At 34.2% G+C, this 144,179-nt stretch overlaps 1 protein-coding gene across 1 annotated transcript; it reads left to right on the forward strand.

Moving 5' to 3' along the window:
• The first annotated feature begins 79,452 nt into the window (after positions 1 to 79,452).
• On the forward strand, positions 79,453 to 79,889 carry LOC108586074 (cytochrome c oxidase subunit 6C-like). Its single transcript, XM_017959009.3, has one exon. The coding sequence runs from the start codon at positions 79,528 to 79,530 to the stop codon at positions 79,753 to 79,755; it is 228 nt and encodes a 75-aa protein (XP_017814498.1). The 5' UTR covers positions 79,453 to 79,527; the 3' UTR covers positions 79,756 to 79,889.
• The last annotated feature ends 64,290 nt before the right edge of the window (positions 79,890 to 144,179 follow it).

Below are 144,179 nucleotides of genomic sequence, written 5' to 3' on the forward strand. Positions count from 1 at the left end.
ATTTGTCGATATCACACTGTCTTCATGACTGCAGATTTATAATAAGTTTGATGCTGAGTAATGTCAATCCTCCAACTTTGTTCTTCTCCTTCAATGTTGTGTTGTCTATTCTGGGTATTTTGCCCCTCAATAAACTTTAGAATTAATTTATCGACATCCACAAAATAACGTTTTGGGGTGTTGATTGAGATTACATTGAATCTATAGATGAAGATGGGAAGAACTGATGTCTTGACAATTTGAGTCTTTTTATCCAGGAACGTAGTATATATTTTTAAATATTTAGTTTGTGTTTGATTACACTCATCAGAGTTAGTAGTTATCTTCATATATATTTTATACATATTTTGTTAGATTTATACCTAAGTATTTTATTTTGGGGGCTGCTAATTTTAAATAGTATTGTGCGTGTAATTCAAATTCTACTTATATATTGCCAGTATATATAAAAGTGATTGACTTTTTAATTTTAACCTTTTATCCTGAAATCATACTATAATTATTATTTCTAGGAGAATTTTTTGTTGATTCTTTAGGATTTTGTACATAGACAGCTATGTTATCTGTGGACAAAGATGTTTTATTTCTTCCTTTCTACTCTGTACACCATATGTTTTTCTTTTCCTGTCTTATTGTAATAGTTAGAAATTTCAATGATCTTTTAAAAAAGTGGCTAGGGGGACTTTTTTTTCATATCTGATCTTAGTGAGAAAACATTTAGTTTCTTATTATCTTGGTCCATTCAGGCTTCTAGAACAAAATGCCATAAAATTCTATAACAAAATGCCATAACAGGTAGCTAATGAACAACAGAAATTTATTTCCCACAGTTCTGGAAGTGGTAAGTCTAAGATCAAAACATCAGCAGATTTTCTGTTTGGTGATGGGACACTTCCTAATTCAAAGATGGTACCTTCTCACTGTGTCCTCACACGGTAGAAGGAGCGAGAGGACTCCCTTGGGCTTCTTTTATAAGGGAACTAATCCTATTTATGAAGACTCAACCCTCATGACCTAATCACTTTCCAAAGGCCCTACCTCCCAATATTGTTATCTTGGGAATTAGGATTCCAACATACAAATTTTTGGAGGTCACAAGCATTTGGTCCATCGTACTCAGCATTAAGTATGACGTTAGTTGTAGAATTATTTTTGGAGATATTCTTTGTCAAGTTTTCAAACTTCCCCTCTATTTCTAGTTTCCTGAGTGTTTTCACCATAAATGATTGTCATATTTTGTGAAATACTTTTTCTGTATCTATTGACATGGTCAGATTAATGGAAATTTGAAATTTAAACATAACACCACTTACATTAGCACCGACACATAGTATAATAGGTATAAGTCTAACAAAATGTGTACCAGTTTTCTATGAGGAAAACTACAAAACTCTGATGAAAAAATCAAAGAATACCTAAATTAATGACAAGATATTGCATGCATATAGATACTAAGATTCAGTATTGTTAATGAGTTAGTTACTTCCAACCTCACCCACAAATTCCAGGAATCCCTACTCACAATTCCAGCACATTACTTTGTAGATATTGGTAAACTGATCCTACAGTTTATATGGAAGCAAAAGTCTAAAAGTAGCCAAGATGATAGTGAAGAAGAACAAAGTTTGAGGACTAAAACTACTGTACTTCAGTTTTGGTATAAAACTGTTGTAATTAAGACTGTGTTGTATTGGCAAAAATAATAATAATAATAATAAGTAAACAAATAGATCAATAGAATAGAACAGAGAGTCACAAAACAAACCCAAATAAATATAGTCAACCAATCTTTGACAAAGAAGCAAAAGCAATCAATAACGAAAAATTAATCTTTTCATCAAATGATGCTGAAACAACTGGACATCCCCATGGAAAAAAAAAAAAAAATGAATCTAAACGCTGACCTTACAACTTTCATTACAATTAACTCAAAGTAGGCTGGGTGTGGTGGCTCACGCCTGTAATCCCAGCACTTTGGGAGGCTGAGGTGGGAGGATCGCCTGAGGTCAGGAGTTCGAGACCAGCCTGGCCAACATGGTGAAACCCCGTCTCTACTAAAAGTACAAAAATGTGCTGGGCATTGTGGTGTGCACCTGTAATCCCAGCTACTCAGGAGCTGAGGCAGTAGAATTGCTTGAATCCAGGAGGCAGAGGTTGCAGTGAACTGAGACTGTGCCATTGCACTCCAGCCTGAGCAATAAGAGCGAAACTCCATCTCAAATAATAATAATAATAATGTATCTAATTTGACTCAATAATTGTAACAAATACACAATACTCAAACTTCTCAAAAATAGTATATTAATTTAAAAATATGATAAAAAACTTTTTGGGACTGATGACTATGCCAGTTTTCATGATTGTGTTAATGGTTTCGCAGGTCTATACCTCTATCAAAATTTAGTGGCAAAAAGAAATGAGCCTTCAAGCCACAAAAATACACAAAGTAACCATAAGTTCATATTAATAAGTGAAAGAAGCCAATCCGAGAAGGTACTTAGTGTTCCACTCCAAGGCTACATAATGTATGACATTCTGGGAAAGGTGAAGTTATAGACAATAAAAATATCCATAGTTGCCAGGGTTTGAGAGGGTGAGAGAGAAGGATGAATAGATTAAGTCAGGGAGTTTTAAGAGCAATAACACTCTATGTACTGTGTATAACACTGTAATAAAAATTTGAATTCTTAATGATACTGTTATGGTAGCTATGTGATATTATGCATTTGGCAAAACCCATAGATGTGTTACAACACAAAAACTGAACCATAATGGAAACTATAAATATTAGTTATAATATCTATAGTGTCAGTATTGTTTGTTGTCTTTTTTTCCTTTTTTTTTTTTTTTTTTTTTTTTGAGCCGCAGTCTGGCTCTGTCGCCCAGGCTGGAGTGCAGTGACATGATCTCGGCTCACTGCAACTTCTGCCTCCCGGTTGAAGCAATTCTCCTGCCTCAGCCTCCCAAGTAGTTGGGGCTACAGGTATGCACCACCACACCCAGCTAATTTTTGTATTTTTAGTAGAGACAGGATTTCACGATGTTGGTCAGGCTTGTCTTGAACTCCTGACCTCAGGTGATCCACCCACCTCGGCCTCCCAAAGAGCTGAGATTACAGGCGTGAGCTACCGCGCCCATCCACTATTATTTCAATTGTAACAAATGTGTCATACCAATGCAGGATATCAATGATAGGGAAAACTAAGGACAGTAGGAGAGAAAGTATACGGAACTCTTTCTACTTTCTGCTCAGTTTTTCTGTAAACCTGAAACTGATCTGAAAAAAAAAAAAAAAAAGTTTATTGATTTTTTTTTTTAAAAAGTAGAAATGAAAGAGTAATCAAAACTAACCTTAGTTTTTTTTGGTTTTTTTTTTTTTCCTTGTTCTTTTTTGAAGGGGTCAAAAACAGGCATTTTGTTTTTTCATTATAAACCACAAAATTTATTATTTCCATAACTTATTTTGTCAAGCTGGCCATAGAACCCTTCATTTCAAACACTAAGGAAAAAAATAAACTTTGTTCAGAAATACTGTTTATTATTTCATTTTTAAGTTAGTAAAATGAAATAATATGTTAGGGTGTGCTCTTGGCAAATTACTGCAATGGACAGATGGTTTTTCATTATTTATTACACAGAACTACAAGGACAGTGACAGTGTGTTTGGTGGGGATGCTTATTCATCTGTGATAGAGTAATTTTTGAGCTCCTTGGCCAGAGCACATCCTAAATCTTCCTCTCTTCCCCTGCCTCTGCAAAAATACCTGCCTAAAACAACGTGTGTGTGTGTGTGTGTGTGTGTGTGTGTGTGTGTGTGTAGCTAGGAAGATACTTTCCATCTTGTATCTTCCCAAAGGCAAAATCATATGAGTGTAAAATGGGCTATTTAAAATGACTTTGAGGGTTATTTTTAAAGCATATTCCTCTTTTTGCTTAAAATGTAATATCTCATTTGGCACTTATTTTGCTTTGCTAGCATATGTTTCTAACGATTTACTTAGAAAAAGTAATTTCTCTTTGAAATAGATTCTAAGTGGTAACAGTTAGTGTACTAGCATGGTTATTTATCTAAATAGTATATTTTATAGACAGAAGAAACCTTCAGTAAATAATACAATTTCATACTACATACTTTAAAAAGATACACTTATCTTGTGCTTATTCTAAAGTAAAACATAATTTTTATGTTTAATAAATGCTATTTTTGAAAAATATTAATTTGCACAATTTTAGCATCTCAGTAAATTAATTTCTTTTAAAAAGTAAATTGAGAATCTTATTTTGTTATGCAAAAGTGTGCTCCTTTAAGTTGAATATTATTTGTACCTTCAATTTGTTCTGTTTTAATTTTCTTTCTGCATAAATCTTTCTTAAGTAGTAATTATTGACGCAGTAGACATATACATATAATCTAGCATTTGAAATACGTGTAGTAGCTTCATAAGTGACAACTGCAAGAGTTATTTACACTGTTTTTTTCTCTTTTCCTCATGAATCTAGGTTTATTTTTCTTTTATCTGGTGCTTTCCCTGACAGTTTTTCAAGGTTACAAAATTGGCTGCTTGAAGTCAGATGTATAGCAAAGGCCATTTGTCCTGTTCACTTTCACATTAATAGACCCTATTAAAGAAGAAAATCTGCTCAAACCTCTTAGAAAATTTCAGATGAATTCTTTTTGTAAAAATTGCTGGAAATCAGATTAAGCATGGGAAATTACCCTACAAAAAGTTCTGACTCAAGTTGTTTAAATTGTTTTTCTAATCTCCTAACTTGCCTACCTTTGTTTTTTTGCATACAATCTGATTATATTCAAATAATATAATTACATGAACATCAAAGAGAGCCAAACATGCTAGCAGAATGATGTTGTAATTAATTTTTTATCAGAGAAGAGTCAAGTGCTTTCCAACAGTGGCATCCTTAGGTTATCAGATAATTTCCCAAATTCATTTCCATGAAATTAATGACAGTGGATAAGTTTAATGCTCTCTAACTATCTAAACATGCCTAGATGATAATTTTTAAAATATTGGAAGTTAATTTCACTAGAATATTATATTTTTGAGTCATCAAAAAGAGTAACCTACAGCACCTAGTGATGTTTGTCTTGGATCAAGGGAAATCAGGAGTTGATTCAAACAGCTACCAGATGTAGGAAACCTCTCCTGGTAATGAATATCAAGGCAAATTTTAATTCATATTTAAATTTAGTACTTAAGATAGTTTGTATCTTGAGCCATAATGAAATTAATTTAATTCTGTAGAACTTACCATAAGAATGGTGGAGAGTGAAAATAAAAATCCAAAGAGTGAGAAAAAATAATCTCTGTTAATCACATATGATCAGATTATATTGTCAGATAATATATTATGATATATTATCTGTATGAAGTTTATTTTACTTCTTTCTATTAAAAATGCAAATCTGGACTAATAGGGAAAAGACTTCCTTCAAATTTTAGTGCTCTTATTTATTCTGGTAGACATTGATAACAAGTCGAATTCCAAGATTTTTGTTTCACTTTTACATCAATGGTATCAATTTTTGTATTAATGCAAGAATATGTATCCTTAAAAGGCAGATACTTGTGTCTTAATAGGATTGCACTGAACATGAGTTTCTATGGTTAATGCACATTTACTTAAAACTTTAAAAATTAGGTTTTTGTCATCATTTTGAACTAGTAAAATTCAAATCTTGAATTTTCCACTAAATCTTTTCTTCTACTTTATTTCTTATCTCTGTTGTGCCGTTATCCTCCATTCTGTATACAACCATAACATTTCAAGTTATCATTAACTTTCTTTGCAGTCAATTATGAAGTCCTATACATTTAAGTTTTTCTATTTCTCAAGCTTATTTTTTATTTCCAAGCCAACATTTGTCTTCCTTCAAGTGTTCAAAATCCCTTGTCAAATGTTGTGAAAACTTAGAGAAACTTTTGATATTGAACTGTGTGCTTAAAATATTAATATTTAAGATAAATATATTTGATAATACTAAGTAAATACTATGTAATAAATAATAAGGTTGGTATTTTCCTTAAGTTTTGGTGTATTTTATGTGTATAAAATAAAAATGCACGTATTGATGCTAAATATGTATTATTTTCATAAAACGATCTAAATACTTTCTCCAAATTAACTTACATTAAATCCTATAAAATTTAAATGATTATTATCACAACTTTATAAAGAACCTGAAATATAAATAAACATAATATTAAATTTCTAGATCCTATATAAAATATTCTGTATTTTCATAAACAAATATATTGCTGTAGTTAACATTGTTTCCATTACTCATAGCCACACATCATCAAGTAAAGTCTTCAATCTCTGGCAGCATGTAATAGCATTCATATTTTGCTGTGATGAACAATATAGTTTCTCATAGATACAATTATAGCATATAACCACCAATGTGACTGAATAATTTTATGATCAGTATATATGTACGTGAGTGTAAAAAAATGTATAATGAAAAGAATATATGTAACTTTAGTAAAGTCTATAAATATATTTGAGATTATACTAAAATCTCTTAAGTCCAAGTGCATATTCTTTTGTTATATGAATTGCAGAATAATAGATTGATACATTAAATATTTCAGGCACAATTAAATTAACTCAATCTCATTATTAAATATTTCAGGAAGAATTATATTGAACTATGCTTTTCTTTGAAATAGGGTAAATAATTCCTCATAACATATGTAAAGCATTTGGACCATCATGTGGAAACAGTAAATATTAAAAGTATAACAGTTCCTGTTTATTTACTCATTCTTTTCTCAGAAAGATTGACCTTCCTTTCTGTTGTCCTGTGATACAACCTTCTCCAGTGGGAAGAGTATGCCTCCTTCAGATTTAGTGCTGGACTTCACCATGTAACTTAATTTAGCCAACTGGGTAAGAGCAGAAGTGATAACTACAACAGCTCTTAGAGCCATGGCTGGTTTTTGCCTGCTCTCTTGCTTTTTCATCTTGTTACACTTGTTACGACTGATCCTTCAGTTAGGGCCTAAGAATGAAGAAGACACATATATAAGCTAAATAAACACAGAAGCAAAGAACTGCAGCTTACTCTTAGCTGCCAAAAAGTGACGTAAGTGAAAAATATCATTATTATTGTAAAGTCACAAATTTTGGAAGTTTTGTTATTCACTCTTGCCTAGGGAAGATTATAAATGCTCTTAGCTATTTTTTGTATTGTCTCAAAATTGCTGGAGCATTTCTCATGTGGCAGCATGCTGTAATCCATTAAGAGTGAGATAATACTGTAAATTTGATTATTTAAATAATTAAACTAATATCATAGCTATATGCAATCTGGAAAAGAGCCCATGCTATAAGGAAACTTTGGCCAAGAGCCAAAGGTATGGCTACTTAGAAAGGGGTAACATAGAAGGCCTGAGGTTTCTGTCCCTATAAAACCTGCTGGCGAGGTTGCCTTTTGTCTGGCATCTGGGAACCTAGATTTTGGGAAAGTTCCCACTATTCTCAGAACTAACAAGAGTGGCTCACCCTCCCTGAAATATTTATAAAAAACAATATAGTTTCTGCTGAATATCTAATTTCTTTCTGCAAGTCTGATATTTCATATGTGCTAGGCATAGGGTGCTTACATGACTAGAACCTAATAAAACTATGGATACTGAGTCTCTACAACACATGGTGTCACAACATTTGTTGGAGGAATTAAGCATGCATAGTGTAACTCCAATAGGAGAAAACTCTTTGTAAGCTGCACCTGTTTTCTTCCAGACTCTATGCTGCATCTATTCATTTTGCTGATTTTGCTTTGTATCTTTTCACCATAATTAGTAATAGCCATGAGTATAACTATATTCTAAGTCCTGTGAATCCTCTTTGTGAATTATCAAACCTGGGTGTGGTCTTAACAATCCCCACCACAATAATCATATTAATAATTATATTGAAATACATTAATTAAATATAACAAAGAGCTGAGAGACTGGATAAATTTTAAAAAAACAAAATACACCAAAAAAGAGCCCGCATCTCCAAGACAATCCTAAGTCAAAAGAACAAAGCTGGAGGCATCATGCTACCTGACTTCAAACTATACCTACAAGGCTACAGTAACCAAAACAGCATGGTACTGGTACCAAAACAGAGATATAGACCAATGGAACAGAACAGAGTCCTCAGAAATAATACCACACATCTACAGCCATCTGATCTTTGACAAACCTGAGAGAAACAAGAAATGGGGGAAAGGATTCCTATTTAATAAATGGTGCTGGGAAAATTGGCTAGCCATAGTAGAAAGCTGAAACCAACCTTTCCTTACCCTCTTACACAAAAATTAATTCAAGATGGATTCAGACTTAAATAAACAGACCTAATACCATAAAAAACCCTAGAGGAAAACCTAGATATACCCATATTCAGGACATAGGCATGGGCAAAGACTTCATGTCTAAACACTAAAAGCAACGGCAGCAAAAGCCAAAATTGACAAATGGGATCTCATTAGTCCAAAGAGCTTCTGCACAGCAGAAGAAACTACCATCAGAGTGAACAGGCAACCTACAGAATGGGGAGAAGATTTTTGCAATCTACTCATCTGGACAAAGGGCTAATATCCAGAACCTACAAAGAACTCAAACAAATTTTACAAGAAAAAAAACAAACAACCCCATCAAAAGTGGGGCAAAGGATATGAACACATTTCTCAAAAAGAAGACATTCATACAGCCAACAGACACATGAAAAATGCTCATCAATACCGGCCATCAGAGAAATGCAAAATCAAACCACAATGAGATACCATCTCACACCAGCTAGAATGGCTTAACACAAAAAGTCAGGAAACAACAGGTGCCGGAGAGGATGTGAGAAATAGGAACACCCTACACCGTTGCTGGGATTGCAAACCAGTTCAACCATTATGGAAAAAACAGTATGAAGAGGCCTCAGTGATCTAGAACTAGATGTACCATATGACTAGGTTATCTCATTACTGGTATACCAGTGATTATAATCATGCTGTTTAAAGACAATACATCGCATAGTTTATTAAGTGCACTAGCTCAATAATAGCAAGACACTTGAATCGTCTCCAGTCGTTCATTTGCGACAGATTGATTGTTAGGTCGTGGTGCACATATACCATGGAATATTATGTTACAAAGTGATGAGTTTCAGTGTCTTTGTAGGGGATTACGACGCAGCCGGAAACCATCATTCCCAGCAAAACCAAAAGAACAGAAAACCAAACACTGCATGTTCTCACCATAGGTGGGAACTGAACAATGAGATCACTTGGGACTCAGGAAGGGGAACATCACACAATCGCTCATCATGGGAGGGGGGAGGGGGAGGCATTGCATTGGGAGTTACATGATGTAAATGAATTTGTGCTGATGGGTGCTGACTGAAAGCTGATGGGTGCAGCACACCAACATGGCACAAGTACATATGTAACAAACCTGCACGCTATGCCCATGTACCCTAGAACTTAAAGTATAATAATAATAAAAAATAAATAAAATGTTTAAAAAAATACATGTTTCCTACATAAGACACACTTAACATTTAAAAACAAATTAAGAACTAATTAATTTTATCAAGATGGAGCGACATTCCATCTTAATAAAAATGTGTTTTAAAAATTGTTTAAGAAAATAATTAAAAACCAAGTAAATAAAATAAACATGTAACTCAGAAAATAGGAGAGTTTTCAAAAATAAAGAGGTTTTTATTTACATAAAAGAGGCATAACTTACCTAAAATAAATGTATTACCTACACTAAAGATACTAATAAATTAAGACAGATAAAAATAAATGCTTTGAGAAATAAATGCTACAGTATATTCTTTGGAAATAAAGGAAAGTCTAATTTTTTCATCTATTATTGAACAAGAAAACAATATGTAATTCATCAAATACAAATTGAAAGTATAAAGCACACAAACATGTCATATACACTTTACAAAATGCAACATATTTCACATTTTATGTGTGTATCTTCTTAAGAGAGCTATTTTATTTTTCCATGTATATCATTTATTCAATTATTCCACTATTAATAGATATGAAGCTTATAATAGCAAAATAAACTATTATATAAACTTTATAAATTTATATATTAAATTTATATAATAGTTTATTTTACAATTATTTTAAAAATTATGTGCAAATGTATCTACAAAATCCGTTCCCAGAAGTGAGATTGCTGAGTCATAGGCTGTGAACATTTAAAGAACTGGTTGCTGGTGACTAGTTAACCCGTTATCATCAATGGGTATATAGGTATATCTCCAAGTAAACTGTATGGAGTACCTACTTATCTCATCCTTCTTTTCATCACTTTCTATGTCTTTGCCTGTCTCAATGGGAAAATGTGTTACTTCATTGAATATTTACTTTACAGCAATTCAAATATCCTTTTTACTTATTCTTTCTTAATTGGTGAGGTAATCTTCCATTCTACACTGTAATAATTCACTAAGCTGCATACTTATGACTTGTATACATTTCCATGTGAACATTTGTGAAATTTATCCGTGTTGTGAAAATAGCTATCGTTCATTTATTGCTATGCCCCCTGGTATTACACAATCTACTTCTCCATTCTGCTATTTAATAACAGTTTTAATCTTCACTAAAATGCATTACTATGGTTGGATTCTTCTCATATTTCTTCTAAAATATTTCAAATAGTACAATTAAATGTCTAAAGAAAAAATTATGTTAACTGCAATGGCCTGAATAATTGTGTCACCTTCGAATTTATATATTGAAATCCGAATCCCCAATGTGATTGTTTTAAAAGATGGAGTCTTTGGAAATAAATTACTTGGTATGTTGGAGCCCTCATGAATGGGACTAGTGTCTCTATTAAGAAAAAAATCTAGAAAATTCTTGAGCCCTCTTTCTGCCACAAAAGGATACGATAAATTTACAATGAGAAGTCTGCAATTTGTAGTCCAGAAGAGGACCCTCAGCAGAACCTGACCATGCTGATGCCCTGATCTCAGACTTCTAGCCTCTAGAATTCAGAAATAAATTTCTGTTGTTTATAAGCCATGTAGTCTATGATGCTTTCTAATGGCAGCCAAAATTAAATAAGACAATAAGTGTTATTAAAATAACACACTTTTATTTATTACATATTTATTCTCTATTATTGACACAATTTTGAGTATCTCTTTTTATATTGGGAGTTTGCCATGATCACTATGTTAGTATTTTATGGGTATGGGACAGGAAAAGGAGTAGTGACCAGTGGATATATAGTCTTCTCCTAGTTTTTACAAAGGTGACTAACTTCAGGCTACACAGTAATGACAACTGAAGAACTTTTCCTGACTCCAAATGGAAGATTTCAACAAACATTCTGTAGACATGGAATAAGGATTATAATAAATAAGAATAATAGCACAATTTTGGTTATAGATTCAGTATAATGCTTCCAATGTTTCACTTCCAAAATTGTTTAAAACATTTAGCTACTGATTGCAGTCGTCTATTTTTCAAGATTACTTCCTCCAGTATTCTCACTCCAGATATTATTCCAACACTTTGCATCATCTAATTTACTGACACTGCCGGTTTTTAAACTTCACCACACCTATCATTTTCTTCCTTTCTTCTTTACCCAACATAAAAACAGGGCTTCCATTAAGACTCATTCTGTAGATTAATAGAGACATCACCAGTCTCCAGGGTTAGCAAGTCAACAATTTCATGAAAATTAAATTTACATAAGAATGTGGGGAAAACGAATAACATTTCTTTTTTTTTTAATTTTTATTTTTTAATTATTATTATACTTTAAGTTCTAGGGTCCATGTGCATAACGTGCAGGTTTGTTACATATGTATACTTGTGCCATGTTGGTGTGCTGCACCCATCAACTCGTCAGCACCCATCAACTCGTCATTTACATCAGGTATAACTCCCAATGCAATACCTCCCCCGCCACCGCTCCCTATAATAGGCCCCGGTGTGTGATGTTCCCCTTCCCATGTCCAAGTGATCTCATTGTTCAATTCCCACCTATGAGTGAGAACATGTGGTGTTTGGTTTTCTGTTCTTGCGAAAGTTTGCTGAGAATGATGGTTGCCAGCTGCATCCATGTCCCTACAAAGGACACGAACGCATCCTTTTTTACGGCTGTGTAGTATTCCATGGTGTATATGTGCCACATTTTCTTAATCCAGTCTGTCACTGATGGACATTTAGGTTGATTCCAAGTCTTTGCTATTGTGAATAGTGCCGCAATAAACATATGTGTGCATGTGTCTTTATAGCAGCATGATTTATAATCCTTTGGGTATATACCCAGTAATGGGATGGTTGGGTCATATGGTACTTCTAGTTCTAGATCCTTAATGAGTCTTAATGGTAAACTCTTAAAATAAGCTCTTTTTCATTCTCTTAACACCTGTTTCCATGTAAAATACCATTTTGTGCCCCTCTTGAACTGTATTTACTGTTAGAAACTGGAGATAAATATGAATGTTTCATATTTGCTCCGTTACCCTCGAAGGAATGAATGAATGATCCTTGAAAGTCACATAATTACTCCCAGAACATGTGATGAAAACAACAACAAATCTAAATGTCTATTTTCTTCTCAAAAACAAGGACAAAGAAACTATCCAATGTATGTAGAAACTGGCAGGAAACAAGGAATCAAAAGTGATTGAAAGAGTTATAATGTAAGAATGTCTTGAGCTTGGCTTGGTTATTTTTCACTTCTACAAAATTGGATATTACATTTTTAAAATGTTTTTTGAGTTTTTAAAATGTCATGGAATAAGGCAGTAACTGCTCTTAGTTCTCATTAAACTTTCTTCAATTCACAAAAAAAAAAAAAAACAAAAAAACAAAAAAACAACAACAACAAAAAACAGGGCTTCATCATTTTCTTTCCCTGCTCTACATTTCTTATACTTGCTGGGAAAACCTCTCATCTCTAATTTTAATGATTAAAACCAATTAATTTCCTCTTCAGCGATTGTATGCAAGAAGACATATACAACTGAGAAAAATTGAAACAGCTATGCTCACTCTTTTCATTTTACGTGAATAGAGATACTTACCTATCTCATGCAATTTATAATTTCTACTGAGCCCTATTTTTCCCTTAGGATATGAACTCTCAAATACTTCCAATATGAACATTTTCTCTCATCAAACCTCTAACATCTTGCCTCTTGCATCAAGCTGATACTCTGCCATCTATTTTACAGAAAAGGGAGTAACAGAAGAAAAAATCACCTTTCTTCAAGAAGTATTCCAACTGCTCTGCATCTGTGAACATGCTCTGCCTTCACTCCTGTCACTGAAGATCCTTCACTGCACTCTTTACCTCTACTCAACGTCAGTCTTAATGTCTCTTCAGTTAATTGTATAATGGCCATAATGCTCCCAGAAATTTATGTTGCTTCTTCTTCACAATGTAAAAATAAATCATGTATCTTGGTCATAACTTCAAGATAGCACTTGCCCAAATTACTTATTAATTAAAAATGGAACGATAGTAATATCAAAGGGCAGAAGTCACACACTACCTAAACTCAGCAAAACAAGTTAACCTCATCAGGGACAAATAGAAATCCTGTGCATATCATTATGCTCAGAGAAGGATGAAATTTCATCTGGTAATCCTGCCAAAAATGTCTATTTTGAATTTAATAATGAAGAAACATCATACAATTATGTAAATAGAGGAACATCCCACAAATATCAAGGACATCAAAGACAACAAAAATCCAAGTAATTATTCCAGTTTATGGGAGATTAAAGAAATTTAACAATTCAATGCAAGTTTAAATCCTGCCTTGGATCCAGGACCAGATTTTTGCCACTTATAGCAATGGAACAATAGGAAAAAATTAAGTAAGGTCATTAAATAAGATACTAGTACTGTATCAATGCTGATACTATAGTTTTTATACTTGCACTATAGTTAAATATAATCTTAATTTTTCATCTTTTTTCTTTACTTAAGAGAAAATATTGAACATAACAGGATAGACTTAAAACACTGTAAGATGGTAACAGAAAATTCAACAGGTTTTTGACTTGTTTGCTACAGTATGTGGAGGCACTGACCTGAAAAATACAGAAATTCACCATTCTGAATTATCTTGTATTTTATTTCAAATCCATTTAATTAACCTTTCAACCATATGGTTTTAAATATCCATGTCTTATATAGAAAACTACTTGAAACATTTCTGTGTTACTTGAATAACCATTATGTGTATATGCATAAACCAGGAAAGGTCTAATTGCTATTTGCATGGATTATTTACAGCTAAGTGGCCCATGAAAAAAATGAGAGTCCATAAAAATGCTATTGTGTGCTAAAACCAATCTGTCTTGCTGCTTTTAATTGTGAATGAGAGTATCAGTTTATAGATTTTAGAAGCATAGGCTTATAAATGTTTCTCACAAACAAGAACAAAGGTTATAGAAACAATCTGTCAACTAAATGCTATAATAAACTTTCATACAGAATGTTTTATTTCCCCCGGAAAACTAGGTTTTCTGTTTCCAGAAGGCAGATCACAAAGATGCCTCTTTTATTCTGTGTAACTAACTTATCATTTTAACTAATACAGTTGTGTGTGTGTGTGTGTGTGTGTGTGTGTGTGTATGTATGTATGTATTGAGACAGAGTCTTGCTCTGTCGCCGAGGCTGGAGTGCAGTGGCACGATTTCAGCTGACTGCAACTTCCACCCCCTGGGTTTAAATGATTCTCCTGCCTCAGCCTCCTGAGTAACTGGGATTACAGGCGTACACCATCATGCCCTGCTAATTTTTGTATTTTTAGTGGAGACGGGGTTTCGTGATGTTTTACAGGCTGATCTGGAACACCTGACCTCAGATGATCCTCCCGTCTCGGCCTCCCAAAGTGCTGGGATTACAGGCCTGAGCCACTGTGCCTGGCCTGTTGTAGCGTTAAATAGATCTAACATGGTGACCCCCATGGAGTTGATTTTGTTGTTGTTGTTGTTTTCATTTATTTGTAAGGCATATATATTCAGGGCATTTAAAAATAGAGAGAAGTCTCTGGGTTGGTGAGCACATAAAAGTTCTGGAAGGGTGGCATGCCCTGAGAGGGCATGAAAGCTCTGTACCTCTTCCCGCATACCTTGCCCTATGCATCTCTCCCATTTCACTGTTCCTGAGTTGTGTCCTTTATAATAAATCATGACAAATCAAGTGTCTTAACTCGTTTCCATAATGCTTTGGAACTTGCAGTAGGTCAGAGAGAAATTCAGCATGTCTGTCTGTATGAAATTGGTTGGTGCCAAATGATAAAGCTGAATTGCAAGGATACATTTGATTCCTTAGAGAGGCTGAAAAAATAAAGGGTTCAGACGGGCCCGGTGCTATCTGCCTGTTTAACTGCAGTTTGTCAGGAATCCACTGGTGGTGTGGGAGGCATAGTTTGTCTTTAAAGAAGTTCACAAACTCTTCAAAAGGAAAAACAACCAAATTGAACAGTTCTCTGTGAAAAAGTCAGAGGGAGTTTGGAAACGAATCTTAACCAAACTGCCCTATGTGCTGGCATCTACCAAAGTGTTATAGAAAGCCCTTCCAAACTGTTCTGTTCCCAACCTACAGAAGAATTAGTCAAATTTCACCAGTGAGTGGATAATTAATCTGTTGGATTAAAGTATTTGCTTCTTGGTGTCATACACAGATCTCTAGGAAACTCAGAAGATATTGTTCAGTTATTTCAGCAAGCAATTAAAGATGAGTTGTGTTATCAGTATATCTTATATGTTCAACTGTATGCTTGCTGTGAACTCAGCTATTTTCTATTAGTGAAAGCAGAGACTAGGAAGAAGCAGAACTCTACTTCTTAAGAAAAGTAGGATTGTTCTGGCTGCAACTTTGAAAACGGATTTCATTGTTACATCTATTCCGGTCTTTCTGAGAAAATTAGTTCCTCAGTGATGATCTGAGATTTCTGCTCTGTCACTCTCCACCCAGGTTCTGTTTTTTAAGATCAAAGCAGAGGACAAAGCTCTTGTAAAGATGACCTTTGTTCTGAAAATCACCTATGCCAAAGACACATTTTTCCAGTTAGGCTGACATATTCAGTATCTCCTCTTTTAAACATATAACTAAAATGTAATAATAATAATAATGACCTGGGAAGACAGTTAAATGAACTTGTTCAAACATTTTAGTTTTGTGATTTATTAATTTAAAACAAAATTAAACTAAATATTCAAAAATAAAATACAGAAGCGACTAATCTCAGTCATTATTGATCTCAGCGTATTCACACTTGAAGAGAACGGGGGGCAAGATAGCTATACGTTCTTCCTTTTTATTTTTTTGTTTGTTTGTTTCAGTATTAAAAAGAGATGAGTTTATTCTTCCATATACCAGAAATTGTCATAGCACCACAAACTATGTTATTAAAGTTCTTAATTAATTGAACAGCTTTTACCTGTAACACACTCTAGTTGAGTCTCATTTTAATTATTTTATACTATCTTTCATTTGAAATAGAAAGTAAATAATGTTCTCTGGGCAACTATTTTCCCGTATTAACTAATTCTGATTGTATTTATCCAATATTTATTGGGCTTTTATGACACATAAAGTACTGTGGTAGGCTTTGACAATACAATGGTAAATGAGATATGTCCCCATCTCCATAAATAAATATATGGATTTCTAGAAATGGTAACTAAGTAAGCAGGATATCAGAATAAGAGACAAACAGAGGATAAAGTGAAAATATAATTCTGAGAATACTTTTGAACTCTTCATTGTAGTTTTGTCCTTGTTTCATACAATATCCATAAATCCATGTTTATTTACTATTAAATGATGAAAAGAATAAAAAATATGTGACTTATGTGAAGACAGACGCTAAGGGCAAAAAACCAACCAAACCAAAACCTGGATTTTTTATTTTATTGTTGTTTTTTTAAATTGCTGCTTTTACTGAATTTTTAGTATAATTACCATGAAGATAATCTTTGCTTATACAGGGAAGAATATTCAAGAGAAAAAAGATGAGAAATTTGAAATCAAGAGCCAACTTATTAGAAAGTTCAGTGCATCTGTCTTGATATTAAATGAAATTTGATTTGAATATCAGATTTTTAAAAAAGCATGCCCATTATTGAAAGCTCAATCGAAATTAGCCAAATTCTTTAGAATCTTTAGAGATGCTTAATATAATATAATGTTCCTATACTCAATGAGGATATTTCATAATTTTTGGCTTAAAATTGAGCATAATCGATAGTCTAAAAATGTAATGAAATGTAAGTAGGTAGAAGCTCCCCACATTTGCAGTCTTGGCTGTGTCCTCGGCTCCTCTTGATGGGCATTGCTCATATCTGTAGCATACAAATACTTTTACAACAGGTAGATGCACTTCAGTAAGAATGTTATAATTTACATAGTTATTTTCTTCTCTGAGAAGATTAATTTAACCTTTTTTTTATTTGCAGAGGTCCAACCTCATGTAGTACATTTTTCTTTTCACAATATTTCGCCAGCTATCCGTTTTTTTTTCGTTATCATCAGATACATAGCTTTTCACCTAATCTAATTCAGAAATTGCAGTGTGTGGTCATTTCATATTTTCTGTCTTTCTTCTCTAATCCATGAAAACCAGCATCCAATTTAAATTCTTAAAACTTAAACCTGACACAAACTCTTTCATGATTTGAAATTATATAAAAGCAAACAGAAATCTCAAATTACCCCTATTCCTTCCATAATTAAATGCATTTTTCTCACATTGACAATTCAATGCTTCACCCACCAATTCTTATTTTGCATTCACAGTCTGCTCCCAATACTTTTTCTGATATCAAAAATGTTTCACTGAACACCCATAGTATTATTTAGCTTCAGTAATGGTATCAATAATGGCTAACATTTTCTCTGGGAGCGTTCTATATACCAGGCATCTTCCAGAGTATAAAGTAAAATGAGGGTAACTTTCGTAACATAAGGTTCTACAGATAATAAGAGACAGTGCCTGGCTTTCAATCATTCTTCTTCATTACTGTAGCTTACCTTATTTTATAATTATTTATTCAGGTGAATTAATTTACCTGTTCCTGCTCCCCCATCTGATATTAGTTGTAACAAGTAGAGACTGGCTAACCATCTTCAAATCCCATGTCATCAATATTTGAATATTTATTGACTCAATAAGACTAACGCAGCTGTATAAATACATAGAACACAGGTGAAATAAATCCATATGTGTAAATGTTTACACCAATACTAATAATTATAATTAAATATGTTAAACACTTCTTTGTGATGCAAAAGAGTAATTCTACCAGTGTCACTTAATTATCTTGATATTATTCTTTATAGTAAATTAATTTTCAAAATCTGAATTTCCTAAATGTGTTTATTTATAATACAACAGATATGAATTAGTCTAATCAGCCATAATTATAGTGAAAATTTGAGCATGCCGAAGAATATATGCAATAGCGTATTGAATGATTATCACAATAATGAGCAAACTAATTAAACTCTATTCAACCAATTTTTTTTTTTTTTTTTTTTTTTTTTTGAGGCGGAGTCTTCACTCTGTCGCCCAGGCTGGAGTGCAGTGGCACCATCTCGGCTCACTGCAAGCTCCGTCTCCCGGGTTCGCGCCATTCTCCTGCCTCAGCCTCCCGAGTAGCTGGGACTACAGGCGCCCGCCACCGCGCCCGGCTACTTTTTTTTTTGTATTTTAGTAGAGACGGGGTTTCACCGTGTTAGCCAGGATGGTCTCGATCTCCTGACCTCGTGATCCGCCCGCCTCGGCCTCCCAAAGTGCAGGGATTACAGGCGTGAGCCACCGCGCCCGGCCTATTCAACCAATTTTAAAAGTCACATTAGAACCTTAACAAATAATGCTTCTCAGTGAGAATTATGAGGAATAATGTTTTCATTTATTTAAACTAGTCATTTTTGAGGGAAGTATTAAAAATAGCTATTTCCTGTGGGCTTACAATGATTATAGTGTACAATTCTGAGTCCAAGAAATCAGACTAATGTATTATATTTTCTCAGAAGTTGTGAATTAAATAAATTGTGTGAAAGAGCTCAGAGAGTGATGAGGTTATAACACTGGGGCTAATACCAAAGAGTATTCCAGACAATTTTTAAAAAAATTATTATATTAAATTCTGGGTACATGTGCAGGATGTGTAGGTTTGTTACATAGGTAAACCTGTGCCATGGTGGTTTGCTGCACCTATCAACCCATCACCTAGATGTTAACCCCAGCATGCATAAGCTATTTTCCCTAATGCTCCCCCTGCCATCACCCAGCCTCCCTCAACAGGCCCCAGTGTGTTGTTCCCCTCCCTGTGTCCATGTGTTCTCATTGTTCAGTTCCCACTTATAAGTGAGAACATACAGTGTTTGGTTTTCTGTTCCTGCTTTAGTTTGCTGAGGATAATGGCTTCCAGCTTCATCCATGTCCCTGCAACATTCTAAGAAAAAATTTGAGGTAATCTTTTACATTTTCTTTTCAAATGCTTTAAGAATTCCAGTACAAAGGATCCAACAAGAAGTCTTTGATCTACTATCAGTTACAAAACCCGAATTTCCAAGATTTTTTTCAAATTTATCTTGACAAAAATACCATCCCTGGCATTCAACAAGAATGGTACACGGTTAAATATACATTCAGTATTTTATCGGAACAACATAAACACCTTATTGCCTATAGTTCTTTACTATTGTTCATTTTGATCGCTTACACTACCTGAGCTCTACCCTGCTCAAATTTTATCACTCTTTTTTTTGTGCATTTAAAATGAGATTTCTCCAATTACTAGGGATTTCTAATCTTTTTGCATTATAAAATAGTACTTATCTATTGACTTCAGTAGGAAATATAAAGTTTGTCAATCTTAAGTGACTCTATCTCACCAATAACACATTTTTAGGGGAGTCATTATATGTATCAATTTCCTTTTGGAAAATTAAGTTAGCATATTACACATGATGGTAACTTATACAGTAAGCAAAGTATTTAGTTTTGAATAAACCAATATTTAAGGCATTGACTATGCAACAACTTTTATCTTGCAGTATATATAACATCTTATAAACCACTGCTTTATTAAATAAAATCTTGGAGAGGCAGAGACAGAAGGTTATTCCCAATACTTTCTCTACTTGTTTTAAAAAACTGGTATTTTCTTTTTGTCCATACTTCTCAGCATGATATAAATTTTTAAAAAAGAGTATAATTCCAAGCTTCAATTACATGTGATTGTGGCTATGCTCTAATATCTGTCTGCTGCTGGTAAAAAAAGAAGTGGCTAAAATTGATTTGTATATTTGTGTGATTAGTTTATAATAAGACAAATTTGCTAAATTATTATAAACATTAATAAAATATTAAAAGACATAATGGTATGTTTAATTCTTTGTTCTTTACAAAATATTTTTGGAAATTTGATTCTACTCATTATCTAATATTTATTATCATTGTAAAGTTTTCAATGCATAGGGAATGTCTGCATCATTTATGGATGTAAGTTTTGTGTTTTTCTGAATTTTAACCATTAAATATAATATGGAAATTTTTATTTTTTTTGATATGAACATTTTTTCCAGTGACATCTTTTATTAAACTTCATTTTTCCTCAAATCTTAATTTTGAAATGCCAACTGGCCATATTTCCCAGAGTGCTAATAATCTGAATAGTGAGCTCTTATTATTTGAAAAAATTGTGGTCTTTCAACCTCTAACTTTATCTTTATTTTATTTTATTTCATTTCATTTATTTTTGAACTTTTATTTTAGGTTCACAGGTACATATGCTGAATTTTATATAGGTAAAATTGTGTCCTGGGAGTTTGTTGTACAGATCATTTAATTACCCGGATACCAAGCCTGGTACTCAATAGCTACTCTTTCTGCTTCTCTCCCCATCCCACCCTCCAACCTGGGTAGGCCCCAGTGTTTGTTGTTGCCCTCTTTATGTCGATATGTTTCATCATTTAGCTCCCACTTACAAATAAGAATATGCAGTATTTGGTTTCCTGTTCCTGTGTTACTTTGCTAAGGATAATGTCCTCTAGCTCTATGCATGTTCTTGCAAAAGACATGATCTTGTTTTTTGTTTTGGCTTCATAGTATTCAATGGTGTATATGTACCACATTTTCTTTGACCAGTCTGCCATTTATGGGCATTTATGCTGATTCCCTGTCTTTGCTATTGTGAACAGTGATGCAGTGAACACACACATGCATGTTTCTCTATGATAGAATAATTGATATTCTATGAGAGAATAATTGATATTCCTTACTGGGTATTACCCAATAACTGGATAGTTGGCTTAAAAGGTAGTTCTGTTTTTAGCTCTTTGAGGAATCACCACATTGCCTTCCACAATGGTTGAGCTAATTTATACTCCCATCAACATTGCATAAGCGTTCCCTTTCTCTGCAATCTCACTAACATCTGTTTTTTTGTTTTTTGGGGTTTTTTTTTTTTTGACTTTTCAGTAATAACCATTCTAACTGGTGTGAGATGGCATCTTACTGTGGTTTAGATTTGCATTCCTCTGCAATTAGTAATATTGAGCTTTTCTTCATATGCCTGTTGGCCACATGTATGTCTTCTTTTGAAAAGTGTCTGTTCTTTTCATTTGCCCACTTTTTAATGTTTTTTTTTTTTCTTGTAAATCGGTTTAAATTCCTTATGGATGCTGGATATTGAACCTTTGTGAAATGTATAGTTTGAAAATATTTTCTCCCATCCTGTATGTTGTCTGTTTACTTCGTTGATAGTTTCTTTTGCTGTGTAGAAGGGCTTTAGTGTAATTAGATACCATTTGTCAATTTTTGTTTTGTTCAGCCTTCTTCAAGTCTTTTCCCTCTATTATTTTCTTGAAATAAAATCATACAAAACATTATATTTTGTATGTTGTTTGTTATGTTTATTTTGCATTTTATTTTTATTGTACAGGCAATATCAGAACTCTTAAAAAGTGTATAGTATTTTTTCCTTACACACCAGATACTCACAAAGCCAATACCCAGATCAAGAAAAAGAATATTCACAGAATTCTAGATATCCCTTTGTTTCCCTCCTTCTAGACACTAATCCCCTACAAAAGTAAACACTAGCCAACTCAATGCACCATAAATTAGATTTTCCTCTTTCTGACATTTATATAAACCGAACCACAAATTTAATTTTGTTGAGTGGTTTCATCCGTTCAACATTATGTTTGTGCAGTTTAACCTGATGATTGAAAGTAACCATGATGCACTTGTTTTCACTGCAATTTATCCATTCTGTTTTTCACAGACCTTCAGGCTCTTTCCCCTTCTGGGTTATTATGACTAATACTGCTATTGGTGGCTTATGTAGGGATTGTCATTGGATAAATACATAGAAATAGAAGAGCAGAGTCTGCAGGTTGTAGTGAAATGTATCTAGTATACATTTAATAGTATTCAAATCTATCGTTAACAAATAACTAGAACATATATATGAAACAAAAAAGAAACAAAACATAAGACGGATGAATCTAAGTATACAGACAAGTAGCTTGTGAGATACGTTACACATAAATTATGAAATAAATTTTAGTTGTCAACATAAAAAAGAAGGATAGAAGGACTAAGAAGGCACAGGGATATTCATTAAGTATATGAGGAATTTTGACACCCCAAATTATGCACATAAAACATTAAATATTCATGATACAGTAAATATGCAAGCCACATGAGTCATTCAATGTTCATGGAGTTTCTAACCAGCCACCTATTAGTGATGCCCATCGTCATTCACGTGTCCTCTAACATATAATACCCGTAACTGTTTATCTGTACAATTGGTAAGGCTCAGCTACAGGCATGCACTTTCCTGAGTGTCTTGAAAAGAACGAGAGTGTTATGGTTACAGGCATCTCTATCTGCTGGCTTCCTTTTCTTATACCTTAACTCTGGTTCTTGTATCCCTGTCATCAGTAGGAAAAACTGATGAAGCAGAAATAAATAGGATACATGTACATTGCATAAAATAAGGCTCTGGTAGCTTGGTCATTCTACTCTGCTTGCATGCTCTCCTAAGTGTATAACCCTACCTTCTTCTCTTTCCCCTTGATTCTTATGGTGTGTTTGAAATAAATTCAACAAACCATGAGATTCATTTACTTCAATTTTCTTAGTGAGTCTGTTCTGTGACTTTAGTAATAATACACTTGTATCAATTTTTCACACTTCCACAAGGATAGAATGCAATTATATAGGCATTCCAATTAAATTAGTAAGAGGATGAATTCGTGCTCTAAAAAATATTCTCTAAAATGAAAGCAATATCCAAGATGAAGAAATCTAATTTAGAAGGACTATCAAACAAGGCACTCACATTTTATATTAAGAAGTTAAACTTTGAGACCTGAACTCAATTTAGATTTAGCAAGCCTCCCAAAAAAGGTCTTGAAATCTAAAAGAAAAAGCCCAAGCCTGAAGAAGATAACTTTGATATTGTTGGAAACTTTAACAAATGACAAATGACAGAATATAACAGAAAGAAAGATAAAATATCAAATGCCTAACTATGAGGAAATGACTGCAGAAATTGTTTTCAATAAAAATAAACTCAAAGCCAAAACAGATAGTTTAGATATTATATAATGATGTCTTATGAAAGAATAGGGCAAAAAATTAAGATACAATAGCCCAGCTCTGGAAAACAGGATAAATAAATTTGTATTTGCTTCTCCCTTCTCAGTCTCTACCCAGAGGATAACAAAGTGAACATTATGATCTGCTGATGTTTATTTACAAATTCTAAGAAATTGATGGTGAACATTGCTCTTTAAATTCAGGAACTAGGAACTACACCATGTCAAAATTTCTATAAATGAATTAGTGTGTAACTACAACTTAGGAAAAAGTAATGAATGAATAGAGCAAATTAGAAAACACTCTATTCAGAGCCACTCTTCTACAGGCTGCAGGCAGTAAACAACTAGTGCCATCTCCACTAGTGCACAGAGTGCACAGCTGTGAGTGCATGGCTGCCTCCATTTAGATTTCAAAAAATGTCCCAGACAGCCTCAGGACCCAGGCAGAGAGCTGCCACAGAGGCAGGGCCACTTTAGAGAACTCCCACTAGGGAAATGTCTAGTGGAGGTTTGGGAACAGGTCTACCCTCAAGACCTCCACCTATGTTAAACTCCAGCAAAGGAGAACCATAGACTTTGTGTCACCACTGTGCCTGGGACCACTGGAACCACACCTGGGACGGTTGAATATTGCTGTGCCAGAAAGCAAGGAGCAGAGATCTGTGGTGTTACAGGAAAGGGAGGAGAGTGTGGAGGCCAGTAGCGGCCTCAGGTCTCTCTTGATATTTTTCTGTCCCCCAGGCGTTGGTACTCTAGACCTATGATAGAAGTGACAGACCTGATGATCTCCAAAATGAGTTTGAGGTCATTCCTCCATTGTCTTGATCAATAGCACCTAGCTCTCCCCATCCATAGGAAGGACTGCTTGTCCATGCCCTTGGTCTAACCTTGCAAACAGAGTTTTTCATTCTTTGCAACATGGGGAGACTGTGGTTTTTCCAAATCTTTCAGTTCTGCTTCCTTTTTATCAATTTCATATTTACATTTTTTCTCTCTTCTGGTATTTCATTATAAGTAGTCAAGTGAAGCCAAGCTGCTCCTTCAGCATTTTGCTTAGAAATTCTTTTGTCAAATATCCCATTTCATCTCTCACAAGCTTCACCTTCCACAAAACACTAGGATGTGAACACAATTCAGCCTAGTTCTTTGCCACTTTATAACAAGGATTACCTTTTCTCCAGTTTTCAATAACTTGCCCCTTATTTTTTATCTGAACTTCATCAGAATGGAAACACTGTCCATACTTCTACCAACATTCGCTTCACAATATCTTAGGAAACATCTAAGAAGACTGAGGCTATCTCTCTAGTTTTTCTCTTCTTCTGAGCCCTCACCAGAATTACTCTTAATGCTCCCCCATTTATGGCAATGTGGGCTTTTTCCTAGGATGTACTTCCAAAGTCTATCCATTACACAGTTTCAAAGTCCCTTCCATATTTTTCGGTATTTGTTCCAGCATCCTGGTAGCGATTTCTTTCTTAGATTATTCAGGCTGCTTTAACAAAATACCTTGGATTGGATAATTTATAAACTACAGAGATTAATTGTTCATAGTTCTGGAGGCTGGAAAGGCAAAGAACAAGGTGCCAACAGATTCAATGCCTGGTGAAGGCTCACTCTCTTCCTCACAAATGGTACCCTCTTGCTGTATCTTCACATGGCAGAAGGGTCAAACAAGTTCCCTTGGGTGGGCCTCTTTTACAAGGCACTTATCCCATCTGCCTCATGACCTGATCACCTCCCAAATACCTCACCTCTTAAAACTATTCCACTGAGGATTAGATATCAACTACGAATTTTTAGAGAACCAAAACATTCAGAGCACAAAAATAGTGTATCAAATTAGTATTCCCAAAAACTGAATCAAATATTACATAAAAGAGGTAGCAGTGAAATAGGTACTTTAATAAAATGTGGCTAAACATTTAAAATATATAACCCTAATATCCTTTCCATAATATACAAATAATTTTAATCACTCTAATTTCTAATTTCACAATGCATATAATCTTAAGAGCTAATTCCTTTAAAAACCAAGTGAATTATTTTAGATTAATGCATAAATAAAGCTTAGATCCACATAATCATTGGCAAATAATAAAACATCTTAAGACATTTTAATAGGCCAATTACCCGACTTTACAGTACTGCATATATACTCTCAAGTAGCATTTAAGCTATAATTTTTTTTTCTGGTTTTGGTTAATATTTTTCATTTATATTGTTCTAACTTTACAATACATATTTTAAAATGTTAAGTAGAGTGAAAAATAATGTCAATGATAATTATAGTGTCTAGTACTTTTCATAACTTGGCTATAAAAGCATTTTCATATGTATCATCTCATTGGATTATCACCAAAAATGAATATTATTATAAATATACAAAGAAGTGAGGCAAATATAATTTTATGATTACATGAAAGTAATAAAGCCATCAAATTGCAGAGCTGGAATTTTCTTCAAGATATTTTAACTTCAGTTGAAAAGCTATTTTCCACAGTTCACCTACTTCATTGGGAAAAATGAGAAGAATCCCGCTCATAGTAATATTTGTCACTATAGTGATATAAAATTTATTATATAATTAAAAGTTGTTAGAACTTTTATATTATTTCTTTCTGAAATATTTTCATTCATATGCCATGTTTACTTATTCCTTCTAAAAGTTATAATAGTTTATGATCCTTTTCAAAATTACTTTCTATTTATAGAATTCCCTGTTTCTTCAAGTACATTATCTTTTCAAAACTAAATCATATAACTAATATTATAATAACTAATCCATATGGTAAATTATTAATGTTATTATTTTTGTTAATTTACTTTTATACTTATGCTTCATTCCTTGTAGGCTTTCTTCCTTCATTTTTTGATTATATGTAGTGAAAAATTTCTGCTTATTGTCCCAATAATTTAATTCTTCCTTCCTTCCTTCCCTCCCTCCCTCCCTCCCTTCCTTCCTTCCTTCCTTCTTTCCTTCCTTCCTTTTCTTTTCTTTTATAACTTATTTCCCTAACAGATGCATACCTGGCTGGTATTTTTTTCATTCTCTTTTCCTTATAAATCATTCTCCAGTTTCTTACTTACTAAAATTCTAAAGCCCTCACTTCATCTTAGAACTTGTGTAACTACTTGTAAAAACTTTCCCTAGACTGACATTCAGAATCTGCAAAACTCTGAAAGAGCCTTTACTATTTAATCTTACCTGCACACCATCATACTTCTGTTTAAATCTTAAGGAACCATATGCTCACTTAACCCTGCATGTGTTATGCTTAAGCTCCACAGCAGGTGTTTATACATTACTGTCCTCTTAACTAAGCACATCACATCCATATTTCGGATAAAGTTGGTGAAACTTTCAATAATGGTCCCAGCCATCTTTTATTTTGCCTACTCTCAACCCCTGAAACAATTATTTTGAAACATAAATCGCCTGATCCCTTCATGGTTACCTAGATCTGTGTGCGGATTTTATATCATTCAAAATTGCATTAGGACAATAGTAATATGTCTTATGAGTCTTGTTTACATGAGATGTGTTGTTTAATTTAAAAAGAGATCATCTGCATCAGTCAACTAGGATTTATTTTAAAAATAAGTATGCCTAGCTTTTTCCTGCCTTCAATCTACTGATTTAGAGTTTTTGGATTACCTTGATGAGAAATGTACATTTTTAACATGTATACTCAGGTGATTTTTACACACATTAAATTGTGAGGACTACTGGTATTATGGAGAATGATGTTGGAATTAATGGCTGTGAAGACTTTTCTTCTCTGTAAGCTTGAGTTTTTTCTGCTGTGTAAAACATAAATAATAGCTTTTACACTGGGTGCGTGTGGTAAGTGTGTGTAGTACTAACATAAAGTTCCTGCACATAACAAGTTCTCAAAAAGTATTTAGTCTTTTTTTTTTTTTTTTTTTTTTTTTTTTTGAGACGGAGTCTCGCTCTGTCGCCAGGCTGGAGTGCAGTGGTGGGATCTCGCTCCGTGCAACCTCCGCCTGCTGGGTTCAAGCAATTCTCATGCCTTAGCCTCCCGAGTAGCTGGGATTACAGGCATGCGCCACCACACCCAGCTAATTTTTGTATTTTTAGTAGAGACAGGGTTTCACCATATTGGGCAGGATAGGCTTGATCTCCTGACCGTGATCTCCTCGATCCGCCCATCTCAGCCTCACAAAGTGCTGGGATTACAGGCGTGAGTCACCGTGCCCAGCCGGCATTTGATCTTTTGTATATTTATTTTAATTAGGAAAATACTGCCAAAATTCATCTCTACTTATATAAACTTTTCATACAAAAAGACCAAAAATTTTATTTGAAAAGTCTTGATAGAAATACATCATTTTTATTACATTTATATCCAAGTGCTATAGATTGATCTATGCCCTGCAAAATGATACATTGAAGTCAGGACTCACTGTAACCGAGAACATGACCTTGATTAAAAATTTTGTAATTATAGGTATAGCTAGCTAAAATGAAGTCATTTTGAACTAGGTTGGAGAAAGTCCAGGGAAAAGCCAGATACAAGAGAGATATGAGGGCACACAGGGAGAAAATAGTTACATAACAATTGTGGCAGAGGTTGGAACATTGCTGCCATAGCCAAGGAATGCCTGAGGATCGCAGAATCTGGATAAGATAAAAAAGAATCTTCCTTTACAGGTTTTTGAGGGAAAAAACTTGGTTCTTCTAGAATCAAGACTTCTAACGTCTAGAACTGTAGAGAACTAATCTCGGTAGTTTTAGTCCACCCAGTTTATAGTACTTTGTTCTGGAAGCCCAAGGAAAATAATACACTAGGAATAGGGAGATAGCTTTTATTCAAGTGATTTTTTTTCATTCTTTCTTATTTTTTGTAGTTAATTTTTTTAAATTTATGTCAACATATTAAATACTTAACATTTTAAATTTTAATTTTTATTACTGTACATTGTTTTCATAATAATCATTCTAATTTTATGCTTCAAAATTTCATCAATGAGATATATTTGGATCATATGTTAGAACATATTATCATTCATCTATGACACAACAGAATGTGAAGTCAAGAGAAAATTTGGTGTTACAATTGAAAAAAAGAAAATCGTCATTTTCCAGTTCTAAATTCAATAGAAAAATCATGTTTCTGTTATAAAAGATTCTCCAATTTACTCTCTTAGAAACTTTATTTTCGCCTTTTAAGCTATGTCCTGCGATTTTCCTTTGAATTATCATGAAGCACATAATGTAATATTGATTTGTTCTTTGTCACTTTAAAAGAATATGTTTGTGTTAAATGAGTTTTATTGGCAGTGATAGATGGGAGGGTTTTGATCAGTAAAATATCATTGAGAAAGCAACATTTTCTGAACCATTTTTTATTTTTTGTAGAAAACATTACTCTTTAACACTGGCTTAATTCAATACATGTTGAATGAAAGCATGCAACAATTAATTAACAGATTAATTAACTGATTGGTTAATGTGTGAAAGGGAATAGGAAGGGAAATGAATCAAGGACAAGGTTGGTTTAGGGGTTTAGAATGATAGGAAAGAGGATGCATATTTTGAAAGCCATGAGGATACCATTTTAATTATAGACACTATATTGAGGGTAAGAATGATTACACAAATTCAAGTATTAAGAGAAAGTTGTCATCATCTGGACATGAATAAAAAATGATTTAAAACTATAAGCAGCATGTTTAATTTATTAAGCCTTACTAGGTGCAAATGTTATATTGCATTTCCATTGGCCTTACAAAAACAATTGTAAGATAATGCCTCCAAATCAGTTATGATTTCAAGAATAACATGGCCAACTGAAAAAATAAGCAAATGAAGGAAGTAATATAATCCCTGCAATACTGCACAGTAAAATAGAAAAGGTGAACTGTCTGCCAGAGTCAAATTGGGGAGCTAAAATAACAGAGGAATGTTCTACAGAAAAGGCACAGGATTTGGTAAAAGATTGTTTAAGGACTGTTTTAAGCCATGGGCTATCTATCTCCAGAATCCTGGTAACAGCAGATACTTGACTGTAGAATGTAAACAGTTTACTGTTTGGAGAGTGAGAAGAGCAAATGACTGTAGCTCTTTGGGAAGAAGGAGACGGGGGAAGCAAGCAATCATATCTATTTATATTCCTAGGCAGTCTTGCTGTTTCTGAAATACTGAAAAAAATGGAGAAGGGGTACAATATGTTCATAAAATATATCTTTATTAATTATATCATCACAAAAGAGAAAGTAGTGGTGCCTCTTTTACCCCAATCATGAAAAAACAAAACAAAAAACAAGAATATCTGTTGCAAGGGCACCATCTGCTGGAAGATCAGTAAACAAATATAAACCAGCTCAGAGGACAGTGATCTGTTCACAAAATTATAATGTCAATGTCCTCTATCTAATCGAAACTGCAGCCTATTAAAATATGTATATAAATGTTTAATGATCCTCTGAGGAGGAAATAATAACAAGACAGTTCATTGCATGATGAAAAAGTATAATAAAATCTATGAAGTAATTAAATTGAGTCTCTTGTTAGATACTTAAGTTGCACTTTGCTTTCTGAAGAATATTTTTACACAAAAATAAACATACATACATACTAATACTGCCGATTATAATATCGTATCTAATTGTATCTCAACAAATATGTTTGACAGTCTATACAAACTTTGGTAATTAAACTTCTATTTTGTGGTACAAAATGGGATGTATATTCTTTCATAACAGGTTTTACACATATTTTCTTTGATTATATATATACACATATATAGAGATAGAAGAGCAATTTTTATAAAACAAATGTAATCAGACACAGGATTATATTTCTAGATTTTCATAATTTTATCTCATAAGGTTTTGCAAACTCTCATTTTTTATTTCTTTCACAGCCTTGCTGACACCCATACATCTACATTTTGTTTCCTCCTTATATCAAGAATTGAACTATTCAAGGATAATTTTTCCCATAATATTGGCTTTTTAGCATTTAGTTATGCTTCTCCTACCTGTATTTAAAATAATGGTTCCACTTCCTGTTTTCAACCCTCTGAAATCTTCACTTTTTATTTCCAGATCTGGGTAGTCTTTCCTCCCATACAAGCCCCTATGTGTTCCTCGTATCACACTGTCTTTCATCTACCACACACTTTACATTCTGACCTACAAAAAAGGAAATAAATATTTCATCAGAATTTTCCTTGAGTATAAGAAATATTGTATTCATTTATTTGTTTAATTTATTTGTTTTTGAGACAGGATTTTGCTCTCTTATCCAGGCTGTGCAATCCGGGTTGTGCAGTGTCATAATCACAGTTCACTGCAGCCTCAGCACAGCTCATTGCAGCCTCGGCCTCATGGGATCAAACGATCCTCCACCTCAGCTTCCCAAGTGACTGGGACCAAATGCATGTGTCACATACTCAGATGATTATTTATTTATTTATTTATTTTAGAGACAAAAATCTCCCTGTGTTGCCCAGGTTGCTTTTGAATTGCTGAGCTCAAAGAATCCTCCTGCCTCAGCCTCCTAAATTGCTGGGATTACAGGTGTGAGCCACCACAACCAGCCATTTTGTATTTAGAACAAATATTCAATAAGTTCAGTATTTTGGACGTGAAGACACAGAGAATACGCACCACTAAACATTATTTAAAATGTGCTTTCTAAAATAAGTGGACACCGTTGTTTATATGATTATTTGCTTTTGCTGACCAATGATATGAGCCTTTGCATATACATTATAAGAAACAAGAACAGAGTTAAACTTATTTTAAAAAATTATTTATTTTTAGAGCTAAGATCTCACTCTGTTGCCCAGGTTGGAGTGCAGTGGCATAATCACAGCTCACTGCAGCTTCAAATGCCTGGGCTCAAGCAGTCCTCCCACTTCAGCCTCCCAAGTGGCTGTGGCTGTGACTACAGGCGTGTGCCACAATGCCCAGCTGAGTTCAACTTATTTTTAAGGTACAGCAGAGCAAAGCCTGTCCCAGACACTATATGACCATGAAGGAATTTTGGAAAAGATAAATACCTACTACTCATTTTGGAATTTATCTGCTGTAGAGAGGACTATATTTAAAAAAAAAAAAAAAAAAAAAACCCTCCTTTGTCTTTGCTATGTAATCTTATGATGAAAAGTCTAAATTGCTCAGTAAACATTTTATATGATGATAGTATATGGAAGACTCAAAAAAGTGCTATTTCTGCACCAAGGTTAGTATAGGTCATAAAGACAGAAAATAATATGCCCTAACAGGCCTTGTTCTGTTTGCTTAAGAGCAAACACTTGTCAAGTTCACAATATAAAGTGAGAGTCTCAAAGACCACATTCCCTAACCTACATCAAAGAGTTTAATTTTATTTAATACTCTTATCTGAATACAGCCTTTTCTGAAGTTGATGAATTAATTGGTTTTACTTCACGAAAATAGAATTGTGTAACCAACCCCTTGTTGGAAATGTAAAAATTTGCTTATCATCCACACACACATACAAAAACACACATTTTATGCTTAATTATTAATTTTCATTATTTTAAAAAATGTTCAGTTTTTGTTCCACTAAAGATTGACATGCCTCACCCATTGGTACAATTCAATCATTCATTCATTTAAAAAAATATTGAGCATTGCCAGCTCAGTAAACACTGAGTTGACTTGATTATACCAGATGAGCATTAATACAAACACAAATTCTAAAAAAATTTGCTGATAAATATAATTAATTCCAGAAAAGAAAATAATAAAAGGTTCTCTGAGAGTAGAAAGTCACACAAAACTTATGGATGGGATGAGTAGGTTCTTCCTAAACTTCATTTTAAAGAAGAGAAACTTGAAGGGAGGCTAAAAGATTGATGTGGAAGATCATTTGCAAAAAAGGCTGCAATGACTCCTTTAATCCCTTGGTATATATCTTTTTTGTGCTATGACATTGCCACTACTTCTATTGATGAGTGGGGTTGATTTTCAAATTTTCCAAGTCTGGATTGGCGTATGACTTGCTTTTGCCAATGGGGCAATAACAAAAATGGCCACAAGCAGAGATTTGAAAAGTGCTTGCAGGATAAATGCCAGATGCTTATAAAACCATCTCATGAAAACTCACTCACTATCATGAGAACAACGTGTGGAAAAAAGCTCCCAGGCTGCAGGCACCTCCCTCCCTTGACACATGGGGATTACAATTCGAAATGAGATTTGGGTGGGGTCACAGAGCCAAACCATACCACCCAGATATGTAAGTGAGTTAGTGGGAGATCATTCAGGCCCAGCCAAGACAATGCAAAACAAAACAACCTCTTAGCCCCTCCACAGAATCACAGAAACATGAGAAATAATAGTTTGTAGTTTTGTATTACTATGTTTGGGGCCATTTATTTAATAGTAACAGCTAAGTGAAAAAATTGTGCAGAAGCAAGAAAAACAACACTAAATATTCTGAGCTGAAGGACTAGAATGCAGCAACTCTGAAGTCTAACTGGGGGTTTTCAATAACATAAAAGGTGCTGCATATAGCAATGGGGAGAGGATTCCCTATTTGATAAATGGTGCTGAGAGACCTGGCTAGCCATATGCAGAAAATTGAAATTGGACCCCTTCCTTACACTTTATATAAAAATTAACTCAAGATCAATTAAAGACTTAAATGTAAAACCCAAAACTATAAAAACCCTAGAAGAAAATCTAGGAAATACCATTCAGGACATAGGCACAGGCAACGATTTCATGATGAAACTAGGACCAATAAGGTTTGAGAGTTAAACAGAATTCTAGGTAATATTACTCCCAACTAGCCATTTATATATATAAAAAAATAAGCTTATAGAAACTGGAATGAGAAATTTTTGCAGTCTTAAATTGGGATGTGATAAGATTTGTCAGCTTTGCAGAGTCAATTGACATGGAGAGGTCAAGATTAAAATGAAGGACAAAGGATGCTCTTGTTTCTGTACAGGTGAAGCATAATTGCAGTTTGAAGGATGATAGCAGTGACGTGAGTATATATACACTTTAAATCTCTTTCTTTCTTTCCCTTTGCTGAAAATATGAATATTTTTTAATTATCTTCAGGGTTGAAGAACATAACTAATCTGTTGTCACTGAAATACTATGGTATTTTCTATTGAACTAATGGTGTTAAATTTTAGAATGATAACATTCTGCCTTATTCCAGAAGTTATAGAGTTGTTTGCAAGTAACCTGACAGTTTTGAATTATTTTACTTTAATGTACCTATTTGTCAAAACTCTCCTCTGTAATCGATCTACTTCCCTCTGCACAAGGTGTGAAATTGATCAGTATCTACAGAAAAATAACAAATGTAGGAAGCTAGATATGAAAGCAATATCTCCTTAAGCATAACGTATTAAGTGCTTTTATTAGCATGCATGAGGTTAGGTAATATAAAAATACAGCCTTACCTTGACTTGGAATATAATTAAAATGATGAGTATTTGATTCTTCTTTATGAGTCATAGTACTTAAAGAAAACAAATTAAAGCTAATTTCATCAAAAATATTATTTTTAAAATAAATTCATATTGATATTTTTGAGGTGCATAAAATTATTTAATTGATTCACTAAAGAAAGAATATAAATTGAGCATATATTAAAGTCTTCTTAAAATACGTTTTCCAAGAAAACTAAAAAAAAAATCCTCTCAAATTAGTTTGACATATCAGTTCTCTCTATATATATCTATGGATATAACTTGAATTGAACTGAATTGAATTGAAATCGGACCCCTTCATTACATTTTACATAAAAATTAACTCAAGATCAATTAAAGACTTAAATGTAAAACTCAAAACTATAAAAACCCTGGAAGAAAATCTAGGCAATACCATTCAGTACATAGGCCTGATATATCTACATATATATAGATAGAAATATATATACATATAGATATATAGATATACAGATAAAAATAGACATATCTCTATATATAGATATATCAGTTCTCTCTATATACAGATATCTCTATATATATTTTTATAAATTTATATATAAATAGATATCTATTATATATGCATATAAAATTATTTTCTGAACTCTATATATAAATTTTCTGAATTTCCATTTGCTGACAACACATTTAAAATAAAATCAACTTTGAGAAACTTCATGTTGTAATCAATAATAATAAAGAGAGTATTATAAAAACAATAGCATAATGAATTTAAAATAAATCAGAAAATATTACAAATATATGTAAATGTAATTTCATACCAAATGCATAAGTATAATATGTCATATAAATAAATGAGCAAGGGGCTTTTCAGATAAATATTAGAATAAAGAAAGTGAAACTTGGAAAATTAAGTGAGAAGCTGAAAGAAGAGTCATAAAGCAAGACAGAACAAATCCTCACAGGAAAATAGAAGACAAGTAAAGAACTGAGTCAACCTCAGAGCCTATTCTGAACTAATAGAACCTTTTGGCAGAAGGCCAGACTCACAGGCCAGATGGCAGGCAATGCTGGCACTGATGGAGAGAGCTGGAGAGCAAAGGTGCCATCAGAAAATGGCTGACTCAAGGTGTTAGATGACTTTTCTCAGAAAGGAAAACAAAGTTACAGGTGAATGATCATGGTGTAAGTGAAATACTAAGGAAACTGACCGAACTAATTGAGGAACTTACAGGAAGAAGCTGGAACATAGAGCAAGAATGCAGCAAGAGTTTGGCAGAGATTGACTCCGGAGGAAGCTGGAGTCCCATGGAAAAGATAGGTGGAGGTATTTCTTTGCTCCCCTCACCCCAGAGCAGACTGCTGATCGCCAAACTGTCGAGAGCCCCTCTGCCCTTGTGAGTCCAGGCACCACTGTTGGCAGCTATTTGGGAACTTGAAGGCAAAGCATTGAATAGCCAGCTCCCACAAGTTCTCTCGATCTCACCTCCAAACCAAACTGAGGCAGTGAGAGCCATGCTGGTTGTGCATCCATTGTGGGCCACTATCTTGCTCAGGGAATCTCAGCCCTTGTATCTGTGTATCACTAGACCTCCTTCAAACATTCCCCAGAACCCACTCATACCATGGCAGCCATGGGAGAGCACTGGCACCCCAGGGAGTGCGGGATTACCAGAGGTCTAGCCCTCAGCATGGGTTGTCCCTAGGGGAAAAAGCCATGCAGCACCCCATAGCACCCCTTGGTCTCGTCTCTGCCCGAGAGCCCTCCGTTTATGAGCAGGTGACTGTGGTGGCTCCAGTGAAGATGCAGGCACAATGCTGGGCTCTGAAGGGGATGAGTGGGGTTCTTCCCAAGCAGACAGGCAGCGCCAGTGGCAGGAAACAAATGTAGAGAGAGAGTCTTCTCCTGCCCCTGTGTCCACTGCTACAAATGCAGCCATGGCAGTTTCCGCAAGGGGGTTTTTCATGGGTGCACTTAGAAGCAGCGTTTACAGATCTGTTGGGGTCAGCTGTACCCCCACTGAAGGTGTGCTGGCCTAAGCTTCCATGAGGGGGCAGGGCCCATGCCCCCCTCCCTATGTGGAGTAGCAGTAGTCCTAGAGCAGAGCCTGCTGTCTGCTCTGGCCTGAGGGAACAGGTTTCTACCCTAAGGCCATTTCATCAGTAGCCACAGGACAGATGTTTTCTGTGGATAGACTGTTTCTATCTTAACTGAAAGTCACAAGTTCTGGAACAGGGGTGTGATAGGGAAGCTAATAGCCTTCCTGGCTGCCCAGGACATGCAGTTGATGCAGCCTCCTCCCACCACCATGGAGAACTTGATACATCTTTCTGTGAGCTCCCACCACCACCCCTGTCAGGGTGGGTGCCACCTACTGGTCTGGAGATCAGAATGTACAACCAAGTAAAAAGCTTGCTGACAGAACAATATAGTGCTAGGGAATGAGATAAACGTTTTGAGATCTCTGAATCTTAGGCTCACAGAAAAAGAGTGAACCTACTCCACCCAATACATTGCTGCTACAATCAGCATTTGAGAAAGCTATTGCACAAAAGCCATCTATAATCAAGGAACTCATACAGACTCACAGCCCCCTGAAAGGATCTAGAATCAAAGCCAAGCCATAATACACAACGTACATTACAGTCACGCCCTGAAAAGGAAAAAAAATATATAGTCCTATTGAAATGAGAGTAAAATAAAAAATAAGAAGTGACAGCTACTCCAGATGAGAAGGAATCAACACAAGAACTATATCAGCACTCACATACACACACAAAAAAAAGTGTTTTGACATCCTACAGGATCATACTAGCTCCTTAGCAATGGATCCTAACCAAAGTGAAAATTCAGAAATGACAGGTAAAGAATTCAAAATACAGATTGTAAGTAAATTCAACGAGATCCAAGAGAAAGTTGAAAACAAACAAACAAAACAAAACAAAAAAACTCATAATATGAACACAGTATTTACTAAATAAATAGATATTTTTTAAAGAAACACAACTTCTGGGAATGAAAAATTCATTGAGTAAATTAATAAAAAATAGTTGCAAACTTTAACAATACACTAGACCAAAAGAAGAAAGAATACCAGAGCTTGAAGACTGATCCTTTTCTATATATATATATGTTTATATTCATATTTATATTTATATAAAGAATAATTAAGAGATGAACATAAACTTAAAGAGGTATAGAATTGTGTAAAGTGACCAAACCTGAAAGTTATAATCACTTCTAAGGGGGAAAAAGAAAAATTAAAAAGCTTTGAAAATATATTCGATGGAACAATTCAGGAAAATATTCCAGGTCTAGATAGAGAATTAGAGAGAGAAAAGCAGCACAGAGAATGCCTGACAGATACTCTGCAAGAGAAAACTCAGCAAGGCGTATAGTTAGACTATCCAAAGTAAACATAAAGTAAAAAAAAAAAAAAAAATCTTTAAGCAGCAAAAGGGAATCATCTAATTACTTATAAAGGAAATCTCCTCAGACTAAAAGTGGACTTCTCAGCAGAAACCTTACAAGCCGTTAGAAAATGAGGGCCTATTTTCAGCCTACTTAAAGAAAAAATAAATTCCAACTAAGAATTTTATGTCTTGCCAAACTAAGCCTAATAAATAAAGGAGAAATAAAGTATCTCCCAGACAAGCAAAAATTAAGGGAATTCACCACCAAGAAATGATCAAAGGAGTTCTAAACATGAAAATGAAAGGAAGATACTTGCCATCATAAAAGCGCATGAAAACACAAAGCTCCTATAAATTAATTACACAATTAAGACTGCAAAGCAACAGGTAACAATTGACATTATGACAGAAACAAAACTTCACATATCAATATTAACCTTGAACATAAATAGCCTAAGTAGTCCACTTAAATGATATAAATTGCCAAATTGGATTTAAAAAACAAGATCCAACAATTTGTGGCCTACAAGAAATTTTACTAATCAGTAAAGATTTTCAAAGACTTAAAGTGGTAGAAAAAGATATGCCACACAATTTTTTAAAAAAGCAGGATTAGCTATACATATATTAGATAAAACATACTTTAAATCACCAGTGAAAAAAGACAAAGAAGGTCGCTATAAAATGATAAAGGGTTCAATTCAAGAAGATATAATAACCATAAGTATATATGTAACCAAGACTAGCACACAAAGATTCATAAAATAATACTACTACACCTAAGAAAAGAAACAGACAACAGTAAAATAATATTGGGGAACTTCAACACCCCACTGACAGTACTAGAAAGATCATCAACACTGAAAATCAACAAAGAAACCCTGGACTTAAATTAGACTCTAAAACAAATGGACCTAAGAGGCATTTACATCATAGAATGTATGTTCTGTGATTGTTTTTCTACCCAGCAACCACAGAATATACATTTTTCTCATCTATGCATGGAGCATTTTTTGAAATGGACCATATTCTTGTTGATAAAGCATGCCTCTTTATATTTAAAACAATTGAAATCATATCAAGTATCTTCTCTAACCACAGTGGTATAAAATTAGAAATTAATACCCCAAGGAACTCTCAAACAAATATATGGAAATCAAAAAACTTACTCTTGAATGATCTCTGGGTAAATAACAAAATTAAGGCAGAAATAATTTTTTTAAAAAAAGGCAAATGAGAATAGAGCACAACATAAAAAGAAACCTCTAGCATACAGCAAAAGTAATGTTAATAGAAAAGTTTGTAATATTAAATGCCTATATCAGAGAGCTAGAAAAAGCTATAATTAACAACCTAATGTTGCACCACAAGGAACTGGAAAAACAAGAATAAACCAAACCATTAAAAACAAAAAACCTAAGACCAAGTCAATAAATGCAGAAAAAGCATTTTAAAAATCTATCATGCTTTCATTACCAAAACTGTCAACAAATTAAGCATCAAGGAACATCCCTCAAAATAATAAGAGCCATCTAAAACATACCCACAGCCAACATTATCGTGAATGGGGAAAAGTTGAAAGCATTTCTCCTAAGAACTTGAACAAGACAAGAATGCCCACTCTTACCCCTCCTATGCAACACAGTACTGGAAGTCCTAGCCAGAGTAATCAAGCAGGAAAAAGAAATAAAAGGCATCCAAATTGGAAAAGAGGAAGTCAAATTAAATCTGCTCATTGATGATACGATTTTGTACCTAGAAAACCCTAAAGACTCTTCCAAAAGACCCTTAGACTTGATAACTTACTTAAGTAAAGTTTCAGATTATAAAATCAATTAAAAGATTAATAGCATTTCTATATACCAATAATGTTCAAGCTGAAAACCAAATCAAGAACTCAATCCTATTTACAAGAGCCACAGAAAATAAAATACTTATGAATACATGTAACCAAGAACATGAAAAATCTCTACAAGGATAACTACAAAACATGATTAAGAAATCATAGATGACACAAACAGATCATAGATGGATACACTAGAAAAATATTCCATGCTCTTGAATTGGAAAAATCAAGAACAATGACAATGTTACCCAAAGCAATATAGAAATTTAACACAATTTCTTTAAAATTATTGTCATTTTTCATAGAATTAGAAATAAGAAATCTAAAATTTACATTAATTTTTTTTAGAAAGCCTCTATAGCCAAAGCAATCTTAAGCAAAAAGAACAAAGTTAGAGGCATTCCATTACCTGACTTCAAATTATACTACAAGGCAATGGTAACCAAAGCAGGCTGTTACTGTTACCAAAATAGACAGATTAATCAAAGTAAATGAATACAAAACCCGGGTATAAAGCCATATTCTTATAAGCAATTGACCTTTGACAAAGTCAACAAAAATATACAATGGAGAAATGTTATTTTATTCAGTAAAGGTGTTGAGAAAACTGGACAGCTACACACGAAAAAATGAGTCTAGATCCATATCTTCCACCATATACAAAAATTAACTGAAGGTACATTGGAGACTTAAATGTAAGACCTGAAACTACAAAAATACTAGAAGCAAGTCTAGGAAAAACTTATCTGGATATTGGCCTCAGAAAAGAATTTATGACTAAAATCTTGAAACCAAATGCAACAAAAGCTAACATAGACAAATAGGACTTATTAAACTAAAAAGCTTTTGCACAACAAAAGAAATAATCAATAAACTGATAATTTACAGAATGAGAGAAAATACTTGCAATCTATTCATCTAATAAAGAACTAATATCTCAAATGTACAAGGAACTCAACTTAATGACAATGTAAGAAGCCAAAATAACCCTACTAAAAAGTGGGCAGCTGGGCGTGGTGGCTCATGCGTGTAAACCCAGAACTTTGGGAGGCTGAGGTGGGTGGATCACCTGAGGTCAGGAGTTCGAGACCAGCCTGGCCAACAGGGTGAAACCTCATCTCTACTGAAAATACAAAAATTAGCCTGGCATGGTGGTGGGCGCCTGTAATCCCAGCTACTCAGGAGGCAGAGGCAGGAGAATCTCTTGAACCTGGGAGGCAGATGTCGTGGAGCGCCAAGATTGCACCGTTGCACTCCAGCCTGAGTGACAGAGTAAGACTCCATCAAAAAAAATAAAAAAGTGGGCCAAGGACATGAACAGATATTTCTCAAAGAAGACATACATATGGCCAATAATCATAAGAGAAAATGCTCAACATCACTAACAATTAGAGAAATGCAAATTACAACCTAAAGTAGATAACATCTCATGCCAGTCAGAATGGCTACTATTAAAAAGACAAAAAATAATAGATGTTGGGGCAGGATGTAGAGAAAAGAGAACACGGCCGGGCGCGGTGGCTCAAGCCTGTAATCCCAGCACTTTGGGAGGCCGAAACGGGCGGATCACGAGGTCGGGAGATCGAGACCATCCTGGCTAACACGGTGAAACCCCGTCTCTACTAAAAAATACAAAAAACTAGCCGGGCGAAGTGGCGGGTGCCTGTAGTCCCTGCTACTCGGGAGGCTGAGGCAGGAGAATGGCGTGAACCCGAGAGGAGGAGCTTGCAGTGAGCTGAGATCCGGCCACTGCACTCCAGCCTGGGTGACAGAACAAGACTCCGTCTCAAAAAAAAAAAAAAAAAAAAAAAGAGAAAAGAGAACACCTATACACTCTTAGTGGGAATGTAAATTAATACAACCTCTATGAAAAAATGTATGGAGATTTCTCAAAGAACTTAAAATAGAACTACTATTTGATCTGACAGCCTCACTACTGTGTATGTATCCAAAGGAAAATAAATCATCACATCAAAAAGACACCTGCACTGGTATGTTTATTGCAGCAGTATTCATAAGAGCAAAGTCATTCAATCAACCTAAGTGTTCACCAACAGATGATTTGATAAGGAAAATGTGGTATATATACACCACAGAATACTATGCAACCATAAAAAGTAATGAAATAGTCTTTTTTGCAGCAACATGGATGAGGCTGGAGGTCATTATCCTAAGTAAAATGACTCATAAAAAAGGGAAAATCAAATGCTTCATGTTCTCACTTATATGTGAGAGTTAAACAATGGGTAAATACCAACATATAGAGGGGAGTAATAGACACTGGGGACAACAAACTGTGTGAGGGTATAAGGATGATGAGGGTTGAAAAATTGTCTATTGGGTACAATGTTTACTATTCAGAAAGTAGGTACACTAGAAGCCCAAATCTCACCACTACACAATATGTCCATTTAACAAACATGCACATGTATCCCCTGACTCTCTAAACATATTAATAAATAATAAATGAATAAATAAGTTCATTGACTATCAAATATTTCACTCCATTTGTCAATCTCTAAAATAAGAAAAAAAGGTAGCTGTTAAAAACTTATCGGATACTTTTGTTTCTGTTCCAATGCATAAAAAGTTTGAAAGTTATCACTTTTGATCTCAAAACAAAACAGCAACAACTAAACCTAAATAAACTAAAAGTCATTGACTTTTCCTAGGTCCATCAGAAAGTTGAGGTCACAGAGGAAAGTCCTCTCTGAAAAATGGATAGACAGGCAAATACATATAATCACAGCTGAGATCAGTTTATCTTGAGCAGAATGCACTGGAGACAGTACCTGGTAGAAACACTGAAATTTAAAATGTACTAATGAATTGCTGGAGACTGTGGACTACTTTAGAGTTAAAAGCTTCTGGGGTCCCAGTCTTAAGGGAATCCCCACATTTTCATGAGTTTTACCTTCAGGAGCTTCACAAGATTCTTGTGGTTTGAAGCAGAAAAATTCCCTTGTGATTCAAGCAGGGGAAGCACGAAAGTAAGTCGTCATTTAAAAATATAACAAGATCTTTCTCCAACAAAATCCTGCCCCTAAGAGAAACTACCTTACCAGAGCCTTATTTGACCTGGAAAATGTGCAATTAGACAACTCTAGCCCCCTCAAGCCTTCCAGCCGTCCTTACAAAAATTAATAAGCTAACAAATGCATCAGAATGCACAGGGACAACCCCACTAAGCAAAAATAATAAGAAGATTTAATTACAAGATCACAAGTTTTAAAGTATTTCTCCTCTCTCTGAAAGGAAAATAAATCTCAGGACCACAGAATCACTAAGCCAAGGGGAAAAGTCAAACTGGGAACTGCATTAGGCAAACCTGCCTCTCCTTTTGTTCCTAAATAAGATAGCTACAAAAATAAAAATAAATAAATAAATAAATAAAAGCTACATACCTCCCTCAAAATTCGCCCACAAGGAAATTCTTTCTGGGCCTCAAGATCTTTACCATAAAAAAATTTTGTTGAATTTCACTCTGGTGATGTAAATTGATAGCTTATTGTCATAGGTGTGAAACAAAGGACAGAACTCAGTCACCCTCTGCTTGCCTGAGACAAATACATATCTGATTGCTTCATCTGCCCTATTGTTTATGTAAAAATGCAGATTCACTGGCAGATTCACTGAGTCAGAGTAGGGCATAAGCGTCTATTCCTCCAGCCCCCCACCCCAGACGTGTAAATTGTGCCTTCAGTGAAAGACTGATCAAAGATGCAAAAGAATGCCATCTTTTGTCACTTCTCTGTCTGTGACCCAAAGATTGACAAATGGAGTGAAATATTTGATAGTCAATGAAGTTATTTATTAATTTATTATTTATTAATATATTTAGAGAGTCAGGGGATACATGTGCATGTTTGTTAAATGGACATATTGTGTAGTGGTGAGATTTGGGCTTCTAGTGTACCTATTTTCTGAATAGTAAACAATGTACCCAGAAGCTCCCTCTTTGAGTTGTCCTGCTTTTCTGGACCAAATCATTGTACATCTTATACATATTGATTGATATATCATGTCTCCCTAAAATGTATAAACCAAGCTGTATTCTGACCACCTTGGGCTATGTCATCAGGACCTCCTGAGGCTGTGTCATTGTCATGTCCTTAACCTTGGGCAAAATAAACTTTCTAAATTGATTGAGAACTGTCTCAGATAAGTTTGGGTTCACACTTCTAACATTTGAACACTATCATAAGAGGGCTTCAAATAGTAGATTATAACAGAGGGTTTATAATGCAGAGACTGTATTTGAGAAGCAGTTCTTTGAGACATTAAAATAAAAAATAATGAAACAAGAAAAAACTTAATGCTTTGGCAGCTACTGCTGCAGCAAATATTAAATATAGTCCCATTCCTAGCCAGATCAGAATAAAACTTCAAATAAAACTATAGCCCTAATTACTTCAGTTTCTATTACCAGATAAATTAGTTTGTGTTTTTTTTAAATAATTTCAACTTTTATTTTAGATTCAAGGAGAATATGTGCAGGTTTGTAATATGTGCAATGCTGAGATTTGTGATATCAATGATTCTGTCACCCATGTAGTGATCTAGGACCCAACAGTTTCTAGGTATGTTGAAAAACAAGAATAAAGTTTGGAGAAACAAAGCATACATCAGACCTGATTCAGATACAACAGTAATTTGAAATTACTCGATAAGGGCTTTCAAATGAAAATTATTATTATGCTAAGGTCTCTAATAGAAAAAGTAAATAACACGTAAGCATATTTGGGTAATGTGAGCAGATAGATGGAAAATCTAAGATAAATCAAAAGAAAACACTAGAGATAAAAAACACTGATAGAAATAAAGAACACCTTTGGTGGGATCTTCAGATGACCAGACATACTTGAAGAAGGAGTCAACGAGCCTGACAGTATAATGATTATCATTTTCAAAAAAAAAAGAAGAAAAACGTAATAATTGGAAAAAATGAAAGAGAATGGTGAAAAACTACAGGACAATCACTAAAAGTGTGACATATGCATAATAGAAATAACCGTAGGAGAAGAAAGAGAAAGAAATGGAAGAAATACATGAAGTAATAATGCCGGAAGAGTTTCCAAAATTAAAATTGATGACAGACACCAAACCGCAGATCCAGGAAGCCCAGAAAACCCCAAGCAGGATAAATAACATCAAAAAAAGTAACAAAAATCTACATCTGTGAATGTCATACTCAAACTATAAAACACACTCAAACAGAAAATATTGGCAGAAGCTTAGGATGGGAAGACCTTACTTATGGAGGAGCAAGGATGAACTTACATTGCCTTTCTGTTCCAAAACCAGGAAAGCAAGAAGAGAGTCAGTGAAATATTTAAAGTGTTGACTGAAAACAAAACAAAACAAAAACAAAAAAAAAATGACTAATCTAAAATTCCACTTCCAGTGAAATTCTCCTTAACTGTGAAAACTATTAAGTCTTACTTAGACAAATTAAAAAATAATATTTTTCCAAAATAGAATCTTTGTAAGAAATGTTAAATGACATAGGTCAGAAACTCTAGCATATATGCAGAAAAGGGCAGATGAGAAGGAAGGAATGAAGGTGATATGGTTTGGCTTTATATCCTCACCCCAATTTCATGTGGAATTTTAATTCCCCCATGTCAAGGGTAGGACCTGGTGGGAGGTGACTTTATTATAAGGGCAGATTTCTCCCATGCTGTTCTCATGACAGTGTGTGAGCTCTCACAATATCTGATGTTTTAAAAGTGTGGCACTTCCTCGTTCACTCACTCTCTCCTGCTGCTATGAGAAGAAATGCCTTGCCTCTCGTTTGCCTTCTGCCATGATTTTAAGTTTCCTGAGACCCGCAAGTCATGCTTTCTGTTAAGCCTGCAGAACTATGAGTCAATTAAACCTATTTTCTTCATAAATTACCCAGTCTCAGGTAGTTATTTTTAGCAGTGTGAGAATGGACTAATATACAAGGTAAAATAAAATCATGCATTATTTTTAATCTTCATTGAACTAGTAAGTGGCTCTGTGTTCAAAGAGATAACAGCAATAATATATTTGGTGATTGTAGCTTATAGGTAAGTTAAGTGAGCGACAGCATTATTATGAAGGATAGGAGGGAAGAACTGGGACTATTCTATTTTAAAGTACCTGTGTTATCTATGAAGTGGTATAATGTTATTTGAAAGTTAAATTACAGAATTTTTAATTGTATGCTGCAAACTCTAGGGTAACTACTAATACATATTTTAAGATACGTATAATAAATCCTCACTTAATGCCATCAATAAGTTCTTAGAAATAGTGACTTTAAGTAAAATGGGATACAACAGTTTCTGGAATAATATCATCTTGTTCACTTTTTTTCTTATAACATTGATGAGAAAAAAAAAACCTCCTTCAATTAAAGTCACTGTTTCCAATAGCATATCAGTGATATTAAGTGAGAACTTAATATGCTGAGAGGAAGAGACTATGAAATTGCATAAAATACTCAATTAAAAACAGAGAAGACAGGAAAAGAAGACATGTTTTAAAAAAGAAGAAAAGGAAAAAGTATTACAACTAGAAAAGTTATTGATACTTAGATATTAATACAGCTATACCAGTAATCACTTTACATGTGAATGATCAAAATATGCTAATTAAACAGATTTTCAGAGAATTTTTTTTTAATCCAACTGTTTATTGTTTTAGAAACCTATTGTAAATATCAAGATACAGGTTAAAAGTAAAGCAATGGTAAAGATTATATCATGCTAACACAAATCAACAGAAAGCTAGCACAGGTGTATTAATTTTAGACAAAGCAGACTTCACAACAAGGAAAATTATCAGGAATGAAAGAGGGCATTACATAATTATTAAGAAATCAATTCTCCACAAAGATATAACAATCTAAGAACAAAGCATCAAAACATTTGAATCAAAAGTGATTGAAAGGCAAGAAGAGAGAGGCAAATGCATGATCACAGCTGAAGACTTTAACACACCTCTATTAGTAATTAATGGATCCATTAAGCACACATTAGCAAAAGTATAGTTGAACTGAACACCACCATCAATCAACTGGATGTAATTGACATTTATAGGTTACTCCATCCCAAAACAGCAGAATTCACATTCTTCTTAAGCTCACATGGAACATTGCCCAAAATAGAGTACATTCTGGGTCATAAAATAAACTTTAATTGGTTTAAAAGAATAGAGCTTACATAGGGATTCAGGCCAAGGTGGCTGACTAGAAGCAACTATGGTGTGTGGCTCTCACAGAGAGGAATGAAAGGGGCAAATAAATACATCACCTTCAACTGAAACATCCAGGTACTCGCACTGAGACTAATCAAGGAAACAACTCGACCCATGAAGAACAAAGAAAAGCAAGACAGGGCAAAAGCTCACCCAGGAGCAACACAGAGCCAGGTGAACCTCCCCCACCCAGGGAAACAGTAAGTGAATGTGCAACTCAGAGAAACCAAGCCTCTCCCACGGATGTTATCAACCCTCTGGTAAGGAGATTCCATCATGAACCCACTCCATCAGGGCCTTCAGTCTGACACACACAGCTGCCTGGAGTCTTGGCAGAGTAGCCATGCAGGCACATGCAGAGACCCAGGAGCTTAACATATTCCAGCACCTGACTTCCAGGCGAAAGTGACTGCAACTTCGGTAAGGTGGAAGGTTGGAACTTTGTACGTACCCCTAGGAAGGGGGTTGAATCCAAAGGACTGATCAGCGACAGTCTGCAAGCCCCATTTCCACAGTGCCTCAGAGGATTAGAACCACTGGTGTGAAATTCCAGCCAAACACCAGCAACAGTGTCACTCTTACCTGGGACAGAGTTCCTGTGGGGAGGGGCAGGCCACATCTTTGTTATGTGGATGACATTTCAACCTGTGGGCTTTGGAGAGTCCAAGCTGAAATGGGGCAGATGGGATCCCCCACCACAGCTCTACCAAAATGTGGTCAGACTGCTTCCTTAAGCAGGTCCCTGATCCATTTCTCCTCACTGGGTGGGACCTCCCAACTGGAACCTCCAGAGGATTGAAAACTTCCTAGAACAGAGCTCCCAGAGGGAGGGGAATAGGCTCAAAATAAAGGGATGGGGGAGAAAAAGGAATCCCCTCATAAACCAAAAACAAGTTCTGAAATTGAGGCAGTATACATAGCCTATCAACCAAACAAAGCCCAAGACCAGACAGATTCACACCTGAATTCTACCAGATGTAAAAAGAGCTGGTGCTATTCCTGCTGAACTATTCCAAACAATTGAAAAGGAGGGACTCTTCCCTAACTCATTCTATGAGACCAGCATCATCCTGATACCAAAACCTGGCAGAGACGCAACAAAAAAAAGAAAACTTCAGGCCAATATCCTTGATGAACATGGATGCAAAAATCCTCCACAAAATACTGGCAAACTGAATCCAGTGGCACATCAAAAAGCTTAGTCACCATGATCAAGTAAGCATCATCCCCAGGATGCAAGGTTGGTCAACATCTGCAAATCAATAAATGTGATTCGTCACATAAACAAAACTAGAGGCAAAAACCACATCAATATTTCAATAGATGCAGAAAAAGCTTTCAATAAAATTCAACATCTGTTCATGTTAAAAACTCTCAATAAACTAGATATTGAAGGAACATACCTCAAAATAATATACGCCATTTATGACAAACCCACAGCCAACATCATACTGAAGACGCAAAAGCTGGAAACATTCCCCTTGAAAATCAACACAAGGCAAGAATACCCTCTCTCACCACTCCTGTTTAACATAGAACTGGAAGTCCTGGCCAAGACATTCAGGCAAGAGAGAAATAAAGGGCATTTAAATTGGGAGAGAGAAATGAAGTTATTGTTGTTTGCAGACAACATGATCCTATATCTAAAAACCCCACTGTCTCAGCCCAAAAGCTTCTTAAGCTGATAGACAACTTCAGCAAACAGGATACAAAATTAATGTGCAAAAATTCTAGCATTCCTGTACACAAACAGCTGTCAAGCTAGAGGCAAATCATGAACAAACTCCAATTCACAATTGCCACAAAAATAATGAAATACCTGGGAATACAGCTAACTAGTAAGGTAAAATATTTATAAGGGAAATTACAAACCATTGCTCACAGAAATCAGAGATGACACAAATGGAAAAACATTGTGTGACCATGGATAGGAAGAATCAATATCATTAAAGCGGCCATACTGCTCAAAGCAATTTATAAATTCAATGTTATTCTCATTAAAATACCGTTGACATTCTTCACAGAGCTAGAAAAACACTATTTTAAAATTCATATGGAACCAAAAACGAGTCCAAATAGTCAAGACAATCCTAAGCAAAAAGAACAAAGCTGGAGGCAGCATGCTACCTAACTTCAAACTACAGGGTTACATTAACCAAAACAGCCTAGTATTGGTACAAGAGCAGACACGTAGACCAATGGAACAGAATAGAAAACCCGCACACCTACAACCATCTGATCTTTGATAAACCTGACAAAAACAAGCAATGGGGAAAACATTCTTCCCTAATAATAGCGCTGGAATAACTGACTCTTCTATAAATGGTGCTAGAATAACTGGTTAGACATATGCAGGAAATTGAAACTGCCCTTCTTCCTTACACCTTATACAAAAATTAGCTCAAGATCAATTAAAGACTTAAATGTAAAACCCTAAATTATCAAAACCCTGGAAGACAACCTAGGCAATACAATTCAGGACATGGGCACAGGAAAAGGTTTCATGACAAACACACCAAAAACAATTGCAACAAAAGCAGAAATTGATAAATGAGATTTGATTAAATAAGAGCTTCTGCACAGCAAAATAAACTATTAGCGATGTAAACAGACAACCTACAGAATGGGAGAAAATTTTTGCAAACTATACATCTGAAAAAAATCTGATATCCAGTATCTAGGAGGAAATTAAACTAAAGTACAAGAAGAAAACAAACAAAAAAATTTTAAAGTGGGCAAAAGACATGAACAGACACTTCTCAAAAAAAGACATACATGTGGCAAACAGGCATATGAAAAAAAGAGCTCAACATCACTGATTTTTAGAGAAATGCAAATAAAAATCACAATTACATATCATCTCACACCAGTCAGACTGACTGCTATTAAAAACTCAAAAAATAACAGATGCTGGTAATGTTGTGGAGAAAAAAAAATGCTAATACACTGTTGGTGGGTGTGTAAATTAGTTCATCTATTGTAGAAGACAGTGTGGTAATTCCTCAAAGACATAAAAACAGAAATACCATTCAAGTCAGCAATCCCATTACTGGCTATATCCCCAAATAAATATAAATTGTTCTATTATTAAGTTGCATGCACATGTATGTACATTGCAGCACTATTCACAATAGCAAAGATATGAAATTAACCTAAATGTTCATTAATGATAGGCTGAATAGAGAAAAATGTGGTTCATATATACTATGGAATTCCATGCAGTCATAAAAAAGGAGTAAAATACTTGAAGGAACATGGGTAGAGCTAGAGGCCATTATCTTTAGCAAACTAATGCAGGAACAGAAAACCAAATACTGGAATTTCTCACTTATAAGTGGTAGCTAAATGATGAGAACACATGGACACGATGGGGAACAATACCCATTGGGGCATATCAGAGGGTGGAGAGTAGAAGGAGGGAGAAGATTAGAAAGAATAACTAATAGGTACTAAGCTTAATGCCTGGGTGATAAAATAATCTGCACAACAAACCTCCATGACATATGTTTACCTGTTTAACAAAACTGAACATATGCCTATGAACTTAAAAGATTTTAAAAAATGAACTTACATAATATATGCCCTCAGACTACAATGCAATTAAACTAGAAATCAGTAACAGAAAGATAGCTGGGAAATACTAAATATTTGGAGATTAAATGACAGTTTTCTAAATGACACATTGGACAAACAAGTCTCGAGATAAATTGTAAATATTTTGAACTGAATGAAAATGAATATACAACTGATCACATTTCTGGCATGCAGAAAAACCAGTAGTTAGAGGCAAATGTATATAGTATTGCATGCATGTAAAAAAACCAAAACAAAACCTTAAAATCAATAATGTTAAAAAAAAAGGAAAAAGCAAGTTCAATGCAAATAAAATAGAAGAAAACATGAATATTAAAGCAAAATGTGTCAAATTGAAAAAAGTCATTATAAAGAAATTCAACAAAACCAAAGCTGATTCTTTGAAAATACCAATAAATGTAGTGGACCTCTGGCCATTCAAACCAATAAAAAAGGAGAAGAAGCACATTTTGTAATACTAGAAGCAAAAAGGAGACTTCACTATTGATCTCGTGTATATTAAAAGGATAATGAAGGAATGCTGAAGAGGAAAAATCATAGGAAAATATCAACATAGACAGATAAAAGTATTTTAAATGGAAATTCCTTAACTCAAAACATAACATCTCTAAAGACAAAAAGACAGAAATACACAGCTAACCTCAAAATTAATGGGGAGAAACTAGAAGACTTCTTCTTGTGATTTAGAACAAAGAAAGATCTGTACTCACTACTCTTATTCAACATGATACCAGCAGTCCTAGCTGAGGCAATAAGACAAGAAAATAAAATGAAAGGTATATAGAAGGGAGAAAATAGAACTATTGTCCTTCTCAGATGTGTCTATAATTCCAGAAAATCAACAAAAATATTCCCTTATTAGTTCTCCTAATCTCTTATTATTTCTCCTGGAACTAATAAGGAATTATAACAAACTTGCAAAATATAAGGTTAATATACAAATCAAAATTCCTTTTTTATAATCTGGAAATGAACAATTGGAACTTGAAGTTAAAATGCAATGTCATTTACAAATGAAATATTTATGTATAGAGCTAACAGTATCTTTATGAGGACAACTGCAAAACTGATAATGTTTTAAATAAACATCTAAATAAATGAGACATTCTATGTTCCTAGACAGGAAGACTCAGTAGTTTTAAAATGTCATTTTTTGCCCAAATTGATGAATAGATTCAATATGATTTGGAATTTCAGGAAATTGTTTTGTGGATTATGACAGACTGATTATGACATAAATGAAACAACACGAGACACACAATACTCAAAACAAAACTAAATAAGAACAAAGTCAGATGACTGGTACTATCTCATATCAAGACTTAATATAAATATCATGATGGTGTGATGTTGACAAAAGGATAGACAAGCTGATTACTAGCACAGAAAAATGAGCCTAGAAAGAAGCCCACACAAATGTAGTCAACTGATCTTTTACAAAGGAGTAAAGGTAACTCCATGGAGAAAGAACCTTCTCAATAAAAGGTGTTTGAAAAATTTGACATGTATATGCAAAACAAAAGAATCCAGATATATATCTTATATTTTTCACAAAAAATGCTTCAAAATGTGTCATCAACCTATATATAAAATATAAAATTATGAAGCTTCTAAAAGACATCATAGAAAAAAATCTAAATAACCTGAGATTTGTTGAGAAGTTGTTAGTATTAATATCAAAAATGAGATCCATTAAAAAAAAATTGATAAGTTGAACTTTATTAAGATTAAAGACTTCTGCTCTGAGAAGTACACTATTGGAAGAAGGAAAATAATACCCATAATGTGGAATAACATATTTTCAATATATACATCTGATACAAGTGTGATGTCTAAAATATACAAAAATAACTTGTTAACCTCAATTTTCAATAAGAAAACAAACAATCCAACCAAAAAATAAGCAAAGGATCTGAATAGACACTTCATCAAAAAGGTATACAGGTTGCATGCATATGAAATGATGCTTAATATCATATGCTATTATGACACACAATTTAAAACAATAACGTGATATCAGTATACACGCTCTAGAACTGGTAAAATCTAAAACACTGCTAATTCCAAATGCTAAGGAGGATGTGGAGCAAAAGAAATTCTCATTCATTGTTGGTAGTAATGCAAAATGTTGTAGCCACTTTGGAAGATGGTTTGACAGTGTTTTACAAAGCTAAATATACACTTCTCCTGTTATACAGCAATCACATTTTTAGGAACTTGCCCCAAAAGTTAAAAATTTATTTTATAAAATTGCCTGCACACAAATGTTTATAGCAGCTTTATTCATAAGTCCTCCAAACTTGAAGCAACCAAATGTCCAATAGGTTGTTTCAATAGGAGAATGGTTAAGCAATGTGTTAGAGTTTTGTTTCGATCTACAATCAAATGTTGTTCAGTGATAAAAAGAAATGAGCTCTCAAGGCATGAAATACACAATACAAAATGCATATTACTAAGAGAAAGAAGATCACCTGAAATGACTGTATCCTGTTTGATTCCAACTATATGACATTCTGGATAAAGCAAAACTATTGAGACAGTAATCTGTGTAGACCTACAGTTTTACAGGGTTTGGGACAGGGGAAAGATAAATGTGTAAAGCACCGAGGATATTTATAGTGGTGGAACCATTCTGTGTGATACCATAGTGGCATACACATGACACTATGCATTTCTCAAAACACACAGTACGGAACTGTATAACACAAAGAGTTAACTTTTATGTAAACAATGGAATTTCATTAATAATTTATCAATAGTGATTAATTAATAGTAACAGATGCAACATGCTAATATAAGATATTAATAGGGAAAACTCTGTGGGAGAGAGGGATATGTGGGTAAACTCTACAGTATTTGCTTAATTTCTTTATAAATCTAAAATTTTTCCAGGAAAAATTTTAATTACAGAATAGCAGTAAGCATTAACAAGATTTTCATTTTTTCTCTATTTAGTTGATAATTTATTTTCCTAGAAGCTAGAAATAATCTGGAAATTATACTCATTATTGTTTAATATTTTACCATTCAGACTAAAACTGAGCAAAAGTTTGACAACTATGTCTACATATAGTTTGTTCTCTCCTGTGCACTCGTGCATGCACACACGCGCACGCACACACACACACACACCTTTGAGAATCTAAGTTGCTATAAGATTCCTTTGGAAGAGTTTTTATTTTCCAGCTCAGAACTCCTTCAAATGCTCAAATGGTTGTGAAATTTATACTCTATTAGGCCACTTAGTATGTATTTTTCCCCTTTTATTCTAAATTCTTTAGAAAATTTTTACTTTTTATACTGAAAGAATATAAACAAGTTATTACTGTTGCCTGGGAAGATCAGAAAAAAAATAACAATTTATACAGCTGTAGAACTAGGATGGCAGTTCATTAATACAGGTCTATTAAATAGTAGAAATATTTACTGTTTGAATTCTAAAAACTATTATACATTTTTCAGTTTCTATTAAAGGGGTAATATTAAAATATTCATAAAAATACTTTGATTCTGAAATATGTGTATATACAGATCTCTAATAATATCATCTGTAACAGTTTAGTAGTGATAACTAGCTTTTTCTAATTTAATTTTTATTTCATTTATGGGATCCTTATTCAATACAATCAGATGCCTAACACAGTGAGTTGTTTTCTTTATACTGTAGCGATGATGGCCCTGAACTGTTATGACACTCGGTCTGATGTACTGAGTTCAGCCTCACATTGATTTTAGAATTCCCACTGGGCTTTTCAAAGTTAGGTTCTTCCAATCTCCGGATACATAGATTTAGTTGGATGCCACCTGTGAATGTTATCCATCTGTTTTTTCATGGTTCTGAGATGTAATGCCATCTGTGATAGAAGGATAATACTTTGTGGTTATATTACACTTGATACTAGCAAAAGTGACCCTAGGGTCATCTGATTGAATGCTCAGCTACAAAATAGAAGCCTGTAGGCTTAAGTGGTTTGGTGAGTATGTATTTCAGTAGCAATAATAGTTTCTTTGTGACATGCAAAAATCTCTGTAGGAGAGGCAGAACTGTAAAATCGGATGGGGAGGACTTCTTATATATCACCACACTTATAAAAAAATTATATAAGTATCAATCTCTGTATTCACTTGAACAAATTTGTCTAGACTCTAGGAAGAGTAACAACTGACAGGACTTCATGGGTAACTCAGTAAATGAACAGTTTTTTATGACAACCAAGCAAAATTTCAGATAGCCCAGAAAAACACAAAAGAGAAGCTCCAAAAAGTAAATATTTTCTAAGATTATATTTGATTATTTTATCATGTAAACAAGAAAAGCCAATATGACTGAAACATTTGAAAGAATTCCCTTGGCCGGGCGCGGTGGCTCAAGCCTGTAATCCCAGCACTTTGGGAGGCCGAGATGGGCGGATCACGAGGTCAGGAGATCGAGACCATCCTGGCTAACACGGTGAAACCCCGTCTCTACTAAAAATACAAAAAACTAGCCGGGCGAGGTGGCAGGCGCCTGTAGTCCCAGCTACTCGGGAGGCTGAGGCAGGAGAATGGCGTGAACCCGGGAGGCGGAGCTTGCAGTGAGCTGAGATCCGGCCACTGTACTCCAGCCTGGGCGGCAGAGCAAGACTCCGTCTCAAAAAAAAAAAAAAAAGAAAGAATTCCCATCTCAACTTGGTAAATCTGATGCATGTAAGTAAATAAACATTCAAGAAAAATTGAGTCATTAATTTTACTGTTAAAATAATATTATTAAAAATGCTGTATGCCCTAGTGCATAAACTTTAAGCATTATTTGGGCTTACTATTTAGAATTTTCTCTCAGCATATTAATAGGAAGACATTTTTGCTCAGTGTTCAGGGAATTTACAATCTACCATTTTCTCCTAGTATAAAATACAGTTTTGTGTGTGTGTGTGTGTGTTTTCTTTTTGGTTTTTTTTTGTTTTGTTTTGTTTTTTTGCATATTGAAAACAAATCTGAATATATCTGCTTCTTTAGAGCCCATGATAAAGTCATAAGCATGTAAGATCATAAGAGGATATATGGCAGGAATTCACTGCCTGGATCTCCTTTCAAGAAATAACATGTCTTTCAACTTTAAGAGGTGTGTATTTCACAGACAACTTTCAGCTATGGTGGCCTTTGGATCTGTCTCTGATTTTGAGTTGAGCTCATGAGCTTCCCAGTCATTTGCTCCCAGCAAATTACTGTGCCCAGTGGGCTAAATAGGGTCTGGCTATTGTTTTTACTCCAGAACTCCCTGTTGGGTTGTTCGGACATTGTCAGAAGTACATTGTAGGCCGACGCTCTCTTGTCTCAGTTCTGCTTCCTCTTCCAATTTTTCTTTGTTTTTTTTTTTTTTTTTTCTTTGTTTTTTTTTTTGAGATGGAGTCTCGCTCTGTTGCCCAGACTGGAGGGCAGTGGTGCAATCTCGGCCCACCGCAGCCTCCACCTTCCAGGTCCAAGCAATTCTCCCACCTCATCCTGCTGAGCAGCTGGGATTACAGGCACCCGCCACCAGGTCCGACTAACTTTTTTTATATTCTTAGTAGAGATGGGGTTTCACCATGTTGGCCAGAGTGGTCTCAAACTCCTGACCTCAAGTTATCTGCCTGCCTCGGTCTCCCAAAGTGCTAGGATTACAAGAGTGAGCCACTGCACCTGGCCCTTGAATTTTCTTCCACTTACATCACACTCGCTTCACAATCAGAATTTTTTTCCCACCTTGGCCTGCTTCATCTGCCCTTTTCATTTCACAGCATTCTCCCCCCAGTAAAATTCTCACACTCACACTCCATATCAACATCTGCCTCCAATAAGTCCTGAATTGGCATAGTTGGAGAGTTTGTAAAAGCAGGTGGTAAGTGGAGATTTGGGGACTAAATCATCCCTGTCTCATTGGCAGTAGGACTCCATCTCAGGCAGTAGGTGGGACATTCATCTCTATACAATGTAAAAGCTCTATTGTTAAAATATTCACTGGACAATTTGGAATATTGTCACAGTGGAGGGAATGTTCTGCATTTTGCAATAATTAAGGCTTTGAAAACTGAGAGAGTGCATTGAAGGACAACAGAACTGGCTGGTTGTTATTGAGTTGCATTGATGTCCTCGGAGGTATAATAAAAAACTGAAAGCAGTTAATGAACAATGAAAATTAAGTGTGAAGGGCAAAGGAATGTTGTGATTGATAACAAGAGGTGGGAGAATACAAAAACTGAAGGCAAAACTCAGGATTGAAGGGATTTATCAAGCTTCAAGAAAAATATCTGCTGAGATCTGTCATACCCCTGTGATGAAAATATCTGGGTAAATAACTCCCCAAATTGACTCTCCAAGACTCCCCTCTATGCTTAGAAATTGCAGAAGTGGCCATTGCCTCCTTATTAAGAGTAAAGAATCTCCAGTGTGAGAAAATGCTAAGGAAGTCTCATTCCTACAAGGCAAGGAGATCCTTCCTCAGGATCTCTGTCTTCCTTTTCTTTCCTGGATTCCTGGGTCATAACTCTGGTTAAATGGCAAATATCACAGGTGAAGATAATGAAAGAAAGGGACTATATCCCAAAGGAGGTCCAATAATTTAGTCACCGTGTACCGGCAGTAGCCAGGGGAGTATGCATGGGACTGGATTCTGAGGTTGCTTGGTTAAGGAAAATAGAACATAATATTTGATACTGAAAAGTTTTTGAATTGGGAGTAACACTTTCAGACTGTGATTTAATACACTAACAAAAAATCCAGTTTTTAAGGGCAGATTAATAGAGCCTTAGGTACACGATATGTGGCCATTGATTTGTAAGGTCTGAAGTCAATAAACTCACTAGGATAGCAGTTCTTGGAGCGAAGACCCATACTGTGCGAAATGGAAATACCTGAACCATTGTGGCAGACAGTGGAGGACAAGATAAAAATATAGTTGGTATACTAGAATGGATATATGGTGCAAAGCCTGAAAATCCTCTAGAATACTATGTTTCAAGGGAAGTCCCAGAATATACACTCTTCATTAAGCTCACCAGAAATGCACTGGTTAGTGGGATACCAGAATTGCAAAGTTTTGTGATAACAATCCTCTGCAGGTCAGGAGTGATAGTAGAAGAAGTGGTCACAAAGCTGGGCTTGTTAATATCTTTGGTAATGATAGGAGCTGGAATGGTAGAGGCCAGCTGTTAATGCTGTCAGAGGTGTTGGAACCAAAGCAACTCCATCTTGAATAAGAGCTGGGTAAAATAAGGCTGAGACCTACTGGGCTGCATTCCCAAGAAGTCAGGCATTCTAAGTCACAGGATGAGATAGCAGCTGGCCAGCGCAAGGTACAGGTCACAAAGACCTTGCTGATAAAACAGCATGCAATGAAAAAACTGACCAACACTCACCAAAACCAAGATGGCAACCAAAGTGATGTCTGGTTGTCCTCACTGCTCACTAGATGCTAATTATAATACATTAACATGCTACAAGACACTCCCACAGTGCCATGACAGTCTACAGATGCCATGGTGATTTCTGGAAGGTTACCCCTTATGGTCTAAAAACAGGAGGACCCCTCAGTTTCAGGAATGGCCCACTCCTTTCCTGGAAAACTCATGAATAATCCACCCCTTATTTAGCATGTGATCAAGAAATAACCATAAAAACAGCCAACCAGCAGCCCTCGGGGCTTCTCTGCCTATGGAATAGACATTCTTTATTCTTTTACTTTCTTAATAAACTTGCTTTCACTTTCTGGATTCATCTCAAATTCTTTCTTGCTTGAAATCCAAGAACCCTCAATTGAGGTCTGTTTCGAGACCCCTTTCCAATAACAGTACCTAACCACCACCAACAGCCTGCCAGGGGGTTGCAATTATGACATAAAATTTGACTTTGACCCACACAAATTTGTAGATAATTCATTACTAAAAGCAAAATAGGCAGTGATGGTGACAATGGTGTAAGTGTGCGTGTGCGTGCGTGTGTGTGTGTGTGTATGTAAACTTAGGACATATCAGAATCACTTGGACAGTTCATTAAAATAAAGACATAGAAACTGCTAGGCTCCACTCTAGAATTTCTAATGTAGTAGGTCTTGAGTGGAGGCATACACATTACAGACACACCACAGGTTTAAATAATAGGTTTACTTGGCATGGTTTCAATATGCTGAAATCCCAGCTAGTAGAGTTGAGTAAAAGAATCCTGGTCTCTCTACATCACCATTTAAAACACAGAGCAGCAAGCATTTAATCATCAGATAAATAGAAGAGCAAAGGTGCAGCACTAAACTGAACATATCAGGGTCAAGTGAAATTTACGTAACGGAGGGCACATTTTTTGAATAAATCCATTTAATAATACAATAAGATATAGTGGAATACATTTCTACAAATTATTAAGGATCACTATCAAAATAATAGTAATAATAATGCATAATATTTTATAATGCAGTTCTAATAAGAAGAATAACATTATTTTGGAGGGAGGGAGTTACGGATTCAATTGCATCCCTCCAAAACTCATGTGTTGAATTACTAATTCTCAATACCTCCCAACGTAACCTTATTTGAAGATAGGGGATTTACAGAAGAAATTAAGTTAAAATGGGGTCATTAGAAAGGGCCCTAATCCAATATTGTTGGTGTGTTTATGAAAAGTGAAAACTGAAGACAAACATGCATCAGGGAGAAAGACTTATGGTCATAAGTCATGAAGGGAGGGTCCTCATGCACAAGTGCCTGAAAAGAGAACTATCACAAAAGTCTCTACAAACATCACAGCCTTGCACAAAGATCATCACAACTTCATACAAATATACTTCTGAGAGGACATCTGCTCAGCAGTTACCTAGCCAGCCTCAGACTGGTGCCTCTCTTGTTATTGATCCTCATAGCAAAGAATAATTATCTCAAAGCATTTATGTAATTCTCTTCATTTTTCCTTTAAAAACATTTATCTTCATTTACCTCCCTAAATATGCATATAGTTTACTATGGCTTGTGTATTTGCATTACAATGCCTACTTCTGAATAAACATCTTTTTTTAGAGAGAGTCTTCCTCTCTGTCTGTTGTTTAGGTTGACACAAAAACCAGATTCTTTCTCAGAGTCCACAGAAGTAATTAATTCTACAACCCCCTGTTCTCTAACTTCTGTCCTGCAGCTCTATGAGATAATAAATCTCTGTTGTTTAAGCCACCCAATTAGAGTAACTTTGTTACAGCAGTCCTGGCAAACTAACACAGGGTGTAATATTTCGGTTAATGAAAAATCAAAGTTAGTGTACCTTCTCATCAGAATAAATGCAAATATTCATCTGTTAATGATGATCTGTGATGAGTTTTTTTTTTTATTTCATCTTTGAAAATGTCTTTTCACAGAGATAGGTAATGACAAATACTAACATAAATCAATGAACATATGATTTTAATAAATATTGGAAGGAACTTGTCAAATTCAGATTCTTCTATTGATATTTGCCTTTTAGCATGTTATTATTATTATGTTGTAGATTAATCACTTGCAATTGCAAGTAAGGAGGATGTTCTTCAATTGAATAGTTAAACGTATTTTGAAATATGGAAATTCCCTTTGCACTTGCATCAGGGTCTGAAAAAAGTTGTTGGAACTGTAGTTTAAGCTCAGAAAATTTATCTGCTGCAAGTTTTTGAGGGAATGATGATCTTACCTTTTGTTTTAACTTTTGACAGCATGGTAGCTTGACATTACAGGTGATTTAAATAACGTATGTTTTCATCTAAATGACGTTATCGTAGTATAAGTTTTGTCTGTCAGAACTTCTTTTTGACTTTACAGTTTTGGTTTGAATTCATTTAAAGAACATTATCAAAATCTGCAGCAAAAGCTAATTTCCAAAGCCATTCAGTATTGATAATAGTGGTTGAGAGCTGCTTTCCTCTTTTGTAAAGATTTCAATTTCATTCCTGAGCCCAGAAAGCTGCAAAAAATTTACCACTTATACTCCATCAGACTGCTCTGCAGTAGGGAAAGTCCAGATATTCAGCTTCTATTTCTGACCGAGAGAAAATAAGCAACTGATGTTGCTTTGAGTCCACAATATCAAATGAAGTTCCCCCACTGATCCAGCTGATTCGATTACACATTTTAGATTCAAGTAATTTCTGCAGTAACTTGCTGATAAATAACACAGTGAACACCATAGGCATTAAACTTTTTAAATTCTTACAGATTTTTAAAATTTGACCAATTAAGTTTTTTATATAATTTTGTCCCCATCAGTTATAATTCATCCCAGAAAATTCCATTTGTTTGTATTAAATTGTACTCAACTTCTAGGAAAATATTTTCACCTGTAGTTGTTCCATGCAGGCTATTCATAGAAGTTAACTCTTCAATCACTTCCAACTCAGAACTTCTCAAACAAATAAAAAAACTGAGTAATAAAATCCTTCTCTTTCTTAATTGACTAATCATGTCACTCCTAATGTACACAACTGAAAAAGCCACTGTTATAACCGAAGGTTAATAGCCTTAAACAAATGGATTTTCTGTGAATACATGTCTTTAGCTTCTGCAATCAGGCATTATGTAAGTCACCCTAAGTACTTAGCTTTCATGGCTGAGCTAACAAGGGAGCCACTTGGGAACTTACTGTAGTTGCAGACTCAATTTGACTTTTAAAAAATTGTAAAGAAGTTTTGCTGTGATGAAATATCATCCTAAATTTTCTTATTTTTCTGAAAATTTGTTTTGTGAGTGGGAAATACTGCAGTAAGTTCTTAGTCTTCTTTGTATCATTGCATGATAACTGAAATGCTTTGCCATGAAATTAGGTAACAAAATAATCCATACGCCACTGTGCCTAAAAGCATGTCCTTTGAAGTCCATTTTTCCTTATGTCAATATGATGAATATGCATTGATAATAAGCACGTGAAAAAATAGTATGTTACGATAATACGTAACACATTGGAAATGCTTTCCAGTTGTAACTCCATCACTGTAACTTGTAGTAAGCAGTGTGAAACAATGAGAACAACAAATATGATCTTAGATACAGCTACTCAACTAGTATTACACATTGCAGAGCAAAAGCAGCCATAGACAATATGTAAAGGAATGAGCTTGGCTGGTTTCTAATACACTTTTGTTTAGATATTAAACTTTGAATTTTATATAGTGTGTGTCATAAAACACCTTATTTTGATTTTTTTCAGCATTGAAAATCTTTCTTAGCTTGTGGTCAGTACAAAAATATATGGTGGGCAGAATGTGTTCCATGACCCTTGATTTGCTGACCTCTACACAATTTAAAAAACAAACAAACAAAAACTTTGAGTCCCCTTCAGACACTGAGGAAAACAGCTAAGGTTGTAACTTGCATAGAGAACTTTAAAATTTTAAAATAGTTGTCTCTGGAACAGTTCTTTTTCTATCTATCGATGCATTTGGAGGGCTGTTCTATAATCAAATGTCTCTGTCCCCTTCTAGATCTCTTTGTACACACGTAATACATGGAGATAAACACAGTGCTTCCAGCTAACATTTTATTAAAAAGCAAACAAAAGACATCAAATATGCAACTCTCTATCATAAAAAACCCAAGCAATTAAAAGATCATAAAATAATTAGATAACAAATATTTAGAGAAAATAAATACACTTAAGAAAATCTTGCAGAAAGTAGAAGAAAATAGTAGAAAAAAGCATGTAAAGAAGGAAATAATTTCAGGAGATACTATTTTCAACCAAAAAAGAGTTGGGGAAGTAAAGAAGAGAAAATGGAGCAAAACGTATTAAAGAAATTTTCGTTAAAATTTATTAGAAGTTCTAAGGCTTACATTTTGCGTAGACCAACTGTATGTCTACTATGATAATAAGAAATATGACATCAGCCGGATGCGGTGGCTCACGTCTGTAATCCCAGCACTTTTGGGAGGCCGAGGAGGGCAGATCACCTGAGGTCAGGAGTTCGAGACCAGCCTGACCTGCATGGAGAAACCCCCGTCTCAAGTAAAAATACAAAATTAGCCAGGCATGGTGCCACATGCCTGTAATCCCAGCTACTCGGGAGACTGAGGCAGGAGAATTGCTTGAACCTGGGAGGCCAAGGTTGCAGTGAGCCAAGATCAGGCCATTGCACTCCAGCCTGGGCAACAAGAGTGAAACTCTGTCTCAAAAAAAAAAAAAAAAGAAATGCCCAGAAATATGACATCATCCTTAGCAAACGAATGCAGGAATAGAAAACCAAATATCACATGTTCTCACTTATAAGTGGGAAGTAAATGATGAGAACACGTGGACACATCGAGGGGAAAAACACACACTGGGGCCTATAGGAGAGTAGAGGGTGGAAGGAGGAAGAGAATCAGGAAAAATAGCTAATGGGAACTAGGCTTAATATCTGGGGGATAAAATAAACTGCACAACAAACCCCCATGACACAAGTTTACTTATGTAACAGATCTGTATATGTACCCCAAACTTAAAAGTTAAAAGAAAGAAAAAAAAAAAAGAGTAAAAAAGGGGAAAAATGTAGTATGTACATCACGATACGAACACTAAACATAGAGAAGAGATCTAAGACTTGAAATGAGAAAAACAGGAAAATTATAACAAAAACAAGAATAGAAACAAACAATATATCTATACACAAATAATTGTGATTTATAATGGCATGCACATTGGCAAGAGCAAAATTGAAAAAAAAACAATTAAATATTCTACATATCTGAGAAAAAACATTTCCAACGAGGAAACCTGTAATAAAATAACTTTATAATATGCAAGGTTTTTAAAATATATGTCTTCTATGATCCCTTTAACGGGAAACCTTGGGATGGCATGGTATTTAAAATGAGTAAATAAGCCAACAAAATTAAAGATATATATGAGATCCAGTAAATAAAGGGTCAATATACGGAAAAGGTGAAGAGAATTTGTCCAAAGATGTGAATGGAAATTTCGAAATGATGACTGTGCAGTAGGTCTAGTGTGTAAAGATTCATTTAGAAAAATCACAGAAGAATCTTTGAATCATAGCTGCAAGAAGTCAGGCATTTACAGGCAAATTTCACATGTTTTCAATTACTGATGGGAACCAAAAATTTAAACATTTGAACTCTTGAAGATAGAGAGTAGAATGATGGTTACCAAAGGCTGGCAAGAGTATTGTGGTTGGAGGAAATGGGAATAGTTGGTGGTTACAATAATGTAGTTAGGTATAATAAGTATAATAGCATTTGATAGCACAATAGGGTGACTACAGTCAACAATAATTTGTTTTACCTTTTAGAATAAATGAGGGTGTGCAATTGGAATGTTCGCAACACACAGAAATGATGAATGCTTGATGTGACAACTACTCCCATTTACACTGATGTGATTATTACATATTGTATGCCTGTATCAAAATATCTCATGCACCCCACAAATATATATACCTACTGTGTAGACATGAAAATTTAAAATAAAAAAAATCCATAAATCAGAAAATAAAGATAGGCAGGTGGCATTCTAAGTTATATTTCAGTTTAAATATGAAGAGTTACTTTTTCCTTTATTTTCGAATGCTGTAAAAGGTGACATTAAAGATATTTTCTTTCTTCAGAATCCTGACAAAAGTCATTCTAGTCCATTTACTCTTGAAAAGGAAAGAAAATCAGTCTTATGTTACCGTTAAATATTTGAAGTCAGTTCTATAAGAAGGAAAATAAGCAAAGTTATTGAATTGCATATTCAGAAAAATTACCAAAAATAATCCAATATATAAACATTCAAAATTTGATGTACTTATTTAAACTGTTCACTCTTTGCAACATTATGATTAAAATAAAAATATATAACGATGGCTCTTGTTTTGAAAATTACACAGTACTTTGAGAGGGGAAGTTCCAATGTAGATTCCTTAGTTCTGTCTTCAGAGTTCACATTTTACTACAGGACATTGGTGCTGAATTTTAGCACCCCAACAAATCTCTGGTTTGTGATTCTGATGTAGATGGTTCTTACAGCAAAACATCTGTAGAGTATATCCCATAATTCTTGTGTTTCTAAAATATCTGCTCATTCTTAAAATTGCTCAACAGTTCAACGAATATAACATAGACCCGACTTGTTGGAAATAGTTTGTCATCTAATAGAAAGAATATTTTCCCTTTGCACATACTTGATAAGGATAAATCAAATGCAAGTATATATAAATGCAAGAGTACCATACTACTGAGCAACCAGAAATTATTAAACCTAATATAACTGCTATAACTCGAATGCATTGTATTAACTATCTATTGCTACGTAATACATTATCCCAACGTGTAGTGGATGAAAACAACATAATTTGTTATCTCACAGATTTTGTGCTTCAGACATTCAGATATGGCTCAGCTGTTTGTTGAAAGAATTTAGCTTCTCATCAGAATTCAGACAGTGGCCTCCCTCAGTGCCTTGACATGTGGATTTTTTTTTTTTTTTTTTTAGTTAGAGTCTCGCTCTGTTGCCAGGCTGGAGTGCAGTGGCGCGATCTCGGCTCACTGCAACCTCCGGGTGCCAGGTTCAAGCAATTCTCCTGCCTCAGCCTCCCAAGTAGCTGGGACTACAGGCGCCGGCCACCACACCCGGCTAATTTGTTTGTATTTTTAGTAGAGACAGGGTTTCACTGTGTCAGCCAGGATGGTCTCAATCTCTTGATCTCCTGATCTGCCCGCCTCGGCTTCCCAAAGTGCTGGGATTACAGGCATGAGCCACCACACCCAGCTGACATGTGGATCTTTTTAAAGAGCATCACTCAACAAAGCAGGTTGCTTCACCAGAAGGAGAGCTAGGAAGGCAGTAAGTCACAATTTTTTATAACCCTATCATGGAAATGGCATTGTCTCACTTTTGTTATATTGTATTTGTCAGAAGCAAGTCACTAAATTGAGCCCATACTTAAGGGAAGGTGATTGCACAAGGATACACATAACAAGAGGGAGGCGCTGTCATTGAGAAACATGTTTAAAAGCTGCCTACCCCTCTAGATGTCACCATAGCAGAGCAAACCTTTGCTGACAGCTAGCAAGAAAGATGGGTTCTCAGCTTTACAACCAACAGAAAGTAAATTCTTCCAACTTGAATACGTTTGGAAGCAGATCCTGAGCTTCACAAAAGAATGCAGACCACCGGGGGCGGTGGCTCACGCCTGTAATCCCAGAACTCTGGGAGGCCAAGGTGGGCGGATCATGAGGTCAGGAGATCTACACCATCTTGGCTAACACGGTGAAACCCCATCTCTACTAAACATACAAAAAAATCAGCTGGGCGTGGTGGCAGGCGCCAGTAGTTCCAGCTACTGGAGAGGCTGAGGCAGGAGAATGGCGAGAACCCGGGAGGCGGAGCTTGCAGGGAGCTGAGATCGTGCCACTGCCCTCCAGCCTGGGAGACAGAGCGAGACTCCAAAAAAAAAAAAAAAAAAAAAAAAGAATGCAGACCAACCAATTCCTTGCTTAGCCTTCTGAGACCTTGAACAGAGACTCCAAATATGTCAGACCTGAAATTCTAACTGATAGAAATTGCTGGCTACTCAAAGGATGTATTTTTGTTTGTTTGTTCATTTTTGTATGTTTTCAAGGGATGGGGGTCTCTGTCACCCAGGCTGTAGGGCAGTGGTGTCATCATGGTTCACTGCAGCCTCAACTCCTGGGTTCACACAATCCTCCTGCCTCAGCCTTGCAAGTAGCTGGGATCACAAGCATGCATCACTATGCCTGGCTATTTGTGTGTTTGTGTCTGTCTGTGTGTGTGTGTGTGTGTAGATACAGGGGTGGTCTTGCTATGTTGACCAGGTTGGTCTTGAACTCCTGGCTTGAAGCAATCCTCCTGCCTTGGCTTCTCAAAGTTCTAGGATTACAGGTGTGAGCCTCCACACCCAACCCAAAGGATGATCTTTTAAGGCTTTTAGTTTGTGGTACTTTGTTATGTGGCAATAGGAGAAATACACATACTGCTTCCAAGACAATTTCCTCAATCTCAGTAGCAACTACTTTCATAATATTTCAGCTGATTCTTCTTGTATCTTCCTATGCAACTGTGAATAGAATAATTTGTAAGTTTTAGGTGTTTGATATTAGTTTCCTAAAATATTTTCTAACCCTATGCATCAAGATATCTTATTTCTAAAAATTGTTATCACGACTTTTAGAATAAAAAAATACATTATATAATCTTATGTTTTGAGTCGTAAAACTTTGAAATGTGTTGACTATAGTTATCGGAATAACTATTTAATAGAATATTTTCCATCGCGCTAAAAGTTAGTATAATTTATTATATAATTTTAAAATAAATCTGTAAATTGTTAAAAATGACTAAAAGAGGCCAGGTGCGGTGCCTAATTCCTGTAATCCCAGTGTTTTGGTAGGCCAGGGTGGGGGAATCACTTGAGGACAGGAGTTTAAGACCAGCCTGGGCAATGTAGCAAAACCCTGTCTCCACAAAATATTTAACAATTGCTAGACGTAGTGGTGCATGCCTGTAGTCCCTCACCAGGAGCCTGAGGTGGGAGAATTGTTTGAGTCCAGGAGGCTGAAGCTGCAGTGAGCTAGGGTAGCACCACTGAACTGCAGCCTCCATGACAGACTGAGACCTTGTCTCAGAAGCAAACAAAAAACAAACAAAGGAAATGACTGGAAGACTGAAATTTTGGAATCTAACAACATAAAATAAAGTTGACCGTTATGTTTAAAAGTTAAAATCTTGATTGACAACTTTCTGCTCTGATTATTGTCACATATTAACTAAATGTTCTACTTGACTTTGAAGTATATTTGTGATTTTATTTTATTAATACTTGCAAAAGCTATTTAGCTATTGTTTAGGTGAAGGAGAAAGGACAAGATGGAGGAAGGTGAACAAGAAGGCACTAATCCATGTTGCTTCCGGGTTCTTCCTCACCAACTTTCCCGCACGCGGGAAAATGCAGCCCACCCCGGGAAGATGCAGATCAACCGAGCATGCGCCAGGTGATGTCAATCCAAAGAGATGGAAACTTACCCGGCCACGCCTATGGAGATGCGCCTATCACGCCCTTATCCCACCCACTGCCCTCCCCCTTCCAGTACCAATGCATAAAAGTCTGCTGCCGCAGGAGCCGGTGTGACTTCTTTGGCCCCCCCGCATTTGTGGACCGGAGAACATCACCCGAGAGCCCCGGCGCGACTTCCCTGGCCCCCCACACCTGAGGACCAGAGAACCTTGCCCGAGAGTGTGTGCATATTTGCAATAAAAGACTGCCACTTTCTTACATACTTTGGCCTCATGTTTAATTACTTAGCTCTCCTAAATTAAGTTACATTAAATTAAAACAGCTATATTTATTATCTTGCTTTCATATAAATACATAGATTATGCAGTAATAAAAATATAAACAAGGTAATTATACTTATATGTAAAGGGCTGCATTCAATCAGAAAATAAAACTATCAATATAATATTTACTTCTCAGGATGAATAAAAATATATGTAGACCATATTTAAACGTATTTGAAGGTGAAATATTTAAGTTTATCACTTATTCATGCTATACCGCTATTTAAATCTGTGTATCTTTCACTAGATAGGCTCTATGCTGGCTGAGTTGAGCACAAAATATATAAATATAAAGTGATAGTCACTAGTGAGAAACACTATATCTGCATTAAATTACCATTTAAGTTTTTAAGAAGCCACAAGTACAGAAACCTCCATAGTCAGATACTTAAAGGAAGCATGATTGATTTAAAAACAAACAAAAAAGAGACAATGAATTTGAAAAGAATAAAAACGCCTAATAACTATTTGGTATTTTGAGAACTCTATACAAATCAGATATGCACACTGAGAAATAAACTAAATTTTCTTTCTATGCTCCACTGATTTCAAAAGGAAAACTCTATTTTCAACACTTTTATATCACTACATTGCCCAAGGAAACAAAATCAATTAAATTTTGAATATAAACTTTATGAACTTAGCTATTTTTAATGAAATAAATCTGTGTAAAATATTAAAACCACAGGCTGAAGAAAAAAACTCATTTATCTTGTGTTTCTGCATACTTCTAAAGATTTTTTTTTGCCTGGATATTGAAGACTTTATGTGGTCTTCAGTATCAAGGAGCCAATATTGATCAACCCAATTAACATACCACATCCAGTACAACAGGTGCAATTGGAGCTACAGCTTGATTCAGTTTGCATTAATACACTTGTATTTGTCATAATGCATCTCATTTCTCTGAGGCAATTTGAATGGATTAAAAGATGATATAATATAACAAGAGCAAGATCTGATATAATGAAGGTGACTTTTTATTCCAAAGCTAGTTTATGGGAAGAAGTACAGCTTCCTGCCTTAAGGATACTACTATACTTTTGGAACAAAAAGTGTGTACTTTTCAAAGGGGAGGAGGTGGGCAGATGTGGGGAGGTTCTGTGTACTAGTTTTGGTGCCTTACATGCCAAGCTGTCAAGTTGTTACCTTTGTGGACAGCGGCAGAACTAGGTTGTAAAGGTGGCCGGGCCTCTCCAGGTGGGACAAGGTTTCACAGGGATTTTGAGTTTTAAATTGCCTGTTATTTCTTGAGGCAGATTCCTGGTGAGTGAGAGTTTCATAGCAGGCATACTTTGGGTTGTAAATTGACTATGGTCTCTGGAGGCAGTCTCCTGGTGGGAGGGAGCTCCATTCTGGAGCTTCTAAGCACATAGTTAAATGAACTTACCCCTTAGGGAGTATCTGGTGAAGGGGAAGTGAAAGATTCTAATTACATTTCTAAAGGGCTAAGTAGGAAGTGGGGAATAGAGGAAACCCAGAAAATAGGAGGAAAAAAAATGATGCACATAATAATAACTCATTTTCTATCTCTTAGAAAAATAGAGCACTTAATTACACTAAAGTTATTTCAATTTTACCTAGTTAGGAGCAAAGGAAACAAGTACTGTTTTCAGCAATCACATTGGCCTCACTGAGAGAAGGATATGGGGCAACCCTTCATGAAAAACCAATATTTTTATTTTGTGAAAATATTACTCATTAGAAGAATAAAAACAAGGGTAAAGCACATTAAAATTTTTCCTAGTTCTTTGAGAAAATTTCTAATGTTAATGCCTCCATAATGGTAAAAAAGAAGACAGCCTAATAAATACTGAGTAGGAGACTTTAACAAGGAGGTATATGTTATATCGTTCATTTAACCCTCCAACTCTTTTACTTGGCTATTTGTTATTAAAAGCTCCACATTAAGAAATGCATGAGAGGTTTGTTTTTGTTTGTTTGTTTGTTTGTTTTAATATTGAGCTATTCCTATATTGAATAAGCCCACAGGAAAAAAATGCATGTGCCAAATTATGAGAAGAATTTATTTTGAAAAAAGTATAACTCAGCTTTTTAAAAAAATACACTTTCCCCCAAAATACATGTTTTATATATTTGTAGTCCTTGAAATAGTTCATTGTTAAAAAAATAAAAAAGTAGCTTTTCTGCAGATGTAAAACAATACTTTTTTCAGAGTTAGAAAAATCAACTTTGATAACTGACATTTCAATAATACCATCTCTCTCTAATGAATAAAACCCAAAGTTGTTTGCTCATGTTGATACTAGTAGGCCTCGATAAGTACATTTTTGTTCACATTTAATTATTTAATATTTCAATTGTCATTTTGTTCTTTCTTTCTTGATAAGAGTAATTAGCTGAACGTGTCATTGTAATGTGTCTAATTTATGTGTATCCCAAGTTTACTTGTTTATGTACTGGTCTCTGTTCTTGGTGTATTCAACTCTTTTTCAATTAAATGATTACTACTTTGGGACTATCTCTATTGATAAGCTGAATTGGTAAAACCACACCCTTAATATTTGTTGTTCTTGTTAGCACTGATTTCCCTTGTCTGGTCATTCTTGAGAAAACTCATAAATAATTTGTCAGTGAATAACGCAAGTAATAAATCGGTATCAGTGTTTCTCCAGTAACTATAGCACTGATATATATTGGAAAGATTTGAGTGCTGTATTAGTTCATTCCTGCATTGCTAAAAATAACTACTAGAGAATGAGTAATTTATAAAGAGGTTTAATGGCTCACTGTTCTGCAGGCTGTACAGGAAGCATAGCTGGGGAGACCTCAAGAGACTTACAGTCATGGTGAAGTGTAAATGGGAAGCCCGCATGTACCACATGGCTGGAGCAGGAAGAAGAGAGTGAAAGAAGGAGGTCCTACACACTTTTAAACAACCGGATCTCATGAGAACTCTATCACAAGACAGCACTTAGGGGAATGGTGCTAAACCATTAGAAACCACCCCCATGATCCGAGCACCTCCTTCAAGGTCCCAACTCCAACACTAGGGATTACAACTCAACATGAGATTTGGGTGGGCACACAGAGGTAAATCATGTCAAAAGCTAATGTAATTCTGATATTCTCCTATTGAAATTTATGCTTTAGTAAACGTTTTACAAAGTGCAAAAATATTTGATACAGCTTTGTTATTTAATTTTATCAGAGTGAGTTCTTTGCAACGAACACTAATCGGAACTTTAGAAAATGACAAAAGTAATCAATATCTGTACAATATCTAGATACACACATCTTTTTAATATATATATTCTACCCTGGTGTGTGAGAACTATTAAGTGTTTGATAAATCCTCACAGAACAAATAAATACCGAGAGTCACTGAGGAGATTAAATTAAATGTGATGTTTGTTTCGTTCAAAATAGCATCAATGTGCAAAAATAGTTTCATAATTAAGGCTCACAGTACTGTTTTGTTATTCCTGGCCTATTTAGTTGAATAGGGTCAGCAAATATCAGCCTGTGTGGCAAGCCTGACTCTCCAACTGTGTTTGCAAATAAAGTTTTATTAAAACTGAGTGACATTCACTGGTTTCCATGATGTCTATGAATTCTTTCTCTGAAATTTGGCACTTACAGAAAAAGATTGCTGACACCTGAATTAAAAAAGTGAATTCTTTTGTTAAATATTTTTAAATTATTAAACATTCTAATTATAAAATAAATAGTTAATGTTAATTATAATACATGATTTATCACTTTGTTACATGATTAAGAATAATAACTAAAAGTAAATAAAAGAGTTTTGATAGGATATATTCTAGTGTGCAGAACATCCATTTTATAGTAATCAATTCATAATGCAACTATTTCAGCCATCTTATAGTCTATATGTAGAAAGACTCGTTAATTCTATTATTCTGGTATTCATGTCAGAAAATGTTTTTTAGTGATAAATTTATATAAAATTGTTAGAAAAAAAGTATTGTTTTTCATTTGCCTCTTAGCCATCATTTTATTTTAATCGAGAGATCTATGTGGGCTTCAATCAATCTAGGACTTCTGTTAGAACTTTTATCTCAATTTAAATGTGTAAATTACCTTATACCTGCCAATGTAACAGCTCCCTGTCAGTAAATGTAAGTCTTAAAATAAATCATACATTTTAATCTCTAAACTATGCATCATTGTTATTAAGTGTGAAAAATTTTAAAAGAAAAAAGTTAATATGTTTGTTTACATTTGCAAATTTGGCTACCCAAGCATAGTTGAAGTTTTTTTCACTTGAAATTACTTTGTCTCATTACAAATGTGTAATAAAATAAACTGAATCATGAAGAAGCAGTCTATTAAGAAAAGGGAGGACCAAGAGATATAAGTCACTCATAAATACAATTAATACTAGGAAAATTGGGTTAGATTGTTGTCATATTAACCACTTTATTTTTATAAGGGGGTATAATTTGTTTCCAAGTACATTAAAAGCTACTCAATGAATACAGTCAGTTATGGGTCAAATTAAATGTTGATACCTTTAAAATTTTTAAGTCTTTATTTTTTGTATATAATTTATAAATATACAGACGCTAAATAAACAGGTATGTTTTAAAAGACTCCTAAGGAGGAGGAAAGTAAAGACAAATTTAAGAAACATCGATAAGGACAAATAAAACTCCTATCGTATGTTTCCATCAAAATACAAAATACAATATGAGAATAGCAAGATATTTTTAGACTTCCCAAAATAAGAGATGCATATTGAGACAATGTTTCTCATAGTTTTTAATATAAAGACTTCTTGTCAAAATTTGATAGATTTAAGGCATTTGTTCTTTAGTCAACATAGTAAACTCATTTTATATCCCTAAGTACTCTTAACTCTTCATCAATCCAATTATGAAGGAGTTCCTGCATCTCCAACTTAATTATTTTAGGCATCATTGTATCTGAATTTCAAGGAGCCTTCCTTTTGCCTGTGTCAGAACAGTAAATCTTGAGAATCAGGTAAGCTTTTCCATGTGAATAAACTTTTACCTGTCCCACACACGTATTGCAACATCTCAAAAGCCATTCCGTATGTATTATCTTCTTCCTCCTAGTACATTATTCATGCATTGTAGATACTCTTTTCTCCTACAGTAGAGTCGACACTTGCGCCACTCAGATGAGACCTAAAATTTATGATTCACCTTTTGCCAATGAAAGAGGTACACATGATCTTGTTGAGAATAAGAATCATCCCGTATTTGCATCTGGTGAGTTTATTTAGTGGAGACAATGAATGTTTTTACTAGCCCAGACTGTTTAAAAGATTATATATTTTCAAGATGATCAGGTTTATTTATTCAGTTATATCATCTCAGATGTTAGTGCTCTCTATTATCAAAGTCCTGGTTTTAATATGGGAGAGATCCTGGCACTGAATTTATATGTACATATAATCAGAACCTGAGCTATATATCCTGAATAATGTGCCATGCATATGCAGAAAATGAGAATTTTAAAAGTGTTCAAAGCAGTCTTCTGGTTTTAACAGAACTTCTTGAGATTAGTTATCTTCCCTGAGTACATACTTTTTTTCTTACCAACGCTTACAGTGTCTTGAATTTAATACCATTCTTCAACACTTATAATGATTATTTCTTTTCTATTGAACCAATTCCATAACCACTCCTAATTACAATGCATCTTCTATAACTTGCATTGTCAAGACAGACTACATTGTGTTGCCATAAAGCACACGTGAATGCATTTAAATGTTTCCAAAGTAGGATTAAATTAGAAATTAATAACAGAAAGATATCAAGAAAACAAAATATTCGAAGCTGAACAATATAATTCTAAAAACTAATTGGTAAAAACATAACTTCATATTCAAGAAAAACGAAGTTAAAAAAATTTACATTATCTGCATTCAAAATTTACTACAAATACATTTTATTTTAGGGAAAGTATGAGCATATGTATTTATGGATTAGCATCGAGTCCAGATAAAGAGCCACAGAAATGTAGTCAATTGCTCTTTGAAAAAAGTACAAACGCTTCAACAAAGAAAAGCGTTTCCAAATTGGTATTGAGTAATTAAATTTGTAAATTTAAATAATAGTCTTTGACTAAAAGTTATAACCTTAACAAAATTAACTGAAAATTGTTCATAGATATGACCATATACGTAAAATTATAAAACTTCAGGAAAAAAATTCAGGAGAAAAATTTTGTGGCCAAGGGTTGACCATTATTACTTCTTTGGAAAAATACCACTGCTTGAGAACCAGCAGGGGGAAAATAGCAAAATTAGCATCCCAAGGATTTTGGATGTTGAAACAACCTGACACTAAATATGTTCAGTGAAAGGAACTAAAAGGAAGAGAAAATGTGGTATGATTTTATTTACAAACAGTTCAACCCAGGTAAACCTAAATATATAGCATGCCTCCATTGTCTCAACAAAATACACTTAACAGATGCAAATACAAGATGATTCTTGTTCTCAACAATAATATTAAAGATAGTGACATCTCCCACAGGGAGACAAAAATCGTTCTTGTAAGGGGTAAAAAGGAAACTCTTCTTTATTTATTAAATATAGATATATCTGTAATACAAAACAGATACAGAGTTCCAGGAAGAGACAAAATTAACAAATACATTGTCTAGAAAGGTACCTGTGAAGAGAATGATTTTAAAAATGGTTGAGAAATGCTGAGTTAGAGTGTCAGATAGAATTAAGTAGTAATTTTTCTGAAAAAAAAAATTAATGGTATGTAAAGAACAAGAGGTATGTTTCTGAGATTCTGATGATATCCTACATCTTTTTCTGGGCAATGATTCAAAAGGAGTATTATCCACTGAGCATAGTCTTCAGGTTTATAAACTTTGGATAAATTTTAGTTATCAATACAATGAAGAGGCTCAGAAAGACTTCACTGACTTTTTAAAGAATAACTAAAACATCTAGGAATATAAATTTTATTTTGAATTGAAATTTAATTGAAATTTATTACTTTATTTGCATTTCCTGCATTTGCATTATATATTGCCTATCACATATTATGTCAGATTCTTTATAATAACCTAACAAAAACTGTTCATAATATATAAAACTTATTTTAAAGTAAGTATTAAATAAACTATAAATCAATATGAACATATTCAAATTTATAATTAAAAATGACTTTGACATAAGTACGTACATTTGTCTCTACTAATCTATAAATTCAAAGCAATTTAACCAAATGTTCACAAGTGGCCACTTATTATCATCTGCTTTATTTTGACCCAACTAGTCAGGTTTTTGTCTTACAGGCTGTTGACCTCTGCTTGCCTCTAAGCCTAAACAAAGACAGAATACCATGCCACCCTTAGTTTCTGCTGGGAAGCAGCTTTCCAAAGCAAGACTCTTCCTGTCAGACTCCACTAGCCATGTCCTCTTGCAAGTCCAGGTTCCCTTACAAAGATTCTGCTTATTTCTGCTTACCTCTACTTTAACCTAGTTAGAAAAACAAACAAACAAACAGAAAAACCTTTTTTGCTTGATTTCAGACAGATTTCTATGATCACAGTGTTGCCCCTATTGCAATAGTCTTTCTTTTAATTACAGTCTCTCCTTACATAATTCTGAATTTGTTTTCATTCACAAATTTCAATCAAAGTCTCGCATTATTTTACACATGTATCTTGAAAATTAATGTTAAAACACGGCAAAAAGGTGAATTGTCAAATGCTTCAAACGTGTTTGTCATAGAAATGGGTGAGAAAACTAGCTCAACCAGATACCAATCTTTTTTTTATAAATATATGATAATTCAGATAAAGAGCTAGGTGATTAAATAATTTTCCAATGGTTTTATCTAAACCTGAGAAAACACAGGTAACAAAAATGCTGAGTAAATACATGGACTTTCTCAAAATTTGTTAATTCACAAAATAAGTTGCTCGGCAGCAAAAGCTAAAATTGACAAATGGGATCTAATTAAACTAAAGAGCTTCTGCACAGCAAAAGAAACTACCATCAGAGTGAACAGGCAACCTACAGAATGGGAGAAAATTTTTGCAATCTACTCATCTGACAAAGGGCTAATATCCAGAACCTACAAAGAACTCCAACAAATTTACAAGAAAAAAACAAACAACCCCATCAAAAAGTGGGCAAAGGATATGAACAGACATTTCTCAAAAGAGGACATTCATACAGCCAACAGACATATGAAAAAATGCTCATCATCACTGGCCATCAGAGAAATGCAAATCAAAACCACAATGAGATACCATCTCACACCAGTTAGAATGGCGATCATTAAAAAGTCAGGAAACAACAGGTGCTGGAGAGGATGTGGAGAAATAGGAACACTTTTACACTGTTGGTGGGATTGTAAACTAGTTCAACCATTATGGAAAACAGTATGGCGATTCCTCAAGGATCTAGAACTAGATGTACCATATGACCCAGCCATCCCATTACTGGGGATATACCCAAAGGATTATAAATTATGCTGCTATAAAGACACATGCACACGTATGTTTATTGCAGCACTATTCACAATAGCAAAGACTTGGGGATCAACCCAAATGTCCATCAGTGACAGATTGGATTAAGAAAATGTGGCACATATACACCATGGAATACTATGCAGCCATAAAAAAGGATGAGTTTGCGTCCTTTGTAGGGACATGGATGCAGCTGGAAACCATCATTCTTAGCAAACTATCACAAGAACAGAAAACCAAACACCGCATGTTCTCACTCATAGGTGGGAACTGAACAACGAGATCACTTGGACTCAGGAAGGGGAACATCACACACCGGGGCCTATCATGGGGAGGGGGGAGGGGGGAGGGATTGCATTGGGAGTTATACCTGATGTAAATGACGAGTTGATGGGTGCAGCAGACTAACATGGCACAAGTATACATATGTAACAAACCTGCATGTTATGCACATGTACCCTACAACTTAAAGTATAATAATAATAAATAAATTAAAAAAAAAAAAATAAAAAAAAAAAATAAGTTGCTAACAAGATTTTAATGTGTAGTAATATTCTATAGTTTTTTTATTATACAACTATTTCATACTTATCTATGCTCAAACATTAAAAAGGTAATGATAAACATTTAAATTTCTCAAGCATAATTTGTTAAGTAATTTTTATGTTTTTTATTTTACCAAACGGTAGACTCAGTGAAAATGAAGAAAAGGCATCCATATTTGCTTCTAAATAACAATTTTAAAGGTTTAGGAATGATTGTTTAATGTAAAAGATAAGAAATTGAAATAGATTCTTCACAGATAAAACTAAAACTTGCTACAATTGCTCGACATTATGATTAAAAAGTGCTGTTGATTCTATTTGAGATCTAAAAACATGCTGTTAACCTTCGGTACCTTAAAATTAGGGATATATATATAGATATATAGATATATATTAGGGAAATACATATATATATATATATATTTTTTTTTTTTTTTGTAGAAATGAGATCTTGCTATGTTACTCAGGTTGCTCTTCTGGTCCCAAGTGATCCTCCTACCTCTGCTTCCCAAAGTGCTGGGTTTACAGTCATGAGCCACTCACCTAACTAGAATGATGTAAGGTTGCACATACATTTTTATAATGTCATAATTCACTGTATAATATAAATTATTCTTAATTTAAAAGTTGCTGAGGCTGGGAATGGTGGCTCATGCCTGTAATCCCAACACTTTGGGAAGTCAAGGCAGTTGGATTATTTGAAGCTGAGACTTCAAGACGAGCTGGGCAACATAGCAAGACCTTGTCTCTACAAAAAATAAAAAAAATTAGCTGAGCCTGGTGGCACATGCCTGTAGTCCCAGCTGTTTGGGAGGCTTAGGTGAGAAGATTTCTTGGGCCTAAGAGTTTGAGGTTGCAGTGAGCTATGGTCACCACTGCACTCCACCCAGACTGGGTGACAGAGCAAGACTCTACCTCTAAAAATTAAAAAATAATAATAATATAAATTTTTAACATGAATAAAATTAAAAGTTGCTAATAAATTTTGTTGTGAAAAATATTACACATGTGAATTGAAAATGAGAGTACCATGAGACAAACCAATTTAAATGCTGAAGAAAATGTCAAATTAAGATTATCACGTTTTTCCTAATTAGAGTCTCTATCTGCTTCTAGGAATTTGCGTATTCCTTTTAAAAACTTGAGACTTCTCAGATAATATTTTTAACCATTATTAGGTTTCTAAAGATTATTTCATTTGTTTTTTCCTACCTATGTGGAGCTCTGAACTGGAACTTTTCTGTAAAGAGTAAAATTCATGGCCTACTACAGGATTCCAGGAAAGGGAAGGCAAATCAAGGGTACACGTTACCATTAAAGCTCTATAGAGAGAAGGCAAATTTGATGGTTAAGAATTATTAAAATACCCCAGAGTTTTCAGTTTTGATTCTATGTAATGTTTTACAAGATGTCTTGAAATGTAAAACAGTGTAAACAATGGTATTCTAAGATAGCTAGGGAAATAGTGAAAGAATGCGTAAATTAACAATATCACCACTTTCATATTTCTATGTTTGTAGAAACAAAATGGTGGTTGTAATAAGACAGTAAAAATAGTGTAGAAGGAATTATATAAAAATATGACATTTTCTCAATTTCCTCCATATAGTTTCATGTAATAACAGCATATGTTATTTCAAAAGTATTGCTTTTGCAAGCATTTGTATAATTCATTGTCTAGTTTTCTTTACACATACCATACACACGTGTTTGTAGTTGACAAACCTGCAGTTTTGTTTTTTTCTAATGTTTTCTGTGTTGCTATAAGGAGCGACACTTGCAATGGTGAGTAAACGGTCTCGTGGTAACAGAATTGTACCTTTCAGAAGGGGAATCAGGAAGCAAAGGTTCTAATCTGATGGAGAAAGATTATATCTTTTTCAATCTAAGAAACACTTAGACAAATAAATACACACCTGTTTAATCTCTTTAAACTTAGATTTTGAAAAATCAACCTTCTGTTTCAGTACATCTAAAGTTAGTGACAGATTGCCACATTTTACATGTAAATAAACAAGTTGCTTCTTTTGATTTTTGATAAATATAATTTTTTAAAATTTAATGTTTAATATTTATTTGGGTCATTATATATAAATGTTTTAATCCTAGTTATATGTGTGCAATATTATATGTGTGCAATATTGCATATTCTTTTAGAAGCATTATATATAGTCAAATTAATATTTCTGCTTCTCTGCTATTTTATGTATAATTTCAGGAATCAATCAATTTCTTTTAGAGATGTTAGAGAAAATGATAAAGTAAAAGGCAAGTTTCTTTATGTCATCAGGTAGGAAATATAAGGATCCCAATGACTTATCACATACATCCAAGTCCAAGAAAAGAACAAATATTGTCAAACAGAAAGAACGGATATTATTCAATAGAAATTCTATCTTTATTTTTCACACCTCTTTCTCTCATGTAAAATTAGTGCAATTTTAATAGATTTCCACTGTGTAGTAATTTTAAGTACATATAACGCATACTGTAAAAAATGTACACTTATATTCTAAAGATTTTTAGGATCTTAAGATTAAACATTAATAAATCTAAAATCATGCCAGATAAATTATATACACATCATATATATTTCACAGTAATGTATTTAAAAGACAGTGCATGAAATGTGATACTAGGTGTATGGTATATAATTTTTTAGTGGCTTGAAGTCATTAAATCATTTTAGGTAATATTTGTTTGTAAATTTTAATTAATTTATTTTAGTTGACAAAAACTCATACATTTATGGTATACAATGTGATGTTTTGATATATGTATACATTATGAAATGATTAAATCAAACTAATTAATATATGTATTACCTCTTAAAAAAGGAGCTGATATTCAAAATACATAAGGAACTCAATAGTTTAAAAAATTAGAAAATGAGCAAAAGACCTGAATAGACACTTCTCCAAAGAATATGTACAAATGTTCCGTAGTTATATGAAAAAATGCTCAACATCACTAATCATCAGGGAAATGCAAATTGAAACCACGACGAGATGTCATCTCACATTTGTTAGAATAGCTTTTATCCATTTTTCCTTTAGTCGGGAAGGACATTGGTATTGAGGTTGGCATATGTATCAAGGACAGTAACTACCATGGCACCCGAAGTTTTGCCAAAACCTCAGATGCGTGGCCTTCTGGCCAGGCGTCTGCAATTTCATATGGTTGCAGCATTCGTGCTATCCCTGGGAGTTGCAGCTTTGTATAAGTTTGGTGTGGCTGATAAAAGAAAGAAGGCATACGCAGATTTCTACAGAAACTATGATGCCATGAAAGATTTTGAGGAGTTGAGGAAGGCTGGTATCTTTCAGACTGTAAAGTAATCTTGGAATATAAAGAATTTCTTCAGGTTGAATTACCTAGAAGTTTGTCACTGACTCCTGAACTATGACACATGAATATGTGGGCTAAGAAGTAGTTCCTCTTGATAAATAAACAATTAACAGAAAAAAAAAAAGAATAGCTTTTATCAAAAAGACAAAAGAAAACAAGTGTTCGTGAGAATGTGAAGAAAAGGAAACTTTTGTACAATGTTGGTACAGGGTAAATTAATACAGCCATTATGGAAAACAGTAATAGAATTTTCTCAAAAATAAAAAGTAAAATTTATGTATGTTTGGGAATCTCACTTCTGGGCATAGTAGCTTAAGGTAATGAAATCAGTATGCTGAAGACGTGCACTCCCACGTTCACTTCAGCATTATTCACAATAGCCAAGATATGGACTCAACCCATGTGTCCACCAATAGGTTAGTGGATGAAGAAAATGTGGTTTATTTACATAATGGAGTACTATTAAGCATTAGCAAAAGAAAAAAAAGATATTGTAATTTGTGACAATATGGATGAACCTGGAGGCCATTATGCTAAGTAAAATAAGCTGAGCACAGAAAGACAAATATGGCATAATCTTATTTATATGTGGAATCTAATAAAAGTCTAACTCATATAAGCAGAGGGCAGAAGAGTGTACTTGGGTCTGAGAAAGAGCAGGTAAAATGGGAAGATGGTCAAAATGTACAAAAGTTCTGTTAGGAAGATAAGTCTTAGAGATCTTTGTACAGCGTGGTGATTACAGTTGATAAAAATGTAATCTTAACAATTGCTAATTGTTTAAGGAGACTCTAAATGCTGTCATCTCAAACAATACACATGTGATGTGATGGATATATTTGTATGAATAAGATCTGATAATCATATCTCAGAACATTAGAAAGATTGGCACTGATTCTTATTCTAGGATTGTTACTAGCTTTCAGTGTGAAGACATATTTCTAATTAAACATAAAATATGTTACCTTAAAGGGGAAAAAATATGCTGGCTTTTGACTTTTATATTTGTGATATTTTATGTCAACACAAAATGGATCAAACCTGAACTACTTTGAAGGGAATCGTATCATATGAATTTTATTCTCAGCAAAGTTGTGTGTCAAGTATTCAGATATGATTGTAATACATAAGTACCTAGAACAAGAAATTAGACTAAGTCAAAGAGGCTGATTTTGATGTACGTGGCTGCAGGGGAAGCTGAATTCCAGGTATGTGTGGTAGAAGTGGTTTCATGATCACAGCAGATGCTGCTTTGGGGTTTGTCATTAGGCGAGATATCCATCCAGCGTAGGTCCTGAACTCTTTCTGAAGCTAAACCAAGAACCTATTCCTATAACCTTCCTTAGGTTTTGTGGACTCTAAATAGTACATTAAATGTTTTGTTTGTTTGTTTGTTTTTGAGACGGAGTCTCACTCTGTCGCCAGGCTGGAGTGCAGTGGCGCCATCTTGGCTCACTGCCACCTCCGCCTCCCAGGTTCAAGCAATTCTCTGGTCTCAGCCTCTCGAGTAGCTGGGACTACAGGTGTGCCCCACCACGCCCAGTTAATTTTTATGTTTTTAGTAGAGACAGGGTTTCACCATCTTGGCCAGGATGGTCTCGGTCTCTTGACCTTGTGATTCCTCTGCCTCGGCCTCCCAAAGTGTTAGGATTACAGGCGTGAGCCACCGCAGCAGGCCTTTTGTTTCTTGTATTAGCTAGTTTCAATCCATGGGTTGTTGAATGAAAGTGCCGAAGTTCACAGTATTTCCTGGTTTCTCATATAAAAATTAGATAATTGTTTGAAATAAACTTGTCCTGCAAAATATATGTATCAATCTGAAATAAGATACTTTTTATAAATTTCTTAGAGAGAAAAAGAATTTAGCCCTAAATTTCTAAATGTTTTATCTAAAGTGTTAGGTTATTGTTTGTATCATTTAAAAAATATTTTAGCTAATAAATATTTTCTTTTTTTTTTTGAGGCGGAATCTCGCTCTGTCGCCCAGGCTGGAGTGCAGTGGCACAATCTCGGCTCACTGCAAGCTCCACCTCCCGGGTTCAGGCCATTCTCCTGCCTCAGCATCCCGAGAAGCCAGGACTACAGGCACCCGCCACCACTCCCAGCTAATTTTTTTGTATTTTTAGTAGAGATGGAGTTTCACCATGTTAGCCAGCATGGTCTCGACCTCCTGACCTCGTGATCCGCCCACCTGGGCCTTCTGAAGTGCTGGGATTACAGGTGTGAGCCACTGTGCCCGGCTGCTAATAAATAATTTTAAAAACCATATTGAATTTCTCATAATTATGAAAATATTATACACATAGACTTTATTTTTATTTGCTTAATTTATCCTACTGTGTTTATAATTCCAATGCCTTTTTGATAGCCTCATTATTTACATTAATACTTCTTAGATAAAATTTTTTAGGGACAGTACTTGAGTTGGATTAATATAGTTCTCCTAAAAGATTCAATATTAAGCTTTCATCTTAAGAAACTGTTACCCAGGTTGCATAATTCTAAAGAAAGAGGTTTTATCATAGGAAAACAATGATTAATAAAATATAGATCAAAATTATTTCTAGTACTATGACTTTATAAATACTTACATTTATTACTATTTTCTGTTAAAAATACTAAATACAATAATTTAGAGTTAATGACAGGACTGAAAACTGTTGTTGCTCAAACACCAGAAAAAAAAAAAAAGTGTATATAATTTAGAAATGAAACCTGCCCACAGGAGGTAAATGAGTAAAATGGATTGTTGGATAAAAATCAGACACAGGAAATGAAATAACAGCACAATAGTAACCAATATTATCTATTAAACCATAGTTTATTCTACATTAAAAACGGGTTCACAGAGCAGTTTTGCTCAATATGAAAATTCAATAATGAAAAATCATTGATAGTCTTTAGATTCCAGAATATAAAAGAGAGACAGTTTTTCTTTTAGGATATTTTGCAGTTCAATAAATATTGAAACATTTGAGAATGTGTATATATTTCTAACCCATACAGAGTAATGAAACAAAATAATAAATTTAAATAACAAGATAATTAGAATAAAACTTAAAAGCAAATATTATGATAAAATGTGGGGTTTTCCAGAATTATCTAGTTATAATAAATAGGAAACTAGTACTAACACAAACAAAAAATATTAGGGTATATAATGGTGCAGAATCTTAAATGAGAATAAAAAATGATTACATTATTAATAAAATAGTGGTAAGTTAATACTTCTCTTGTTTCTGTGCACATACTTTTAGAAAAAGTAAGTGAAATGATGGTCTTAAAGTAAAAATTTCAAAAATATATAGCAGAAAAATTAAACATGTTATTTTTTATAAGATAATCTATAAGCTTTTAAGTAAATGTACCCCCTCCAGAAACCAAACCATGGAAAATCCCAGTACAGCTCAATGAACTTTTCTATAACAGATGATTCCAGTTATTTCAATTCAGACAGGGCATAGAGACAAGCTTGGTTCATGAGAACAGTATACTAGTGATTTTGAATTTGTATAATGAAGGAAAACATAGAAGCTTATGGGCCATTATTATTCTTAAAGATCAACCCAAAATACCACATAGGAGTAAAATATGTCTCACTCACTATTATCTATCATGATCAAATAGAGGTGTCAGAACTTTCTTTTTCACACCACCAACATTTGGGATGTATGAGTTATATTTCAATTAATGAGGGTCATGTGTGTCTGGGCCTCTGGAAAGAGTAAATGTTTATCCATGTTTAGTGATAGAGATTAACTAAAATTAAACACCGAAACACATGTAAATCTTGTAGTCTTTGTTGTAAACTTTAAACTAGTAACTAAGTTATTTTTCTGTAAATATAATAAAACCTTAAAATTTCAAACATATTTTAGAAAATAATGCTTAGTTATTATTTGGACTTAATATATACAATGTTTATAATAAAAGCTCAGAAGTCATAAAGCAGAGAAAAAAATCCATTATCTTATATAAAGGGGGATATAAAAATGTACAATGATTCTGAGGATTATTTGTAATATTGTAAAATTATAGATATTCAGGAATATAAATTGAAGTCTGATTTAAAGAATAGGTGTTGAAGTCTGATTTAAAGAATAGGTGATGGTATTTGAATATATTCCAGATGTTATCTAGTTCAAGTGTCACTAACATTTCCCATCCTCAATAAATGCTGAATTATACTACATGAACTTCTTCTACAACATTCTTGATTGATACTTCTAAGGCTTCTGACTTGCCCAATTCCTGGCTGAACTACATCATTGGCATCTATCAAATTGTCCTTTCTTTAGCTGTCTCCTTAGGTTCACTCCTTGTACTATATTGTGTATTCTGATATTTAAAATGAATTATCCTTTTCCGAGTTGGATTTTCAGAGTAGATTGACATTGGAATGCAGACACACATTCACAAGATTGATATTAAACCAAATTGACTATTTATAAAATCTGCTGTGATAAATAAAACTGACATGCAAAATAGAACAACTTGTGTTGTCATAACTTACATATGTTTTCCTGGCAGTAACAGCATGATTCCAGCAAGAACTATCTTTGTAAGCAAGAGCTCAAACAAGGAGATTTTGTTAAATAGTAAAAAAGCATGAAGCATCAATTTTCAGTTAGTAAATATACCTTCCACAAAGTACTTAAGTGTGTACATCAAAGCTAATGATTTTTGAACTTCACATTGGTCTTCTTTCAATTCTGTCTTCCCAATTAGATTGTAAATTTTATCATGACAGAGATCACATATAACTTTTCTAATCCTCTCTCCAGCACATAGCATAGGGATTGCTATGAACTAAAAAGCATGTTATCCTCCCTATTATTTAAAATCTTCCCTCTTCAAAACTAGTATCATACTGAAGGAAATAATGTATACACTGGTCCATTTCCAAGATAAAATGCCTTAAATTGGCTTAGGTCAGCAAATTATAGAAGAAAGAGATATGCTAGGCCCCTGCTTGGATAGCAAAGATAGCAAATGCCTGCTTGTCGCCGCCCCCCACCCCGACCCTCCCCCTTACTTTCCCTTACTCGAACCAAAGTTTAGTCTAAAATGAAAGTTTAGTAGCCTGCAAAGTAGCTCATTTTGTCTGTTCTTATCAGCCTGCCCAGCTATTTAGATCATAAATCAAATACTTGAAGAGCTCCTAAACTAACTAGGATTGTAATCCATTGTGAGCTACAACAAAATGCAGCAAGGTAATCCTAAGAAAGAAACATCTAAAGCCCCTACTTAACAATCAATAGGCAATGTCCATGAAGGCTGTAACCTCATAGTATTCAGCCTGTAAGGAATGCAGGGCAGGACCTGAGCATTAGGGAACGATTCGCTTGTTAAAACTGTACTAGGTGTACCTGCCTATCAAATATCCAATCTTGTAAGACCGTCATTAAAAATCTCACTTTTGCTATTCTCCGGGTCTATGAATCCATTCTTTAGGTTTGGGTGGGTGACTTTGTTTCTCACAATACCTAACACAATTACATTGGGAAATGGATGTTTTGTTCCACTATAATAGAAAGATTGAATAATATTGCATGAACCCCTCTACAAGGATGATGCTGAATACCAGTATTCTGCTGATTTGATATAAGAAATTAGAATATTTTTCATCTATTGGCTTCTATTATCTTAACAAAATAAAAGGAAATAATTTTTGGTGATGTGATAGAATAGGAGGGATGAGCGGAGCTGAGAAAATTTGAACAAAGTGCTGGGGAGAGTCAAAGGAAAATTTAGAATGGTGAACTGTCTGAAACCATGGAGAGCTTCTAGATAGAAAATGTAAATTTGTGACCGTGTTAATCAAGATCTCGTGACTTTCCACTGTATTTGTTGAATAGTTTAGGTAACAAATGTATTAAGCCAGCTTTGGGATATTGCCATGCTGGAAAATAAGTAAATTGAAATAAAAGGATTGAAAATAATGACAATACATTAGTTGAAATAAAAATGAGCAGTCTGATATATTGCTGGATAAAAAGGAATAAGCAGAACTATTCATCACAGGAGAGATATTAACAGATATTTTCTGCTGAGTATAACAAACATAAGTAATTAGAAGTCAAAGAATTAAGACCTGTGAATGTTAATGTTAGATTTTCTAATTTATGAAGTGAAACAGCTCCAAGAAATGGAGTGTTTTTCAAATTTTAGAGTGAGGTTAAAAATGGTCAAGAAATTGAGGGTTCAGTTCTGACATCCTCTGACAGTCCCAGTGCTTGTTAGTTTCCTGGTAAATCCCATAGATCCTGCATTATTACATTTTGGAAAATATACAAAAAATTGTGGTTCATTCATTATCTGTGTAAATAGATGTCATCACTGATGTTAGTTTACAGTGTTGTTTTTTTTTTTTTTTTTTTTTTTTTTTTTTTCTGCTTGCTAAACTCATAGCTATCTATTAAAAAAAAAAGTTTGGTTACTTAAGAATATGAGAAAAATACTTAGAGTGATTAAAATACAGATGCTACTCAACTTACAGTGAAGTTACCTCCCCAAAACCCCATTATAAGTTGAAAATGCATTTGAGAAGCCTAATCTACTGAACCTCATTGCTTAGCCTAGTCTACCTTAAACATGCTAACAACACTTACATTAGCTTACAATTGTACAAACACTTCTGGGAACACAGTACACTGTAGAGTGTCGATTGTTTACCCTTGTGATCTCTTGGCTGACAAGCAGCTGCATTTCATAGTTGCTGCCCAGCATTGCCAGAGAGTATTGATATGGTTTGACTCTGTGTCCCCACCCAAATCTCATCATGTGGCTTCCATAATTCCCATATGTTGTGGGAGAGACTTGGTGGGAGGTAACTGAATCATGGGGAATGGTCATTCCTGTGTTGTTCTCATGATAGTGAGAGTGAATAAGTTTCACGAGGTGTGATGATTTTAAAAATGGGAGTTTTCCTGCACAAACTCTTTGCCTGATGTCATCCATGTAAGACATGACTTGCTCCTCCTTGCCTTCTGCTATGATTGTGAGGCCTCCCCAGCCATGTGCAACTGTAAGTCCATTAAACCCTTTTTCCTGTATAAATTGTACAGTCTCAGGTATGTCTTTATCAGCAACATGAAAACAGACAAATACATTAAATTGGTACCAGTGGAGTAGGGCACTGCTGAAAGATGCCTGAAAATGGGGAAGTGACTTTGGAACTGGGTAACAGTCAAGGGTTAGAACAGTTTGGAGGGCTCAGAAGAAGACAGGAAAATTTGGGAAAGTTTGGAACTTCCTAGAGACTTGTTGAATGGCTTTGCCCACAATGCTGATAGTCATATGGACAATAAAATCCAGCCTGAGGTGCTCTCAGATGGACATGAGGAACTTGTTGGGAACTGGAGCAAAGGTGACTCTTGTTATGTTTTATCAAAGAGACTGGTGTCATTTGGCCCCTTGCCTAGAGATTTGTGGAAGTTTGAACTTGAGAGAGATGATTTAGGGTATCTGGCAGAAGAAATTTCTAAGCAGCAAAGCATTTAAGAGCTGACTTGGGTGCTGTTAAAGGCAGCATTCCGTTTTAAAAGGGAAACATAGCATACAAGCTTGAAAAATGTTCAGCCTGACAATACAATGGGAAAGAAAATCTCATTTTCTAAGGAGAATATCAAGCTGGCAGCAGAAAGTTGCATATGTAACAAGGAGCCAAATGTTAATCACCAAGACAATGAGGAAAATGCCTCCAGGGCATGTCAGAGAAGTTTGCAGCAGCCTCCCCCATCACAGGTCCAGAATTTTAGAAGATAAAATTGTTTTTGTGGGCCAGGTCCAGGGTCCCTCTGCTGTATGCAGGCTAGGTACTTGATGCCCTGAGTCCCAGCCACTCCTGCCATGACTAAAAGAGACCAAGGTACAGCTCAGGCTGTTACTTCAAAGGGTGAAAGCCCCAAGCCTTGGCAGCTTCCACATGATGCAGAGCCAGTGGGTGCAAAGAAACCAAGAATTGAGGTTTGGGAACCTCTGCGTAGATTTCATATGATGTATGCAAATGCCTGGATGCCCAGGTAGAAGTTTGCTGTAGAGGCAGAGCCCTCATGAAGAACCTCTGCTAGGGCAATGCAGAAGAGAAATTTGGGGTCGGAGCCCCCACACAGAGTTCCTAACAGGGCACTGCCTATTGAAGCTGTGAGAAGAGGGCCACCATCCTCCAGACCCCAGAATTGTAGATCCACTGGTAATTTGCACTGTGTACCTGGAAAAGCTACAGACACTCAATGTCAGCCCATGAAAGCAGCCACGAGGGAGGCTGTACCTTGCAAAGCCATAGGGGTGGAGTTGCCCAAGACCATAGGAATGCACCTCTTGCATCAGCATGACCTGGATATGAGACATGGAGTCAAAGGACAACATGTTGGATCTTTTTTTTTTTTTTTTTTTGAGACAGAGTCTCGCTCTGTCGCCCAGGCTGGAGTGCAGTGGCCGGATCTCAGCTCACTGCAAGCTCCGCCTCCCAAGTTCACGTCATTCTCCTGCCTCAGCCTCCCGAGTAGCTGGGACTACAGGCGCCCGCCACCTCACCCAGCTAGTTTTTTTTTATTTTTTAGTAGAGATGGGGTTTCACCGAGCCAGGATGGTCTCGATCTCCTGACCTCGTGATCGACCCATGTTGGTCTCCCAAAGTGCTGGAGCCACCACACCCGGCCCATGTTGAATCTTTAAGATGTGACTGTCCCACTGGATTCTGGACTTGCATGGGCCTTGTAGCCCCTTGTTTTGGCAAATTTCTCCCACTTGGAATGACTGTATTTACCCAATGCCTGTACTCCCATTGTATTTAGGAAATAATTAACTGGCTTTTGATTTTTAATTTTACAGACTTATAGGCAAAAGGGACTTGCCTTATCTCAGATGAGACATTGGACTTTAGACTTTGAGTTAATGCTGAAATGAGTTAAGACTTTGGGGGACTGCTGGGAAGGCATGATTTGTTTTGATATGTGAAGACATGAGAATGGATGGGGTCGGGGCAGAATGATATGGTTTGGCTTTGTGTCCCCACCCAAATATCACCTTGTAAATCCCACCATTCCCATGTGTGTGGGAGGGACCCAGTGGTAGCTAATTGAATCATGAGTCTTTCCACAGCTTTTCTGGTGATCTGATGTTTTTAAAAATGGGAGTTTCCCTGCACAAGCTGTACGTATATGTTATAGACACATGTGTATGCATCTATATTTCATTATTAAAATGTGTTTACCAGAAAATAAAAGAGAATAAGTTTTCATATAGAGTATTGTATAAAAGAGAGGATGATTTCATTCATAACAATAAGTACATTTTATTCTCCTAACAAAGTGCCATGTTTGCCTGGGAATTCATTACACTAACAGTATATCCAGTGAAATGTAATTTAACCTTTAATTAAAAGATCATTTATAGGATATAGCATTTTAATGAGACAGCTAAAATGAAATAATTGCAACTAAAGGAAATATTTATACTTTACTGTAGTGTATGATAGATTATAATTAGGTAATTATGCGCAATATTGCATATAAATGAAAATTTTTATTTAAATTATAACCTGAAGTTATTAACTTAATATATAACATGATCACAATAAAAACTAAGTAATTATTATATGACACTGAACAGCATGTTAAAAATCCTAATATCATTAATACTTTAAAAATTATTCAGAATGTCATAAAGGATTAAAATAAAGCTCTTTTTAAAAGGATTCATTAATGTGGTTCTTAATAAATTATGTTAAAGTAACTTTCTTTAAAAATTAATTATATATGTGCTTTCATATGCTGGATTGCAGCACTATTCTTAGAGTAGCCTAACATTCTATATAATTTAATTTCTTTAAAAACACTTGGTTATAATATGTCACACCATGTAAAGAATACACATGAAATAATTATGTTTCCAAATCACTTTGGCAGAGAAAATAATTTTATCAGATGTGAAACAAGATTTTTTTGTTAAATATTAACATATCAGTAATTTTATCTGAAATTGAATTGAGAAATTTATTCTATGAGTTGAACACAACAGATATAAATGGAATAGTAATAAGAAGAAATGCTTAACATAATGTATAACTATATAGATTGGAGATAATATTATGTTACTAACACCTGTAACTATTACAATAATTTGTTTAGACATAAAAGTGTGTAAAACATGCTAAAATGTAGATTTTTAAATACAAATGAGTAGTCTTGGAAATCATTTGAGAAAAATTCAAGAAAAAATTTGAGAATTTGGTGATATTTTTCAATTTTTTAAATTATATGTTCATATTTGCTAGGATAAAATATACAATACAATTGATCATAAATGAAGTATTAGAATGTGAATAAATTATATTATATTGAAACATTTGTGATATAAAAAAAGTAGTCAAAAAAATGACAGTGACAACATAGAATTGCCATATTTCAGACTTTATAAACCAATGTTATCGTAATTCTTACAATTAATTCTCTATATGATATAATTTTAAATTGATGATTTACATACTGGATCCTTTATAAAAACTGGTTAATTACATATGAAGTTAGTATTCTCAACAATATTGGTGTTTAATATGTATATGTGCATGCACGTCATATGTGTGTTCTCCCTTTTTCCTTTCTCTTTTTTTTAAGTGCCCAGTGTATAAGTAGAAGAGATTTGTTAGTACTTGTATTTACTAAATATACTGTTTCAGTTATCAAATACATATGCATTTATGTGAATTATAATTACTGAATGAACTGAACTGTAATACTATTAATAAAGAGTCAAACTATTATGTACACCAACACTTAATCTTGGCTCAACTTGAAAAAAAATCTAACTTTTAAATTTTTATTTTATTTCTCTTTTTTCTTTTCTTTTCTCTTCTCTTTTCTTTTCTTTTCTTTTTTCTTTTCTTTTCTTTTCTTCAGAACTTCATTCTGTTGCTCAGGCTGGAGTGAAGTGGTGCAGTCTCAGCAAACTCCACTTCCCGAGTTCAAGCAATTTTCCCACCTCAGCCTCCCAGTTAGCTGGGATTACAGTCATACACCACCAGATGTATTTTTTGTATTGTATGGCTAATTTTTGTATTTTTTGTATTTTGTATTGTATGGCTAAAATTTTGTATTTTGTATTGTATGGCTAAAATTTGTATGGCTAATTTTTGTATTTTTAATAGAGAAGGGGCTTCACCATGTGGGACAGTCTGATCTCGAACTGCTGACCTCAGGTGATCCACCCTCCTCAGTCTCCCAAAGTGCTGGGATTACAGGCGTGAGCCCAGAGGAGAAATATTTCTTCAACAAGCTCTGTGTATTAGGCAAAGCAAAAACAACAAACCCCCATGACACAAGAATACGTAGGTAACAAACCTACACTTGTAATTCTAAACTTAAAGGATAACTTAAAAAATAATTATCAAATAAAAAGTAAAGAAGGAGATAATAAAACAAAACAAAACAAAACAAAACAAAAACATTGAACTGACTTCTGCTTGTGGCCAAGATGGAATAATTGGAACTGGGTTTTATCTAACTAAAATACATTATAAAATAAGCAAAATGTGTGAAAAACCTTAGCTAAACATGAGAGCTATCATAGAGAGAGATAAAATAAATGAATAAATGAATTGAGTCTTAAAATTGCCTAGCTTCCTGAATGGAAAGAGTCTCTAGTCCACAGCACAGTGAAGATAAATCCCAGTGTGTCTGAGAAGCCTCGCTGAGGAGAGGATATAAAGGTTGGATTCTCAGGAGACCAAGGAATCTGGCATTCAAACGTCAGAATAATTTAATGGAGAGAGGTGAAAAGAAGAGGAGGGAGAGAAGTGGGGTGGACAGAGAGAGAGACATTGAGATAGAGAGAGAGAGAGAGAGAGAGAGAGAATCTGCAGATCCCCAGATAATTCCCCTTGAATCTTTAGTGGAGTATGGATCTGTTCATGCATGTAAGAGAACTCAAAGTCGGGAAAAAGTACCACCCTAAAGAAGCAAGGTGGCCACAGTGAAGAGCACCTGTAGTCCCAACATTCAGGAGGCTGAGTAGGGAGGATTGACTGAGCCCAGAAGTTTAGGGCTGTAGTTTGCTATGATTGCACATGTGAGTAGTCACTGGACTCCAGCCTGGACAGCACAGTGAGAATCTGTCTTGAAAATAAAAATAAAAATACATAATTAAGAGAAAAAAAGAAGCATAGAATCCCAGAACTCACAGTGGACTGAGAATACATTATTTTCCCAATGGCATAAATAAAGAATGGAATTCATTAGGGATCTGGTAGGATAATCCAAATGCATTTTCTCAGTAGTCAGGAAAAATGGATATTAGACAAAGGTTGCTTTTGTTGTGCAGAACCAAATGCTTAGGAATATTTCTAGGAATGTGAAAATATCCAGCATCAGAAAAGATACACTTCAAAATAATCAGCGTCAATTAAAAAAATAGTACACATGTGAAGAAGTAGGAAATGACCAACAATGGGAAGAAAAAATAAATCAATAAAAGCAGACTCAGAAGGTATGGCTTTTAAACAGATGGTATGGCTAAAAAGATATAATGTTAGGTTAAGTATTTCTAATCCAAAAAGCATAAAATCTGAAAGACCCCAAAAACTGAAACTTTTTGAGCACCAACATGATGTCACAAATTGAAAATTTCATACTTGACATCAACTGGCAGGTCCTAGTCAAAATTTGGTTAAAACTGTTTCATGCATACAATTATTTAAAATATTATATAAAATTACCTTCAGGCTATGTGTATAAGGTATATATGAAACACAAATAAGTTTTGTGCTTAGACTTGAGTCCCATTCCCAACATATCTTATTATATATAGGCAAATATCCAAAAATCAAGCAATCTGAAATATGAAATACTTCTAGTCTCAAGTATCCATACTTCCAGTCAAGTATCCCTTGACTTCAGTCAACTTGTACATATGCTCAACAAGATGGAATTATGTGGAGACACGGAAAATATATAAAAAAATCTATATTGATCTTCTGGAGATTAAAAGTATAATATATTTGATTTTAAATATTCTGTATGTAATCAACAGCAGGTTATACAACATACAGAAAGATTACTGAAACTGAAGACATAAAAGAAGAATACAACTGCAACTGAACATAGTAAAAGTTTTCTATCATTGAAAAGTAGGACATATTTAAGAAAAATAAAATAGAGTAAAATAAATGAGAAAATGAAGACAACAGTGAGATATGGGATAACTCAACCTTCCTCATGTACACGCTGATGGACTTACTAAGGAAAGGAGAGAGGAAGTAAGACAGAAAAAGAAGAAGATACAATAGCCAAGAATTTTCCAAGATATAATGACCAAGATACAATAAAATTCATAAACCCACAGATCCAAAAAGGTATAACAGGCCTTAGTGCCCCCCTCCCCCCCAAAAAAGGAACACTGTACCAGGACATATCATAATATGATTTCTTAAAACTAGTGAGAAAGACACACCTTAAAGTGAGTCAGAGAAAAGAAATTATACCTTCTTGTACAAAGAAACAAATATTAGAATGACAGAAGACTTCTTTTCAGAGACAATGCGTATTAAAACATCTTCAAAGTACTGAAGGGTAAAAATGTTGTTACTATAGAATGGTAATAAGTTGAAAAAACTTTCTAAGAAGAACCCTTAATCTGTGGGGAATTACAGAAATACTAGCAAATAATAAACAATTTAATTTTTTCAGGTTAATATATGTTATTAAACCTATATTTTTAATTTCTCATGTAAGTGTTGTTCTGCGCACCTCTTTTATTTGTCACTCACACAGAAATAAGTATCTGTTAGTGTCACTATGTAAAGCTGAATAAGATGGTAAAACTACAGCATCTGTATTTTTCCCAAGCTCCACCTGAGGAAGACTGTAGTTCAGGGAAGAAGGAGAACCACTCTGTTACTCTTATAGATCATAAGTCAATGAAAAGAAAACTTAAATAAAAGTAAGAACTCAGATTCAAAGATGAGACCCAGATGAAACCATGTTTCTGGAGAAGCTTCCTGATTATAACAATTATGAGCCTTGTTACTTTAAGAGGTACATTAGTCCATTTTCATGCTGCTGATAAAAAACATACCTGAGACTGGGTAATTTATCAAGAAAAAGAGGTATAATGGACTCACAGTTCCACATGGCTGTGGAGGCCTCACAATCATGGTGGAAGGGGAAAGGAATGTCTCAAATGGCGACAGGTAAGGGAGAATGAGAGCCAAGTGAAAGGGGAAACCCCTTATTAAACAATCAGGTCTCATGAGACTTGTTCACTACCATAAAGTATGGGGGAAACCACCCCCATGATTAAATTATCTCCCACTGGGTCCCTCCCACAACATGTAGGAATTATGAGAGCTACAATTCAAGATGAAGTTTGGGCAGGAGCACAGTCAAACCATGTCAAGAGGTATATGCATGTCCTGATAGCATTTTTGTTTTCTGAGCCAGTTGTCAGTTTGTTGATGCTAAGCTCCAAATACTGAAACAGTACCCTCTCTCTCTATATATATATATATCTGCTGAAATAATGCTAATCTTTATCAGTAAATTCCCCTGAAGGGAGGGTCTTCTCTATATTCTAGTGTGCTGTTTCTTTCTTACTCTTATGGCCTGTGATAACCAGCTGGGTATAAAACATGTAGTGGCCCTTCATCAAGTGTCAGTGACATACTCATGGGTGGTTTGTCAGCAAGATTAATGGACACTTCAGTGGACAGCTCTTCCCAGGAACTTTAATCAAAACCTTGCTCCCAAAGAGTCTCACCCAGCTGAGACACTTCTTGCTGTCCAAAGTTTGCAGCACCTCATTCAGGTTCTCAGCCATCCACAGGAACATAGTAACACCCCTTTTGATGAGATGTGAGAAAGCTATTCCAAGTCCATTTCTTCCTGTGCCCTCTGTCTCAGCCAATATACAGTGGCTGATCCTATATCTACTATTTCCTTATTTCTTATGTTTCTCTTTAACCCACCCTCTTTTACTAATTAAGATAACTTTATATTAAAATTTCCAATTCAAATTACTGATGTGTTTTCTGTCTCCTGACAGAACCCAATTTAATGAAATTCTCCAGCTACAGTCATTCCTCACTGCACTACCCAATGATTGCAATACGGGTAGTGGTGATTTTAGGGTTTGCCAATCCTGTACTTAGGAAAGTGAAACTGATTCCTAAGATTTCAAACTGTGCCTCAAGTTGATGAAGGGTTGTTCAGATATGCATCAATCCGAATAGAATATGTAATGTTGGAATTACTGCTATTAAAAATTAAAACCAAATTTATTTCAATTTAAAAATCCGCTAAATTATTAAGTAAAAATATATAGAAACATAAAATAAGTGGTAAAATAGCACTTTCTATCAACAAGCACAGAAAATATCCAGTTAAATATGCTAATGTAACAGCAAATAATTTACGCCTCTTTCTGAATCACAGCAAAACAAAAGTAGAGACACATAATGGCATCATGAGAAATGTGTGTTGAATACATAATTTTACAAACTTATACATAATGTCATACATAATTTGGATTACCCAAAAATATGCCAATGTATGTACATGCTGTTTCTATAGCATGAATATAAAAATGGAAGAGAAACAAATAATAGCAAGGAAATAACAACAAAAACAAGAAACCCTAAAAAAAGAAATAATGCTGTCATCAAATTTTGAGTGGAATCTGATAAACATGTCTCGAGAAAAATAGAAAGATTGTCACTGACTTTTATCCTAGGCTTAACATTGACCCTTCACTACTAACCATAATTCTAAGTTCTAAGGATAAAAATAAGTCAAATTCAGGGGAAAAAATATGGTATCTTCTTTTTTCTGTATCATAGCATTATCTGCCTCCAATAATACAGCAAAATTTAAAACATTAATAAAAATTATATTCAATAAATTTTATCCTCTTCAAACATATATTTAAAATTTCAGAAGCATGAAAATATGCAGATAACATTGTCTCCATGAACCCATGTTAAAAGTAAGAACTCAAGAACAAAATCCAACCGAGCAAAAAATAAAATATTGTCATAAAGAGATCTTTGTAAAAATCTGGTAAGTATAAAAACAGTTTAAATATGTTTTAGAAACCTAACCAATCTTCTAATGGTTTCAAAATAGATAAGTAACAGAAATATTGATAAAGTAAAAATGATGTTATAATTTACATAACAATAATTATGTTTAGTTTCATTAATATTCCTAGCTTATCAGAATGGAGTTTATTTGATGACTTTGAAATAAGTAATTCAAAAAGCAGAAATTTATTCTTACATATTATTGTAAGAACTAACATATATTATTTTATTTCTGGACATATGCTCATACACATACATGCCACACATTTGAAAACCATGTATCCATTTGGAAAAGGGTTTCAGTGTTTAAATTTTGAAGCCACAATACATATGAAATCCCAAATGGAGTGTTTGAATGAGTTTCCATGGTCTGACACTCCATTTTTACACTATCCTTTGTCACACAGGGGGATACATGGGACATATTGATTTTCATATATTACACCCTTTGCTCAATCTGTTTAAGATCTAGTCACAGAAGTAAATGTTATGCCTATATTCACCTCAAGACTTCATTTTTCATTCTATTAATTTACCATGTAGCCATAAATATACACTTTAATGTGTACATTTCTTCTTTCTTAGGAAAAAGAAGCAATATACACATCACATATATGAAGCTCATAATTTACATTTGCCTCAAATATATGAATCCATGTATTATCCTTCCTTCTGATTGTAATTGGAACAGGTCAGTCATGTGTGTTATTTGAATATTATAAAATCCTATCCTGTTTCCAAAATAAATGTTTGTACTTTCAAGAATTTTAACACTTCTCATTAAATATCGACTAATTACACATCTCATACGACTAATGATTTAAAATTAAAATAACTATGTCCTAAATTTAAAAATATGTTAAAATTAAATAAAGATAACCATTTTGGTTATTTATGCAATTAAAAAACACAAGCCTGTTTTTATGTAACTTCCATAGCAGTCATTGCTATAGACATTTTTATAGTGTCCTTATAAAAGATACAGAGGACACCCTAGAGAAGATAATGTGAAGACAGAACAGAGAAATAGTTTCAGTCACAGACAAGGAATGTTCACAACCACCAGGAGCTGCAAAAACAAGGAACAGGTTTTCCCTGAAAGACTGCACAGGGAATGCAACTCCACCAACAACTCTATTTTACATTTGGCTTTCAGATCTGTCAATGAATAAAGTTGACGAAGTAAAAAAAACAAAACAAAACAAAACAAAACGTGAAAGCTACTTCCTGTATTTTCCATTTACTCAATAGAACTATTGTTATATCATTTACTACAAGTAACTACACACTATACTTACATCATTGTAACTTATGTATTGCCTTATTACACTTGAACATATTTGAACGTATTTTCTCGTCTGTTAATACAGACATACCACTTTATTCTGGACTCATCATATTTCTTCATAAATATATGTATGAGTATATGGGAGATGTTTTCTATATTAATATATACTTAGCTTGGGCACATTATTTATAGAGTTTCTACTAATAAAGTATTATTACAAAATATTCTTATGTAAACACTTTTGCACTCTCACATGAGTATATAATGGAATGGAATACTGGAGATGAAAGTTTTTTGCATCTATGTATTTTTAAATATTACTTACCAGTAATAATGTTACAGTAGGTATTCAGGCAGATGTGAACAAGGCAGGAGAGAGCCTACCCACCAGGAATGTCAGGTGACCATCAGGTGATGGTTAGGCAGTTATTAAATTGTCTCTCTAAAATAAGAATTTGTCACAGTCAGTGCCAGGGAAAGGCAGTCTTTCAAAAGATAGGAAAAAAAAAAATAATAGTGGTGATTAGCAGCTTCCCAATAAGACCACAGGAGCTTGGTGAGAGAGCTCAAACATGTGCACTAAGAGGCAAAATGGTGGAATTTAACTGGTATATGACCTTCTTCTAGAATCACCTGACTGGTAAGGGAACTCCTCAAGTGAGCACGTGCACAATTTCGGTAAACGCATTATGCATACAGCCCCTTCCAGGTGCTGGCAGGCCACTGCGCATGCAGACAGCCCACCCCAAATAAAGAATCAGAGGAGGAGTAAGTCAAGACCCCAGAAGCATGCCAGTATGTAAAAGCCCAAGTCAAAAGGTCAAACTGCGTACTTGTTCTCTCAAGTCACCTGCTTGGCTCTCTTTCAAGCATGCATTATTCCTTTCATTCCTGCCCTAAAACTTTTTAATAAACTTTCACTCCTTCTCTAAAACTTGCCTTGGTCTCTCTTTCTGCCTTATGCCCCTCAGTCGAATTCTTTCTTCTGAGGAGGCAAGAATAGAGGTTTCTGCAGTTCCGTACGGATTTATGGTTAACAATAAAACGTTTTACTTAACATCATTATTAAACTGAAGATTCAAATAAATGTCATAAGGATAGTTTGTTGGATTTTAATCACTGTTTAATAGTCACATTTTCAATGGAAATATGTCAGATAAATGATACTGATATATTATTAAGCATTCAAAATATGGAGTGATGTGTAGCCTGCTTTTTAACTTTGTTGTAAAATGTTTTTACTAATACTTACACGGAAAACTTATAAAGTGTACTTCCAGATAGCCAACCATGACAAAAGTGAGACGATGATAACGACTGAGAATAAAATGTTAATAGACAGACTTGGATTTAAAGCAAGAACAAACCATACAGGTTATCTGAACAATAATGAATTTACAAAGCAGATAAACATTTGATCAAAATGTTGCTGGAGGGCTCAAGAGGGTCTCCAGATGCCAGTGAGACACCACCTCCAGCCAGTATCCAGAGAAAGAATTCAGGGATGAGTCAGAATGAAGCAAAAGACAACAAGCTTTTATTGCAAAGCAAAAGTACGCATTGAGTACAAAACCATTCACACTCAGTAAGAGTGTGGGCATACTTGGAGGTGTGAGTAGTGCACAATGGAGTTTGGGTTTCTAATTACATGGGCTCTTCTAACAAAGGGGTAGAGTAACCATGAGGTTTTCTAGGGGAAAAAAAAGTGAAGTTTTATTAGAATTGAAGTGCCAACCATTTTTAAACAAAATATGGCCATGCTGGGATCTGTCATGGCACTGGTGAGTTTCTGATTTAGTGTGTAATTAGATCTGGGGTAGGGCATGTGTCGCATCAAGGGCCATAATGGACCCAGCTGGTCTCAGTTAACTCAACTCCCACCTGTTCTATTAGAGTCTTGTCAATCAGTCTCTTCCTTGTCCTTGTAGCTAATTTTAACAGCTCCTTTCTTACTATTTTCTGAAATTACTGCTTAATATTTTCCCGCCTCCCCTGTGACCACTAAGCATTCCTATCTTATGGGTATTTCTTTGGGGGTAGAATAATCATTAGTTATTCTGGAAAAGCAGCGGATTTCATGGACCCCCATTCTTGACGACTTTCTTCCTAGTTTTGATTTTTCTGGAAGAGTCATGGAGATGTCACCCTGACCACAATTCTAGTCATTTTCTCTTGCATATTTGGGGTTTTCTGTTAATCTTGTAGTTTCTTTGCTTACTTCTCATTTTAGCTATTGTTTGTGTTTTTCCATCCTCCTGTGACTATGCAGTGCTATTCCTATCTCAAAAGGTAATTCTGGTGTCCTTCTCATCCCTCATTGGACCGATAAGTCAATTAGTATTTGTATTTTCAATTGACTTATTTAAAACATCTGGTATGTACCTTTGTGTATGATTTTTGTTAAAAATACGTATTTCCTTGTTTTACTTTTCTGCATAAAGTCATACTTTTTTCTAAGAACATGCACTAAACAGTATATAATTTGTTAATATGTAATGCTACATTTATAAAACCTCAATTGCATATATGATATATGACATATATAATCTATTTTGGAATTCTGCATTTTGCTTAAATTCATCTATTTGTATATTTTTGAGCCAGTAAGAATAATTGTAAGTATTACTATGATGGAATTGTAGATTATTTTGCTCTCAGGTAGTGTAAATCCCCTGCATTTGCTATTTTTGTTCATATTTTATTTTACTATTTACAAACTTTTATTATTCCCTTTATGGCCAATTAATCAGAAAATTTCCTCCCATTACGTCCCTTGTTGAACCTACAGCTATAGTAAAATGACTTTGCACCTTCTTAATTTCAGATTTTGAAGCTGATTTTTCTATTTTTTGACTCTAGGATTACTTTGTGACTTGCTCTGGCCACCAGAATGAAACAGATATAATAATGTGCCAATTCAGAGGCTCAGAATCAGGCGCACATGCACATTACAGCCTGGTTTTTTCTCCTTTACTCAACATGAAAACAAGGCTTTTCTAGCATCACAAATGACAAGAGAGCACATATAGCAGAGTCAAGATATTTTAGCTGATGGATGCCATCCCAGATAATTGCCAAAATCAGTCAAGCTCAGACTAGAAAGTAAGAAGCTCTCAGGAAACACAATAAATGTTTACTTGTTTAGGTTACTAATGCATGGGGTAGCTTGTTGAGATCCTCACAAAATTAAAAATTAATTTTCATTTATTACATGTATATATTAAGTTGAGGAAGTTGACATATTTTATATTACATTTTCCTATCCAAGAGCATGGGTTGTCTATCTGTTTTTCAGATCTTCTTTCATATTTCTTAAAAATGATTAATCTCTTCTTTATATAAATTTTGAACTGTGAGTGATTTCTATTTTGTATTTTTAGTGAAATAGTACTATGATTAATAACTTTACAAGCATTCTTATTTTGTTCTTAGGCTTAAAGGAAAAGTAAATGAAAGTTTATCAATTAAGGGCATTTTGCTGCATATGTGTATATACATGTAAATATTTATTTATTTATCAAAACTTACCCTCCTTTAAGGCCATAACCCAGCCTTCTCATTACTGCATTTTCATTTTGAATTTTGCTGATGAATTTTCTGCTTTAAACTATATTTGAATTTTTGTTATCAATTTATATTTTCATGATTTTTATATTATTTACATTTTTATTCAACAAATGTGATATTCAAGATATTTTATCTTCACTAGCTAAATATTTTTTTTTTATAATTTTGGCCCCAACATTTTCATAAACCATTATGGGAGTTAAATTTGTATTAGCTTCATAAAATATGTTAGGTAACCATTCTTACTTGTCTGTTTTATATGGTATAAGTAATGAAATCCTGTATACTTAACCTTTTAGAGAGGAAAGATTTTTCTTTCTGTTATGCGCATTGATCCATTCACATTTTCTATGCATATGCAAACAGTGACATTTACATTTTTTCTGAAAGCAGGTAGATTGCCTATAATTAAGACTTACTTCTGTTTAGCAGTGAATGACTTTCATTTGTTAATTTTACACTGTTTACAATGTTTACAATGTTATATTCCGTAACATTGGTAACATTTGATTCTTCCAACTAAAAATATATTTGTTATCAATTTAAAAAATGCCAAACAGGAAGGCTGAAAATTACCATAATGTTCATTATATCACAACTAAAAAAAAAATTAAAATGAAGTTTAGGTATCTGAGCAAAAATATATATTTTTTCCAATTTTAATCCCTAGAATTAAACTGGAATATCTATCTAGAAATAGTCAGCCATAGAAATTGATATTCCTTCTCTCATCATTGTCTTTCCCTTAAATATCAAATAATGGAGAAAAAAGTTAAAATTTGTGTTATCTGCTGATAATCAACTTGCAAGAGAAAGGAAATAGTGACTGAGAAGATGCCCAGTTCCTCTTTCCAGTCATAATTATTTAATTTACCAACCATAGAAGAAAGGGTTAGAGGAATAAGAGGCCAGGAAAGTTTAGGAAAATGTTTCTTTATGGAATCTTGTAAAATGAGAAAGAAGTCCTTCGCCAGCATTACTGATTTTGATTGCATAATCTTCACATCAGGAATGAAGCACTGTAAAATGAATGACATATACCACTCGTCCAGATCAATCCGAAGTATTATGTTCTCACTTCTGCAGTGATTAATTATACATTGGTTCTCCTACACTGTATGTGTATTTTTCTTTGTTGATGTAAAGTATGAATACTGGGAACAAAGGATTGCAATTATACAGCAGTAGCTTGTGGTTGTAGACAAACAGGTGCACGGGCACTCATGTTACTGTGATAGTATTTGAGGACATTTCTTTAAAAATATTTGGCAAAGTCCGGGCTTGGTGGCTCACGCCTGTAATCCCAGCACTTTAGGAGGCCGAGGAGGGCGGATCACGAGGTCAGGAGATCAACACCATCCTGGCTAACATGGTGAAACCCCGTCTCTACTAAAAATACAAAAAAATTAACCAGGCGTGGTGGTGGGCACCTGTAGTCCCAGCTGCTGGGGAGTCTGAGGCAGAAGAATGGCGTGAACCCGGGAGGCGGAGCTTGCAGTGAGCCGAGATTGCGCCACTGCACTCCAGCCTAGGGGACAGAGCGAGACACCGTCTCGGGGAAAAAAAATATAGATAGATAGATAGATAGATAGATAGATAGATAGATAGATAGATACACACACACACATATATATGGCAATATTTTAAAAGTATACACATAAGTTATTTTCCCAATATTTTATTGGAGCAAATACACATAATATAAAATATACTATTTAAGCATTTCTAAGTATATAGTTATCTGGTCTTAAACACATTCATAGTGTGCAACCATATCACCATTTTTCTCCATAACCCTTTCCTCTAATAAAACTGAATTTCTATACTCATTTAACAATAACTCACCATTCGCCTCTCCTCCCCAGTTCTTGGTATTAATCCATCTATTTTCTGTCTCTGCGATTTTGATACTTCTAAATAACTCATATAAGTGGAATCATACACTCTTTGTCTTTTTATGTCTGACTTTTTCACTCAGAATGATGTCCTCATGATTCATCCATGTCATAGTGTATATCAGAATCTATTCCTTCTTAGAGCTGAATAATATTCCAATATATGTATATATCACATTTTATTCATCTATTCCACCTCACCATCAACACCTTGGGTTGTTTCCATTTTTTAGCTATTGAGAGTAATGCTGCTATGAACATGAGTACACAAATATGTTTCGAAGACCCTGCTTTTATTTCTTTTGGATACATGCCTGGAAGAGGAATTACTGGATTACATGATAATTCTATCTCTGTTTTTTTTGAGGAACCACCCTACTGTTTTTACAGTGGATGTACTATTTATATCACCACCAACAGTGCGCACATGTTTCAATGCCTCCACATCTTTTACAGCACATTTTCTGTTTCTGTTTTTGTTTTAAATAGTAGCCATCCTAATGAGTGTAAAGTGCTATCTTGTAGTTTTGAGTTGCATTTCCCTAATGATTAGTGATGCTCATTGAGCATCTTTTCAGGTGCCTGTTGCCACATGTGTGTCTTCTTTGGAAATGTGTATTCAAGTCCTTTGCTCATTTTTATTACTATTATCATTTTTTTCTTTTTGAGACAAGGTCTCATTCTGTCACCCAGGCTGGAGAGCACAGTGGCGCAATCTCGGCTCACTGCAACCCCTGGCTCCTGGGTTCAAGCTATTCTCCGGCCTCAGCCTCCTGAGTAGCTGGGATTACAGCTGTGCACCACCACACCTGGTTAATTTTTGTATTTATTTATTTATTTACTTACTTACTTATTTTAGTAGAGACGGGGTTTCACCATGTTGACCAGGCTGGTCTTGAACTCCTGACCTCAAGTGATTCGCCCGCCTTGGCCTCCCAACGTTCTGGGTTTACAGGCACGAGCCACAGCGCCTGGCCCCTCCTTTGCCCTTTTGTGAATCAGATTGTTTCTATTTTTGTTGTTGAGCTTGAGGTCCTCTATACATGGATATTAATTTCATCAAATATATGAATTGTGAATATTTCCTTTTCTTCTGTATGTTGCTTTTTTATTTTGTTCATGCTGCATTTTATGCACTTTTTTCTTTTAGTTTTCATAAAGTCCAATTTTTAATTTTTTACTTTGTTGCCTGTGTCTTTGGTGGCTTATCCAAGACATCATTGACAAATTCAATGTCATGAACTTTTGTCCTATGTTTTCTTTTAAGAGTTTTATAGTTTTAGGTCTTACATTTGGATCTTTCATTAATTTTGAGTCAATATCTGTGTATGGTGTTAGGTAAGGTTTCAACTTTATTCTTTTGCATGTGAATATCTAACTTTTTCAGTACCATTTGCTGAAAAAAACAAAACAAAACAAAACAAAACAGTACTTTCCACATTGAATAATCTTAACATCATTATCAAATATAATTTGGGCTCATATGCAAGAGTTTATTTCTATTATATTGGTCTGTATTTCTGTCTTTATACCAGTACCATGCTGTTAATTCCTACAGATTTATAGTAGTTTTTGAAATCAAGAAGCATATGTCCTCCAGGTTTGTTCTTATTGTTCAATATTATTTTGAATATTTGGAGTCTGTTGAGATTCTGTAGACATTTTTGGGTGGGTTTTTTTTTTTTTTTATCTGCAAAAAATTATGGGATTTTGATAGGGATTGCATTGAATCTGTAGATTGCTTTGTGTAATAGTGATATCTTAATGATATGAATTTTTTCAATCTGTGAGGAAGAGATATTCTGATTCACTTATTTCTTTCAGCAAAGTTTTAGTTTTCATTGTATAGATCTTTTACCTCCTTGCATAAATTAATTCCTAAATATTTTATTCTTCTTAATGCAATTACAAATAAAATTGTTTTTAAATTTTATTTTCAGATTGTTTATTGTTAGTGTGTAGAAATGCAACTGATTTTTATGTGTTGACTTTGAATTCTGCTATTTTGCTGAATTTTTTTATTAGCTCTATTTTTTATATGTGGAACTTTTTTTTATTAGGTTTGTTTTTTATGTGTAAAACTTTTAGCATTTTCTATAATTAAGATTATATCATCTGTGAAGAGAGATAATTTTGCTTTTTTCCTCTTCAATTTGAATGCCATTTCCTCTCTTTGCATCAAAAAGTGGGCAAAGGACATGAACAGACAATTCTCGAAAGAAGACATACAAATGGCCAACAAACAGATGAAAAACAGTGCTCAACATCACTAATTATCAAGGAAATAATTGATTTTCATATGTTGAATCACCCTTGCATTCCAGGAAAAAAATCCCACCTGGTCATGTTGTATCATCTTTTTAATATGCTGCTGAACTTGGTTTATTATTATTTTGTTGAGGATTTTTTAAATCAATGTTTATGAAAAAAATAAATATTGGTCTTTAGTTTTCGTGTAGTATCTTTTTCCAGCCTTGGTATCAAGGTAATATTGGCCTCAAAGAATAAACTAGGAAGTGTTGCCTCCTATTCAAGTGTTTGAAAAAGTTAGAGAAGGATTTGTTAGGTATTCTTTAAGTGTGTGGTAGAATTCACCTGTAAAACCATCAGGTCTAGAGCTTTTCTTTGTTGGAAGGTTTTTAATTACTGACTAAATCTCCTTATCAGGTATAGACATATTCACATTTTCTATTTCATTGTGATTAATTTCTTTTTTCTTTTTTTTTTTTTTTTTTTTGAGACGGAGTCTCGCTCTGTCGCCCAGGCTGGAGTGCAGTGGCCGGATCTCAGCTCACTGCAAGCTCCGCCTCCTGGGTTTACGCCATTCTCCTCCCTCAACCTCCCGAGTAGCTGAGACTACAGGCGCCCGCCACCTCGCCCGGCTAGTTTTTTGTATTTTTTAGTAGAGACGGGGTTTCACCGGGTTAGCCAGGATGGTCTCGATCTCCTGACCTCGTGATCCGCCCGTCTCGGCCTCCCAAAGTGCTGGGATTACAGGCTTGAGCCACCGCGCCCAGCCCATTATGATTAATTTCGATAGCTTTTGTATTTCTTGGAATTTGTCTATTAATCTTGCTTATTGAACTTGGTATATAGTTGTTTATAGTAATGCGTTATGATCGTTTTTATTTCTATAGAATTAGTAGTAATGTCCCAGTTTTCATTTTTTTATTAGAGTAATTTGAGTCTTTTCTATCTTTTTTTTTCTTTACTCTATCTAAATAAGGTTTTCCAGTTTTGTCAATCTTTGCGAAAGCAAAACAAAGTAAAACAGCTTTTTGTTTCATTGATTTTCTCTATTGTTTTTCTTTTCTCTTATTTTGTTTATCTGTTCCAATAATTATCTCCATTCTGTTTTAGGTTTAAGTTGTTCTTTTTCTAGTTTCTTAAGTTGTAAAGTTAGCTTGTTGATTTTAGATTTTTTTTTTTTAATGTAAGCATTTATAGCTATAAATTTCTCCCTGAGCACTGTTTTTGATGAGTCCCATAAGTTTTGGTTTCTTGTATTTTCATTTGCCTTCATCTCTTATTTTCCTTGTTATTTCTTCTTTATTCAATTGGTAGTTAAAGAGTATGCTGTTTAATTTTCACAGTTTTATAAATTTTCCAGTTTTACTTCTGTTACAGATTTCTAATTTCATCCATGGTGATTGGAGAGCATACTTTGTGTGATATCTGTTTTTTAAAAAATCTATCAAGATTTAATTTAAGGCCTGACATAAGATCTATCCTGGAAAATTTCCAATGCACTTGAGAAAAATATGTGTGCTATTGTTAGGTAGAGCATGCTACATATATGTGTGTGTTAGATTTTGTTGTTTTATGTCTAAAGTTCTCTATTTGCTTTCTTTATAATCTATTCAGTTATTCTATTCAGTATTGAGAGTGAAATACTGAAATTTCCAACTGTTACTGTAGGCCTGTGTATTTCACCCTTAATTTGTCAGTTTTGCTTTATACATTTTGATGGTCTGTTAAATTATTTTTGCCTCATGTAATGATGCCATCATATAATGATGGTGTAAATGTTTGACTTTTTTATTTCTGTATCAGACCTTTTATTGTTATACAATGTATTTCTTTGTCTCCTGTGATCTTTCTGATTTGATGTCTATTTTATCTGGTCATTGTGACTAACATGGAAGTGTAGTAGCTGCAACTGTGTTGAGCTAAATTTGACTGAAATTAGCCTGGAAGTGGAAAGCCTCAAAAGGCTCCAGAGTTTCAAAAACATTACATCAGACAGAGTCTGACCACAAGTTTTCCTGTTTGGAAGGACGGATTCTTGGTGCATTGTACTCCGTCATCTTCTGGGAATTATCCCATATATCCTTTAGATTGAGTAAATAAACTTATTCATCTAATATACTTGACCATAAATATTACCTACACATATACGCACATGAACAAAGTTTCTATTTATAGTAACATGTAAGTCTGGAGCTAAATCTAAAGATTCATAATCAGGTGACTTGTTACAGAGCTTGTGTTGCAGCTAAAATAAAATAGTAAGTAATACTGAGTAGGCATTAAAATTAGGTAGAACAGTTGTTCATGATAATATGAAAAGAGCTCTTACATATATTATTAAAATTTTTTTAAAAACTAAAAATGTAGGCCTGGCATGATCCTATCACTTTGGGAGGCTGAGGCAGGTGGATCACCTGAGGTCAGGAGTTTGAGACCAGCCTGGCCAACACGGTGAAGCCCCATCTCTATTAAAAATACAAAAAAATTAGCCGGGCTGGTGGTGGGCTCTGTAATCCCAGCTACTAGGGAGGCTGAGGCAGGAGAATCTCTTGAACCCGGGAGGCGAAGGTTGCAGTGAGCTGAGATCACGTCACTGCACTCCATTCTGGGCTGCAGGGTGAAACTCCGTCTCAAAAAAAACCAAAAAAACAAAACAACAACAACAACAACAACAAAAAAAACTAAAAATGTAAGTAACTCAGCAAAATAATGTATCAAATGTTCCCAAATGGTGTAAATGGAGCTAGACATTTTTCCTTTCGATATTTACTATGTATCATTATATATCATTCATTTTCATGGCCATATTAAAATGTAATGTACTTATCATGTTATTTCATTCATTTACACAATTCAGTGGTTTTTGGTATATTCATGGAGTTGAGCTACCATCACCATGATCTTAGGAATATTTTCATAATGCTAAAAAAAAAAAAAATTCAGTACACATTATCATTAACCCTCTCTCATCCCCCTTCCTCACCTTAGCAATTTTCTATCACTATAGATAATGCCTATTTTAGACATTCCATATAAACAGATGAGACAATTATGAATTTTTGTGACTGGTTTCTTTTATTTACCATAATGTTTACAAGGCTCATTGATGTTGTGGCATATATCATTTCATCATTACTTATCATTTTAAACAGTAATCCATACAGTAGATATTATACCTATTATTTATCTATGCACCAACTAATGCATATTTCCACTTTTTGGTTATTATAAATATGCTTCTACAAACAGTCATGTATGAATTTTTGTGTAGACATGCGTTTTAACTTCTCTAGGAATTTAGAAGTGAATTACTTAGTCACGTGGTAACTCTATATAACTTCTCTGAAGAAATATCTATTTCCATCTTTTGCCCCTTTCTTAATGGATCATTGTTTTTTTTTATTGAGTTGAATTTTCCAAATATTCTAGATTTAATTCCCCCAAGCTAAATACAATTTCAAATATTGGTTGTTCTTTTTCATTTTCTTCATTGCAAAATTTTTAAATTTTGATGAGGTTCAATTTACAAAATTGTTGTTGTTTTTGTTGTTGTTGTTGTTCATGCTCTTGATGTCCTTTGGAAGAAAGCTTTGCTTTAACTAAAGTCATGCAGATTTACTCCCATATTTATGACTCATAATTTTATAAGGTTAGCTTTTACATTTATGTTTATAATTTATTTTGAGATTTTTTTGTGTAAGGTGTGAGAAAAAGGTTCAACTTCATTTTTAGGCACTTGAATATCCAGTTATCTGAACAAAATTTTTGGGAAAGATCAATATTTATCCTATTAAATTGAGCTGGTACACTTGTCAAAATGAATTGATTATAAATTTAAGGTTTATTTCTTTTTATAAAAAAATTAACTTCATTTCAGATAAAGGAGGTACATGTGCATGTTTCTTACATGCGTATATTGCACCCAGGTAATGAGCATAGTACCTAATATGTAGTTTTCCAACCCATATCCTTCTCTAGTTCCCCGCTCTAGTAGTTTGCAGTGTCTATTATTCCTATGTTTATGTCCATGTGTGTTCAATGTTTAACTTCCACTTATAAGTGAGAACATACAGGATATAGTTTTCTCTTCCTGTTTTAATTTGTTTGGTATAATATTATGGCATCCAGCTCCATCTGTATTGCTGCAAAGGGCATGATTTCATTTTTTCTTACGGTTATGTAGAATTCCATGGTATATATGTACCGCATTTTCTTTTCTCAAGCCACCACTGATGGCCACCTAAGTTGATTTCATATCTTGCCATTGTGAATAGTGTGGTGATGAATATACAACTGCATGTGCCTTTTTGGTGTAATGATGTATTTTCCGTATACCCAGTAATGAGATTGCTGGGTGGAATGGCAATTCTGTTTTAAATTCTTTGAGACATTTCCAAACTGCTTTCCACAGTGGCTGAACTAATTTATATTACCATCAACAGTGTATAGGTATACACTGTTTCTCTGCAACCTTGCCAGCATCTGTTCTTTTGGACTTTTAAAAAATAGCCATATTAACTTGGGTGAGCTGGTATCTCATTGTGGTTTTGATGTGCATTTATCTGATGCTTCGTGGTCATGAACATTTTAAAAGTATGTTTGTTGGTTATTTGTATGTTTTCTTTTGAGAAAGGCTTGTTCATGTACTTTGCCTTTGTTTTAAGAGGATTATTTACTTTTTGAATGTTGATTTGCTTATGTTTCATATATATTTTTTATATTAGGCTGCATACTTTTTGAATATTTTCTTCCATTCTGTAGGTTTGCTGTTTGCTCTGTTTATAGTTTCTTTCCCTGTGCTGAATTGCTGTTGTTTAATTAGGTCCCATTTGTCAACATTTGTTTTTGCTGCAATTGCTTTTAGCGACTTAACCAAAATTTGTTTGCTAAGGCTGGTGACGAGAATGGTGTTTCCTAGGATTTCTTCAAGGATTTTTATACTTTGAGGTCTTACATTTAAATGTTTGATTCATTTTGAGTTAGCTTGTGCATATAGTGAAAAATTAAGGTCCATTTTTATTCTTCTTCATACAGCTAGTCAGTTATCCCAGAGCTATTTGTTGAATAGAGAATCTGTTCCCTATTGCTTGTTTTTGTCAGCCCTGTCGAAAATCGTAAATTTGTGGGTATGCAGCTTTATTTCTGGACTCTGTATTTGGGTCCACTAGTCTATGTGCCTGTTTTTGTATCAGTACCATGCTGCTTTGTTTATAGCCTCATAGTACAGTTTGAAGTTGGGTAACATGATGCCTGTAGCTTTGTTCTTTTTGCTTATGATTGCTTTGGCTATTTGGCTCTTTTTGGTTCCATGTGAGTTTTAGAATAGTTTTTTTTTTTTCTAACTGTGTAAAATTGTGTTGGTTTGATTGATAGGAACAGTGTTGACTCTGTAGATTGCTTAGGCAGTATCGCTATTTTAATAATATTGATTATTCCATTCCATGAGCATGGGATGTTTCCCATTTATTTGTGTTATATTTGAGTTCTTTTGGCAGTTTTGTGTTATCCTTATAGAAAATTTTCATTTCCTTGGTTAGCTGTATTCCTAGGTATCTCATTTTATTTGTGGCCATTATTAATGGAATTATGTTCTTGATTTTACTTTCAGCTTTGGTGGTATTAGTATATAGATATGCTCCTGATTTTTGTACATTGATTTTTGTATTCTACAACTTAACTGAAATTGTTTATCAGTTCTAGGAACTATATGGTGGAGTCTTTAGGATTTTCTATGTATAGAATCATATTCTCAGCAGAAAGAGATAACTTGGCTTTTCCTTTTCCATTTAGATTCCTTTACTTCTTTCTCTTACCTGATTACTTTGGCTAGGACTTCCAGTACTGTGTTGAATAGGAGTGATGAGAGTGGGCATTTTTGTCATGTTCTAGTTCTCAAGGGGAATGGTTCCAGCTTTTGCCCATTTATGGCTATGAAATTTTTATAGATGGCTTTTATTATTCTGATATATGTTTCTTCAATACATAGTTTCTTGAAAGTTTTTTTGTTTTTTAATCATGAGTTAATGTTAGACTTTATCAAAAACTTTTTCCCTGCATCTATTGAGTTGATCATATGGCTTTGCTTTTAATTCTCTTTATGCAATGTATCACATTTTTTATTAGCATATGTTGAATCAGTCTTGCATCACAAGAATAAAGCTTACTTGATTGTGGTGTATTAACTTTTTGATGTACTGCTGAATACAGTTTGCTAGTATTTGATTGAGGATTTTTTAAATCTGTTTTCATCGGAGATATTGGCCTGAAGTTTTCTTTCCTCATTGTGTCTCCACCAGATTTTGATATAAAGCTGATGCTGGCTTCGTAGAATGAATTAGGGAGGACCTATCCTCAATTTTTTAGAATCATTTCAGTAGGATTGGTATTAGTTCTTCCTTGTACTTCTGGTAGAATTTGGCCATAAATCAATCTGGTCCAGAGTATTTTCTGGTTGGTGGGTTTTATGTTACTGATTCCAATTCAAAGTTCAAATTTGATCTGTTCAGGATTTTCATCTCTTGCTAATTTAATCTTGGATGCTTTCATAAATTTATCGACTTCCTCTACATTTTCCAATGTATGTGCCTTGAGTTGTTTATGTAGTCTCTGAAGATCTTTTGCATTTTTGTGGGATCAATTGTATGTTTTCTTTGTCATTTTCTAATTGTACTTATTTGAATCTTCTCTGTTTTTATAGGTGTTGTTGTTAATCTAGCTAGTGGTCTATCAATCTTATTTATTATTTTTTTCTGAAAAACCAAAACCATCTCCTGTTTTCATTGATTATATGTATATAGATAGATAGATAGATTACAGGTTGTCTACCTCTGTGAATATCACACCCAGATATTAGCCTCCAATAGTTGCCTGCTGAATGCTCTATTGGGCTTACTAAGTATCTAAGGCACAAATTACTTCATAGTTTGGTGACATAATATTTAGCCCTTTGATTTGAGGTAGATCTTATCTTTAAGGCTTGTTTCAGTCTAAGGATAATTTTGTAAGCTATCTCTTTCCATGATTCTCTCTGGTATGTGTCTAGCAGTTATTTTATAGTTTTAGGTTTGAACTTTCTCACACTTTGTTCCAAATAAAGTCAGTTTACTTGGGGAGAGTTTTGGTACCTCTGTTATAGTGTGCCTCATCTATATGGGAAAAAAACCTCTAATCATTGCTCTGGAGCTAGGAACACTCTGGAGTGCTATAGCCTACTTCTCCAAAAATGCTAACCCTACTTCGTGACCAAGTGTTTGAATGGGTAACCCTCCCCTGGTCTTCTCAGCTTGCCTCTCCCCAAGTAGAACCACTCAATGAGTAAGCTCTGATGAGGATGACAAAGGACCTAGTATTTTCAGCCAACTGCAACTGAGATAGACCAGTTGCCATACAATGGGAATGTGGTGAAAGAAAAGAGCTTCAGACCTCTCAGTTGTTCTTACTTGGAATGGAGCTATTGCAACACAGATCTAGGGATGAGAAATGTGTGTGACTTGATACTCCTTGAAAGTACCAAACTCTTTGACTGGAAAATAAGGGGAGAGCTAGAACTGTATTTTTAACTGTATCTACTCATATTGGAGCTTTCATATGCTGATCTCAGTGGTGAAACAAGAAAAAGGAACTTAAATTAATTATGTTTCAGCTGCCTCAAATGAATAATTTTGAGCATATACGTAATGTTCCTATAAAATATTTCTGAGATGTGCCACTGCTCAAATGCCTCACTGCTTTCACTGAGATTTAGTAGATTTTCATGATTTTTTTTTTATTTGTTGTCCTTAGGACAAATGTACAAAGATATTTAATGGATTTTTTAAAAAATAATTTTCAGCAGTGATAATTGCCTTCTTTTGAGTTCCCTCATCAACTTGTTCATACATGCAGTGAATTCACACCTTTTGTCATCTGGATGTGAGTGTCTCTTCCCATTTATATTGTAAATCTCATGATGGCTATTGACATTTTACAAGCTAATTGTTCATAACTTCCAGAAGTATTTTAGGAATATTACATATATGATCAAAATTATTCCCAATTATTTACTTGAAGCAAATGAAATATAACAAGAATATAATGAAAATAACATCCTCAAATAGACAAAATAAATAAAATTATAAAGGTACATCAATAAATGGTAGCAGGTATGCAGTAATTACTTGTTGAGGTAGCAAGTTAATTCAATTTAACTTTCTTCTAATTCATTTTTTCTATACTTCCTCATTATGAATTTTACATATACAATTTACACAGGAAATGTAAATATAGAAGTAAAATATTTACTTTCTCTAGGTCAGTAATTGGTAGCACTGTTAAGGTATTAATATGCTTTTACAGAGACTAACATTCTCAAAAAAATATTTTTTTCCTGGGAATTTTGAGTGACATAACTTACTGGTACTCCAGTATTACAAATTTAGTAAATTTTAATGTAAATTAAATATGCCTGATAAAAATATACTTCAGTAGCCATTCCAGTTGCTTTACTTATAAGACACAAAAACCTAACCAGTATTCATTTTGAATTTTAAAAATAATTCATTTGTATATTCCTGCAAAAATATGGGCTTTACATCATGCCTTACATACTTCTTTATGTTTGCTTTAGAATTAAGGAATATGTGTGTAGGACATCAGTCAGGGTGGTGGGAAAAGTTATATGAAAAAGTTATACGGAAAGACGCAAAGACTCGGCAATGTAAAGCCACAGAGTTTTCTAACATATCTCAGTGTCGTTTACATGGCTCTATACTGACTGAGCATCCCATTTCCATAATTCGCAGAACTCTGGTAAGCTACTCCACCTTTCTCTAGTCTATAGAATGTCACTTTTAAGCTAGATTCCGTTTGATGTCTTTTATGAAAATAAAATATATCAATGCTAGTGTTGTATCTATAAGAATGATAATTAGGCCGGGCGCGGTGGCTCAAGCCTGTAATCCCAGCACTTTGGGAGGCCGAGGCGGGCGGATCACGAGGTCAGGAGATCGAGACCATCCTGGCTAACATGGTGAAACCCCGTCTCTACTAAAAATACAAAAAACTAGCCGGGCGTGGTGGCGGGCGCCTGTAGTCCCAGCTACTCGGAGGCTGAGGCAGGAGAATGGCCTGAACCTGGGAGGCGGAGCTTGCAGTGAGCCGAGATAGCGCCACTGCACTCCAGCCTGGGTGACACAGCGCGAGACTCCGTCTCAAAAAAAAAAAAAAAAGAATGATAATTAATGTTACAATTTTAGGAACAATTATTAAAGTATTCAGAAAAACATGATTAATATTGTGCTTACAATTAATGCCAAAATTATGTATAAACTTGTGGTTCTGCCAATAAAATATTTCTTTGTATACAGTGTTTTAAATTGATTTAAATAGAAGACAAAGTGATGAAGTGCTAAAATACGTAAATGAAACACGCACTTGTATGTTAATCACTACACTATTAATAATAGCAAGGATGGAATCAACCCAGGTGCCTATTAATGGTAGTTTGAAAGAAAATATGGTATACACACTCCACAGAATACTATGCAGCCGTAAAAAGAAATGAAACCATGTTCTTTGCAACAACATTGATGGAGCTGGAGGCCATAATCCCAAGCAAATTTAATGCAAGAACAAAAAACGAAATACCACATCTTCTCACTTACAAATGTGAGTTTGATTTTGAGCACACATGGATATAAATATGAGAACAATAGACACTGAGGACCACTAGAGGGTGGAAGGAGTGGGGGTTGGATTAAAAAACTACCTGTTGGGTACTATTCTCACTATCTGAGTAACAGGATCCCTGCCCCAAACCTCAGCATCAGACAATATTCCCTGATGTAACAAATCTGCATGTGTAATCCTGTATCTAGAGTAAAAGTTGAAATTCAAACAAACAAACAAAAAATAACATTTTAAAATCAAATTCAATTATTTATTAATTTCATAATCCTGTGAGAGTTAAAGAAATTCTTCCGCTGTCAGTCCCGTTTTCCGTAAATGGTCAATTGTTAATGCCCTTGGGGATTTACAATCACTCAATATATAGCAGCTATAATAACAGTGCTAATAGTACTACTGATACAGAAAAAATAACTTTTATATTTATTGTATTTTATTTGCTATTATTATGAACCACATAGTCATTGTAGCCTAGCAAAGGACGTGAAGGAAGAATAGCTTACACACACACACACACACACACACACACACACACAACATCTGTTCATGTCTATTTTTTCGAACTGGGGTTACCTAGAAAAGCTAGTTTCTTTAAATGTGACCATATCAGTTTCTCAGTTGAACCTCTGAAGTGTTAGCCTTCACTGATGGGCTACATTATCCTGGAAATAGACCTTGAATCTGGCAAAGGATCTTGAAAGTGGTAGATAACATGCACTCTCAAATATTATCAATTAGATCAATTGATCCCAAAGTGAAATTTGAAATTCTACACTATCCAGCTTATGCCACTCAGGCAAATTATCAAATAATTTTGACATTTTCACTTTATGTTTTACTTACAAATATGTTAACAGAATTCTATGCATTATTTGGTTTTATTCTTGGGGAAATTTTAGAGCTTTAGGTGGATGAGTGACTTTCTAGTTTAGTTATCATTATCTCAAATTTTAGATAAAAATTTTGCGTTGTAAATATTCTTTAAAACCAGTGTGGTTTCCTCTCTTCTCTAAAGCCTCTGTGCATGCACGCTGAATAACTAAGGCACATTAAAATTTTAGGCAATAGGATATATTAAATATTATCACTTTCCTCAGTAAGAAAAGAGCATATAGTAAAACAATTTATATCCATATTAAGAAAAAATGCAAAAAGATGAATTTTTAATATACTACAAATTAGAAGTGTTTTAAATAAAATATTTTGTGATTATGTACAATATTCACAATTAATAAGGACATTACTATGCATAGCAATTTACTGTGAGAACACTTTGAAATTACAAAAATATTCCCTAATTTTTCATTGTTCTTGTAAAAGTACTCTACCTTTTTTTTTTTAATCTGAAAAGTGAATATAACACAGGAAACATTCACATTCTGTCTGAATTCATCTATGTCTGTTGAATTTTGCAGAAAAAAACAAATATTTCGAGGATTTAAAATCTATTGTATATTAGACAAATCTTATTATAGACAAGATTTCTGATATAAATTAACACAATGTACAACATAAATCTTTTTTCAGTTTGCAAGACTAGTAGTTGTTACAACTTTTTCATTTATATACAATACTTTGGTTTCATGTATAAGTTTGTGTAATATAAAAGTTGGATTACTTATTTTTCTTTCTTCATGACTTTATTAATATTTGCCTTGTTTTTATACTGGAATATTAGACTATACATAAAATTTTTTTAATTAAACAAACTTTTTAAAATTTACAGTAAGATTAACTAAGGGATTCACAGATAAAACACAATCATTCAAAGTCAATGTCCTTTTAGTGTACCTTTGTAATAATGTTAACAACAATGAAAAAAAATAGTCCCTACATATTTTTAAATATGATTAGTTTTATTTCATTGCCTTTTCACTTTGTTTCTTGATTTTTAGTATTCTAAACAATGCTCTCATGATTAGTTTATTTGTTTATGTTTTATTATACTTTAAGTCCTAGGGTACATGTGCACAACGTGCAGGTTTGTTACATATGTATACTTGTGCCATGTTGGTGTGCTGCACCCATTTACTCATCATTTACATTAGGTATATCTCCTAATGCTATCCCTCCCCTCTCCCCTCACCCCACAACAGGCCCCGGTGTGTGATATTCCCCTTCCTGTGTGCAAGTGTTCCCATTGTTCAGTTCCCACCTATGAGTGAGAACATGCGGTGTTTGGTTTTCTGTTCTTGCAATAGTTTGCTCAGAATGATGGTTTCTAGCTGCATCTATGTCCCTACAAAGGACATGAACTCATCTGTTTTTATGGCTGCATAGTATTCCATGGTGTATATGTGCCACATTTTCTTAATCCAGTCTGTCACTGATGGACATATGGGTTGGTTCCAAGTCTTTGCTATTGTGAATAGTGCCACAATGAACATACATGTGCATGTGTCTTTATAGCAGCATGATTTATAATACTTTGGGCGTATACCTAGTAATGGAATGGCTGGGTCAAATGGTATTTCTAGTTCTAGATCCTTGAGGAAGCGCCACACTGTCTTGCACAGCAGTTGAACCAGTTTACAGTCCCACCAGCAGTGTAAAAGTGTTCCTATTTCTCCACATCCTCTGCAGCACCTGTTGTTTCCTGACTTTTTAATGATCACCATTCTAACTGGTGTGAGATGGTATCTCATTGTGATTTTGGTTTGCATTTCTCTGATGGCTAGTGATGATGAGCATTTTTGTCTGTTGGCTGTATAAATGTCTTCTTTTGAGAAGTGTCTGTTCATATCCTTTGCCCACTTTTTGATGGGGTTGTTTTTTCTTATAAATTTGTTTGAGTTATTTGTAGGTTCTGGATATAAGCCTTTTGTCAGATAAGTTGATCGCAAAAATTTTCTCCCATTCTGTAGGTTGCCTGTTCACTCTGACGGTAGTTTCTTTTGCTGTGCAGAAGCTCTTTAGTTTAATGAGATCCCATTTGTCAGTTCTGGCTTTTGTTACCATTGCTTTTGGTATTTTAGACATGATTAGATGTAAAAACAGTAAAACGTTTAGTTTATGAAACAGCTATGATATAATTTTCATAACAACTGGGTAAAATATTGACTATGTAACCAAGTGTTTTATTAAATACATATGACTCCTAAAAGCTACAATTTAATTGAAAAACTGTTATTGTTAAGTACTTCATGAAATCAATAATTGCTTGATATGGTGGTGGAGTTAGACTCTGTAAGACTATATTATAATCATATTATATGAGAACTTTAAAGTACGTAAATATTCAGTTTATGCATTAACAGTGCTTAAAGCTTACTACAATGTTTAACCTGGGGACTTTCCTTAAATATCATTAAATAATAGCTTGTTCATATTAGGCAGCTATGTAATTTTTTTAGACCACCCTATCAGAAAGTATCTAACCATGTTAAAATAAAAGACCTTACTGAGGCTATTGACCAGTCAAACGGCATCAGTAGAAAACCTTATTGTACTTTTCACGAACAACCTTCTGGGTATTGTGTGGGTAAACATTATGCCTTTTAAATCTTTTTTCCCTCAGGGCAAAACATACTATTTAAAACTCTATTATCATTAGCCATATGATACATATCAATTCTCTTTATATTCTCATTGCTCTTACAGATTAATTAATTCAACAAATATTTGCTGAGAGCCTACTACTATCTACCAAACCACAGCAATACAATATGCATTCCAGAAAAAATAGTCTCTGCCAATTGAAGAACTTATATTGTGATGAAATATCACTGTGGCACTAGGTTTTGAGCTTTATGTAAGAGACAAAGCTCACGGGCATGACATCTGTATCTTCATCTTCCTGATAACTATATTGACTAGGACAGGAACAAGGAAAGAATCTTGTTTAAAAAAAAAAAAAAAAAAAAAAAAAAAAAAAAAAAAAGCACTGGAGATTTCCCTTTTCCCTTTATGGTGATATAAATCCATTAATTTCAGTTCCAAGTCCAGCTATTCACTGAATAATTGATCTACATCTTCATTTTGTTTTCACTACAAGAGGGATGAGGCATTGTCAATTATGCTGTACATATACCATGAGTAAAGAAAAGTAAAATAAGGTAGTCAACCATCGATATATTTCTGAAATTTGAAGAAATGTCTAATTCCAGAATGAGGCTAAGGGACAACATGCACAATTATTCTGTGTCAAATAGTTTGAAGAAATTTGTTTTTAGCCTTTAGAAAAAGTGGAAATAAAATGTAAGACTAAAAATCTAAATAAAATGTCAGCAAGAGTTATATTAAATAAATATATCCTGAATAGCACAAATATGATAACTTAGGAAAAGTCAAATTCAATATGTATAAAACAGTGTGCTAGTTTTGAATTGTCATTTTATCTGAAGATAATGAAGGTTCATAAATTCTGCACATGTACTATAAAAATATGCTCAGTTGCTTGAATGAATTTCTGGGTTTCTGCCATCAACAAAATATTGCAGTATGATCCTTTCTTCCCCCATAACTATTAGTACATAGAAGAGGGTGAAGTAATAAGTTAATATTCATTTCTTTTAAAATCATCATTTTAAGGCTTTTAAAAATAACTTAACAAATCACATCCCTTGCAATATCATGGATGCCACTTAGGGTGAAAAATAATTATTCTGTGTCATTGAAGAGGTGATGCTCAGTGAAACTGTTAAAATAAAATGACTACTTTGACCAATTTTTATCACGTACTAGGGACCTTCGATGGTCAATTAGTCATCAACAAGATGAATGATTTTAATAAAAATATAGCCTTCCATCAAATTCTAGTCAGTGAATCAGATTAATATCACATGTTGCGATTTTATGACCTATATTACCTAATTTACCTCAAGTTGCTCACTTTGCTTATAGAAAATGCATCAGATTAATGTTTGTGAAAAAAATCGATTGGTCACTTTTCAACAAATAAACTTAAATAAAGCACAAAAAATAACCACTATGCTACACACTAGGAGGTACATGCAAATTTCCAAAATACTAGAATACCATTCATAGTAGAATACATCATGTTAATAAAAAGTGCTAAGAAATGCATCTTAATTAAAGCAATACCACAGAAAATAATTTGCATTTCCAAAATGCTGTTTAAATGACATATAAATCAAAATAATTTACTTCCTGATCTTGAGATAAATATGTTTACCTAATCATCTGAAAATAAATTAAATTAAAGAATAAAGTTAAACACTCAACAGAATTGTATAGTTATGAGCATATTGATTATTTTCCAAATATGTCTGTCTCTAAATGTATCATATTTTATCTCGGTATTGAAATAATATGTCAAAGCATTTATAATAAGCACTTACATATGAAAACAATATAATATCACTAGATCCTTTTTTGTCAGATATCATATTTAGAAAAGAGAAACTAAAACAAGCACTATTTAAAGCTAAGGGAAAGGAAAAATAAAACTCTTTATTATTTGCAGATAGCATTACATTCTCTCCTGCTTTCATTGGCATTTGCTGTTTTTGAGTCAAGTTCTGCCACTTTTAGGCTGGGTCTACTGGCATCCACAGGCAGTATCTTTCTCCTCACTCTTAGTTGAGACTAGTACTTCTCAAATTATGTTGAATATCCAGTTTGTTTGTTTTTATTTCCTTTCTTCATGTATTCTTTTTCTACTGCTCTCTTTCTTTATGTAGATTCAAGTTTCTGACTTGTATCACTTTTCTTCTCTCTGAAGAACTTATAACAGTGTATGAAAGAAAGTTTTACTGTTGACAAATTGCCTCAGTTTTCGTTCATCTGTCTTCTTCTCTTTTGCCGGATTCAAAGTTGGGCTGGGCATGGTGGCTCAAGCCTGTAATCCCAGCTCTTTGGGAGACCGAGGTGGGCGGATCACGAGGTCAAGAGATCAGGAACGTCCTGGCCAACATGGTGAAACCCCATCTCTATTAAAAATACAAAAATTAGCTGGGCGTGGTGGCTCGCGACTGTAGTCCCGGCTACTCCCGAGGCTGAGGCAGCTACTCCCACTTGAATCTGGGAGGCAGAGGTTGCAGTGAGCCGAGATTGTGCCATTGCACTCCAGCCTGGCGACAGGGCAAGACTGTCTCAAAAAAAAAAAAAAAAAAAAAAAAAAAAAAGAATTCTGAGTTGATATGTTTTGTCTGTTTAAGCTTTTCAATATTTTGCTCAGCACTTTTATTGCTTGCATAGTTTGTGAAAATAAATTTGATTTTGAAAATAAATTTGATGTAATTTGTAATTTTTATCCTTGCTCAACTTCAGGTAAGGTCTTTAGAAAAAAAAAAAAAAATGTCCTCTGGTTTTTTACAAGGTTCTCTTTTTGATACTGGTTTTCTGCAGTTTGAAAATGGTGTCCTTCGGTTTAGTTTTATTATTGTTGTGATTGCCATTGTTTATCCTGCTTGGTGTTATCTCAACTCCTGGACTTGTGTCTTGTTTTCTATCACTAATTTTGGAAATATTTTTAATTATTACTTTTAATAATTTTGTTTCTTTTCTCTTTTTTTCCCCCTCTGGTATTATTATTACAGATATGTTACACCTTTTATAGTTGTCTCAGAATTCTTGAATATTCTGCTCCATTGTTTTTTATTCTTTTTTTTTTTTTCTCTTTACTTTTGGTTGGGGAGTGTCTATTGACACATGTTCCAGCTCACTATTCTCCCCTGAGCCATGCTCAGTATATGGATGAACCCCACAAAAGCGCTCTTCATTTTCTGTTACAGTGCTTTTGATTTCTAGCATTCCTTTTTCTTTCTTTGAGTTTCCATCTCTCTGCTTATACTATTCATGTGTGCGTATTTTTTTTTTCCTATTCTTGAATGTTGTCCACTTTTACCATTAGAATCATTAGAAAATGAATTATAGCTATTTTGAATTCTTGGACTGATCATTCCAAAATCTCTGCCATATTTGAGTTTCATTTTAAAGCTTGTTTTGCATATTCAGATTGTGTTTCTTCTTATCTTTTCACAGGCCCTGTAATTTTTTATTAAAAACTGAGCATCAGTATTAGGTAATAGAAACTGAGGTACATAGGTCTTTAGGATGAGGTATTATGTATTAGGTTAGTGCAAAAGTAATCGTGGTGTTGACATAATGTTTTAAAAATGGCGAAAGCCATGATTGCTTTTGCACCAACTTAATATATCTGCCTAGCAGTTAGTCAGTGATTACTGTTTTCTGCAGCCATTAAATGACTGAGGTTTCGATGTCCTCATGTACCTTTGTTTTTGTTTCTATTGTTGCATTTGGATTTTCTAAAAACTCTTTCATAAATAGATTCTGTCCCCTGCAGCTGCTTCAGCTGTAGTCCACTGTTAATAAGGAGGAGTCCTGTTGAGGTGGTGAAAAAGTGTGTGTATGGGATTGGGGTCGGGGAGAAAGGGTTTATAGTTCCCTGCTTAGTTTTCAGTCTTAGTGAGCCTGTGTCTCAGGCTTTGACCTTTGCAAGCACTTCTCAGCATTTTTTTTCCATTTTTTAAAAATGTTTCTCAGCTAATACAGAAAGACTTGAGTGAGAATTGCTTGGGTAATTTTCAACTCCCAATCCAGTAATTTTAGTGATGTATATTTCCTTGTTGAGTAATATTTTGTTGTGGGAATTCCCTAGGCCTTTTTAAAAATAGCTATTTTCCACCTGGCTATAATTCAAAATAGTTATAAGGGGCTTTTTCTCTGATTTTACTGTGAGAAGGTAGTGGGTCTCCTGGATGCACAAGTCATGAAAATGGGTGGCCCACTATAGGCCTGATCCCCAGGAGTTTTTAGTTCTCAAGTTTGTCCACACGTATCTCCACTAACGTGATAAAAATCATCATTTAAGTGTTTCCATCAAGAACTGGCTGCAGTGGTTTCTCACAGATCAGATAAGTTGATGTGCGTTCTCTGTATCTGCTTGTCTCTGCAGTTTTCAGTGATTTGTTCTGACTTCACTTCTCTGATGGACCAAAGAAAAGTTGAGCTTGAGTTTGTTCAGTGTTTATCTTGTTGCAAGGACCTAATTCTTTTTTACCTTTGTTATTTTTATTCATAGTCAATTCCTCCAAGGATATGTCACATAACGAAACAGAGGCAATGTTTTGCTTCTACAAACTAAATGTATGGTTATGGTTAAACAAGGAACAGAAGAAACAAAGAAGAACAGTCAAACACTCTCCCCATTTTATAGAGAAAATTGCATTGCACCTTCTCTTGCTACTTAACTCTATGATTTCAGGATAGGAAAGTACGGGGTCAAACAGAGCTGCCCCAGGGAAACCCAATGTCACCTCCATTTAGCTGAAAATAAGTGTTTATAATATTTCTTTCTGATTGTCAGTCATTTTTCTCACCTTGGCAGATCTGGATCACATCTACAACTTAAAAAGCTGGAAAATGTAGTTTTCAGAGTTGTAGCTTCTTTACTATAGGTATACTTATTTTAAAAAGTGTTACTATTAGAGCTGAGAGAGCCATTTCAAAGTATCAGCCATAAAATAAATTATTATTTTAAACTTTCATTAAGGGTTCTGTTTTAATGGTTCATGCTTATTTTTTCTAAAATAAAGCCCTTATAGTCCTTTCTCTAATTGATTCTCCTTGAATAATATGTAGTTTTACTAAAGTGATCGTAGAGTTGTTATTTGTGCATTCATGCTTACAAATTTTATGGTAAGTGTTCTTACGTAGTCACTGGAGTCATTCTTGGTTGATTATGTTTCCTTCCCAGATGTATCTGCAAAATTAAAAAAAAAAAACTGAAACAAAAACATATCTATCATTAGTTGGATGAAACTCAGACAGAAAATTCAGGAGCTGTTTGCAGACATGTATTCTGCCATGTGAGAAAAGACATTCTGCCAAATGTAAGAATAGAGTCCACACACAATGAAAAACAGGAAAGACAGGGTCCTTACAGCTTTAGAAATACATTCTGGTTGATCTTCAAATCTGTTGGTTTCAGAGTATTCTTATAATAACCAGAATGCTTGGCAGGATCCATTCCTAAAAGAAAAATAGTTCAGACAATAAATTACATAACAGTTTCCTGGTCACTAAAGAGTCACCCAATAGACTCATCACAATGAGTCAACTTCGCTTCATCTGATTCAGGAAGGGTTCCTATCACATTAAACCAAAGTAACCTGACCACTTTGTAAGCAAAAAGGTGCCAACTATCATAGTTACTCATAACCATGCTAATTTAACTTAAAAATTGCTAAAATACTAGTTCTGACTCATTTTGAATTTCAAAATATATTCTTTAATATCACTAAGAAAAATATCTACTATACACAGAGAGAATTATTTATCTATAAATAACTAATGATCATTCCACTTAATGTAATGAGGTAGCCCAAATAAAATGTAATGAATATGTTTCAGCATATATACAACAATTACCTTAAAATATGTATTAAGTAGTTGTATTAGTCCATTTTCATGTTGCTGACAAAGGCATACCCGAGACTGGGAAGAAAAAGAGGTTTAATTGGACCTACAGTTCCACATGGCTAGAGAAGTCTCAGAATCACGATGGGAGGCAAAAGGCACTCCCTAAATGACACCAATAAGAGAACATGAGGAAGATGCAAAAGTATAAACCCCTGATAAAAAGACTTATTCACTACCATGAGAACAGTATGGGTAAAACTGCCCCCATGATTCAAATTATCTCCCACCGGGATCCCTCCCACAACATGTGGGAATTATGGGAGTACAATTCAAGATGAGATTTGGATGGGGATAGAGAGCCAAACTATATAATTCCACTCCTGTCCCCTCCAAAACTCATGTCCTCAAATTTCAAAACCAATCATGCCTTCTCAACAGTCCCCCAAAGTCTTAACTCATTTCAGCATTAACCCAAAAGTCCACAGTTCAAAGTATCATCTGAGATAAGGCAAGTCCCTTCCACCTGTGAGCATTAAAATCAAAAGCAAGCTAGTTACTTCGTAGATACTATGGGGGTACAGCTATTAGGTAAATGCAGCTGTTCCAAATGGGAGAAATTGGACACAATAAAGGGGTTAACAGGGCCCATGCAAGTCTAAAATCCAATGGGGCAGTCAAATTTTAAAGCTCTGAAATGATCCCCCTGATTCCTTTTCTCACATCTATGTAATGCTGATGCAAGAGGTAGGTTCCCTTGGTCTTAGGCAAATCTGCTCTGTGGCTTTGCAGGGTACAGCCTCCCGCCTGACTGCTTTCACAAGTTGGCATTGAGTGTTTGTGACTTTTCCAGGTACATAATGCAAGCTGAAGATGAATCTACCATTCTGGTGTCTGGAGCACTGTGGCCCTCTTCTCACAGGTACACTAGGCAGTGCCCCATAAGGACTCTGTGTGGAGACTCCAACCCCACATTTCCCTTCTGCACTACCCTAGCAGAGGTTGTCCATGAGAGCTCTGCCCCTGCAGCAAACTTCTGCCTAGGCATCCAGGTGTTTCCACACATCCTCTGAAATCCAGGTGGAGGTTCCCACATCCCAATTCTTGACATCTGTGCACATGCAGGCTCAACACAACATGGAAGCTGCCAAGGCTTCAGGCTTTCACCCTCTAAAGCCATGGCCCTAGCTCTTTGTTGTCCCCTTTCAGCCATGGCAGGAGTCGCTGGGATGCAGGGCACCAAATTCCTACACTGCACACAGCATGGGGACTCTGAGCCCTGCCCCCAAAACCATTTTGTCCTCCTAGACCTCTGGGTCTGTGATGGGAGGGGGCTGCTGCAAAGGACTCTGACATACCCTGGAGACATTTTCCTCATTGTTTTGGGGAATAATATTCAGCTCCCCATTACTTATGCAAATTTCTGCAGCCAGCTTGAATTTCTTCTCAGAAAATGGGATTTTCTTTTCTATCTCATTGTTGGTCTGCAGATTTTCTGAACTTTTATTCTTGGCTTCTTTTTTAAAACTGAATGTCTTTAACAGCACCCAGGTCACCTCTTGAATGCTTTGCTGCTTAGAAATTTATTCCATCAGACACCCTAAATCATCTCTCTCAAGTTCAAAGTTTCACAAATCTCTAAGGCAGGGGCAAAATGCCACGAATCTTTTTGCTAAAATATAACAAGAATCACCCTTGCTCCAGTTCCCAACAAGTTTTTCGTCTCCATCTGATACCACCTCAGCCTGGATTTCATTGTCCGTATCATTATCAGTATTTTTGTCAAAGTCATTCAACAAGTCTCTAGGAACTTCCAAACTTTCACACATTTTCCTTTCTTCTTCTGAGCTCTTCAAACTGTTTCAAACTCTTCTTGCTACCTAGTTCCAAAGTCGCTTCCACATTTTCAGGTATATTTTCAGCAACACCCCGCTCCTGGTACCAACATACTATATTAGTCCATTTTCACACTGCTGATAAAGACATACCCAAGACTGGGAAGAAAAAGAGGTTTAATTGGACTTACAGTTCCACATGGCTGTGGAGGTCTGAAAATCATGGCAGGAGGTGAAAGACATGCCTTACATGGTGGCAGTAAAAGAAAACAAGGAAGATGCAAAAGTGTAAACCCCTGATAAAACTATGAGATCTCATGAGACTTATTTACTACCACAAGAACAGTATGGAGTAAACCATTCCCATGATTTAAATTATCTCCTACCAGGTCCCTCCCACAATATGTGGGAATTATGGGAGTACAATTCAAGATGAGATTTGTCTGAGGACACAGGGTCAAATCCTATCAGTAATCATGATAAAGAATATCAAAATTAGAAACCACCTAGGGAAAACTTTTAAAATATATTCTGAAGGAAAAATACAACCTGGGCAGTGCAAAGATGGAGGGCAGACAGATGCTGCTGCCATGGTGTAGGAGATGAGGTTGAGGTTCTTGTGGCAGTGGGAACCAAAGTGGAGCCAAGACTAAGTCCATGGCAGGCATCATCTCCCTGAATTTCAGGTGCCACGATCTCTGGGACTACAATCATGTCTGTGGCAACTGGAGACAAAGCTGAGAGAACAAAAGGTGTCTGAGGTCTTATCTTTAAACTACTTCCAGAGCTTCTGTCAGACCCTATTGCAATATGCAAGCAGCAAAAATGCATGAGAGCATATTGTGTATCATCAGGAGGTATATCATCTTGTCATCCAAAGCTTTGCCAGTGCATGTCCATATTTAACTAAGGAATGTGAAGATGTCCGCTTACTGCTCAGCAGATTAGTACTGAGTTATTTTTAATTATTGCTTTCAGTGTCTGAAAATTAACTGTCGTATAAAGTCTGGGTGCTGTTTCTCTAATGTCTATAGTAGTCACATGATGAATGACTGCAATCTGAGAACAATAACCTACAAATATTGGTTCATGTTTCCAAGGAAAGGATGTGGTAAAAAAAAAAAAAATTTTTTTTTCTTAAAATTCTGTCTCAACAGTCAGTAGAAACAGAGGAAAGACTATCCTGCAGGTCTTTTGGTTGGTGAAACACACTTTGAGAAATGCCTGGTTTAGAGGAAAGAACAATACTGTCTTTAAAATCCTTGTCAATAAATTGATTACACAGGAAAGCCCTTCCTTTCTGCAAATACAAATAAAACATTTCTTGAAATGTAACTACATTCCCCAGGCTACTGCTTTATTAAAACTATGTGCAGAATCTAGAAAATTTCAAATGTGTCATTTTTTCAGCAAGCCTTTGTAACATGATTATGTTCCATGCCTCCTAATGAATATGATATTAAGGAGATTGCAAGGATCAACTGCAAGAAAGACATCATAGACATCACATGTAACCTGGAATCTGAGAGTTGGGATTATAGAGGCTTTGTTCTGCGTGCTACTTACCTTACCCAGCAGCTCCAAACTGCAAGTGTGTATTGTTCTTAGGAACTGACTTTTTTGGAGTACACTGCAAAGAGAATCAACCCTTCTTTAGATATTTTTTTGGAGTGCTGTTGCCAGTTTGGTGTTGTAGCTAAAACACAGCATCATTTATTTTGCCTCAGTAGATTTATACAAACTGAAGCACAAGATGCTGGTCTTGGGATGTCGATTTTACTGCATCTCAGAGCTCTTCAACTCATATCAAGTAAGAATGAGGAAATGAAGGCATTAGTTAGTAAAACAATTGCCTGTTTTTTACCAGAATATTTAGACATTAGATGATCTTGTCAGCTTACAGAATTCTTAATTAAATCCAGTTTGGATGGATTTAATATGTTAGAAAAACTATTTGCAACCAGATTTAAAAAAAAACTGATGAAGAAAATGGCTAAGAAATGTCTATTAATGCCACACATGTTTTAGAGTTACTTCTTAGTGCTGATGATGAAGGTAAGGAAGATAAACAATATAGAAGATATTTGACAGATCAGCATAAGAAAAGAAAAAAGAAAGAAGGAAAGAACCAAAAAACCCATTGGTACTTCTGAAAGTTATCAGAGGTGACTTTAGTACCTTGCACAGTTGGAGGCTAACCTTTTTTTTCTGTGACCTTCAATGATGCAAATATGAATTTGTGACCAGAGAGGCTTTGTTAATGCATTAACTTTAAAATCATACTTATTCAAAAGAAAAAGTATTAACTTCACCATTCTAATATCATATTTGCCAAAATCATTTATTGCAAAATTATACCTTAGAATTTATTATAAAAATAGGCATCAAGTTGAATTTTTCAGAGCAACTCACAAACTATTAGATGATAAAAAATGTGATCACAACATGCTTAGTAGATAGGATAATAGGTAATTATTCTGCAGAACTTGGAGGTAATCGCACTGGTAAATCTGAGAAATCACACTGCCATTCTAGAAAGGGTAAATGCAATTAAGAAACAGGACAATTGCCAACGTGAACAAAGGCTGAAAAGCAGCCACACCATTGTTTAGGTAGAATAGTCTGTGTATTTATGGGAATGTACAATATCTATGTCAGCAGCATTGGCTGAGTCCATTCGCTTTCCAGTTGGCTTAATGATTGAGTTTTTCTCTTTATTAAAAAAAAAATGAAACTGTACTCATTTGGCACTAATTAATACATCAAAATATACCAGGGCTTTGTTTTTCAAATTAAGTGTGCATGATTGTACCTGGAACAAATATTAAGGTCTCAAGAGTGTGAGGGCTAGGGAAAGAGACATGGAGGCCATTTTTACTTGACTTGAATATGCACTTGAGGGTGCTTTGTGAAACTTATTGTACACTGAAGCATCTGATACTTTTTCAGTTGAGTTTTAATAGATTACAATTTTTTTATCTCCCAGTGAAAAGAACAAGAAAATAACACATGGATGGTAGTAAAATATTCAGCTGAATACATTTTCACTACACACCTCTATCAGTGTGCAAAATGTTTTGCAAAATGGTATGCAAAATATTTTACTAATGCACCAAAATGCATTTTGGTATGCACTAAAATGTTTTACTAATAGAGGGATTTATTGAAAACCTAGTAATTTTTAAACATAATGATGTAAAAATCAACAAAAATGAAGAGATATTCTTTGTAGAAGCTTAGTTTTAGAGCATCAAAGACAGAGAAGGAAAACTTAAGCAGTTGAATGCTAAAGCCAAGCATCCCTTTGTGTCAGTCATTTAGATCTAGGGAAGGTCATTCCTTGCGGTAAAGTTGGGGAAAACTGAGATCCATTTTACCCATGTGCTACAGAGGTTTTTAGCATAGGCACCACATACCGGTTATAAAACAAATCAGAAATACTTCACTATCAGCATATTATACATGTACTTGCAATTCTTTACTTATAAATCCTGAGCAATGTAAAGGTAGAAGAATAAGAATATTGATAGGCTAAGTGGTGGATGGTTATGTGAACACAAACACTTGAGTGAAACCTAGAAATCCTGGGTTTCTAGTAACATAGAGACCTAAGTGATTCCATTATTGTTACGATTTACTGATCACAAGATCATATTATATGGATGAAGACACATTTTACCTTATTAATATTATGTTAATACTAAAACTACAGTCATGTCCATGATAATAGAACTTTTCAAAGACAGTCACAAGACAAATATAAGAAAGTTATGTTTGTGCATCTGTGTCATAAATATTATGAATATTTATACACTTTTCTGCTCCTTATTAAGTGATTACACCTATAAATATAACAATATTATTCAAATTATGAAAATGATTTTAACAGAGTATTACTAGAAAAACTGAAGTTATTCAGGTATTATTCTTATCTTAATATCATTTGGAATTACTATTTATTAATTGATACACCTAAAATTTTACTGAATATCAAACCTGTTTTTCATATCTGCAAATGCTTCAATCTTTTGTCAATCAATTATTTTGCATACATACCTTGGAAATTAGTTCAACAATGATGTTTAGACATTATTGTTGATTGTGAGATATTCTGGTTCAGTGAAACATTTTATTAGCAGACACATATCAAACACTAAGGTGTGGTAACAGCTTCTGGTTTACTGATGAAATTATCTCATTTTTAAAGTAATATGTGTCCATTTATTCTACTTCCTTAAATATACAGCTAAGTACCCCCTTCTAACCCTGTTTTATATTAAAATAAATTTTATAATTTGCATGAATACCTTCCACTTTCACTTCAAACTGGCTATATGGAGGTCAATTCAAGAAGTAACTAACTTCGTAGGAAATTTAACCTAAAATATTTTTCTATGGAATTGTCAATTATAGTTTATTTTTTAAATGTACTTATAGTAATATATAGCAATATCTGTGTATATATCTCTGTACAAATGGTCACTGAGCTTATTACAGTTAGGACACAACTGATAAAACAATTACAGAAATAGGTAAAATCTAAACATTGTTAAGGAAATTGGCTTTGATGGTTTTCTGTTTATTGTTCTCATTCATAGACCTGATGTTATATGTAAGTAGTCACGATCTACATTTTCTTTATATGGGTGGAACTTAAGGAATGCACAAGTAAAAGAGGCAGATAAATTTATATTCATATAGATTTATTAATATATGTCTTTTTCTATAGTGAATTTCCCTTGCATTAACTCTTATGTATTGTATTTAGAGATAGGGTTGTCACTCTGCTATGTAGTCTAGGCTCAAACTCCTGAACTCAAGTGATTCTCCTGCCTCAGCCTCCCAAGTAGCTGAGACTACACCCTATAACACTGTGTCCCAGCTTGCATTAATTCTTTTGTAATAGATTAAAAATTTATTTGAAGGAAACATAAGGTTACTTGAAAGTTAAATCCCATTGCTGGAACTAGCACAGTCTCCCAGTTCCCTCTGAAGCAGAAACACTGAGAATGAAATTTACTTAAGGTACAGATGGATACTTTGTGATTAGAAAAATGTAGATAGTTCTACTTTACACCACAGGAAGTTACATATTGAAAATAAAATTATGGAGGAAATAGATCTAATTTTGCATCTTAAATGCCCAGCAAACATATATCCTGACATTTACTAAGTGCTCCATTTGATGATTTAATGAACAAATATATAATAAATAATAAATGGGTACATATAAACGGACCCATGGATTTAAATATTCTGTTATCCAAAAAATAAATAAAATGTATTCATCTAATCATTCTGACCATTATTTTTTTCACTTACCAAGCTTTCGCCTAAAACTTAAAGTGCATATATAAGTAAATTGACATTTTTTATTAATGCTATTCCTATTATTTCCACAACTGCTGGCAATTGTGCTGTTCATTTTAGTACAGCATGTCATGATATTGTACTAGAATGATCACAGTGACTTTTTTGGCTTTGCTGAAATACAGACATTTGTTCTTTTGGGATAGAGCTGTATGCTAATATTATTCTATGAATCAGCTTGACAGCATTTTATATCACTCTAAACAGAAATGACTTTCCTTTGCTTATTTAATCATGCTACCTTTCAGATCCCATGCTAAGGGCTCATTCATTCTAAAAGCCATTAGAAAAGAACTACCTGCATTAACAACAACAAATACTATAGACAAATGATAATGTGTTGTTAAATTTCATTATACCAAAGAGCACTGTATTTTCTTAAATCAATTACAGTATTATTTTCGTAATTTTGAAATTGAGCCTTGAAGTGTACTATATTTCTTTTTAAATGATATAAATATACTTAAGCTATAATTCTGATATTAAAGTAAAATAATTGCTTAATAAAATGGCTTAACTTAATACATGTGGTCATATTTTATTGATTTTATTATTTTAAATTTCCCTCTTTTGCCAGTTTACTAATACTCATTTCTATTATAAACTATAAAGCTATTATATTTTATTCTTTGTAGGTAGGTTGGGGACTGCTGTCAATTAGCACATTTATTTAGATCGTACGATGGGAAGAGCACTCTGCAAATGTTGGCTGGCATATAGTGAAATGAAAGACAGGAAAACTATAATCAGGAAGTGTGGTGTGTTGTACTGGATGAGCCCCAGCAAATGCATTCTTCACAGTTGACATAAGACATAGTTTGACTGCAGCCCTGCTAGTAATTAGAGATAATTTAGTTTGGCAATCCATATTGTAAATGAATAATTAAATATGTTTTACTTACAATTTTATTAATAATATAAAGTATATTACTTATTATTTCATCAACATATTGATTACATGTTAATAACTTTCAAGACTTAGGCCTTTAATATGTCATTAACATATTGAATCTTTGAAAACATTTCCTCCCTATTGTTAATATACTTTCTGATAATTATACTACAAGGAATGGCTAAAGCCCTTCTATTTTGTTGCTGAGAAGAAACCAATGATTGAGACATTAATACTGTTTTGACCATTAGAGAAAAGATAATAGCTCAGAAAATGAATAGTCTAACACAGGCAAAACGTACGTTTTGTGAAGAGGACAGTTTGCAATACTTCATTCACTTTAGTGAATTTAATTCTTACTAAGAATGATAGAATTTAGAGAGAAAATAGGAAAATGATGCCAAAATAAACAAAATTTCTTGATAATATTCATATCTAATTGTATAAGATAAGCACTTTTTAAGTCACACTGGAATCGCATAAACATTTAAAATAGCAGTTTATTATGCTAATCCATTTTCAAAACTTTAATTTTAAAAGACAATGGGTGGCTAACATATGAAAATAAATCACAAGAATATATTTAGGATGAGAAAAGCAAGTGTAGATACAGGCATTCTGATTATTAAGAAATAGTATGCTGTACTGAAAGAGCATAAGAGAATTACAGGAGAGAGTCCAAAGGTGTAAGTTTAATAAGAAAAAAATTAAACCGTTTAAAGATATATAGAAAATTATGAATTTTATCTTTTCAGCTTCCCAGGCTGCTACCAGTCTAACACCCTGGATATGTTTATTTCTTCTAAATATAGATCTTAATAAAGTCCCAGTTATGGATAAATACAGACACATAGGTAATCCTACCATACCTATTGACATATATTGTGATGTACTTGTGCACACATATGTATGTAAATTCTGTGTTAATCAAACAAGCATGGCTCACAGACCATTATGAAGAAATATTATTCTTATTCTCATGATCACTTAAAATGTATAATCTGTGAACAAATTTTTTGTGTTTTTCCCCCTCATCTCCTGGATGAAACTGTGATCATATTTTTAGTCACACTAAGGGGTTAAAAATTACTATGTCTATTTAAATGACCAAACATAATGATGATCACAATATCCAAATTGAGGTATGATCCAAGTTGAATTTGAAATACATGAATTATCTTTATTCCCTTAGCTTATAATTTTTATTTAAAGGAAGACCATAGTTGAAATCACTGGTGAATTTTAAGCTTCCTTTGTCTTCTGTGACACCTTAACTTTTCTACTTTTATATTCTGACTCTGGAAGATGAAAGCAAGATATGAAACATTTTGCCCATTAGAAACCACTATTCCCTAGACTTGGCCTGTGTTTGATATTCTCTTTTTCCTCTACCAGCTGTCTTACCTTGGATTCTCGAAATGAGCTAATGAATCTCAACCATAACTTGAAATGATTTCTGTACTCCTAAGCATTACCTTGCCCACCACCAGCTGTCTTGGGTTGAAGTCTGATTGCCTCTCAGGACAGGACCAAGAGTAATCTGCTACAATCTCTTCCTTTTCATATGGCAAACAGAAAACATATATCCTTTGCCTAATGGACTTGGAGTGGTCAGACCTGTCGCAATAAATTCTCCTTTCATTAGCCCTTTTCATCTTGACCATTTTTCACACAAATATATGCAAATTTACTTGTTTGATTTTAGCAGCAGCACATCATACCATTCTGGAATGCAATGTATTTATGAAATTTTTGCCATTGATGGATATTAGGTTGTTTCCAGTTGTTTGACATTGCAATTACAAACAATGCTAAGCTGAAATTCCTTAAACACTTGAATATTACTTCTGTTGAAAAAATATTTAGGAGTTGAACTTATGAAATCTGTGGTTTAAAAATTTTGAATAAGTCAAATTTAGACATTTTTCTTTCAAAAACATGTATAACACTTCCACTTTCTAGCAACAGTACAATAGAATACTGCTGTTTTGCGTAGATATTTATAAAGACCATTAGCCCACAGTTTTCTTCTTTTTGTGCATTCTTTCTTTGAAGTTTTGTTGTTTTCCATGTTTGCTTCATAAAAATAATTTTCTATTCATTTTCTTCTGTAATATGTAATATTTTAAACACACCACAAATTGATATTTCTTAATAGTTAAAATAAGTTACTTATGAAACGAGAAGGTAGAAAAGAAATTATTGTTGTTTTATAGAACCCACTTAAAGAGTTATTAGATCTTTTTTAATTTGATAGGATCACAGGCAATTAATATACAGAAAAAAAGAGTAATTTTCCTCTCTTGATTATTATTCTCTATGACTTAACTTTCTGTGATGATTACTGTTATTTGAATTCTGAGCTTTTAGTCTTATTTATCCTAGATATTAGCAGAAAAATATGTATGAGTAAAATTTGAAGATATCACTGTGCGTACAAGTGCAATACCCTCTACCTACTTTATTTCCTGAATTGATTAAATTTGGCCCTAGAAAACATAAAGCATAGAGAGGAGAAACACAAATTAATGTAAATATGTATATAACTATGCCAGAAGTCATCCAAATTTATGAAGCATACTAGAATTACATTTTAATTTACAAGTTGTACAGTTATTTTTATTTGTTATTTTCATATGCTGTAGATAAATACTATATACCCTAAATATCAGATAATATCAGAAAGAAGAATTCTCTTTGTAATTTTGTTTAAAGCTAAATAATTATAAAAAAATGTATGATTTAGAATCAATGGCATACTTCTTCCTTATTATTGTTCTAGTAAAATGTATGCATAGAAAAATATTTCCATGTATCTATAACAATTATATGATCTTTTGAATGCTATATTTTTTTATTTCTATAAATGATATGATTCTAGAGCTCCTTGTTATTCATTTAACACAACTTATTAAAATAAGTATCATATGTGAAGCATTTACAATATTTCATTATATATTATGTTTACATATGTTTATCTTCTTTTAAATAACCTGCATTATTAGAATAAAAATATCACATTTGGTTAATTTTATATTTACTGTTTGATAAACACAATTCATAATATATGCCCAAAGAATGTCCAATAACTCATTTAAACTTGAATTACCTTATAATAATAATACAATTTTACATCACTGTTGCATTAGATACACAGTTCTTTGAAGGAAGTAGAATGGGTTAAATAAAATAATAATTTTAGAGGTAAAGAAATACTCCATCAGAGAAAGTTGGTTTCCTAACGTTATGAAAGTGGCTAGCCATACAATCTTGTGGAAACAGGCAATATTACCAAAATTTTAAATAAATGTTCCCAGGAATGGGAGTTTTGGGGGATTACTTGAGAATGAGATATTTGGATGGAGGGAAGTGTCCCTGCTCCATTGGTACAACAGGTAGATAGATGGTCAATCACATCTTTTCATAATTGGAAGTTTTAATAATAGACTGCAAGGTATTTAACAATTTTCACTGAAAGATAGTATCTATTGTCTTTCTTCTTGAACCTGGGTGGGTTTATGACTGCTTCAAGTAATAGGATGCAACAAAAGTGACATTATGTGACTTCTGAGGCTAGGTCAGTAAGTCATGTATTTTCTACCCTGATCTGTGATATGATTGCTCTCCAATCCCCATGTTGTCATGAAAGAAGTCTCATCACTGAGACCTCCAAGCATTGACGAAGTCAAAGCCAAAACCACACAGTCCTTCTAGTAGACAATTATCAGTTGAATCTAGATATTGAGTCATTATAGCTACCTCATGGTTGCCTACACAAAGCTAAATCAGCCCCAGATAAATGGATTGGATGTTGAGACAGATGACACTACGCATACACCCTGTGAAATTGAAATATTTATCACTCACATAATGAGGCTGCCTAGGCAGAACAGGGCAGTCACCCAAATTGCTCCATTTGGATTGAGCAAAGAGGGAGGTGAGTGGCTCTGATTTTATTGTGATTAGCGGCTAGGGCATGGGCCAGACTTGTTGGAACTTTCTTAAAGCTCCAAAGAAGGGATTATATGTGCTTTCTTATCAACTTGCCCAGATTTGGGACAAAAAGAGATAAGAGAGGCATAGAGCATAAAAGCTGTGTCAGTAATCAAACATCAAAAACAGAATCAGTCACTTTATTACACCACCAAAGTAAAAAAAAAAAAAAAAAAAAAAAGGTTTAAGTGTTCTAGACCCCAGACATTTGGGTCACCTGTAGCAATTCAAGTTTCCTAGCTGACATCCTACAATCACAGAGAAGAGACTAGTCATATCCTCTGTATTCTTTTGGAAATTCTGAATCCCAAATTCCATGTACTTAAAAAATATGTTCTATTTTGTGCCACTAAGTTTGTTTGTGTTCTGTTATGAAGCAACAGATAACAGTGAATACCATGAGGTCAAGGGCTCTGAAGTTCAAGAAGCTGACTTTTCCCAGATACTCATATACAATTATACCGACATGTTTTTTGCTTGATACTGACCCAAGATTTTTGTGTCCCCTTATAAAACGTTATGCTCTATGCTCACCTCCTCCAAAGGGAGTCACTAGAGGAGAATGAATCCCTCTGCTGCATAATTCCACAGTACCCATTCAGGTCCCTGACTACACGTGTATTTTGGCAGAACATATAAAAGGGGTACTCGTGTGTACTGACTCTTCTTCCAGTAAACTTGAACACTACCAAGGAAAGCTCCTGGTGTCTTCCTAAGGACCACTGCACAGTAAGTTTTCAAGCTTGGGCTGTTTCTCTATTGCACAGTCCTCTTTAAAAATATCAAAATGATTTCATTATTTATTATACACCATTAATGCTTAATATTATATTTATATATAAATGAGTAAAAAATAGTTTAAAATAGTCTTAGCAATTTTAATGACAAGTCAACATAAGCTACTGGGGTTTGCAAATATTTTATCTTTTCTGTTGCCATAGCAATTGCTATAAGTATACGAATGTTTACAGTAAATCTACTAATGTCATGAATCAGTGGAACAGAGTATAAAATCTTACACATGTAATATTTTACAACTTCAAAAATAATGTTTGAAGTGAGAATAATATCTTCTGTATGCAAATTTATGCAATAATTTTATAAGATACTTGTTTAAGGGGTATATTTACCTAATGTATGGTAATACTATAAGCTTATTACTTGAAAAGGTATATAATTAATAAAAGTTCTTCAGATCTAAATTTTTTACCTCATTTTGTTAGGTATCAATAAAAATAATACCGGTGAAAATGTTAAAACTTTTTTTGGCAGTTTGGAAGTAAACAATACTTTTCTACATTCTCACCATGAGAAAAGGATACGTTGGTGGAGGTGATGGATATGTTAATTAGCTTAATAGAATCTTTCTACAATGTACACATAAGTTAAAGTATCATATTGTATCCTATAAATATATACAATTTTTATTTGTCAATTTAAAATATAAGGAAATTAAAAAGAAATAAAATAAAAATGTAAAATAAAAAATAGAAAAATAAAGTACAAATGTAATAGTACAGGAATTGGATCACCTTAACCCTATGGTATAAATAGAATATGCAATTAGGTTAACTCTAAATAATAAGAAATGAATTACTTTATTACAAAATGAAATAAAAATACAAACTTATTTTATTCACCTTTTAATAGTGACTATTCAGGACAGCAATAGACAAAGGTACATCATAAATAAACAAAAATTTCAATTTTATTAAAGAATATTTATAATATTTAAGAAATATTATAATAGCTGTTGGCCGAACATTTTTTGTTAACAATAAGTGTATTTTTACAAATCTAGAAATTTTTGAGGAATGCAACTAATTTTGTCAAATTTAAAGCATGTTTAATCTCCTGGCTTCAATACATGTTACTGGATATGAAAACAAATAAGGAGTTTACTTTTGCAAAGTTTTAAATATTATTCTAGTTCATGTCTCTTTTGTGAAAGATGAGCATTCATATTATACTAGCTCTCTCTGAACTGACATTCTGTAAATATATTCAGTGAGGATAAAGTCACTAGGAAATGCAAACTGTGTTCAATTTACACATACTTGATACATTTTAATCACTATTTATCATTATGTATCACTTAAAAATCCCATGGCAGACAGTAATGCCTTTAATAAGTTGAGAAAATCATAACAAAATAATATGGTAAATTAGTTATTAAAGGAAATGTGATCAATACTTGTTAACTTTTTTTTTTTTTTTTTTTTTTTTTTTGAGACGGAGTCTCGCTGTGTCTCCCAGGCTGGAGTGCAGTGGCGTGATCTCGGCTCACTGCAAGCTCCGCCTCCCGGGTTCACGCCATTCTCCCGCCTCAGCCTCCCAAGTAGCTGAGACTACAGGCGCCCGCCACCACGCCCGGCTAGTTTTTTGTATTTTTAGTAGAGACGGGGTTTCACCATGTTAGCCAGGATAGTCTCGATCTCCTGACCTCGTGATGCACCCGCCTCGGCCTCCCAAAGTGCTGGGATTACAGGCTTGAGCCACCGCGCCCGGCCATCTTGTTAACTTTTAAATCTCCTAATTAAGTATAGCCTGTTTGTTTTTCTAAGTGACCTAATTTTGGTGTTTATTTTAAAAGCAGAAAAACAGTTTTCTAAAATCAATTTAAGCATAAACTTTCCCAGAACAAGCTATGAATCTAAACCATGGCTGGCTAATAATTGCATCAAAGTGTTAATGTAGAGAAGTAAATTATAATTTTAAAAGACAGTTCTCACAAAATTTAAAAAGAACCAGGAACTCACACTACATGGCTATAATATTATGAATTTCTGTTTCTATCCATGGTGAAAAAGATATACATAGAGAGGATCTAGAAACAAAAATCTTAAAGTTAATTCATTTTTGAGTATCTCTAAAGAGTTTAGTTACAAAATAAAAACACATACATTAAAATTTGGGGTTTGATAGTAATAATCCCTTTTTGATTAAGGCATTATATAGATTTCAAAACTTATTGATATTAAAATGTATTATTTTAAATGTGGTGCTATAGACAACTGATCATTTATACCATTTTAAAGATTTCATTTTGGGGAAAAAAAGAATAAAAAGAAAAGTTTATCAGTTATCACTTTATGTACCTCTATATTTGAAACATAGTTATTGGAATTTATTCCCATAGTCAGGTGTGCATAAATTCCCATACGCCCATAGAGTGTGCTCAGTTGATTCTTCCTTTTTTAAATATATTTTTGATGGATTCTTCACCTGGTAGCAATGTATTGCATATTTATGCATTTAATATGAAAGTATAAATATTGCATTTAATATGAAATACCTTACCCACTAATTCAATTTTAGTATGTTTGAAATGAAATAATGACATCAATTGTTTATGTGCATTACTTCATTTTTTAATATAAATATTTCAATATGTGAATAATTATTTGTATATACTTCTTTTAATTTGTGAAATGTTGATGTATTTGGGGTTGTGGGGATTATTCATTTAATCTTCTCTTAAATAGATCATCTAGTAAGATTAAGATATTTTGTTACAGAGATGAGATATAAAATAAGCTGAAAATATAAAAAGCAAGTCTGTTCCTGTGTTTCATTACATAAACACTTCTTTTACTTTTAATCATTATCTTTATTTAGAAGACTGTATGAAGTTTAGAGAATGTTAAAAACAAAAAATAATTGAATTACATTAAAATATTATAAATAATTCTGCATGTATGTATTTCTGTATCTATGCACCTTAGTACTTACAGCCACAGGCAAGATTGAATTGTTACTTATATCAACCTCATTGACTTCTATACTACAAATTATCAAGCACCTAGTTAGTCTTCAAATAAAATATTTTATTAACATCATAGAATTTAGAGCATGCAGAAAACATATTTGTTAAATAATCTATTATTTTAAAAGATAAAAGGGAAAAAAATAATGAGTTTTCCTAAAGTTAGATATAAATTATCTAACAGAACCAAGAGTCCATTGGCTTTGTTTGAGGTTTGATGCTTTCTTCCAGTAAGTCACTGATAACTCTATTTCATCTTACCTCATTCTATATTATATTGGGTACACTTAGTACTTTAATTTTTTAATCAATAATTAATATTATAATCCTACATTATGTTTCAAGAACTAAATAGCTATATAATGGTTAAGAACAATGAGAATAAATAGTATTTACTGAAAATCTATGGGGAATACATAGAAAATACCTTTGAATAGACAAAACTGTGGATTTCCCCCTCCCTGCGTGGCTATTCTTCACTTTTTTGCCTCTGAATGTAGTTTCTTTTCTCTGTTCTCTATTTTCTATTTTTCCCTGTATTAGTGATTTGTTCCTGGTCTCACTTGAGTTGTCAAAAAAAAGGGTTACCAAACCCTTGAGTTTAAATAGAAAAATGAAAAACTAATATAACCAATAAATCTTCTTCATTTCTCTCTTCAGTCAGTCCTTCACACAGACTTCCCATATACAGTGTGAGGTTAATATTCCATCATATTTTTTTATCTGTTCACCACTAAATAGGAAACAGCTTTAAGAAAAAGAAAAGTGGTCAAAGGACGTGAACAGACACTTTTCAAAAGTAGACACAAAAGTGGCCAGTAAGCATATGAAAAAATGTTCAACATCAGTAATCATTAGAGAAATGCAAATCAAAACCACAGTATGTCATCTCATCCCAGTTAGAATGGCTATTCTTGAAAAGTAAAAAAAAAAAAAAAAATACATATTGTCAAGTTTGTGGAGAAAAGGAAACATTTATACATTGCTAGTGGGAATGTAAATTAGCTGTTCAGTCATTTTGGAAAGCAGTGTGGTGATTTCTCGAAGAACATAAAATAGAAGTATCATTTGACCCAGCAACCTCATTACTGGGTATGCACCCAAAGGAACGTAAATCATCCTACCATAAAAACACATGCACACATATGGTCATCACAGTGGTATTCAAAGAAGCAAAGACACGGAATCAACCTAAATGAGTATCAGTGGTACACTGGAAAAAGAAAATGTGGCACATATACACTATGAAATACTTTGCAACTATAAAAAAAGAATAGATCATGTCATTTGCAGCAATATGGGTGGAGTTGGAGGCCATCATCCTAAGTGAATTCATACAGGAATGGAAAGCCAAATGCCACATGTTCTCACTTATAAGAGGGAACGAAGTATTGACTACAGATGGACACAAAGAAAAGAACAACAGACACTGGGGCCTATTTGAAAGCCGAGGGTGGGAAGGGGGGGAAATCAAAACACTACCTTCAAGTAGTATGCTTATTACTTGAGTGACTAAATCTGTACAACAAACCCTCGTGCCATGCAATTTAACTATATAGCAAACCTGCACATGTACCCCTGAATTGAAAATAAAAGTTAAAAAAAAAGAATTAGATTATCAAGTTTTATGCCAGAGAAATTTCAAATATAAACTAGAATCAATACATATTGTGAAAACTATTAATGAAGTAAATTATGTTTTAAATTTTAAAAAAATGAAGTATTTTTATCACAAAAATGTGGAATATATTTTTATTGGAAAAGGCATTGGCATATGTCACCTAAAAACAGTATACAATATTTTGAGATTATTTTTTAGCACATGAGTTATGAAAGACTCCAGCATATAGAATATTTTGATTTCTAAATTGGTAGCAATAGTAATAAAAAATTTCAATGTTGTATTTATAGGAAAAGATATATTTTTCTTATATGTAGCTTTGCTTTTTACGATTGTTAATAAATTAACAGTTTGTACTTAAAAAAAAAAAGAAAACAAATTACCTACTAGTAGAATAATTAAAAGTAGTTGAAAATCAGTGGATTAGATAAAATTAGTGAAACATCTACATTTACCATAACAAAAGCCATGCAGAAGAGAAGATGGTAGCTCCAGAAAATATACCAAATATTCTCATCAGAATTTTGTGTAAAATTAACATTAGATAAGTGTGTTAAAAACTGTGTTAATTCTGAAAAGCACTGTTTAAAAATAATTTCTAATGGGATTATGTTTGATTTAAAAATCAAAAGTGTATTAACTGATGGAATCATTGTAAAAAAAATTATAAATTTGCAATTACTTCAAATTTCTAAGCATCACATTTCCAATCTACTGATTTACTTTCCACCAAGGTTATTCAAACTTACTTGTAATTTCGTGTTGACTTTTGATGCCATCAAGTTGGAGTACCCCCTTTCCTCTCTGATTCTTACATATACAAAGATATTCTATGAAAAAAGAAAGTGAATCAAGAGCAGAAACAGCTATACTTCTAACTGATGAAGTAGATTTCAAGATAAAAACTATAAAAAGACACAAAGAAGATCATTATATAATCATAAAGGAGTCAATTTAGCAAGAGTATATAATAGTTGTAAATATATATGCACCCAACACTGGAGTACCCATATATAATATGTAAACGTTATTTAGAGTAAAAAGAAATGAACAAAGCCTCCAAGAAATATGGGACTATGTGAAAAGACCAAATCTACAGTTAATTGGTGTACCTGAAAGTGATGGGGAGAATGAAACAGAGTTAGAAAACACTCTGCAGGATATTATCCAGGAGAGCTTCCCCAACCTATAAAGGCAGGCCAACATTCAAATTCAGGAAATACGGAGAACACCACAAAGATACTCCCAGAGAAGAGCAGCCCCGAGACAAAGATTGTCAGATTCACCAAGGTTGAAATGAAGAAAAAAATGTTAAGGGCAGCCAGAGAGAAAGGCCGGGTTACCCACAAAGGGAAGCCCATCAGACTAAAAGTGGATCTCTCAGCAGAAACCTTACAAACCAGAGAGTGGGGGCCAATATTCAACATTCTTAAAGAAAGAATTTTCAACCCAGAATTTCATATCCAGCCAAACTAAGCTTCACAAGTGAAGGAGAAATAAAATCCTTTACAGACAAGCAAATGCTGGGAGATTTTGTCACCACCAGGCCTGCCTTACACAAGTTCCTGAAGGAAGCACGAAACATGGAAAGGAACAACCAGCACCAGCCACTGCAAAAAACATGCCAAATTGTAAAGACCATCGACGCTATGAAGAAACTGCATCAATTAATGGGCAAAATAACCCACTAACATCATAATGACAGGATCAAGTTCACACATAACAATATTCACCTTAAATGGAAATGGACTAAATGCCCCCAATTAAAAGACACAGACTGGCAAATTGGATAAAGAGTCAAGACCCATCAGTGTGCTGTATGGTATTCAGGAGACCCATCTCACATGCAGAGACACACATAGGCTCAAAATAAAGGGATTGAGTAAGATCTACCAAGCAATGGAAAGCAAAAAAAAGCAGGGATTGCAATCCTAGTCTCTAGTAAAACAGACTTTAAACCAACAAAGCTCAAAAGAGACAAAGGAGGCCATTACATATAGCTAAAGGGATCCATTCAACAAGAAGAGCTAACTATCCTAAATGTACATTTACTCAATACAGGAGCACCCAGATTCATAAAGCAAGTCCTTATAGACCTACAAAGAGACTTAGACTCCCACACAATAATAATGGAAGACTTTAACACCCCACTGTCAATATTAGACAGATCAAAGAGACAGAAGGTTAACAAGGATATCCAGGACTTGAAATCAGCTCTGAACTAAGTGGACCTAATAGATCTTTACAGAACTCTCCACCCCGAATCAACAGAATATACATTCTTCTCAGTACCATATAGCACTTATTCTGAAATTGACCACATAAATAGAATTAAAACACTCCTCAGCAAATGTAAAAGAACAGAAATCACAACAAACTGTCTCTCAGACAGCAGTGCAATCAAATTAGAACACAGGATTAATAAACTCACTCAAAACCGCACAACTAAATGGAAACTGAACAACCTGCTCCTGAATGACTACTGGGTAAATAATTAAATTAAGACAGAAATAAAGATGTTCTTTGAAACCAATGAGAACAAAGACACAACATACCAGAATCTCTGGGATACACTTAAAGCCGTATGTAAAGGGAAATTTATAGCACTAAATGCTCACAAGAGAAAACAGGAAAGATCTAAAATTGACACCCTAACATCACAATTAAAAGAGCTAGAGAAGTAAGAGCAAACAAATTCAAAAGCTAGCAGAAGGGAAGAAATAACCAAGATCAGAGCAGAACTGAAGGAGATACAGAGACACAAAAAACCCTTCAAATCATCAGTGAATCCAGGAGCTGTTTTTTGTTTGTTTGTTTGTTTGTTTGTTTGTTTTTTAAGATCAACAAAATAGATAGA

Source organism: Papio anubis, chromosome 3 (genome assembly GCF_008728515.1).
Source record: "Papio anubis isolate 15944 chromosome 3, Panubis1.0, whole genome shotgun sequence".
NCBI classification, from domain to species: domain Eukaryota; kingdom Metazoa; phylum Chordata; class Mammalia; order Primates; family Cercopithecidae; genus Papio; species Papio anubis.

Excerpts from the sequence above, each read along its gene's own strand:
- LOC108586074 (XM_017959009.3), top strand. The coding sequence starts at position 79,528 with ATGGCACCCGAAGTTTTGCCAAAACCTCAGATGCGTGGCCTTCTGGCC.